The sequence below is a fragment of the Hemiscyllium ocellatum genome, chromosome 13 (genome assembly GCF_020745735.1).
Source record: "Hemiscyllium ocellatum isolate sHemOce1 chromosome 13, sHemOce1.pat.X.cur, whole genome shotgun sequence".
Classification (NCBI taxonomy): domain Eukaryota; kingdom Metazoa; phylum Chordata; class Chondrichthyes; order Orectolobiformes; family Hemiscylliidae; genus Hemiscyllium; species Hemiscyllium ocellatum.
In genome coordinates this window covers 38944001-39050126 of record NC_083413.1, presented here as the reverse complement: position 1 = coordinate 39050126, position 106126 = coordinate 38944001, and the positions used below count along the sequence as shown (strand labels likewise).

At 40.2% G+C, this 106126-nt stretch overlaps 2 protein-coding genes and 1 long non-coding RNA gene across 3 annotated transcripts; 1 reads left to right on the top strand and 2 right to left on the bottom strand.

Annotated features, from left to right (window-relative positions):
* Positions 1 to 7843: 7843 nt before the first annotated feature.
* On the bottom strand, positions 7844 to 42729 carry ppp1r2 (protein phosphatase 1, regulatory (inhibitor) subunit 2). Its single transcript, XM_060834124.1, has 6 exons — positions 42463 to 42729; positions 38093 to 38200; positions 34630 to 34713; positions 19331 to 19422; positions 11187 to 11345; positions 7844 to 9202 (listed from the first exon to the last, which is right to left on the bottom strand). Exons 1-6 carry the CDS (start codon positions 42567 to 42569, stop codon positions 9159 to 9161), a joined length of 594 nt encoding a protein of 197 aa, XP_060690107.1. The 5' UTR covers positions 42570 to 42729; the 3' UTR covers positions 7844 to 9158.
* A 3017-nt stretch (positions 42730 to 45746) lies between these two features.
* On the top strand, positions 45747 to 52772 carry LOC132821518 (uncharacterized). The gene is made up of 3 exons (XR_009645327.1): positions 45747 to 45800; positions 48992 to 49039; positions 51578 to 52772. It is a non-coding gene; the product is annotated as an uncharacterized LOC132821518 (long non-coding RNA).
* Positions 52773 to 55903: 3131 nt separating this feature from the next.
* On the bottom strand, positions 55904 to 103630 carry LOC132821740 (intestinal-type alkaline phosphatase 1-like). Its single transcript, XM_060834450.1, has 12 exons — positions 103534 to 103630; positions 84729 to 84764; positions 79690 to 79803; positions 77542 to 77657; positions 72075 to 72249; positions 69986 to 70158; positions 66220 to 66354; positions 66060 to 66129; positions 63496 to 63634; positions 62694 to 62884; positions 60082 to 60198; positions 55904 to 56204 (listed from the first exon to the last, which is right to left on the bottom strand). The coding sequence occupies exons 1-12, from the start codon at positions 103628 to 103630 to the stop codon at positions 55933 to 55935; spliced, it is 1635 nt and encodes a 544-aa protein (XP_060690433.1). The 3' UTR covers positions 55904 to 55932.
* Positions 103631 to 106126: the final 2496 nt, after the last annotated feature.

Below are 106126 nucleotides of genomic sequence, written 5' to 3'. Positions count from 1 at the left end.
GTGTTACAATAAATTGAATTTTTGTTGCAAATTGCTTTTGTCCTAAGTAGCAGTTAGTTATGCAAAAGGGTTATTTTGCTGATCTCGTGTCATGTTTTATAGATATCCACATACTGTGACAGCTTGGGATCAGTGAGGCATGATTATTGGTGTACGCTTTACAGTTAAGTTCATGACACTAACATAAATGGCCTCATTGATGCCATTTCTGTGGAGATTTATGGAGTTAGTGAGCCAAGAGGAACAAGCTGTCATCAAAGTCAGTCAAATGCTCTTACAAAAAGTGATTAGCAAGTCAAAGAATCACTCAGGAGACAATAGAACATGATATCACTAATACGACTATTACTTTTAAAGAAACCAATCAGAAATTGGGTACTTACTGTTCATTAAACTGCTTGCACATTAAAAAGCCAATTAGAGCTCAGGAGGTCTATGAGACAAGGGATCAATAATTGTTGGTTTTTGGTGGTTCGACATACAAGGAAGAAAAAAGAACTTCAGCCAACAGAATAGAACCAAGAGACCTTGCCCAGTCAACCAGTGTTGTGAACTGGCATCTAAAAAAGTGAAGTGACTGAAAGCACTACTTTTATTAACTTTTCTTCTACATAGGATAAACATAATTTCAAAAATAAACATGTAAACTTGGAATTGCTCTTTTAACTAATCAGGACAGTACAATCGATATCCATTGTCTCAAATTCAGTCTTGAATTGTAAAGAAGGGCTCTTGTGATACTGTGGTAGTGTCTTTATTTCTGACCAGGAGGCCAAGATTCAAGTCCCACCTGCTCCAGAGGTGTGTAACAACATCACTGAACATGTTGATTAGAAAACATCTATAAATTGTAATTAACTTTAATTACAAGACCTTGTCAAAGTTAGCCCAATTTATTTTTTATTCATGGGTGTCACTCGCTAGCTCAACATTTATTGACCATCCCTAATTACCCAGAGAGCAATTGAGTCAATCAAATTGCTATGGGTCTGGAGTCACATGTAGGCCAGGATGGGTAAGGAGGGTTGTTTCTTTCCCTAAAAGACATTTGTGTACTAGATTGAGTTTTATTCCCCCTAAGAGTTTTATGATTACCATTAGACTTTTAGTTTCAAATTTTTATTGAATTCAAATTCCACCATCTACCATGATGGGATTTGAATCCAGGACCTCAGAACATTTCCCAGGTCTCTGGATTAACAGTTTAGCAGTAATTAAAGCACAAGGTCATCACCTCCGTTTTATACGTGTTAGATATTCACCTTTAGCCTATGTATAAATGCTTTGAGATAAATTCTATTACCCAAAGACACCAGTTATGTTTCACAATAGTTCAGTTTTGTAATTTAAAATATATAATACGTCTATCTGTATTAGTTTTATTGGTTATTTAGAGCTTTACATATTTTGTTATATGTTGCAATAGTACTTTAACTTTAGTTTAATATATACAGTTTAGCAATAAGATATGATCTTGATTGTTGAGATCAGAAAAAGCCAGAATTAATTTTGAAAACAATTAGATTAGATTAGATTACTTAGTGTGGAAACAGGCCCTTCGGCCCAACAAGTCCAAACCGACCCGCCGAAGCGCAACCCACCCATACCCCTACACTTACCCCTTACCTAACACTACGGGCAATTTAGCATGGCCAATTCACCTGACCCACACATCTTTGGACTGTGGGAGGAAACCGGAGCACCCGGAGGAAACCCACGCAGACACGGGGAGAACGTGCAAACTCCACACAGTCGTCTGAGGCAGGAAATGAACCCGGATCTCTGGCGCTGTGAGGCAGCAGTGCTAACCATTGTGCCACCGTGCCGCCCACGGTGTTAATTTGCTTTAGACATAAACAGTACTATAATACATGGTTAATTTAATTAAAAGAATATTGATAGCTTTTTGTGAATATTTATTATCACCTGGTGATACGACAAATTGCTCTTCTGGTGTGACACTATCTTGTTGTGAAATTATGACGTTTGGCTTGACAAGGTGTCCTACAAAGGGATGTGACTTACACTTTAGAGAATAAAGCAGGAAATAGTAGGAAATGTGTCAATAAGATTGTCATCTTTAACAAAATCAATTAGGAATTGGGCATACAATAATTAACCAAGCTAAGATGTCAATTAGAGTCTCTGATCATATGCAGGAGGTAATAGCTTGCACAGGTTAATATGCATTATTAGCAGTGAAAGATTTTTAGTGGCACAGGGAGGACCATCAGTTTTAGTCAACAGAAAGCGAGACTTGTACCCAGCCAATTAAAGTGAATCCCAAAATCTTAAATGCACTGTGGATGGAGCCCACCACAACGTCCAGAGCTTTCTCAATGGCAGTGCTCTCCTGAGGATATTACTTTAGATAGGGTCACACACCTTTCCATCTGTTTTTTGCAGTTGGTGATGGTCTCCCCTGCCTTTGTTTTCAAAGTAACAGTTCCCTTTGTTGATGGACTTACTGCCCTTTTATTCCTTTGTGCCCTTAGCATTCATTGTCAAAGACCACTTGGATATTCTAGCAAACTTGTAAACAGTAATCACTGGTCTGTTAAACCTGTGGTTTGCAGTTACTTTGATTCCTCTTGTAATTAATAAGAGCAGATCACTTGTCTTCAATAATAGATTCGATCATGAGGTTAGCAGTCAGTATTTTTCCACACATTTCCCACAGGCTGCAAGTGCAGTATTTTGTAGATGATGCTTCAAAATACTCTGTGAGAGAGTACCGGAATTGAAAATCATTAGACTGAAGAACTGTTCTTGTTTATCTTGGCCAGCACTGACATGACGACAGAATTTCTGCTTTGAAAAAAAGCTTCAAGGGTTGTATTCTAATCCTACTGCACACCAGGTAGCAATTTTTATCACAGTCAGCACTGTGTAGCTGCTTCTGTTAAGTACACTGCTGATGCCCAGATCCAGCTGGTGCAAATGTTATGATCTTACCATACCACAGCGTGGAGACATCTATGTCCTGGAAAGAAGTGTGATACACAGTTTGTGGAAGTCTTTCTTTTCACATTGATCATTTTCAGGTCAAAACACAAGAGGCAGGAACACCTTGTCCGGTGGCCAGTTTCAATCTTGCACTGAAATCCCCCAGTAGGTTATGGCTTGCTATTCCAGAAGAATTGTCAATCTCCTCATAGATTTGTTCTTTTATCCCTGTAGTGAAGACAACATTGGAACATATTCACAAGGTAACTGTAAGAGTTGACAGGCAATGACAGAGAATATGTTCTGACCTATTTCTTGCTGGAGTGGTACTACCATTCAGGAATAATGAGTTTCTAAGAGGCCTACTCCTTGTTCACATATTTTCTCTGATCATTACCCTTCTGATGAAAATGTAATGTTTTCTGTTTCAGCAACCAATTGTTGATGAGCCTGGATTCTTCTAGGGAAGTGAAATGTTTTCCAGCTATGAAGTTTTTGATTGATCACAACTATCTGACATACGTGTTCAATCAGCTGCAAATCATCTGTCAGTCCTCAGCACAAAGGCAGGCTGGGGCTTAAAAGCAATTGAAAATTTGACAACTTGAGTTTTGTTTCTTTCCCCCCCAATCGGTTTACTAGGTCCATTCGCCTTCTGAGCAGACTGTGATAATTGGTCACTGAAACAGCCCGGCGTTGCCAGTAAGGTGCTGCCAATTACTGTGGCTGAGCAGTGAAGCACATGGGTCCTTACCACCAAAAGAAATAACCTTCAGCATCAAATCTGTGCACCAATCTTGTTACTTCTAGCTGCTGTCACCAAGTGTCAATAATCTCCAGTGATGCTGCAGCATGGTCTCCAGGGTACATAAAAATTTAAAACTTCATGGTCCTCTCTCTTTCTCCCCCACCAATCTCCATTTTAACCTCCCCTGTTGAGTCAAAACGAATAAAAAGCACCGCATTTGGCACTAAACTAGTTGCAGGTGTTCCCAAAAAATCAAAATAATTTTAACATTGTATCTTTGAGATCCACTCCAGATTTTTGTCAGCTATGAAGAATCCAGTTCCATCAAGTTACAAGGAGAACACGCATTTCAACAGGGAGAGTTTAACACTTTGACTTGTTTTTTTTGGCATTGCTACTAGCCAGCAGTGTACACTGAAAAAGGAGAAACACAAAAGCACAAGCATTCCATCTTCACCCACATTCTAGATGCAAAACAATGATTTGTTGGACAGGTAATTCAATCCTACAAACTCCTGACACCATCAGGCTAAATATGGCCAGGTAATAATTAGTCCTAAGCCCAGTACAGTGACATCATATAATTAGGCTGCAGGACTTCACGTTGTTAACAAAGATCTATTAAATTAAAACAAATTTCAGAATAAAGCAAATGGCAAAACAAAAAATGATTTGAAAAAATCTTATTCTGTTGCCCAGAGATAGAAACAAGTCTTAAAATCCAGCTTCAAAATGTTCCTGTTATAATCGAGACATTTTCTTTTGAAAATGGAAAAGTTGGTCCTGTTCTGTGCTCATTGAATCCTTTTCTCCATCCACCATATTGTATGCAAAATCACATTACTGGCAATGAAAATTCTGAGTTCCTTTGATGAATCACTTTAATGACTTTTACTCACCGCATCCCCTTAAACATGTACGCCATCAGTGATCAAAAATCTCTGTAACCTTAAACATACTCAAAACATTGAGCCTCAACAGCCCCCTGTGGTAGGGAATGTTAAAGGTTTAAATTTCTCATCAATCTTAAAAGGCAGCCTTCTTGTTATTAAATTGTACCCCCTTGATCTAGGCTCCCCAACCGGGGTAACATTTTACCTGCACAAACCTAGTTTTCCCTTGAAGAACTTTGAAAGTTTTGATTAGATCACCTTTCATTCTTTGAAATTCTGGAGAATACTGGCTCAATTTACCCAATTTTTCTTTTACAAAGGACAGTCCCACAAACCCGGGAAGAATACTGGAGAACCTTTGTAGTATTCCTTCTATGGCAATAATATTGTTCTTCAGATAATACAATATCTGACCAATGCAGACTAACCAAGGTCATATACAATTGAAGCAATAATTCAGTACTTTTAATCAGATCCTCTTGCTATAATAAGGTCATGTAGGTCCCTTTGTACACCTACATTTTCCAAAGTCTTAGCATTTATGAAATACTCTGCCCACCTGCTTCTCTAACCAAAATGGATAAACTTTGTTACAACACATTGACAGACCACCAAGTCAAATCAGCCACCTATCCCTGTATACACACAATATAATAAAATACTCAATGACCATCAAAATTGATACAAATGGTTCCTAAATTGACTTTTTGAAGAACAAGACTTTATATGAATAATCAATTCTGGACACCAGATTTATATCTTTGGCAAAAGACTTATTAGTTTATTAATAATGGCTTTAGCAAAGTTAAATCTCATGGCAACTTAATTAATGTCAATGATTTAAATCCGATCTTTTATCATTCTAGACCCCACATTCTAAAATACAAAGATAGAGTTATGTGATAAGTCAAAAACAAAAATGAATTGGAATTGGCCAGTTCACCTAAGCAGACTCCACAATCTGCAAAATCACAGGCACGTGGGATCATATCTTGTTTGGTGTCTGAAGACACCGATGCTTGCAGATAGCTACCAGTCAGCTCTGAGGACAATTAAATATCTATAACAGATTCTATTCTCCAAACTTTCAATACTTGATAAGGAGATGACATCTAAGCAGTAATCAAATCACTGTTCTGTAGCTTTCACAGCAATTACCCAACTTAAACAGTTCAAACTTTGGTTTCTCTTTGTAGGACTGGTTGTCTCCCCATGAGGCACTTATTATCATTCAAACATCTCCCATCCATTTGAGCATAATGTATCTCCAAGTCAAATGCTGGTAAAGTATTCTGAACAAGAATCAATCTGCAACTAACTTCTATGCTTGGCCTTATAAACAAATATCAGTTTATTTAACAATCAGTCCAAGGATTATCTTAGCTCTCAGTTCACTGCTTCAAACTAAAAATGATTAAGGTCTCAACATTTTACATGCTTCTATATTATATTCCATCTGCTGTTTTAGTCCATTCATTCAGCCTGTCGAAATCTCCACAAGCCACTTTACATCTTCCTTGCAACACACATTCCGAGATAGCTTTGCAAATTTGGAAATATTACCTTTGGGTTCCAAATTCAAAACAATAAATATATGAACAGCTGGAGTCTCAAACACTGACACTTGCCATGTTCCAATTGTAATGCATGCCTGCCAATGAGCAAATGATTTATTTATTCTTACACACTGGCTTTCAGACAGAAAACAAGGTTTAATCTATACCAATACTTTACCTCCTATTCTGTTTTCTTTAGGGCTTCTCCTCAGCCTACTGTGGGGCTCTTTATCAAAAGTATTCTGAAAATCTAAATATACTATATCCAATGTATTTCCTTTATCAAGTTCTTAGTAACATCTTCAAAAATCGAAGTTCACCAAACACAATTTCTCAATCAAATCCATGCCAACTCTGCCTAGTCGTTATTTAGTTGCCTATTTAACCCATCCTTTATAATAATTCTATTATTTCCCTACTACTGAAGTTAAGGGTAACAAATTCAGTAGCTCCCTGTTTTCTCTCTCATTCCCTTCTTCAATAGTGGAGTGACATTTGCTATCTTCCAATCTTCAAAAATCATTCCAGTATAAGATGAGTTTTGGAAGATAATTACCAGTGCATCAACTATCTGTACAATCACCTTTGTCAATATTCTGGATGACAGCCATCAGATCCTGATGAGTCCCTTTAATTTCTCCAGTACTACCTTCTTATTAATGCTAATTTCCTTTAATATTTCATTCTCTTCAGACTTGGATCTCTACTCCTGGCATCTTCCTTAGTGAAATAGACACCACAGTCAACTAGTCTGCCATTTCTCCATTCCCTTTATCAATTTTCCTAATCTGGCTGTAATGGACCCAAACTCATTTTAGCCAAATGTTTCCTTTGTACATATCTATCGAAGCTTTTAGTCCATTTTTATGTCTGTTGTTAGATTGCAAACATTTTATTCTCATCTTCCTTATCATTTTCTTAGTCCTCCTTTATTAAATCAATATCAAGCTCCCAACAGTCAGAATTGCTGCTATTTCTGAAAATCTTTATCGGCCTTTTCTTTTAAGCTTAGGTAATCCTGAACTTCCTTTGTTAGCCACATTTGGCTTAGATTGTGCAACTTTTATTACATAACTGACCCATGTTAGAGTCAAACTGAGTTTCAGGTTAAATATCTAGTTAAGAAAATGTATTGCATGCTGATCTCGGAGTAATCAATGTAGCATTACTTCAATACATTCAAATAATTTTGTAAAATGTTGTACTTAGGGAAATACACAGTACAAACTTTTGCTGCAAGTGCACAATTAAGTAAAACTACCAAGTTATAAATAATTTTGCTTTGTAATCACCATTATATTACTTAACATAGGGGTAAAAATTTGGGTTCTTTTGTAAAATTGAATAAATTGTAATTAAATTATTAATTTTAAAAAGTTTTCCTGGACAGAGTTGCACATAATTTTGGCTGGAAAATTTATACTCAAGTTCGGAAAGTTCGATGCACTTCTTTATTTAGTATCCTACTATTTTATTAACTAAGTTATTCATTAATGTTGACCAAATGTGAAAATCTTATACATCAATTTTGTTTTATCTCATTATAAACATGCATTCAAAAGTTTGCTACTTCACACTTTTATAACAATTTACGCTGAACCGCATGGCGTGTAATTGGTGAAGAATAATAACCTTTTCATTCTCAAACAAACTAGACAATAAAATCTTCAGTAAATCTACTCAAAGTGGAGGTACGTTTTTATTTTATATTGCTATTCACACAATAGTAGAGTTTTCTTATACTGAAATGAATACAATACTGGGTGAAGATCATAGGAACCAATGCTATCAAGTCTAGAATTATAACAGAGTACAGATTTGATAATTACATGAAATACTGCAGGACAACTGTAATTTGTTAAACAGTGAAAATAGATGTTCAGGGAGTGTGCATATCTGTAAAATAAATTCATCTCAAAAAGTTCCATCGAAAACCACAGACAAAATATTCCAGAGAAATCTACGCTTTGGACAATGGGATTATATAATCTATTTTGAATTATACAAATGGTTTGCATTACAATGGGTTTATCAATGATGTGCCTTTCAAATCTACAGGTCACAAAGAATTTCAAGGATTAAAATACAAACTTTGAGAAGCATAAACATTTTCAAAAAAACAATACTACTATTTGAATCAAAAGTATGAAGAGTCATTATCCCTTTCATTGCCCTACATAAAACTGTACATTACACCAAACACACGCAACTTCATTCGCATTTTAATCCACTACCCAAAATAAAGTTTAGATATGCCTTGACAATGGTGGCACTTAGTAAACATTTTTACACTTGGTATTTGATTAGATTTTGAGCATTCAAAAACCGTTATCAGTATCTTTAAGTGAATTCTATTAACATCAACACAAGTACAAATTATTAACTTATACCATCAGCAGCATTAAAGTGTTCTCAAAGTTTCAAAGACAAAATATTGCATTCTGTTGGCCAGTTATCAGTACTTTCATTTTGAGCATTTTCCAAATGTAAGCCCCACAGAAAACAAAAGTACAAAATCCTCAAATATAAAAATATGAACCGGAACTGGTTACCTGATGCAAAACGTGGAAGAAAAGTACTCTGCAACAAACCTGCAAAAGTGTATCAATGTGAATTGAACATGTGCACATAGCATTACACAGATATGAATGTATTACAGGCTGATTATTGGGCTGAGAGCTGCTGGAAAAAGTGTTCTGTGCTACATATTACTGCATGAATTCTATGCTACTGTGGTTTTCAGGAAACAAGTTCTTTCAGTGATCCAACCGCAGTGCAAGCACAAACAAAAACAGGTAGACAGACAAATCCTGCCCACCTCTTGAGGATTTTTATTTACATTACTGCAGAAACACACCAACTGCAAAATTCTGAGTGCACAGGTAGAACGAGACTTCTCTGAATGTAAGGGAGATTGTAATTGAAACACCCCAGTGTTTGAATAAATTAAAACCCTTCATGGTAATTGCTGCTAGCTTGGATATTTTTGGGCCAGATTTAAAACATGGCTCTGTTCTATGAATCAATGTCCTCACTTTCAGAAAGGTCTTCATCTGTATCTGGTGGTAAAGAAAATACAAAAGGCAGAAAATTAAAATGTTTGAAAAATAGTACTGAGCATATTTTTATTTTAGTGATTTGTCCTAATCTGCAATTAAGCTATTAGCATATTAAAGCTGGGCAATGTTGCTTTGTCTCAATTTAGTTACTGCAAGTACATTGTTACCCATGTTGGCCATATTTTATTTATTGTTGTCAATACATTATCCCATAGAAATTCAGTATTAATTGGATTACAGGCCAAATAGATTTTCTTTTAAAGTCACAAATTGGACTAAGTGCCTGATGGATAGATAATTATAGTATGTTACTGTGGATCAAATAGCTGACTGCGGCAGTGTTTAACAAGTTAGGGAGTCAGTTAACCCAAATCATCCATTTAAGCTAATTTCAATTGGTTTTAATGTTGTACACCATTTAGTTTACTATTTGAAATTCTGTAGCTAATCTTAAGATGACATATCTGGTCAGAGAATACAGACATGTATCATTTCATTACTATGTTCCTAGCTTCTTTATGTTTCCACTGACAACATATTATTTTCATTGAACCATCTACATCATTGGGTCATGCAGATTAATAAACATTATTTATTCCAAAACCAGCAAAATAAGCTGAAGAATTATGACAGTGCATAATGAAAATAATTTTGAAAAGATGTGGATAAAATTAGTTCGATGTCTTAATAATAAAGCTTCAGAGTAAGACCAAGGTAGTTAAAGTAGTATTAAGATGACAGTATGAACAGGAAACCGTCAACTGCTTAGAGGGAATACTTTGGTACCAAGGGCTGGAGGCAGTTGCAGAGGCAGGTGAGTGTAAGACATCTGCACTCAAACGGAATGGGAACAGGGAACTAGTGAAGGTTAGTGCAAAAAAAAACGTCAAGCAGAACTTAGAGGATGGCAAACAAGAAATTTATGCAAATTGGACTACAATCTCAGCTGAAGACAACATTAAAGCAGGTAAGCTAGGAGGCAAGATGATGATTAATATGTCACCAAGTGAGATTAAAAAAGCTACATGGGATATTGGGTGATGGAGCAGAATCAAAGAGCAATCACAATTATTCCTATGTGTTTACCTCAAGCAAGTAGCCAGGGAAAAGCAAAGCATTTGTGCTTGTATGTGCAGTTTATAGAGAGATTAAGTACTATGGTTTTAGCCTTGCAGATATTAAGTGAAAGCAAATACAGATGTCTCCTCAATGTTGTCACAATTGTCCGGTCTAGGAATTGTAGTCATATTTCGAATGAGTAAGCAATAATTCAGACTGGTGGGAGGAGGTAGCAATAGTGTTTAATTTTTTTTGCTGGTTAGGCTAACATTTGCTGTCCATCCAAACTTCTTGAATTGCTAATCCATGTGACAAAAGTATAGCACACAACAGGGCTTGTGGGTGTGGGTGGAGATCAAGATTTTGACTTTGGAACAGTGATAGAATATGATATTGCTTTGAGTCAGGATGATGTGTAGCTTGAATGGAGTTGGTTGCATTCTTTTGCACCTGCTGACCTTTTCCTTTCAGGTGGAAAATATCACGGGTTTGAATGTAGCCATTGTATATTATATCAACAGAAGTCTTGAAACTTCAAATCAAGCTACAGCATCGTAACTTATCAAAATTTAGGGATAATGCTGAACAAGTTTTAACTCACATGCTTACACTTCTGAAGCACATGCATAGTATGCTTAGGCAGGTGAATGTACTAGTTTATTGGCTTAATATTGTTTAAAAAACAGCCCTCAGATGCATTAAATATTTGCAGTTGTTTCTTAAATGCATAAATGTGACACTATAATCAGTCTACATTTGACATGGGTTTGAAGATTTGAATAGTTAGGAATAAATTTTCACTTTTGATCTGTGAAACTACTGTGAATTTTAAAACTGACATAATCAAATTTGTCCCAAATCATTTTAGTTTCAAAACAATTATAAACAATATATTTAACGTAAAAATGAGGCATTTTACTATTACCATCTTCAAAGTCCTTTTCTCGGTCATCAGCTCCTTTCATGCCATCTTCTTCTTCTTCTTCTTCATCTAGCTCCTTGGCAATTAACTGCCTTGCTAATTTGATATTCATGCCTTCGTTGTAATGCATTTTTCTCTTCATCTCAAACTGCTTCTTGTTTTCTTCAAAGAAATGAAATATTTAAGTCTCATTGTGAAATTCTTTGTTTCTTCTTCAGCACAGATTGCTACCACATTTATTTACTGATTCTACAGAACTTTGCAAGGTTTAATCAAAATATTGAATTTATTGTGAAGTAACTGAAAGATGGGCATCAGAATGCACACATCATATTCCACAAAAGGATACTGTGAATTGTAAGTAGTTATTAGGAACGTTAAGGAAAAAGGTAGTTCATCTTCCAATGGCTTCACCAGCATATCAACTATAAATAATACAACCAATTCAATTACCAAGTGACAGACAGTTGATAAAATAATACAGAAATCTCTCATGAAGTGCGAAACATAAATACCAATTCACACCCTGAATAATCTCATATTTAGAGTTCTCAACTGCTCTCATAAGACAAGCCCTTCATTCCTTGGATCTTTCTGGTGATCCTACTCCAGACCTTCCCCTCCCCCCCCCCCCCCCAAATAAACCTGTTGGACTATAACCTGGTGTTGTGTGATGTTTAACTTTGTCCACCCCAGTCCAACACCAGCTCCTCCAAATCGTGACTGGGGGAAGGGGGTGTTCATTTCGGAAGTTTTACAGAAAACGAGCAAGGCAAAGCTTTTGGAATTGGCAGACAAGCTGGAATTGAAATTGCTTTCGTTTGTGAGGAAAATGGGGTTAATTGCAGTAATAACTTGACATTTACAATTGCCAGAAATGCCAGTGGAATCTTTGGAAATGGCTAAAATTCAATTGCCAATGAAGCAGCTTCAACATAAAACAAATGAAATAGTATGAATTATGACTGAAAGCAGAAGAAAGGGAGAAAGAGTTTTGAATTTCAAAAGGTTAGAACAGAAAACTCAAAGTCGACTTAAAATTATGAAGCTGGAGGTGAAAGGTAGAAGTAGTGATGAGGAGTGATTGAAAGCAATTAAATTATCGCTAAAGTCCTGGTGGGATCTGTTTAAAAATATCTGAACATTGCCTAAATTTGACAAGGAGGATGTAGAAGTCTTTTTCTTTTCATTTGAGAAAGTGACCATGTGGGTATTGTTCATCAAAACAAAGTTGGTAGGTACAGCTGGTGAGGTATTTACATCACTATCTGGGGAACATTAAGAGGTTAAAAAAAAAGCTGTCTGAAATGCATATGAACTAGTGCCAGAAGCCGACTGACATTTTTGGAATCTAAGGAGAGAATGTGGTCAAGCAGACATAGAATTTGAAAGGATCAAACAAAGTAACTTTGACAGGTGGATAAAAGGATTGAAACAGATCAAACACACAATACTCTTAGACTATTATTTTGGAGTTCAAAAATTCACTTTCTGAAGTAGTAAGAAGTCATGTGGAAGAGCAGAGAGGTAAGATTAATGCTGGAAATGGCAGATAATTGAGTTGATTCATGAATCAAAGCTTGACTTCCAACAGCAATTTCTATTTGAGAGGGATAGAAATTGGGGCAAAGAGAAATCCTCAGGCAATAAGGGAAGTAAAATAAAACTTTAGATGTTTTCATTGTTATAAAGTAGGCCACACAAAATTGCTGTGTGGTGGTTTAGTAAAAGCACTGATAAGACAGATTATGGGGAAGCAGGAAAACCAGTGCGTTTTGTTGAAATGGTAAAGGAAAGCACAGTTGAAGCTAAAAAGCTGCAAAGAGATACAGGAATAAAGCAATATTTCATGGTGACAGAAGGTAAGTAATTCAAAAGGAATATTGCCAGAAAAGGTGGTAGCTTGTGGAATTCATGGTGAGAAGAGCAGTTTTCCATTATATTGAGTGAGGATGGAGAATCCAGTGAAAAATATAGTAGGAGGAGTAATAGAAAAAAATCTTGATTCCAGAAGTACAGATACACGTTCCTTTATCCAAAATCCACAAAGCTCTGAAATCTGGCCTTTTTTGAGAGGTTTTTTCCTCTATAACAAGGTTGTTTGGCATGCAAACGGTTAAGCCAACTCTACACCCACTCGACCCACACCACTCATGTGACGTGGAGGCATGGCCCAGAACTGGCAGGCATCAATTCTGTCTCAGCACTCAATACTCACAGGTGCGTCTGCTGTTCAATAAGACTTTTTAAAATTTCACCGTGAAACTGTCACTTATTCCAATATCTGAAAAATTCCAAGTTTTGAAAACCAGCTAGCCCTGAGGATTTCAAATAAAGGATTGTGTATCTGCATTGTTTATCCTTCGTGATGATTTGCTGGATCACAGATGGGAGTGATGCCTGCTGTGGTTGAAAAACCAGTGGAAAATCAGGCAACTAAGCATATTCTGGGACTTTCTCCTGACTGTGCAGTAACAAAGTCAGAATGCTACATATTGAAACAGTAGTAGAAATCAAGGAGTAAAAGTAAGAAAGTTGATTTTCAATCAGAGACAATATACGATCAAAATAATTAAGAACAAATGAGAACAGGTGGAGGATAAAGTGGATATTTTTAGTTCAGAAAGACTAGCTCAATTACAGAAATGAAAAATTAAAGCGGTTGTATCAAACAGCATATCCAGAAGAATCTGAGCATATCCCAGAACATTACTATCTTAAAGTAAGATCTTGATAAGGAAATGGGAGACCATCACATATTCAAGTAGAAGAAAAATGGGCAGGTTCATCAAGTTATAGAAAAGCAATGTAATGGGTAGCACATAAATTACTAGTAGATGGTCATTTGGAGTAAGGTAAACATTTTTATTGGTTTCCACTGCAAAAAGATTTTGCCAGACATGGCATAATTCATGTAATACCTCAGCTGCTGATTTTTCCCACTGGCCTTACAACCATAGCAGGCATCACTCCCATCTGATCCAGCAGTATGGGCTGAGGTTAGAAACAAGAAAGGAGAGTTGGGAGTTTTCTATAGGTCTCTGAAAAGTCCAGAGATGTAGAAGAAAGGATAACAAAGTTAATACTGGATAGGAGAGAAACAGGATAATTGTCATGGGATCTTTAACTTTCTAAGTATTAACTGGAAACGCTATAGTTATTTACTTTAGATGGGTTAGTTTTTGTCCAATACGGGCAGGAGGCTTTCTTGACAGTATGTAGACAAGCCAACAAGAAGCAATGCTATATTGGATTTGGTACTGGGAAATGAACCAGGCCAGGTGTCAGATTTGGAGGTAGGCGAGCACTTTGGTGATAGTGACCACTATTCAGAAATAGAAAGGGATAGGTATAAAACTCAGCACAAGAGTTATTGCTGGGGGAAAGGCAATTATGATGTAATTAGGCAAGATATAGGATGGTGAAGGAAACTGTAGGGATGGGCACAATTGAAATGTGGAGCTTGTTCAAGGAACAGCTACTGCATGTCCTTTGTATGTATGTACCTGTCAGGCAAGGAGGAAGTGGTTGAGTGAGGGAACTGTGGTTTATTAAAGAAGTTGAATCTCTTGCCTAGAGGAAGGAGGCAGCTTATGTAAACATGAATTGTGAAGGCTAGGTAAGGCAGCTTGAGAGTTATAAGGTGGCCAGGAAGGACCTAAAGACAGAGCCAAGAGTCAGCTGGGGACATGAGAAGTAGTTTTTGGCAGGTAGGATCAAGGAATACCCCAAAGCATTCTATAGGTATGTCAGGAGTAAAAAAAAAGTAACCAGAGTAAGATTAGGGCCAATCAAGGGCAATAGTGGGAAGTTATCTGTGGAGTCCAAAGAATATTTTTCATCAGTATTCACACTGGAAAAAGACAATGTTATCAAGGAGAATACTGAGAAACAAGCTACTAGACTAAATGGGATTGAGGTTCATAAGGAGGTGGTGTTAGCAATTCTGGAAAGTGCGAAAATCGATGAGATATGAGTCCTGGGCCAGATGGGATTTATCCCAGGATTTTCTGGGAAGCTAGGATGGAGACTGCAGAGCCTTCGGCTTTGACATTTGTCATCATTGTCTACAGGAATAATGCTAGAAAACTGGAGGATAGCAAATGCTGTTCCCTTGTTCAAGAAGGGGAGTAGAGACAACCTTAGTAATTATAGGGCAGTAAGCCTTGCTTCAATTGTGGGTTAAGTGTTAGAAAGGATTATAAGAGATAAGATCAATTTGATTAGGGATAGTCAACAGAGTTTTGTGAAGGGTAGGTTGTGCTTCACAAACCTTATTGAGTTCTTTGAGAAAGCGACCAAACAGGTAGATGAAAGCAGTTGATGTGGTGTATACGGATTTCAGTAAAGCGTTTGACAAGTTTCCCCATAGTAGGCTATTGCAAAAAATAGAGAGGCATGGGATTGAGGGTGATTTAGCAGTTTGAAACAGAAATTGGCAAGCTGAAAGACAACAGGGTAGTGGTTGATGGGAAATGTTCACCCTGGAGTTCAGTTATTAGTGGTGTACCACAAGGATCGGTTTTGGGGTCACTGCTGTTTGTCATTTTCATAAGTGATCTAGATGAGGGTATAGAAGGATGGATTAGAAAATTTGTAGATGACACTAAGGTCAGGAGAGTTGTGGACAATGAGGAAGGATGTTGCAGGTAACAGAGGGACATAGATAAGCTGCAGAGCTGGGCTGAGAGGTGGCAAATGGAGTTCAATGCAGAAAAAAGTGTGAGGTTATTCATTTTGGAAGGAGCAACAGGAATAAAGAGTACTAGGCTAATGGTATATTCTTGGTAGTGTGGATGAGCAGAGATCGCGGTGTCCATGTCCATAGACCCCTGAAATTTGCCACCTAGGTTGATAGGGCTGTTAAGGCAGCATACAGTGTGTTAGCTTTTATTGACAGAGGAACTGAATGTCCGAGCCATGAGGTCTGGTGCCGCCGCACCTGGGAGTATTGCGTACAGTTCTGGTCAGTTTTATAAGAAGAATGCAGAAGCATTGAAAAGGGTGCAGAGAAGATTTATCAGAATGTTGCCTAGTATGAAGGGAAAGTCTGATGAGGAAAGACTGAGGGATTGGAGGTTGTTTTCGTTAAAGAGAAGGTTGAGAGGTGACTTAATAGAGACACACAAGATGATCATTGGATCAGAGGTTGGACAGTGACAGCCTTTTTCCTCAGATGGCGAGTACTAGGGGACATTGCTTTAAACGGAGGGGTGATAGATATAGGTCAGATGTCAGAGGTAGGTTCTTTACTAAGAGTAGTAAGGGTGCGGAACACCCTGCCTGCAACACTAGTAGACTTGCCAACTTTAAGGGCACTTAAATGGTCAGTGGACACACATATGGATGATAATGGAATAGTGTAGGTTAGATGGGCTTCAGATCGATTTCACAGGCCGGCGCAACATCAAGGGCCGAAGGGATCCCCCTGTAAAACACATCCATGCTGACCAGAATGCATGTGTCCATGAGATTTCTAGAGACCATGCCATTACGTAGTATCACGGCTAAAAGGATTGTAGAAGATGTAATCAAACTTTTTCTCGCTAGATATGGCCTGTCTAAAGAAATATAATCAGATCGAGGATCAGATTTTACAGCAAAACCAAACAAGTTATGGATGGCTTCAGAATAAAACAATTCAAATTCACTGTGTACCATCCAGAATCAGAGGGAGAATTAGAATAGTGGCAAACTTTAAAGATCTTTTTGAAGGCTTTTAGTCAAGACTATCCAGAGGATTGCGATAAAGAATTCCATTTATACTTTTTGCAGTTAAGGTTGCACCTAATGAATCAGTCCACTTGAATTAGTTTTGCAGCAGGTGAGAGGACCACTAAAATTAATTAAGGAGAAATAGGTGAGTCAGAGTTCAGAGACCATATATTTGGAAGGTGTGTCAAATTTGAGGGAAAGATTTAATAGAGCAGATAAATTGGCTTGACAACATTTAAAAGGTGGTGAAGAAATAGGAAGCTGACAGAAAATCAAACATTCATTGTCTTGCGAGCAGAAATAAAGTGTTAGTATTACTACCAGTGGTTCATGAACCTTTAAAAGCAAGGTTTAGTGGGTTTTATCAAATCAAAAGGAAATTAAGTGAGGTGAATTATTTGGCAAGAACGTCAGACAGAAATCGCAGTATGTCACGCGAATATGCTCAAATGGTATTCTGATGCAGGAGAAAGCAAAAGGAGAATGTGTTACTGGTGACAACATAAAGTGAGGAAACGAGTTCAGATTATTCTGAATTCGGCATTCCTCAAATTAAACTAGATGATGAGGAAGTTCCCAAAAAAGAATTGGAATAAATTATTGAGTCACCTTCCAGAAGAAAATCAAAATGATGAAGAGTCACTACAATCCCATGGGGAGATATGTGGGAATAAGCTGGGAAGTACTAAAACAACATTGCACGATGTAGACATAGGAAATGCTATTCCAATTCATCAACACCCTTATAGACTTAATACTCTAGTGTTGGCACAGATTTTAAAACGTTGAATACATGCTCAAAGATGATATAATCGAAGTAAGTTACAGTGACGGAGCTCACCCTTTGTAATGGTGCCAAAACCAGGCCGTACTCAACGAATATGAGTAGACTGTCCCAAAGTCAGTACTGTTAGAATTGGATATCTGTTACATATTGTATGTTTGGAAGATTGTATTGAGAAGGGGCGAGCAAGCAACTTACATTCAAAGTTGGACTTACTCAGAGGATACTGGTATTCAAAAGAGCGAAGAAAAGTTTGGCTTTCATGACACCCAAATGGTCTGTACCAGTTCAAAGTCATGCCATTTAATATGAAGAGTGCGCCAGCCACATTTCAAAAACTAAACAATAGGCATTTCTGGATTACCCAATTGCGTGGTGTACATAGAAGATCTGGTGACTTTTAGTGATACATGGAAAGAACATTTGGAGCTTCTATTGGAATCACCCAATCGATTTTGGGAGGCAAGTTTTGTGTTGAACCTGGCAAAGAATGAGTTTACAAAAGCCCAAGTCACACTCCTGGACCATGTAATCAGACATGGACAAATGGCCCCTCAGGATGTGAAAACAAAGTTTATTGGGGAGCTTTCCAAGCCATTGAAGAGGTAAGTACTACAAATCCTGGGGCTGAGTGGCTTGTATCGGAAGTTTGCATCAAATTTTAGCAGTGTGGTTGCTCCACTGTCTGCCCTGTTGAAGAATTGCAGAAACTTTAAATGGACAGAAAAGTGTCAAAAGGCAGTTGACAGCCTGAATGCTGTGATAAACACTGCCTAGTGTTAGCCACACCTAATTGTGCAAAGCCACTGACGGTGGCTATCAATGCATGTGATGTGTGTTCGTGCTGTACTGTTCCAAGATGAGGACGAAAAGACTGAAAAATGTGTTGGATATTTTTCCAAAAAGCCCTTTCCTGGTGAAGGGCTTATGCCCGAAATGTCAATTCTCCTGCTCCTCGAATGCAGCCTGACCTGCAGTTACTTTCCAGCACCACACACACACACTAGTATTTTTTTTCAAATAATACTGGTGTGACAGACTGGTATATACAGATATTGGAACACACGGACACACTGATTCTTCCCTCTTGGGCTGGAGGATTGCCTTTGAAACAATCTATTTTACTGAATTTCCCTTTGCCAAAGGTGCGTTTATGTTACATTACTATATTGGAACAGTTACTGTTTAGTATTTAAATCACTCATTATTCTGTCAAGTTTTCCAATCGAGTGAAGTTATTCCAATTCTTCCTACCTTTGTTTGTATTCTTACCTTGTAGCTAAAGTGTGTTTTGCTTCAAGCCTGGTAGTTTAATCAAACTGCATCCAGAACACCCTACTTTACACTTGCCTTTAAAAATAAGAAAAAGTTGGGGTCTAGGTTATCTTGATATATTTTGAGGGAGTTTTACTTTGGTCCAATACACTGGCAGCCAGCCTGAAAAAGACCCCTTTGTCCCCACTCCCTGCCTTCTGCCATTCAGCCAATTCTCTATCCATACCAGCACCTTGCCCCTAATACCATAGAACATTATTTAGCAGCCTTCTCGACTTATCATAGGCCTTATGGTTTAACCATGAGCAGGCATTAGAAACTTAAAAAACAATGTGAAACACATTCCCTCAATATGAAAATATAGTTGGCTTGCCTTGTTCTTCTGGAGTTAGCTCTTCCTCCTCATCACTGCTTTCTTCCTTTGGCTCAAAGATTTTAGGATTAACTCCCTCAGCTGCTGTAAGTCTAAAAAGGTAAAAGAGCTGTAGTTTTACAAACAGTTTGAAAGTAGACCTGTTCATACGCTGTATGATAACAAAAAGCGTACATTGACTTTTAGGTAAACTTACAAGCAATTTTGCAAGGGTGTCTTTTCCATTTGAGAAGAACATAAGGGACGAATAGGTCATTCAGCCCTTCAAGACCACTGTGTCATTCAATGGGATGAAGGCTGATCTTCTACTTAATTACTTATTTTTCTTGACTATCCCTATATCACTTTTTTTTTGAAAAACCTTTAGAAATCTTTGCTTTGTCACTGCTTGCTAAAAGGTACATGTCAGAAACATAGGAACAGGAAGTCAGTCAGCCACTCAGTCCTGCTCTTCAGTTCTAGATCATGGTTGATCATTTACCTCTATGCTACATTCCCAGATTATTCCTATTTTCCTTGCTATCATTACTAACTATAAATCTTTTAATCTCCATCTTGAACTGACTGACCGACTCAGCTTCCACTCCCCGGTTTAGAGAATTCAAAAGGTTAATCTTTGAGTGAAGAAATTTCCTCACATCTCACTCCTAAATAACTAGTCTTTTATTCTGAAACTGCCCCTTGGCTGTAAACCCCATTGCCAGGGGGAATATTCTTTTTGCACTTACTCAATTATCCTTTTAAGAATGTTGTGAGTTTTTATGAAGTTGCCTCTACTTCTTCTAAACACCAGAGAGAGACTACAAGTCCAACCTCCTCATCAGACATTTCCACCATCCCAGGAATCAAACTAGTGAACCTTGGATACACTCACTACATGGTGAGTGTAGCATTCTTTAGGCAAGGGAACCAGAACCATACACAATATTAAAGAACGGTCTCATGAATACTCTAAGAGTTCTTTGCTTCTGTACTCAAAACCTCTTGCAATGATGACTAACATACCGGCTTGCCTTTCAAATTGCTTCCTATACCTGCTGGTAGGCTTTCAATTGCTTATGAACAAGACTATCTAGGTCAATTTGGACTTCAACACTTTCTGATCTCTCATTTCGGAAACCTGCATCCCATATATCAAAGCAGAAAACAACACATTTATTCAGTTTGTATTTTATGAACCAAGCTCTTGCCCACTCATTTTGCCTGTCTAAATTGGCTTGAAGTCTCTTTGCATCCTCCTTACAAATACATTTCCACCAAACTATACAATCTATAAACTTCACAATATTATAAAATAGACCTCACATCTAAATGATTGACAGATTATGAATAGGTTAAGTTCAAACCTGAAGATTGAATCAACTTGCAGTCTCATTAATTACTCCAAAACTAGATTTTTTACTAATATTTTATTCCAGTTTCAAGTTCTCACTAGACCCTTGAATCTTAATATTTGCAGGGAGATATCCTGTGTCTTTAAGTATTTGTTTCATTGCTTCACCACTTCTACCACAAATTACAGTTGGTTCTGCCATTCTTGTGCAACCCGGTGTTAAGGAAATCATGTTATAATAACACGATTTAAACTACTGTGGCCGGAATCCCACTATAGCCAGTACATGCTTTAAAATTTCGTACTTCAGAAAGCGTACCCAATTTGCCACTCACAATCCAACAAATTTGCATTAACAAAACACGCGTTACAGAAGAATGACTTGTATCCTGTTCTGCCTGTAATGGATTCATATGTCCTTGTTCCTGTTTTCTTTTACACATACCTATAAAAATTATAGCTGAAAATGTGTTGCTGGTTAATGCGCAGCAGGTCAGGCAGCATCCAAGGAACAGGAAATTCGACGTTTCGGGCACAAGCCCTTCATCAGGAATGAGGAAAGTGTGTCCAGCAGGCTAAGATAAAAGGTAGGGAGGAGGGACTTGGGGGAGGGGCGATGGAGATGTGATAGGTGGAAGGAGGTCAAGGTGAGGGTGATAGGCTGGAGTGGGGTGGGGGCGGAGAGGTCAGGAAGAAAATTGCAGGTTAGGAGGGCGATGCTGAGTTCAAGGGAATCGACTGAGACAAGGTGGGGGGAGGGGAAATGAGGAAACTGGAGAAATCTGAGTTCATCCCTTGTGGTTGGAACACCTCCTAGGTGGATGATGAGGCGCTCTTCCTCCAACCGTTGTGTTGTTATGTTCTGGCGATGGAGGAGTCCAAGGACCTGCATGTCCTTGGTGGAGTGGGAGGGAGAGTTAAAGTGTTGAGCCACGGGGTGGTTGGGTTGGTTGGTCCGGGCGTCCCAGAGGTGTTCCTGAAGCGTTCTGCAAGTAGGCGGCCCGTCTCCACAATACAGAGGAGGCCACATCGGGTGCAGCGGATGCAATAGATGATGTGTGTGGAGGTGCAGGTGAATTCGTGGCGAATATGGAAGGATCCCTTGGGGGCTTGGAGAGAGGTAAGGGAGGAGGTGTGCGCGCAAGTTTTGCATTTCCTGCGGTTGCAGGGGAAGGTGCCGGGAGTGGAGGTTGGGTTGGTGGTGGGTGTGGACCTGACGAGGGCGTCACGCAGGGAGTGGTCTTTGCGGAACGCTGATAGGGGAGGGGAGGGAAATATATCCCTGCTGGTGGGGTCCGTTTGGAGGTGGCGGAAATGACAGCAGATGATACGCTGTATACGGAGGTTGGTGGGGTGGTAGGTGAGAACTAGTGGGGTTCTGTCCTGGTGGCGGTTGGAGGGGCGGGGCTCAAGGGCGGAGGAGCGGGAAGTGGAGGAGATGCGATGGAGGGCATCGTCGATCACGTCTGGGGGGAATCTGCGGTCTTTGAAGAAAGAGGCCATCTGGGTTGTACAGTATTGGAACTGGTCCTCCTGGGAGCAGACGCGGCGGAGACGAAGGAATTGGGAATATGGGATGGCGTTTTTACAGGGGGCAGGGTGGGAGGAGATGTAGTCCAGGTAGCTGTGGGAGTCAGTCGGTTTATAGTAGATGTCTGTGTCGAATCAACCCAACCAACCCGTGGCTCAACACTTTAACTCTCCCTCCCACTCCACCAAGGACATGCAGGTCCTTGGACTCTTCCATCGCCAGAACACAACAACACGACGGTTGGAGGAAGAGCGCCTCATCTTCCGCCTGGGAACCCTCCAACCACAAGGGATGAACTCAGATTTCTCCAGTTTCCTCATTTCCCCTCCCCCCCCACCTTGTCTCAGTCGATTCCATCGCCCTCCTAGCCTGCAATTTTCTTCCTGACCTCTCCGCCCCCACCCCACTCCGGCCTATCACCCTCACCTTGACCTCCTTCCACCTATCACATCTCCATCGCCCCTCCCCCAAGTCCCTCCTCCCTACCTTTTATCTTAGCCTGCTGGACACACTTTCCTCATTCCTGATGAAGGGCTTGTGCCCGAAACGTCGAATTTCCTGTTCCTTGGATGCTGCCTGACCTGCTGCGCATTAACCAGCAACACATTTTCAGCTCTGATCTCCAGCATCTGCATACCTCACTTTTTACCTATAAAAATTATAATCAATTATTTCTTGCTATTTTACATTTTTTGTATTCTCTCATTCCTTCATTCTTCTTTGAATTCTAACAATCCTCAGGATTATAGCTTTTTTTAAGCACATTTGTAAGTGTTTGATGTAATACATTTAATACTTAAAAATCCAGCATTAATTCTTTAATTGCTAACTATTGTCTATCTACTGTCATACCTTTTCAGTGATTGGCTGTGGTAGTTTGAACAACGTCCACATAGCTTCATAATTGCCTTTGTTTCAATTGTTAGACCCATAATTTCAGATTGAAGTACACCGTATCCAAATTAAATGGAATGCTCAATCATTTTACGATCATTTTCACCAGTTTCTAAGGTTTCTTTTAAAAACAATGGGGTTATTAAGACCATTCCCATAGCACTTTCCTCATTCCTGATGAAGGGCTCATGCCTGAAACGTCGATTCTCCTGCTCCTTGGATGCTGTCTGACCTGCTGCGCTTTTCCAGCAACACATTTTCAGCTCTGATCTCCACCATCTGCAGTCCTCACTTTCTCCTATATTACCACCACTGTTTGGTGACCCAGAAAACATCCCTATCAATGCAAGTTTTCTCGTAGCTTCAACCAGAGTTTCTACATCTTATTCTTTCATTGCAGATTTTCTCTTGCCAACATACTGACCCCATTCTTTATTATTAGCACTACTCACCTCTCATTTTTGCCTAATCCTTCCAAAATATTAAATATTCTTTAATATTCAGTTCCCGGTTTTGGTCACCCTACGGTCAAAAATGCATAATGGCAATGAAATCAAACCGTTTCTCTTTTATTAGAGTGATCAATTCAGCTATCTTGTGAGAATGTTGTTGGCATTCGAACTAAGTTAAATTAGTGATTCATGAACAAAGACATTCAAATCTCTGAGACTCAATATTTCCCAGCCTATCACCACTTAAGAAATATTTGTTGTTTCTGTTTTCCCTGCAAAAGTGAACAAACCATTCCTCTACATTGTATCACTTCTGTCAATTTTTTGCCCGCTCACTTAATTGGTTGGCAAATCCCACTGAAGTGTCTTTGTATCATCCTCACAACTCATACTTCCACCTAGTTCATCTCTAAATTTGGAAATGTTAATGATTAATCTTGGAATCTAAATAAATGTTCAAGATTTGAATAATTGATACCCAAACACCGATCCTTTGCTATCCCATTAGTCACAGTCTGCCAATCCAAAAAGATTCATTTTTCCTGTTATCTCTTTTGTGTCCATTAAACAGTTTGCAATCCATTCCAGAATATTCTCTCCAATGTTGTAATATTGTTTATTAAACTCGTGTGGGACTTTTCAAAAGCTTACTGAAAATCTAAACATACCACATTCACTGGTCATCTCTTATCTATTCTGCTAGTCAAATTCTCAAAAACACCACCAGATTTGTTAAACTTTTTTTTCATTAACAGATGTTGACTCTGCCCAATTCTATCATTATATTTTAAGTATATTGTCATCATGTGCTTGATTCAAGATTTTCACATTTTATGATTGATATTGGCTAAAAGATGTGGAAATCTTCTGTTTTCTCACTCTCTCCTTAAATAGTGGGGTTATACTAGTCATCCTCCAATTTGCAGGAATCGCTCCAAAGTCATTAGAATTTTGAAACACATTCACTTCTTTCAACAGTGAGGATATGGATGATCAAATTCAAATAATTTGTCTACTTTAAACCTATTATTTTACTAGTGCATTATTTAAAAAAAATGTATTTCGTAGTTCCTAGTTTATACTAGTAGCCTTATTATTTTGGGAGGGTTTTTTTAGTAATTTCCTCTTCTCTGCCTTTTCCTTTCTCTCTCCTGACTCGGCTTATAAAGAGTCCATATTTGCTTTTGCAAATCTTTTCCTTTCAAACAGACTTATGAAGACTTTTACTCACCATTTTTGTTTCTTACTAGTTTACTCTAATACTATTTTGTTTACTCACAGCAGAAATTCAGTGTCATTCTGAAACTGTATGTTCAAAGCAATGTTAAACTTGCACTGTAAACTTTCTGCCAAGATCCAAATTGATTCCAGTGTCAAACAGGATGAAACTCCACCTTTGGAGAATCGTTTTCTTACAGGTTGGACATGAATGTCACCATCACTACAGAAGTAGCAGAAGACAAACAAATGGGGCTAAAGGCAAACAAGTATCCTGATTTGCATCCTAGGATACTTAAAAGTGTGTGTGCACATTGGGTTGTAATTTTCCTAAAAATTCTTGAATTCTGGAGAAGTACCAAGGGATTGGAAAACTGCCAATGCAATACCAGTTTTCAAAAAATGGAGGTAAAAAGTCAGTAACTATAGGCCAATTAGCCTCGCATCTATTGTTGAAAAAGTAGTGGACTCAGGCATTAAGGAAGCAATAGCAGAACATTTGGAAGATCAGACTAATCGAGCGAAGTCAACACAACTTCATGAAAGAGAAATCATGTCTGACTGTCTTATTAGTTTATTGAGGAAGTCTCAACCAGAGTGGACAGAAGGGAAGCCAGTAAACTTGTTGTATTTGGACTTACAGAAGACCTTCAAAAGATACATCACAAAAGCTCAAGTCATTAGTAAAGAGCCTCTGGTATTGGAGATAATATAGATAGAGAATTGGCTAGAAACAGCAAGTGGGGATAAGGGGTTCTTTTTCAGGTTGGCAACCCATAACCAGTGGGATAGCACAGGGATCAATACTCAGACCGCAGCTGTTTACAATATATGTTAGTGACTTGAAGAAAGTGAATATACTGTAGTCAAATTTGCAGATGACAAAAATAAATGGAAAGGCAGATTGCAAGAGGGATACCAACAGTTGAGAGTGACATCGATAGGTTAAATAAGTAGGCAAATGATGGCAAATAGAATATGGCAAAATGTGAAATTGCTCATTTTGTAAGGGAGAGCAGAATATTGTTTAAATGGAGAAAAATTGCAACACAAAAGGTCTTATCAATGAAACACAAAAAGCTAGCACAAATGTACTGTTGGTAAACAGTAAGATTAATTAAACGTTGACCCTTAATTCAAAAGGGTTGGAGTATAAGAGTAGGGAGGTCTTACTGCAACTGTACGAGGTGCAAGTGAGACTACATCCAGTGTTCTATCAAAGGTTACACAACATCAGGTGAGAATCCAACATGTTTATTTGGAAGTACTAGCTTTCAAAGTGCTGCTTCTTCATCAGGTGGTTGTCCAGATGACTGTGAGCAGTTTTGGTCCCTTTATTTCAGTAAATACATCACTACATTAGAAGCAGTTCACTAGGATGATCCTGTGTATTCAGGGATTGTCTAAATGGCAAAGGCTAAACAGATTGGGATTCTACTCAGTGACATTTAGAAGAATGAGAAGTGATCACATTAGAACATAAGATTCTTACAGGGATTGAGAGGGTAAATACTAAGAGGGTGCTTCCCCTCATAGGAAAGTTTAGGACTGGAGGGCATACTTTCAGAATAAAGCGCCGCCAATTTAATACTGAGGTCAGGACAAATTTATTTTCTCAAAGGAATGTCTATGGAATTCTTGGCAACAGAAAGCTGTGACGTAAGAGTCCTGGTGTACATTTAAGGTTGAAATTGTTAGATTCTTAATCAGTAAGGTCATCAAGAGTTATGGGAAAAGTTGTCATGAGGAATGTCAGATCAGCAGGCTCCAGGGGCGAAATAGCCTAATTCTGTTCCTATTTCTTATGGTCTTACCGTTGAATTGTGGTGCCTATTGCACTGAACATTCAACAGCAGTGCTAAAGGAAAGGGTTTCATGTGTCTCTGGGGTAGCGTACTGGAAATCAAGCCTAGTTATTCCAGGAGCCATAAGAAAATTTATCCAAGCATGTAAAGACCTGAAATTACCAATCAAATAGACCTAGGTTAATAGAACATACGGATCGGGGACTCAACGAGGTGGTGGCAATTCTGTAGAACTGCCATGGATGGCTCTGCCTAACAACCAAGGCATATTGGTTGAAGGAATTATTAGTTTAAAACCTTACAGAACACATTCGTTAATATTTGGGAGTGGGAAGGATGCCAAAAGGAAAAGCAGCAAGCAAACTGCAGCAGAGAGGACACTTCCTTGGAGCACCAGGCACACCAGAGGCCGCAGCAGCAGCCTCTCCCAAACCCCCAGGGGACCTGACAGACTCTCAGGAATTAGCAGCGGCGATGGCAAGACTTGCCTCAAAAGTTGGAACTGCAATTGGGGAGATCCGTGAGGAGATCTGTGCCCAGGTCCAACCCATCACATCCATGCTGTAGAAGCATGAACGGCAGCTCCAGGGCCTCAGGAAGCAGAATGGAGGGTCGAACCACATTCTCAAAAACGGCGATCGATTCCACAGCCAGTCAGATCCGGGTACTGGAGCGGGAGGTGCGGGCCTTACAAGACCAGGTCGGAGGACAAATCTTCAGATTGTTAGACTCCTGGAGGATGAAGGTGGGTAGCCAGTCAGCATCTTTGAAAACTGGCTGCCGTAGATACTGGGCCTTCAAATCGAGTCCAGCTGGTTGTAGATCGAAAGGGCCTACTGCGCGCAGTGCACATGTCTGGTGGGCCAGTACAGCGTCCCTGCCCACTCCTAGTACACTTCCACTCATACAAGGACAAGCAGAAAGTGATAGAAGCTTCATCACTGGGAAAAGACCCACAGGCACTGCTGCACGAGGGGTCAAAAATCATGTTTTTTCAGGATTTCTCAGCAGCTGTAATTCAAAAGAGTGAAGTAGTTAAAAAGAGGCGAGGAACCTGGGCATCAAGTACTCCATGAGGTACCCCGCAGTGCTCCATTTCAGCCACGAGGACTCAGCTTATACGTTTGACTCAGCAGATAAAGCTAAGAACTTTGTAGATACTTTAAAACAGACAGTCTCCCTTTCAAGGTTTTATAGTTGGTTTTCTTTGTAGTTATTTGGTAGTAATAGTTGTTTGTAGTTATGATGGAGCTGAAAATGTGTTGCTGGAAAAGCGCAGCAGGCCAGGTAGCATCCAAGGAACAGGAGACTCAACGTTTCGGGAATAAGCCCTTTTGCAAAAAAATTCCTGAAGAAGGGCTTATGCCCGAAACATCGAGTCTCCTGTTCCTTGGATGCTGCCTGGCCTGCTCCGCTTTTCCAGCAACGTATTTTCAGTTCTGATCTCCAGCAACTGTAGACCTCACTTTCTCCTTGTAATTATCATGGAGTAGTTTTTGTATACACAATTCTACGACTGTCTTTATTTACTTGCACCCAGCACCTTGTAAGGCAGGGTTCTCCCTCCTTGGGGCTCAAGGCTGTCTGAAAGGGATGCAGCTAAGTGTCTTGCTAAATGGGGCACCTGGTACATCAAGGGAAGTAATTTGCCTGTTAAAAGGAAAAATGTGCTTTCTAGCTTTAAGAGCAAAAGGGCTGATATCGCTGTTACATGAAACCCAGGGTCCTTACATACAATTCCAAAAGGATTAATGAAGCATTTCGTTTTTACTCTGAATTGCATCGGTCTGAAGGTTGTGAGGACAGGTGGACCAAAATGGAGCCTTTTTTAAAGATCCTGGACCTCCCAGAGGTAACCTTGGAACAGGCTTCTTCATGACCCCATGACAGTTCAGGAAATACAGGAGGTAGTGAGGCAACTGCAGCATGGGAAATCCTGGCCCTGATGGTCTCCTGGATGAGATTTAAGGAGTTTATAGGGATTCTGTCAGGGCCGATGCTGGAGTTGTACAATCACTCCTATATACACAAATGCTTACCACCACCTTTGAGAGAAGCTAATATTTCCCTCATTCTTAAGGGCGGCAAGGTTCCTGAGGATCATGCCTCATACAGGCCCATCTCTCTATTAAATTCAGATTTCAAGATTCTGTCTAAGATCTTGGCACTGAGATTGAAGGTGGTGTTGGCCCATATTTTCAAAGAGGACCAGACAGGTTTCATAAGATGCCGTAGGTCTTCAAATAATTTTAGACTGTTGCTGAATATACTCCAAGTTATGTCAGCAATGGTTGATTCAAGGGTTGGAGATTTCCTTAGATGCAGAGAAAGCATTTGACCAGGTGGAATGGACATATCTCTATTATGCTTTAGAGCTGTTTGGGTTGGGTAGGGTGGAGGTTTTATATTGCCACCCTCTGGCCGCAGTCATCACTAGCAGGGTGAAGTCTGGGAACTTTAGGATTGATAAGGGTAGTCATTAAGGTTACCCCCTTTCATCATTGTTGTTTAAGTTGGTGACAGAGCCGCTAGCAGAGGTCATGTGACAGACTGTCCACGTAACTGCTCCGGAAGTGATAGAGGGTACACAAGATTACACTGTATACAGATGATATCCTTCTGTTTTTAAATCGGATCCAATGACCCCGTACCTAATTTGATACAATGTATCGATTCATTTAGGGCTACTTCAGGATATAGGATCAACTTTGCAAATTTGGAGGCTATACCTTTGAGGAACCTCAAGGAAGTACCAGAGGTTGAAGGTGGCCCTAGCTTACCTTGTAAGTGGACACGGGCAAGGTTCAGATACCTACGCATTTTTACTATCACCTCCATGTTTGATCGGTAATTTCCGACTAACTTTGCTCACTTGCTTTACAATATTAGGCGGGATCTCCAGAGATAGGAGGCTCTTCCTATTTCATGGTTGGGCCGAATAATCCTCGTTAAGATGAATATGCTTCCGCGTTTGCTTTATCCCATGCGTATGCGTCCTATAATGTTTCCCAGGTCAACGCTGCGGAAACGTATGGGGTGGGTTAATTTCTTTGTCTGGCATCATGGGCGGCCCCTCATCAAACTTACTAAATTGCAGTTGCCTCAAAGATGGGGAGGAATTGATTTCCCAGACATCAGGTATCAATTGAGTTCCCTGCTTTCTTTTGTATGCGACTGAGCAGGTAACAATCCAGGCTGGATATCAAGGCCTCCAGCAAAGTGCCCTCTTATTAACCTGTTGTTCATGGATAAGAGGACAGTTATGGACCACTGCCAAACCCCATTGTTATTAGTACAGTCAAGGCATGAATGGCGACGTGTCAGAGTGAGGGTTGCTTCTCCAAGACTTCACCACTCGCCCCCATAGTTGGTATGTCGGTGTTCCAACCAGGGATGATGGACTCAGGGTTCAAACTATGGGCAGAGAGAGGAGTTTCCAGTTTGGGAGAATCGTTAGAGGGGGGGAGGTTCTGATGTCTTTCGAACAATTGAGCTGCAAATACGGGTTACCCAGCAGAGACCTTTTCCGGTTTTATTCAGGCTAGGGATTTCATCCAGAAGACGACTTCACTTCTCACTAAGCCCTATAAGCCCGATACAGAGAGATTGTTGCTACGTTCCATAAGCACTCTCTCGGTTAGTGCCCTCTATCGCCTGCTGGGTGGCACAGCCTGGCAGGATATTAACTGGTTATGAGGGGTCTGGGAACAAGAGCTGGGAGTGGAAATGTCTTCTGAAACGGGGGAGGACATATGGGAGAACGTGCGAAAGATCTCAATCTGTAATAGGACATGCGCTATGCAGTTAAAAGTTGTGCACCGTCTGGCAAAGTTTAAAAAAAAGAGGCATCTTCAACGTGCTCCAAATGTAAAATAAGTGTAGGTGCTCTTACCCATTGTTTCCAGACATACCACAATTGTTTATTGGAGCGCTGTGGCGGGAGAGATAGGGAGGGTATTGAGGACCGAAGTTAAAGTAGACCCGATATCTCGCCTCCTAGGTCTACTGTGTTTATCGTCTTTAAACAGGCATGGGAAGAAACTATTTAATACTCTTACTGTGCACGGAAGAATATTCTGATGAATTGGGTGTCTGAGATACCCACCAGGCTTGCTGGGATGGCGGAAATTAATTATGGAGCATATTCCCACTGATTTTGTTTTTACAGAATTGATGCACCACACAACAGACCTTTTTTTTTATATAAGGCACCGAAGCCCTTTGAGTTATTTGGATACAGATTTGTCTACTATCTTAACTAGGGCATTTGTTTAACCAGGATGGTTAGGTTTCCTGAGCCCTGGACCTTGGAAGGGGGACTCCTCAGTTAATACTGGTATATGTATATGTGTGTGTGTATGTATATATATATATACATACACACACACATATATATACACACACACACACACACACACACACCTCCCATTCCTTTGTTTGGGACTTTATAATTTTGTAAAGTCAAAAAATGTTTTTCTCGCAAAATAAAACTACGGACCACGCTTCGGTACTTGACTGAGAACTATTATTTACTAAAAATAAGCAGATTCTAACCACGATAAACAACTATGAACTGTCAATGTACATATTAGTTAAAACTCTAAACCTCTTTTGCCCTAAACCCCTTATACATACAGACAATACAAAATTTGTGCTATATCAGTAAAATTGATCCTAGGCCAATACCAGAACTCAACAACTTCAAGAAGGGTAATCAAAATCAGACAGCACACTTTCTTCCACAGCATAAAACTTAAATCACATGTTGAACAAGATTCCAAAGAAACAAACATAAACGTTACCAAGTTATTTCAGAAAACGCGAACAGGTGTAGACCATTCAGTCGCTTGAGCTTGTCCTACCATTCGATTTGATCATGGCTGATCAAATACTTCAATGTCCTTTACCCACCCACCTTTGCCCTGTATACCACTGGTAATCTATACCTTAAATATACACAAAGTCTGAGCTTCTATCACTCTTGATAGTAGCAAATTCCAAAGATTCTCAACCCTCTAACTAAAAACATGTTTACGTCAGCTCAGATTATGTGGCATCCCCGTCTCTTGATTCTAGACTCCCAGTGGGGTGGGGGGGGGGGGGGGGGGGGGGGGGGGGGGGCTTATTTGCAACAAGCCTTCAAGTATTTGCAAGTTTTAACAAGATAATTTCTCATTCTTTGAGATTAGTGAGAATACTGGCCCAATCTCTCCTCACAGGCCAGTCCCACCTATCCTGGGAGAAGTCTGAACTTTTGTTGCACTCCCTCTATGGCAAGAATCTTTCCTGAGATAAGCACATCAAACTTCTAGGTGTAGACTACCCAAGTTCACAGGCAACTGAAACAACACTTTACCTATTGTTATACTCCAATCCTCTTGCAATAAAGACTAATGTTTCATTAGTCTTCCCAAAAGCTTGCTATCCTGGTGTAAGTTTGCTCACTGAGCTGAAAGGTTCATTTTCAGATGTTTCATCATCATGCTAGGGAACATTCGTGAGCCTCCAGTGAAGCCTCTCTGAAAATGAACCTTTCAGCTCAGCGAGCAAACTTACATCCAGAACCTCAACCTGAGCTACACTTCTTTCCTTAACTCACTAGCTTGCTATTCTTCAACGATGTAACATTCCCTAGCTTCCTTTGTACATCAACATTTTTCAATTTTTTACCATTTAAGAAATATTGGCACATCCACTTCTCCAACCAATGTGGATTTTTTTTCACATTATTTTGTATATGCCATGATCTAAACCATTGATGAATCTTCTCCCAAATCCTCCTAATGCTATTTTACAGCTTCCCAATAATCTGAATTTCCACTTAGCTTTGTATCTTCCACAAACTTGTAAATATTAAATTTGGTCCCAACTCTAAATTGTTGATGTACATTGTGAACACCTAGGGCTAAATGCCGATCCTTATAGTTCCCATCTAATTCTAGTCTGCTAAAACAAGAATGACCGATTTAATTGTATACTTAGTTTTCGGTCTGTTAGCCAATCGTTCATCCATACCATTACACTGCCTCATTTCCAATGTGCTTTAAACTTTGAGAGCCAGGTCTTCTGGGGGACTTCATCAAAAGTCTTCTGAAAACCTAAAGACAATACACCATCGACCTCCTTTACCAATTTTGTCAGTAACAGCTTCAAAGACCTCCAATAAGTTCACCAAACAAAATTTCCCACTCAATTGGCAGCTTGCCAATCAGTTCATTATCAGCCAACTATCTATCTTGTCCTCTATAGTAGATTGTAACATTTTCCCTATTACTGATGCAAGAGTAACAGGTCTGCAGTTCCAAGTTTTCTCTGTCACTCCTTTCTTAAACACTGGGTAAAGATTTGCTACCTTCCAATCCGGAGGAATAATTTAGAATCTACAGATTTTTGGAAGACAATCACTACTGCATCAAATATTTCTCTTCCTACCTCCTTCAACACCCTCTTTCCCAGATATATAAATCTATATTCAAAGAAATTGTAAGTACACATTAATCACAATTAGATCTACCCACCAGTATAAAAGTTCTTAGTAACAACAATTTCCTTTAACCCCTCATTCCCCTAGCCATGGGGACCTCTCCTGGGAAATTTCTTGTATCTTCCTCAGTGAAAACAGAGGAAGTTATCATTTAGCTTCTGGGCATTTCTCTGTTCCTCATAATGCATTTTCTTGACTGTGTTCTCATGGACTGATATTTGTTTTACCCAAACATTTGCTTTTTACATACCAATACATATGCAGGCCTTTACTTGTTTTTCTGCTAGATTGTATTCACATTTTATTCTCCCTTTCATTATCAGTTTCTTAGTCTTCCTTTGTTGCATTCTACAAACCTCCCAATCCTCAATTAATGATCATTTAGAACAAAAAGCAATCTCTCTGGACTTAGTTTCCAGTTCACTTTCATAAATCTACAGATAAGATATTCTCACAAATCTGATGCAACAGGATTGGAATGACATATACTGAAAAGAGAATTCTGAGGAAAGATCACCGCACGCAACGTTAACTTTGATTTCTGTTCACAAATGCTTCGAGACCTGCTGAGCTTTTCCAGGAACTTCTGTGTTTGTTATGGAAAAGTAGAACTGGGTTTTAGCCAGAGATTTTATATACTTGAGAATTAACTATATACAACGGCAGAGAGAACCAGATTCTACTATATAGTATGGAAGCCTGATTAGTAAATAAGATTACTGGAAACCAATAGGGTGCCCATTAGCACTAGTATTTGCAAACTAAATAATACCTTTCCACAACCAAACCTTTCAAAAGAAACTAATGATGTCTTGGATACAGGGTTTAAACTTAAACGGTGTTAATCCAACATCTGGATTTGCAACAGTGCCTTTCAGCACACACCCATATTCTGACTGTTGTCCTATTTACCCGTCTTAGGCAATCCTAAACTAAAGATGAAGGAAGAGAAAAATCAGCAGGGATACTGGCACCTTAAAAAGATCTGACTATAGGCACAAACACTACAATATTAATATTTTTGTCATGCCTTTTTGTTTTCATTCTAATTTTTAGATGAAATATTCCTTAATTATATAAAGACTTTCAATTCTGCCACTGTAGATTCCTTCTATTTTCAAATTTACCGAACTTGGGAAAGCCAAAACCTAAATATTAAAAGTTTCCATCACATCTTTTAAATAGTTCCCTTCAGTGTTCTGGAATATAAACGCTGTAAATTTAAGAACACCAAAGCAAGCACACAGTCATTTCCAACTGATCTAGTTCTGTACAATACAAAACGTGCAGCAAGGAAATATGAAAAATGTTAATTGAGTTTACTATATTTCCAGCCTAATGTTTTTAGTCAACATAATGTAAAACTACAACAGAGAGAAATTCTTTTGCAACATCTTTCACTGAACACTAACCTCAAAGCATCCAAGTATATATATTTTTCAATACTATTTCACATCTCAAATCTGAAATAAAATAAATTACAGGAGGGCAACTTCACTCAAACCAAACAGAATTTTTTTAATATCAAAGGAATGTAACTCACACCAAGGAGATTTATACTTTGAACAGATTACATACTCACTTTTTTGCTAGTATTTCTGCGGTAATATTTACATTTGATTCAGAGTCACTCATTGCAGATTCATCATCATCACCTACTATCATCCTGTTCAAAGACAAAAAAAACTTTGTTCCCAATGACAATGCAACATCATTAACAATTTGAAAAGGTGGATTTACTTAAAAATTCTTATAATGAAATTTCATTCTGTTAGTATACATCTTTAAACCTATTCAAAACTGAAGTATTATACATTGGTTCTACTGTGACCTTCAATCCCTGCATTGTTCAACTTGCATATTGAAGTATTGCATATTACACAGCGCACTTGTACTTTTTAATGAATGAATTATACAAATTCAGTTTAACTGAAACCTAAAAGCAGAACGATTTAGTGGTAAATAAATACTATTTGTGAATTTCTGGGTTTTCTGATTACTTCACGTACATCTGGATGTATCATTTGGACATGAGTTCCTGCATGCTATAGAAAGAAGTCGTATGTTCCCACTAGAAGAAAAAACATTCAGAATCATGCCAGCAAAATCAAAGATTTTATGGAGTCAAGGTATATGCATATCTTGCAGATGCACACCACTAAGTCCTGAAACTCCCAATAGATCTATTTAATTTTTCCATCAATACAATATGAATAATTACTTTCAAATGTGGGTTGAATCATAATGCTTAATACATAAAAAACAGTTTCAAAGAAATTCAAATGGAAAGGCTCCTAATGGGATAATTAAAAGAAAACTCAAGTACTACTTCATACTGGAGAAAAACAATTTTTAGGTTTACAGAATTCTTCTAAACACTGATCGTTGTTTGTCAAATTAAAATGAAATATATTTGCTAATGGAGTGCATGCTGGTGTAGTTCTTTAATTCTTATACAATATTTTATAAGTATTTTACCCAACACATGCACTACTATTGAGCTATACATGCATAATAACAGACTTTGAACATATACGTGTAAGAGGCTATTCAGCTTTACTTGGAAGCCATGCAAGAGAACTGTGCAATACAGAAATGAAAAAGCAGCAAATATTAAATTGTACCACTTCCACTTAAACTGTTGTACGGAAGTGCGGCTAGAAGCCATGACAATACCCGTTTATTGGTTAAATGTCTTATTCACCCACGGAAGCTATGGAAAAAATATCCACATTCACTTATTCAGAATTATTCTCGTCATAAACATACTGAAGGGGAAATTATCTTTCATTTGATGTTTTTTGTAACATGAACCAATCAAAATATTATCCTTTACAGTACAAATTTCTTTCTTTTTTCTTGGTCCAAACGTAAAAGTATTGAGATAAAGAGCAATCAGCTCTTTCCATGATTCAATAAAATTACTATTGTGAAAAAGTGTTTTTGAAAATAGTTGTTTTTTTCTGTTTGTTTTGAAAACCATGATACTTAGCAATTTAACAGTGTGTTTGACAAAACTTTAAAAATTCAAAATAAAAGAATATACCAGCAAAGTTCAAATCAGTACTTGCTTTTCCAATTGAAAAGAATCCCACTATCAGCTCAGAGTTCGTTAGATGAAAAAACAAATCACATTGACTTGTGCTCAATTGTCTAGTGCACATAGAAGTCCAACCAGCTTGGTATAATGTTAAAAGATTAAATGGAAATTTCTCCCTGGACATTAAAGTAATGTTAAACTGCACTGACTGAACATTCTGGAAGTGGGCGGGGGACAACAGGCAGGAATGCGAATGGCTCCCACTCCAATTAGACAGTCATTTGTTACTATTACCCCTACTATAAGAAGTTAAACTATCATTTTAATCTCTTCCATACTTTCATAGCCATCCCCAGCCAATCAGGTTCGCTTGCATGATCATCCCCGATGCAGAGACCCATCAACCTACATTAGCAGAGGAAGACACAGAGCCAGAACTTACTTGCAGGGCCACCCCGAAGCTAGGACACATTTCACCCACATTTTCTTGGGGAGTCAGAGTCAGGAAATTACCTGCATAACGATTCCCCCGGACTAGGGAATTAGCATTATACTAGAGAATGATCTTATCCTACCATTGCACCTGGGGTAACGTGTGGCATTTCTTTGAAGGGGAGAATTGGCCAGAGCATCTGTAAGCATTGCCAACTGATCTGTATAAAGGGGATACATTTTCTTTGTTCAGGATCCTTTTTCTGACTCGACTTTGCACGCTTACGAACAGTATCAGAGGGGTCGCCTAGCTTGTACAGGCTTTAATAAACTTTAACTGTTTGCAGAAGTTGGTGTGTGCGAATTGCATCTCATGTATGAAACCTTGGGAAAAGAACCTAACGTTAGCAGCTAGAGATAAAAAGTAAACGGCATCAACCAGTGAACCACTGTGGAAGTGTCACGGGAGGATGGATCACATTGGACTGAGTGTCCATTAAAAGCTGCCATTCTCTCCAATTAAGTTACTTTTCACAACTACAGAAATCTAGAAGTTGCAAGTTAAACTTGAATAAATTATTTGTAAAAGTATTTAATCCTGAAAGTAAAATCTGCATAACACAATGGTTCCATGTTAAATTCACTGTTATACTTAGAAATATAAAAGAACATTGTTGTGGTTCTGTTTGCCGAGCTGGGAATTTGTGTTGCAGACATTTCGTCCCCTGTCTAGTGACACCCTCAGTGCTTGGGAGCCTCCTGTGAAGCGCTTCTGAGATGATTCCTCCGCCATTTATAGTGGTTTGTCTCTGCCGTTTCCGGTTGTCAGTTCCAGCTGTCCGTTGTACAGTACAGTACAAAATCCCATGCAAGGACGGCACAAAACATTACATAGGACAAACAGGAAGACAGCTAACGATCCACATCCATGAACACCAACGAGCCACAAAATGACACGACCAGCTATCCTTAGTAGCCACACACTCAGATGACAAATAACATGAATTCAACTGGGACAACACTACTATTATAGGACAAGCCAAACAGAGGACAGCCAGGGAATTCCTAGAGGCATGGCACTCATCCACAGATTCAATCAACAAGCACATCAACCTGGACTCAATATACCGACCACTGCAGCGGACAGCTGGAACTGACAACCAGAAGCGGCAGATTCAAACCACCAGAAATGCCAGAGGAAAGATCACAGAAGCACTTCACAGGAGGCTCCCAAGCACTGAGGATGTCACCTAGACAGGGGACGAAACATCTGCAACACAAATTTCCAGCTCAGCGAACAGAACCACAACAACGAGCATTCGAGCTACAAATCTTCTCACAAACTTTGAATAAAAGAACATATCTGCTATATCAGACCTTCAGGATTGTGTCCTTTGTCTCATTGTTAAAGCTATAAGCATAAACATAAATAATGATTTGCAACATTCAGTATTCAAACACTTCATACTACAGGAAGGAGTGCAATTTAAAATGTGCTTTTTTAAAATTTTCCTGAACTTAAGAGTCACTTCGTTGAGTTTGGAGATGTTTGCAACTTAAATAATGTATTTACCTGTTGTATGGCGTACTAGGTTCATCGATTTTCATTAGTCCATAGTCCTTCCCTTCTGGATGATAAGTGGCAAGAATGTTCATTTCATCCCATTTTTGAGACTTTTTACTGCAAAGAATATATGTTCAAACATCAATAAAATCCACTAATTTGCTGCTGTACACTTCAAATCCTAAATCTGGAGAGATCACCACTGACAAAAACACCCTTTTCATATTCTATTCAGTTATTTAACTATCTTTTAAAACACTAATTTGACAATGAATGATGTGTCTTCTCAAAAGTCCATTCATCCTCAAAACCCTACACCATTCTCAAATATAAAATGGTTGTCCAATAAGTTTCTTTTTTTTCCAATTAAGATCAGCTGAATTGTATATAATGTGATTTATGCCTTAAATGGTCAACAAAACATCAAATAACAGCATAGATAATTGTTCAATTTTTAAATTTAATAGATCTCTTCAACAGATTGCACCTGACTATTGTGGCACTAAAACTCTATTTATATCAAGGCATATGTACTGTAAGTGTATAGAGCAATCTTACATCATTTTATACAACAACTGACTCCTGATCATATGAAATCAAAGCTGCAATGTAACTGTAACCACCTAGAGTAAAATTAAAACCTATAAAGTTCCAGAAACCAGACATGGTATTATTTAAAAAGTACCAATGATTCTATCCAAGCCAACGATTCCATTACTTGGGAATGTAAAAGTGCCAAAATAACTGTCATAACCCAACTTCTAACCCTTACTCTAGGGCAGTCATCAGAACAGCTCAGTAACCATCATTAATTTAGCCTTTTTAGGGATGAGGAAATAATGAGAAAATAATGAGAATTTTTTTTATAACATTGATTTTCAGTTGTGGTCTTTTGCTCTGACAGCTACTTTTAGCATGATACTGAAAGATAAGAACAAAAATTACCATTTACCTTTCATTGTCCGTCAGCATTTAAAAGCACTTCAGTCAATAAGTTAGAAATTGTGGTTGCAAGGAGAAACTGCATAGTGAGCAAGTGTTCTTTGCTTCCTTTCACATGAACACAACCCAGCAAAGGTCACATTATTCTTGTCAGTATTGACATAATCTTATATTACATGCACTAACTATATTAAAACCTGAGCTCACTCTGGTGGTTTCATGTGGATGCATCAGTCCAGACTTGGCTGTATAAAGGGGTAAACAACAGAAAAATAATGCTTGTACACTTGAAATCTCATAATTCCACCCTTTTGAAGTGGTCTAGAATCATCTGTGACTTACCACAGGTCATAAAAGTGCTATAATTACATAATTGTTTATTTCAAGAAGTGTCAGACTTTGCCTTCTTTGGTCGCTTTCATATAACCTGAAGCTCCAATAAATGGCCAAAAGCAGAGTATGGACCTCCTATCAAGGAATTAGATCCAAGCAAGTAGACGATCGAGTCGTAGCAGTCGACATTTATAGAGTCATAGAGATGTACAGCATGGAAACAGACCCTTCGATCCAACCCTTCCATGCCAACCAGATATCCCAACCCAATCTCGTCCCCTGTATAGGACATTGGTCCAGCCACTGTTGGAATATTGCGTGCAATTCTGGTCTCCCTCCTTTCAGAAAGATGTTGCAAAATTTGAAAGGGTTCAGAAAAGATTTACAAGGATGTTGCCAGGGTTGGAGGATTTGAGCTATAGGGAGAGGCTGAACAGGCTGGGGCTATTTTCCCTGAAGCGATTTGGCATGAACTGTGATACTTTGCAGTTCACACAAAGTGCCCTGGACAGTTTGAACCAGAGATCAGCTAAAAATCAAAAGTGCAGCAAGATGAAAGTCAGAAAATTATTTTGAAGGTGGAATCATATACAGTACTTGAAACATTAGAAATCCAGTAACCAGTGGAAATTTCTAATCCCCACTATGTGTCAGTCACTGTACAGTATAATAGACAAGCTGGACACAGCAAGACGCAACAAATAGCAATCAGCCTGATGACTAGAATGTTGATTGGGAGTTAAGTGTTGGCCAGAGCTCCCCTGGATTTGAAAAGTGTAATGGGGTCTTTTACATTCACCCGAGAGCTGAGCTGCCTGTGATTAAGGAATAACAAAATATAGCAATAACAATGCTCAATACTGCATTGAAATGCCATCCTATCTGACAGTTTCAGGATGAGGAAGCCAAGATCTTCTGATTGAGGCAATCATGAAACCAATTCATGTTGTACCTCAGACCACAATTCATTATTGTGATCGCCAAGTAGTTAGTTGAGGATGCGAATAAGAATGCTCCCTGCCAGTGTCTTATTTAAGGCAAAGCTATATTATTATTTAACAAATTTATATTGTAAATAAAGTATAACAGTGATGCATATACCTCCTAAAATTTGTTTCTCTCACTTAGTGTGTGTTTTTACGTTGATGACGCGGACCTCTTGACCAACCAGAAAATTCAATATCCTGGTCCCATAGGTGCCAGTTATTAAAAAGTATGCTGCAATAACATACAAGCCAAACAAGAGGAAACTACAATTTGGTACCAGAAACCAATATAATATACATGCGTGACAAAAGATTAGTACAATGGCAGCATCCCTAACTCTGGGCTCAAGTCCCATCTACCCTGACAATGGGTCATTATATGTGTGAATACAGAGGAACCTCAATTATCCAGCAATTGATTATCCAAATATGGATAATTCAGCAAAATCACAAGGACCTAATGCTTGGCTAAACTGTGTTGCGGCATTCGATTAACCGAACGAAGAACCACGTCCTTCAGATAATCGATCTGTATATAGATCAAAAATAACTGTACACAATAAAAACATGCCAGACGTGAACAGCATTTAAAATTTGGGCAGGTGCCACAACCTTAAAATTCTTAGATTTATCGAGCGAATCATTTGGAAGCAATTGAAGTGCATGCTTAGCTACAGGACAAAGTGACTAACAATGGAAGTGCTGAGCAGCAGCTGCCTGAGGCATGATAAAACAGTGTGCTGGATAATGAAGAAAGCAGCGAGAGAGTTAAAGACATGCATCACTGCACAGTTCATTAACTCTTAGATGATGACAGAAAGGGCAGGCAAGGTCAAAGCTAAGGACGTGGTTTGCCAGAAGAAATCAGTCAGTAATCAGCACATTACCTGCCTACTAAAAAATTCCTGCGTTCAAGTAATGGCTAAATCTAATGGGCAGCTTATCAGGGACCTTAGTGTTACAAGTGAAGCAGATTTTATTTCAGGAACTCCAACCTCAGATGGGTGGTACCAGTCGGCACTGGTACCTCCCTGCCCATCCTTCATTCCCCTCATGATGTACTTTCTCCCTTACACACATTTAAATCAGTTTGCCTCTGATTCCCTCCATCTAACCAATCATTCCCTCCCACTCCGCTCCTTAATCCCCACTTCAGCTGACACCCCCACTCTCTCTGGAAGGGTGAGGTGGGGAAGGAGGCATTCTTCAACTACCCTTCCTGCCCACCACATTTCACTCCAGACTCTCCCCATGCCATCTCCATGCAGATCCCCTCCCTGCACCCTCTCCCATCTCCCTCCACATGCCCTCCCTGCACCCCCTCATACATTGCCTTCCAGGTTCCCTCCCCATACTGCGCCCCCACCTCCCCTCCCTGTATACTCCCCCGCCCCCACCTCCCCGTACCCTCCCGCCCCCCCCCATTCCCCATACACTTCCCCCACTCCGTATACTTCCCCCCCGTACACTCCCCACCCTGTCCACCTCCCCTCCCCATCCACTCCACCCCGTCCACCTCCCTTTCCCCTACACTCCCCCCCCCGCCTGCTCGCGCCCGACCATGCCCTGCCCCATCCACCCCACACCCCCCGCCCCGTCCAATCCTGGCTCATGCCCTCCCCGCTCCACCCGTCCCCACACGTCCCCGCGTTCCCTGCCTGATCACCCCCATACTCCCTCCCTTTACACCCCTCCACATCTCACTCCAGGTTCCCTCCCTTTACCTCCCCCACCCCACATCTCCCTCCAGGTTCACTCCCTGTACCCTCCCAGTATCCCCTCCCCACATCTCCCTCCAGGGTCCATCTCTGTACCGCCCCCACCCAACATCTCCCTCCATGGTCCCTCCCTGTAACCCCGCCTCCCCTACAACTCCTTTCAGGTACCTTCCCTGTAACCCCATCCCACTCCCCCATCTCCCTCCAGGTTCCCTCCTTGTAACCACTCCCCCACCCCCCCATCTCTACATCTCCCTCCAGGTTCCCTCCCTGTCCCCCTCCTCTAATTCAAACGCCCCTATCCCAGTTACCCCCCAATTGTTTCCCCTCATCCCCCCGATCGTTCCTGTTCACACTCCTCTCCCTCCCTCCCTCCTCTGGCCTGATTCCAGCAGCTCACTTGTACTCCTCCTCCTCGTCGGGACACAGATCCAACGCCGAGTTTTGCTGGGAAGGGACCGAGTTTCTGTTTTTTAAAATCCCTTTGATGGGTGCGGGAGTAGCCATGGCAGAGCGGTGTTCCGTGTCCTGGGAAAGCTGGCTCTGGAATCCGGGACAGGAGAAGCTATTTCGAGATATTCCCCTCCTCCTCCAGAACAACAACAACAACTTGGAGCAGCGCCGCTCAGGCGCTCCTCATTCTCCGATGGCACTAACTCTCGCGAGAGCGCGGCTAGCCGCCCCGCCCGGTGACGGCACAAGTTCTCGCGAGAACAAGGAGAAAGGGGGTGAGTCGCATTGTGAGGCACCGGAACTGAGGACAAGCGCGTGGCTGCGTCTGAGCTCCGCCAGGCCTGATGATTGCTGCTTGGGTGTGTCAACCTGCTATGGTCACATGATTGCCACACATGACTTCTACTCTCAACCCTTGCAGGCATAGTTAGGGCGAATACAAACAAAATACTTCGGATTCAAGATGAAAAAGTGTCACAACAGACTGCAAGAATGAACTGTGACCCCAGATCTTGCCAGATGTGCTGACTTGTCCTACAAAACATTAACATCTGCATCAATCTGGTTGCTGCAAGATTTTTTTAAATCACTGTCAAAGTGCCACTCAAGTCAGCTGGAGAATCCACATTTCAGTTGTTTGTAATGTCATAGAGTCAGAGGTATATAGCATGGAAACACACCATTTGCCCCAACGTAACCATGCCAACAAAGTTTCCTAAACCAAACTACTGAAAAATGTGTTGCTGGAAAAGCGCAGCAGATCAGGCAGCATCCAAGGAGCAGGAGAATCGACGTTTCGGGCATAAGCCCTTCTTCAGGAGCAGCTCTCCTGCTCCTTGGATGCTGCCTGACCTGCTGTGCTTTTCCAGCAACACATTTTTCAGCTCTGATCTCCAACATCTGCAGTCCTCACTTTCTCCTAAACTGAACTACTGCCATTTGTCAGTGTTTGACCAATATGCCTCTGAAACTTTTCTACCCACAGAGTCATAGAGATGTACAGCATGGAAACAGACCCTTCGGTCTAACCTGTCCATGCCGACCAGATATCCCAACCCAATCTAGTCCCACCTGCCAGCACCCGGCCCATATCCCTCCAAACCCTTCCTATTCATATACCCATCCAAATGCCTCTTAAATGTTGCAATTGGACCAGCCTCCACCACACCCTCATTCCATACATGTTCCAAGCTCTGCATGAAAAAGTTGCCTCTTAGGTCTCTTTTATATCTTTCCCCTCTCACCCTAAACCTATGCCCTCTAGTTCTGGACTCCCCCACCCCAGGGAAAAGACTTTGTCTATTTATCCTATTCATGCCCCTCAATTTTGTAAACCTCTATAAGGTCACCCCTCAGCCTCCAACGCTCCAGGGAAAACAGCCCCAGCCTGTTCAGCCTCTCCTTGTAGCTCAAATCCTTCAACCCTGACAACATCCTTGTAAATCTTTTCTGAATCCTTTCAAGTTTCACAACATCTTTCCGATAGGAAGGAGATCAGAATTGCATGCAATATTAACAGTGGCCTAACCAGTGTCCTGTACAGCTGCAACATGACCTCCTGTACTCAATATTCTGACCAATAAAGGAAAGCATACCAAATGCCTTCTTCACTATCCTATCTACCTGCAAATCCACTTCTCAGGAGCTATGAACCTGCACTCCAAGGTCTCTTTGTTCAGCAACACTCCCTAGGTCCTTACCATTAAGTGTATAAGTCCTGCTAAGATTTGCTTTCCCAAAATGCAGCACCTCGCATTTATCTGAATTGAACTCCATCTGCCACTTCTCAGCCCATTGGCCCATCTAGTCCAGATCCTGTTGTAATCTGAAGTAATCCTCTTTGCTGTCCATTACGCCTCCAATTTTGATGTCCACTGGTCACAGACCTCCAGTCTGAAGAACAACCCTCTGGCCCGAAACGTCGAATTTCCTGTTCCTTGGATGCTGCCTGACCTGCTGTGCTTTAACCAGCAACACATTTTCAGCTTTGATCTCCAGCATCTGCAGACCTCACTTTTTACTCGAAGATTTTAACCTACTGCGAATCCTCTTACAAGAATGCCTTCCTTGAAGAAGCTCTCTTCCTCTCTCTCCTTGGATGCTGCCTAACCTGCTGTGCTTTAACCAGCAACACATTTTCAGCTCTTGAGTAAATGTCCAATACCAAAATGCCAGTATGTATAAGAATTAATGATTAGCATTGCCAATTTTAGCTGAAAATTGAGATGGATGCAGTTTGACTATTTTCACAGTTCCCACTGTAAACTATAATGGATGGTGAGATGCCTGGAGTCTGTTGCATATACTAGATAAGAGTAAAGCCAAAGTTATATCTGATAATTGCAAACTGCTAGCTGCAGAGGCTTTTGACAGAGCAGTGTGTACTGCTGATGTATTATACAGCACGGAGGCTAGCACTGCTGCCTCATAGCACCAGAGACCCAGGTTCAATTCCCACCTCAGGCAAATGTCTGTGTGGAGTTTGCACATTCTCCCCGTGTCTGTGTGAGTTTCCTCCAGGTGCTCCAGTTTCCTCCCACAGTCCAAAAATGTAGTATTAGGTGAAGGGGTAAATGTCGGGAATGGGTCTGGTGGGTTGCTCTCCAGAGGGTTGGTGTGAACTTGTTGGGCCGAAGGGCCTGTTTACACACTGTAAGGAATCTAATCTAAACCAAGTGGATGACAATGGAGAATTAGAAAAGGATACAGAAACAAATACTATATGACCAAAGGTTAAGAAAATTCCAGATATAAAAACCTTATCTTACCATTGTGTGGTGTTGTGTATCAACAAAATGCTACAACACCCCAAAGGCCAATGTTTTTAACATTTCTGTGGGCTGCTTATGAGATGAAATGTTTGAATGTTTTTATTGTAATTTTAAAATTTCTAATTGAATACAGCAAAAAATACACAAACTTAAGTTTTATAAATACAGAGGAATTTTGATTATCCGAAGAAGGTTTCAAGGTCCTGCAAAGACATTACATCAAAGATTTGATTTACCTGTACAGAAGAACATGTGAAAACGCGGGCAGAAACAAAAGCAGCTCAAGTATCAGCAACTGGATTTTTTTTTAGGTTAGGGTTGTTATACAACCCTTTGCGAACGTAAGTGTTTTACTGTTTTCTCGGCATTTTACCGGACCGTTCATTTTTTAAAAAAGCCGCGAATGTGAACACATGCGCGAGGCGAGGCTTCCCTCTTTGTCTCGCGACACCAAGTTCCCGGAAACTGATCCTGTCAATGGTCTTGCAAACACAGGGACCTTGTTTAATTCATGGTAAGGGTTTAGTTCTTCTCATGTTAACCTGTAATTTGCTGAATGCAAAGATTAGTTTGTTTAAATGGCAGACTCATTACAATTTAAACATATTCTCCGGTAGAGCACAGTGTTAGATCACTATGGCTTCCCCTGTTTAAGCTAAGATCGATTATCCAAATAATAACCTATCCGAATGAAATAGTGCCTGCCCATCTCATTCGGATGATCGAGGTTCCTCTGTAAATTAAGTTTTAAGTGACTGAAGCGATATCCTTTGAAAATAATCATGTTACATTAATTAGGAACTGGGAGCAGAATCTTTTGTAAGGGCCTGAATGACTGGCTATGGCAACATTTGTGGATGATCGCGTGAAAGTTGGGTGAGACCTTTCCCAACATTAGGAATAACTCCTCCCATTTTCCAACAGAGTTCTGGACTTCAAGATAGATTCTTGCCAGGGAGTGGCAAGAAGCCTATTTCTTGTTATCAGCTTCACTAAATAATAAAGTTAAAAATCACACAACACCAGCTTATAGTCCAACAGGTTTAATTGTGTACTTCCAATTAAACTTGTTGGACTATAACCTGGTGTTGTGTGATTTTTAACTTTGTACACCCCAGTCCAACACCGGCATCTCCAAATCATGACCTAAATAATATACAGCTTCCTTCCTTCCTCCTACATGTAGTGAGGAAACTTGGCACTGATAATTCCCAAGTAATTACTAATGTAAGCTTGCTGCTTGCTTTTCAGGCCACCATCTTTGATACAACAATATATTCTCAGGGCACCAGACACACGCACCCTGTGTTCAAGTTGTTAACATCCAACACACGCCAGCTTCTCAGGACCCTCATGGCACATCACCAATCTATTAATAGGATCTTTCTGCACTTTGCAGCACACTGGCAGCTAGCATTGCAATGCTCCTGAAAGGACATTCTTGCAGAGACAAGCATCAAATCAACTGATTGAGCCAGGCTGCATCTCTGAGATACTCATTTGCACTCCTATTGCTCACACACCTTAAGTCTATATGGACACACACCTTCCATGCCTGCATTTCCCAGCCCACTCACAGCAACAAGACCCACATTACTTCTGGCTTGCCTTGTTGTTTAGAGTAGGCACTAAGCCAGGAAGCATGGTCATGAATGGCAGCAGTCCTCAGTCAAATCATGGGCTACAGTCTTCAGTTGGTGGGTCCCAGTACAGTAAGTCAAAGGCAATCACTGATATTAGTCGAAGCGCTTGGCTTGATGCACTGGGGGTGGTCAGGTCAGGTCGAAATCTGCTCCTCATAGGGGTGAGCATCCAAATGTCAGGAAACCCAGAAACCAACTTGGCTCTTTCTTCCATATTATGTGCTGTCATCTCCTGGAATGAGAAAAAGGGAAGGATCGAGTGAGATGAAAGCAAGTGGCATATGTAATAGTATTTGTGCTGGGGGGATAGTTGATCCAAGCAAGGGGTTGGTGGCAGAGAGGCCTTGTTGGGTTGGTAGGGAGTTTGGGATGGTTGAGAGCGAGAGAGGGAAGATATTGAATGTAGTAGTGAGAGTGGTAGACAATGAACTATGGTGAGATATGGGTGCACTAACAGAGATAAGGTGAGTGCCCGAGCAGAGAAGGTCATCAACCCTCTTCCTTCACTGCTGGGCATTCATCCAGTTGGTTTGGACTGCAAAGACCTGAGTGGCCAGTGATTGATGTTGGCAGGGTCTGATGGTTTGTCCTCCTCTGCTGGTCCTGAGGAAAGAGGACACCCTGCTCTGTACCGCCCTATCCAGCAGAACCTCCTGTCCATGAAACAGGCTACAAAGTTCCCCTTAACTATTACATCTGCACAAATGTTAGGAATCACGCAGCTCTGGACTGACCATGTTTGTCCGGGTGCACAACAGCCTTTTTTAAAAATGGCACAGGCACCAGATGTACCAGTCCATTCCAGGATATTTGTGCCATGGCAAATTCTTCTGGGTACAGTGTGTGCTAGAATCATGTTAGCATCAGATAAGATGGCATCATAGGGGCATAATACACACAGTTACATGAGAAAACCTACTATGTGTCAACTTTAGGGAATATACCTTTATTTTAGTGACTTAAACTGTGACTATGAGGAACTAAAACTGTTTGGACATTTTGAATGAAAAATGGTTAAACAAGGCTTTGAAATACTTGTGATTTGCAGGGATTATTCAATTGTAATGTGAGCTGTCATTCACTTGTTAATTGGTGTAAAGTCAAGTAACTTGAAAGAAGACAAGCAAAGCTTTTAAGAGAGATAATAAATTAAGTTTATTGCTTTAATTGCTGGACAAACATGATTTGAAAGAGGCAGGGCTTATATGCTGAAGATTGTATAGTAACACTCTTCTAGATTTGGTTTCCATTTTTTCCATCTTCTGTGATAGCAGACAGTGCAGTATGCAAGTCTCTCTCTCTCTCTCTCTCTCTCACACACTTTTCATGAAAATAATAAGAAGAAATCTTGCAGCAGGACAAGCTGCTGAGACCTTTCGGTGAAGTACTTTTGGAACCTGAGAAAGGTTCTAACATGATCTGACTACCTCACAAACTCCTGTAAAGCTGAAATGCTCCTTTTCAGAGCCCTTGAGTCTAACTGACTTTCCATCAGGACTAACATCTGGTCTGAAGATTTTCCATCACTCTTTGGTGGTCAGAATACTGATCTCATCAAAAGAAAACTCAGGGTACCACGAGGTCACCCCATTGTATCCCTTTAAATTTGGACCTTGGGCCCACAGGGGTGTGGTTACCCCATATGCCTTTGTTTTTAAAAACTGTATCATCTCTGCAGACCTGTACAATGTATTTATTTAGGATTAAGAGGGTATAGTTTAATTCCAAAAAATAGTTCAGTTTTCAACCAGTTTTGCTACCTGTTTAAAGAATAAGTTTGTGTACAGTAAATATTATTTTTAGTTTATTAAAGAACACTGGCAAAAGCCTCTTTTATTTTGGATTATTGTAATAGAGGGAAACAATTTGGCCTTTTTTTTTAATCGAAACATTTGCACCAATGGTATAGCTTGTGGAGTAGTGGGGCTCAACTACCAATGCATTCCTCTTGTCAGAATTATAACACAGCAGTCAAGCTTACTCAAGCCTTATCTAATTTTTCCTCTTCAAAATCTAATAGCATAATCTTCTATTCCTTAATCACTCAAATTTTTTTTTTTAGTTTTCCCTTAAGTGGATTTTCCTCTTCAATTGACCACTTTGTGGGTTGGTAAGTTGCACATTCTCATCATTTTTGGGTAAAGCAGTTTATTCTGAATTTCTGGTTGGATTTCCTGGTGATGAGGCGAAAGTGAGCACTACAGATGCTGGAGATTAGAGTCGAGAGTGTGATGCTGGAAAGGCACAGCAGTTCAGACAGCATCCGAGGAGCAGGATTCCTGATGAAGGGCTTTTGCTTGAAACATCGATTCTCCTGCTCCTCAGATGCTGCCTGACCTGCTGTGCTACTGTCTGGTATTGATGGCCTCAAGCTATTCTCTTCCCCATAAGTGGAAACAACTGACTGAAATATATTCTTATATATTTTTGGCTAAGTCATAATTATGCCATTTTTTAGAGGGATTTCCGTCATGAATTGTAATATATTTTAACACTGTATGTCATGAAACTCACTTCATTAACTACCTACCCCACCCCATCACGTCTGATTCTTGCCCCATCTTACTGTGCAACAATCCCTAAGTAACTCACTACTCACCAGATATCCACTGAAAGACTGGCATCCTTTGCAGCTATGCCATTTTTAAAAAGTCTGCTTGGCACCCAATTGAGTGCTGGCATTCCAAAGGTGTCCTGCACTTTGGTGGTCAGAATCTTGGAAAAGGGGAAGATGGCACTGCGATTCTCTGACAGGAACCTAGACATCATGTTGGAGGGGGTGGTGCAAAGGAGAGGGGTACTTGTCATGGAGGACTGGCAAAGGAGGCCATAACACCAGACCCTAGCGGCCTAGGCTGAATTTGTCAACGAGGACAGTGTCATTCTCTACATCTGCAGACCAGCAGTGTCATAAGAAAGTCACTGCACCTTGCCAGCTTGCAGGAGAGTAAGTATTGTACTCCTGCTACCTCACATTCTAAAACTGTTATTTACCCACTTTCTATCAAGGCTCACACTCTGCCACTTTTTGAAATTGCCTGCAATACCTTTCCATCACTTACTGTCACGCGTCCCAATCTCCCACATAACTGTCCATGCATGCCCTCTAAGGTGCTTACCCTCTCGCTTGAAACACCTCACTACATTTTGCCTATTTGTACGAGGACTAACAGCCATATCACCGACTTTCATCTCACTTAATCCCTCCCTTACTCCCATGACATGAGAAGACAGCCTATAATAATGCAGAGAGAGGTCTCATGGTGTAAGTATGCTGCACATTATACTCCTCTTTCATCCTGGGCCTCTCAGGAGAAACTTTTATGGACCAGACCAGACCCTCTCAAAATATTTTGAGAAGGTAGCCTAATCCTAACTTTTTTCTTATTTTAAAGGCAAATTTAAAGACAAATGCAACTGGTCAAAGTACTCAACGTTAAGAAAAACACAATTTATTTAAATGCTGTAGTTAAAATACAACCAAAAAAAGAGGAATTTAGCATAACTTTATTGGAAACTTAATAGAATAATAGATACAGTAATTATTACTAATTAACTGTTCTAATATAGTAACATCACATAAACACACTCCTTGATAAAAAGGCAAATGCAGGCACAGATTTTCAAATGCAGTTCTCTCATCCAGGATGAAAAACATCAAGTGAAAATTCAGAGAGAGTAGTAGCCAGAGCTCATTCGCTGAAGTCTCCATCTCCATTGAGACCCCTATAGCTTCTGATGCTACTGATGAAATAAAATCCAGAAATCCTAATCTGTGAGGGCTGGCCACCCCCGTTCAGGCTGTTTGAAAGAAACCCAAGCCTCCCAATGTATGAATCTGTACTGAGAACAACAAATGCTGGCAGTCACAACAGGTCAGACAGCATCCATGGAGAGAGAACAAGCTAACATTTTGAATTTGGATGATTTTTCATTACCCGTTGTGATCTCCAGCCAAGGGCTCCCAAGCTGTTTACTGAGGTGGTCTTAGCTAAGCATCTTGGTATCTCTGCCTTACTACTTCTCTTCAAAAATAAATAGGACAAAATAACCTCTTAAACTTACAACATGCTTACAAAGACCAGAAATGCACTGTCAGCATATTGAGACAGTCACATCCTATCAACTGCCTAAGCACCTCTCTTCATTCTATTGCAACTCTCACATTAAGTTCACAGTCAATGTCATTCATCACACAACATTCTAACCACTAGTCACAACTGTGAATGTCTCTATGCCCACAGTGCAGTTCTGATCTTTGTAAGAATGCTGTCAGTTTAAGAGGTTATTTATTTATTTTTGAGGGGAAGTTGTAAGGCAGAGATACCAAGATGCTTTTTGGATGGCATGATGGCACAGTGGTTAGCACTGCTGCCTCACAGCGCCAGAGACCCGTGTTCAATTCCCGACTCAGGCGATTGACTGTGTGGAGTTTGCACATTCTCCCCGTGTCTGCATGGGTTTGTGCAGGTTAGGTGAATTGGCTATGCTAAATTACCTGTAGTGTTAGGTAAAGGGGTAAATGTAGGGGAATGGGTCTGGGTGGGTTGTGCTTCGTGGATCAGTGTGGACTTGTTGGGCCGAAGGGTTTGTTTCCATACCGAAAGCAATCTAATTTAATCTAACTCCTCTTTCTTATATCTTGCAGGTAATGCTTGCACATTTACCACCCTCAAGGTGAAATGGCCAGATCCCCAAAAGCTGCTCCTTGACCTGCGAGGATGACAGTAGCAAGACTTCAGAGGAAGTATCAGCATCCCTCACCAGCCCAAATACTGACAGCTCAGTGGGAACATTAGGTTTGGAAAGTGTGAGAACACAATCTGAAAACAATTCCCAGTTGACTGAGGAAGAAATGCCCCAGGCACAGGGAGCACTGACAGAGACCAGCACTTGCAGCCCCAGGAATGACAATGTGGTGTCAGTGATGACAGCGTTCATCCACAAGCCCAGGGAAAAACAAGAACAGCAGACAGGCATGTGGGCTACAATGACCCTCATTGCTGTAAGCTGTAGAGGTCTAATAAATCACATGACTACCTGTCTGCCTCCATGACCCAGTTGCCAGCTGCCCAGAAAGTGGGTCCCCCATCCTCAGGGTCTGCATGTGCTCTGGGACTGCACTGTTCCAGTCACTGGTATTCAGGCCTGAAGGCAAGGCAACAGGGGAACATGGGCCCCTTCCTTACAAGGAGACAGGTTGGAGTCACTATGCACCAAGCCACATGAGAAACCACATATTTCCCCCCTCTGAAGTCTCTGCTCAGAACACTCCATAGGTGGCTGAGCCCTTCATCTACACCCTGCCTGTCCTCTTTGACACTTGGAAATTCATGCCAAGGAGAGTCAACTTACATTTGGCAGGGAGAACCGTGAAAAGTCTGGCTCATCCAGACATAAGTTTCCCCGGGGCCACCCAACCAAGCCTCCAGGAACAAGGGGGTCAGGGAGAGGCTGAATAAGTTGGAGATGTTTTTCCTGGAGCATTGGGGGCTGAATGGTGACCTTAAAGTGGTTTATAAAATCATGAACGGCATGGATAGGGTAAATAGACAAGGTCTTTTTCACTGGGGTGGGTGACTCCAGAACTAGAGAGCATAGGTTTAGGATCAGAGGAAAAAAAAATTAAAATAGACTTAAGGGGCAACTTTTTCATGCAAAGGGTGGTGTGTGTATGGAATGAGCTACCAGAGGAAGTAGTGGAGGCTGGTACAATTACAACTTTTAAATGGCATCTGGATGGGTATATGAATAGTGTTACCACAAAGGGTAAATCCCCCTGCTTAATTTAAACCGGCAACACAGAAAGATTTATCCTGTGCAGTAATCTGTGAAAATTCCAAGAGCTATTTAAAGTAAAAATTAACAACTTTATTTCTTAAAGTATAACAGCAAATAATTGACTAACAACTATTTACAACTCCTTCCTCTAACCTATCTTTTACTTTACTTTCTATACTAGTCCAATAAAACCCCCAATTTAAGATGCCAAAATTCAACTTTTCAAAACCAGCCAGATGTCGAATCGTCTCGTTGTGTCTTCCTCTGTCTTCTTTTATTTGTCTTAGGGATTTCTGCTTCACAGGTTACTGTTCAATAAAGGCACCTTTAAAAGTGCTATTCTGCAGATAGTCTGCAGATGCTGGTAGCTTGGCAGTTTTCCTCCCAACTGTTCAACTTTCCCCGGTCATATACCGCCCCCCCCCCCCACCTCCACCAAAGCATCAGATTGTGACATTGGCTTTTAAGATTGTCAATATACTAAATTCAAACTTGATTGGAGGTTGGTATTTTCAGGGTATAATTTAAGCTGATTGGCCTAATTCACATTTGTTTTTCCATCGCCAGGCAACCAGATAATCGAGTTGTTCGACCAAATGTTACATTATATCTTGTTCAGAACACTTGTTGCTGTGTCAGGTAGTTTTGTCTGCTAGTTTTTAACTCTCTTAAAGGTACAGTACACCCACATTTTCATAATGATATGAAGGGTTTAGAGGGATATGGGCCAAATGCTGGCAATTGGGACTAGTTTAGTTTAGGATATCTGGTCAGCATGGACGAGTTGGACCAAAGGGTCAGTTTCCATGCTGTACATCTCCATGGCTGTATGACACTGCCAACAGATTCCCTCCAAATCAGCTGTGGAAGCAGAGAGTACACTAAGGCATTATGATAAAAGGAAGAAGATATATCTCGTCAATCAGGATGTACATGTATTTGGAAAGGCAAGGACTGATTAGGAATAGTCAACATGGCTTTATATGTGGGAAATCATGTCTCACAAGCCTGACTGAGTTTTTTGAAGAAGTAACAAAGAGGATTGATGAGGGCAGAGCTGGACTTCAGTAAGGCGTTTGACATGGTTCCCTATGGGAGAATGATTAACAAGGTTAGATCTCATGGAATACAGAGAGAACTAGCCATTTGGATACAGAACTGGCTAAAAGGTGGTGGTGAAGCATTGTTTTTCAAACTGGAGGCCTGTGACCAATGGAGTGCCACAAGGATTGGTGCTGGGTCCTTTACATTTTGTTATTTACATGAATGATTTGGATGCAAGCATAAGAGGTACAGTTAATAAGTTTGTAGATGACACCAAAATTGGAGGTGTAGTGGACAGTGAAGAGGGTTACCTCAGATTACAACGGGATCTTGACTAGATGGGCCAATGGGCTGAGAAGTGGTAGATGGAGTTTAATTCAGATAAATGCAAGGTGCTGCATTTTGGGAAAGCAAATCTTAGCAGGACTTATACACTTAATGGTAAGGTCCTAGGGAGTGTTGCTGAACAAAGAGACCTTGAAGTGCAGGTTCATAGCTCCTTGAAAGTGGAGTCACAGGTAGATAGGTTAGTAAAGAAGGCGTTTGGTGTGCTTTCCTTTATTGGTCACAGTATTGAGTACCGGAGTTGGGAGGTCATGTTGCGGCTGGAAGTATTTCATGATCTCTGTACATAGTGAATAATGGGAGAGAATGGAGGTCGCATAAGTGTGTGTGGAAGGGCCATAAGAGTAATGCAAAGATATGGAAGATATTTGGGCATGGAGAGGGAATGAAAGACGTGAGCAACATGGAGGAGACTTGGGAGGTGCAGGGGTGTTTGGGTGGGTGGAGGTCAGGGAAATGGGTTTGAAGGCCTGACAGTCATGGTTAAAAACTGGGCTGATGATCAGATAGACAGAGACAGCCATTCCAGCCTGCTGGTTGTCACCTTCTTTCCACTGTTATCATCTCAGCCTGCGTCTAGAGGCAACCAACTCTACTTTTATCTAATACCAACTTCTCTGACAAAGACTGGAAGGAATGTTTCCTCAAAGGAACTGGACTTGTGGGATCAGGGGTACTTCTGATTTCTCATATCTGTCTCCTTGTCACAAATCCAGCCCTGTGTGATTAAGTGTTTTCAAGGAAACTTTAGATGGAAACACCGAAAAATATATATTTTTTAAAAATCCATCATTGTTGAAGAAGAGGATCGAGCATAACTAAAGAAGAACCATCACGGTCACAAAAGAAGTTTATAATTAAATGGGAAGCAGAGGTCAAGACCTCACCACCAGGCTTTCAATCATGAGGTGCACTTGATTTCAACAGGCCTCCTCCATGAAGCTGACTGAGATTCCCTGTTGACATTCTGAGCGATGGGTGAGACCCTTTTTGCTGACCAAAATCCCAGAATATATGTATGATGATAACGAAGCAAACTAAACAAGCAACCTGGGTTCAGGAGACTGTCTGATTTAGCCAACTTGGTTGTTTCTTTTTGAATGCTGTTCTATTAATGGTTAGTAAAAGTATTATCTCATCAGTGACCTCAGTTAACTAATTGATGAATTGGACTCTCAGTGTCCCCCAACAGCAACCTCAGATTTAGGATCCAGTTTCCTTTTGGTGACTAAAGAGAATCATAATTAATCAATATTTGTAAAGAAAAAGTCAAATAGAACGTAATAATGTTTTAATGATTTCCAAAACATACTGAATTCATACATTATTCCACAATCAGAATTATGTAATTATTATTTACTATTGGCTAATTATTACTTTGATGATACCTTCCACACCTACAATTTCTAACCCATGGAGTTCTATAAGTTGATGAATGGGAGCATCATCTCCTCCAGGTTCCCCTTAAAGTCACACATTTTCTGAATTGAAAATATATTGCTTATCCTTAACTGACATGGAGTCCAAATCTGGGAATCATTACCCAGCAGCACTGCACAGATTGCAGCCACCACAACTTCTTCAGGCCATTCAGTGATGGGCAATAAATGCTGACCTAGCTAGTGACACCCATATTTCATGAATTAATAAAATAAGTTTTCAAAGATACCAAATATGAAAGAAAGTATGTTTCTTTTGCTACATAGACATACAAGCATACAACATATGAATTATGATGAAGCATTAATTACTTTTCAATTATATTTGTAAAATTAAATGGAATTTATAATTTTAAGGCAGTTAAACATTATATACAAAGCAGCTAAACATGCTTTAGGACTTGAGAAAATAAAGTGTCACCAGTAAAATACTGAGAAGATTCATAGGCTGGACTGAAGATCCACTGCTGGTGGTGGGATTTGGTGGACACTCCCTATATGGTTCAATGCAAGCAGCATATGCAATCACATGGGCAATGTAATTCTCTTCATGGGTTTTGTGGAACAAATAAGCCATGGGACCTTTAGAAAAAATTGCTACATCTTCTCCTCCATGAGTTTCTGAATCTAGTGGAACAGCAGCTTGTTGTTCATAATTCTTGTTTTCTGCAAGTATCAGAAAATCTCATTAGATACTTCCATTGTTTATCACCACCTAATCAATGTAATCTTCTTCAACCTCAGTTATTGGGTTCCTTTACATCCCTGCTTCACACTACCCCATTTTCAGCTATATAGTATCTTCACCATTCCAGTTTCACTTTCCATAGAGTCCTGTGTATTGATAGCTCTCTCCTCTTCTTCAAAAACATCAGTCAAACTTTTGGTTGGCTGTTCTAATATTTCAATTACACTGTTGGTACTACTTGTACTTATAAAAAACTTTTGGACTTTTGGTTGTGTCAAGGCATTATACGAATGAAAGTTGCTGCACTTACACCATCTTGCCAAATTATATTTATGAAAAATAAACCAGTTACTACACGGAATTACTTTCTCCAACCTCTTCAAAATAATTTCATTGTTATTTGATCTATGAGTTAATTTTTTGTTTTTGTTGTGTGCAGGCAATAGAGTGCCACTGTATAATGTTGAGTTTTATGTACAATTGTACCTAATGGAATGTATGTGTCTACATAAGATGTTTAACTTGTGATTCACAACAGAATTTCTTTCTCACAGTCTGCAGCTGGTAACTACAATCTGTCATTGTTTTCTCTTTTTTTTATCCTTGGAAAGATTAGAGCTATCTATCGTAAACACAATTACCTTGTTGTCAAGCTAGCAAACTGCCTTAAGCTAGTGCTATATTATACAAAACCTGACTTTCCAATGGAGCCGTGAATGTGGTCCCTGAAGCATGATACATATAATTAGTTCCTGGCTAATTAGTTCCTAATTCATTTTACAGGCATTTGAACAATATATATAAGTGCAATCAAACCTAACTGCTGCTGTCATCGTAAAACTGCACTGACATGGTGAAAGCAATTGTATCCCTGATCCTCTGTCAATAAGAATCAGCTCAGTTCCATAAGGTAGTCCTTATTTACAGTCATTGTACCTGGATTGGCTAAAAGGTGTAATCGAGTAGGTAAAAACAATGACTGCAGATGCTGGAAACCAGATTCTGGATAAGTGGTGCTGGAAGAGCACAGCAATTCAGGCAGCATCCGAGGAGCAGTAAAATCAACGTTTCGGGCAAAAGCCCTTCATCAGGAATACAGGCAGAGAGCCTGAAGCGTGGAGAGATAAGTGAGAGGAGGGTGGGGATGGGGAGAAAGTAGCATAGAGTACAATAAGTGAGTGGAGGAGGGGATGAAGGTGATAGGTCGGGGGGAGGGTGGAGTGGATAGGTGGAAAGGAAAATAGGCAGGTAGGACAAGTCATGGGGACAGTGCTGAGCTGGAAGTTTGGAATTGAGGTGGGGGAAGGGGAAATGCGGAAACTTATGAAGTCCACATTGATGCCCTGGGGTTGAAGTGTTCTGAGGGGGAAGATGAGGTGTTCTTCCTCCAGGCGTCGGGTGGTGAGGGAGCAGTGGTGAAGTAATCTTTCATGTTAGTTTGCAACTTCTCAAACCAATGCTGATGTAACAAGCTGTCTTATGCCTCTAGGTAATAGGGTTTGCTCCACTGCAATCCTTGGAAGGAATAAACCAAGCCTTCAGAGAGCATTGTATTCTACTCAGTTGCCAACTTTTCTCCCTTGCCAAAACACTCCTGTTGTCACTTCCTAGGTCTGTAATATAAAAGCCAGTGTGAAATCTTGCTCCACATTCCATATTTTTATTCTTCCCCTATACTATTTCTCCCTTCCCACTTACCGTTCCTCTTCACGATCTCCTCATCCCATTTCTCATTTACCACCTTTCCTCCTTGTCCTGTCCCCTCTGCCCCTCTATGTCATAAGTTCATAATAGAAGTAGACCATTCAGCCTCTTGGTTCTGCTACAATAAAACCATGTTGATCTTGTTGTGACCTTAACTCCATTTTCTTTTTTGCTAGTCTCCCTTAACTCTTGACTCCCTTCTGATTGAAAGTGTACTTAACACAGCCTTGATATATCCGGAGACCAAACCTTCACTATTCTCTGGGAAAGGGAATTCCAAAGATTCCAAAGGACGTTGGGGGAGCAGAGCCAGTAAAATATGGGAAGTTGGGATGAAATGGTTTCCTAATGCAGTTCCATGTTTAAGGAAATGGCCTCCATCAGGCTTTCTACCTTTAGGAAGTGAGAAGCAAAGTTCTTTATAGATATGATTCATTAATGACCATTTGCCCAGACCTTTTACCAATGGAATATCAATCACATGCCTCCATTCTCTCACCAGGATGGGAGGCCACTAGTTGAACATAGGAGTCTTCAACAGCAGGTCCTGGAGGTGGGTGTGGAGAAGAGCAGAATGCTGAAACTTATTTCTGTCAAAGAGTAGGCAGCATTTCTCAAGGTGCTTGTTTGAGGAATTTCCCTCCATCAACTAAATTTTGATCAATTTAAGTGCTTCCTTTTGTGAACTGAGCATTAAATTTGCAGGACTCCATTCTGTTGGGATCCACTATTCTTGTGCCTTTCTCCCTTGATAAAATTTCTGACAGTACACAATGTTCAATTATTCTAACTCCTACTCCCAGTTGTGCATTGACCTACAATGTAACTACTAATGGTCTTTCCATTCATTTAGAGTCATAAAGCAGCATAGAAACAGACCCTTGGGTCCAACTCATTCATACCAAACAGATATCCTGAATTAATCTAGTCCCATTTACCAGCATTTGGCACATATCCCTCTAAACCCTTCTGATTCATATACCCAGCCTGATACCTTTTAAATGTTGTAAGTGTACCAGCCTCCACCACTTCCTCCAGTAGCTCATTCCATGCACACACCATCCTCTACATGAAAAAGTTGCCTCTTAAGGTCCCTTTTAAATTTTTCTCATCTAACCCGAAACCTATGCCCTCTAGTTCTGGACTTCCCCCACCCCAGGGAAAAGACTTTTTCCATCTATCCTATCCATGCCCCTCATGATTTTATAAAGTTCTGTAAAGTAACTCCTCAGCCTCCAATGCTTCAGGGAAAACAGTCCCAGTCTATTCAGCTTCTCCCTATAGCTCAAACCCTCCAACCTTGGCATCATCTTTGTAAATTTTTTCTGAACTTTCAAGTTTCACAATGTCCTTCTGATAAGCGGGAAACCAGAATTGCACACAGAATTCCAAAAGTGGTCTAACCAATGACCTGTACGCAACATAACTTCCCAGCTCCTGTGCTCAATGCTCTGACCAATAAAGGAAAGCTTACTAAATGCCTTCTTCATTATCCTATCTACTTGCAACTCCACTTTCAAGGAAGCATGAATCTGCACTCCAAAGTCACTTTGTTCAGCAACATCCCCAGGACCTTACCATTAAGCATATAAGTCCTGCCCTGATTTGCCTTTCCAAAATACAGCATCTGCAGGATGTGGTCTAATGTTGTAGCAGAAATAAATGCAGCCTAGTTATAATGAGTATCAGTATTCTGACAAATCAGTCTGAAGATAGAGACTGCTGCAAATTCCCATAAATGCTATCATGTATCCTACATGCACCCACAATATCAACTCTGAGAAAAAAACTTGGTTTGTTCTACTCAACAAAGTCAAGGAGGTCCAATGAAATATAGAAATTTATATTAATTGCTTACAATTATCTAATAAATCAGTTCCAGACTAAATCCTTCAGAAAGTGAGGAAAGTTTTTAATCTAAAATTAACCCTTTTGAAATATTAATCCCTAATTAACTCATTCACCTGTGTCTCATAAATTCTGTAAACTTAAATATGGAGTAGCATTATAAAAATACTTCAACGTATCTTAATTGATACTGTCAGTGTGGTAGAATTAGCGTGGCATAACAAATTTGAGCATTTGAATATTACTGTAGAGCTCATCTTAATCTTTGTAACTGCAATAAATATGAAACTCATATTGTCTTACGATAATCAGTGGACTTTGGATTTGGTCGTGTGGCATTTGTGATTGCATAGCCTGGTCCATTTCCATACAAGATGGTTGTATATGGCTTTCCATCCAAAGCAAGTGCTGGTGCCAGTCCTATATTAAATAATTGAAAATATGGTTTAGTACTCACAATTACCTAACCAATGCAAAGTCAATAATTAATATTAGTTACAGAAACCCTGTCAACAAAATGTAACTCAATGTATTTCCTATTTAGCTCATAGGTTACAGTTTAGTTTGGATTTTTCAAAAGCCCAAAATAAGCAGCAAAGCATGAACTTGATTGAGGACAAGTGAATTATTAAATCCTCCACAATAGCCTTCTGCTAAAGGTTTATAATTTTAACTTCAAGATATAATTTATGCTTAATCCTTTAAAGATATGCTCCTGAGATAAAAGGTCAGTGAAGATATATTTAATGTGTGCATGAATGGTGATAATATTCTAGCCATAACTTTTTTATACCAATTTTAAAAACTTTTTGAAATTTAAATGAGCATTACAAGACCAATTTGTAGAATTCACTTTCCTGCACAAATGGCACATACTGCGTAAATTGATATCCCTCTGAGTGATTATTAATTAGCATAATTTTAACATTATGTATAATGTTCAGATATGTACTATAAATAAGTTGGCGTGAAAACAGTGTCACAAAACAGGTTACATTTTGTAATCATTGAGGATCAGACAAGAGATCAGAAATCAAAAATACTTATCAATTTGGTGGATTCATAACCAATCAAATTCAAAATCTAGTCAAATTTTAATTAATGTACAATTTTAAATAACAAAATCAAAATCTGTAGAGCAGAGGACAATAGTCAAAATGATCAGTGTGACATTTCCTCTGTGCGTGGCATGTGGCAAATTTGTAAGACCATTTATATAGAATGTCTTTACAATTGTTCGCCAGAGCACACAGAGGATAATGGTCCATCAATATTGAATTGTTAGACCTCAGCTTGAGTATTTTGTACACTTCTGAGCATCATATTATAAGAAAGATGTGAATGCATTAAAGAGAGTGCAGAAATGATTTACAAGAATGGTTCCAGGAATGTGGAACTTCAATTATGAGGATAGATTGAAGAAGTTGGGAACACTCTTAGGGCGGCACGGTGGCACAGTGGTTAGCACTGCTGCCTCACAGCGCCAGGGACCTGGGTTCAATTCCCGACTCAGGCGACTGACTGTGTGGAGTTTGCACGTTCTCCCCGTGTCTGCGTGGGTTTCCTCCGGGTGCTCCGGTTTCCTCCCACAGTCCAAAGATGTGCGGGTCAGGTGTATTGGCCATGCTAAATTGCCCATGGTGTTAGGTAAGGGGTAAATGTAGGGGTATGGGTGGATTGCGCTTCGGCGGGTCGGTGTGGACTTGTTGGGCCGAAGGGCCTGTTTCCACACTGTAAGTAATCTAATCTAAAAAAAAAACTCTCCTTGAGAAGAGATTTGTGAGAGATTTTCAAAATCATGGGCAGAATGAATCAAAACGATAGGGAGAAACTGTTCCTGCTTGGAAAGAGAACAGGAACAAGAGATTGTAGATTGAAAGTGGTTCACAAAAGAGGCAAGCGTGAAGCGAGGAAAAGCTTTTTAACTCAATGAGCAGTTAGGATATGAAATGCGCCCCTTGGAAATATGTAGGCACATTCAATGGAGGCATTCAAGAGGGCATTGGATGATCATTTGGATAGAAATGGTGTGCAGGGATATGGGTACAAAGCAGGACTAGGTACTAGGTGATACGAGTCATAGAGATGTACAGCATGGAAACAGACCCTTCGGTCCATTGATGCAAGATGCCAATGGTCCCCTTCTGTACCATAACAATTTAGTTATTTTGTGAATTGGAGAATGAAACTAATTCAAAGGCTGAATTTTCACAATCATTTTTTAATTTATTTTAAATTAACTCAGATGCCAACATTCAAAGCTAGTATGTTTGAATGAATATAGCTCAGCATAACTTATAGCAACTTTATGATCGATTTTGCTAATGTTTCCTACAAAATTGAACCAAACTTCACACCAAAAAATTTGATTCAAAATATTTCGCTCAGTGGTTAGCACTGTTGCCTCACAGCTACAGGGACCCGGATTCAATTCCAGCCTTGGGTGACAGGCTGTGTGGCGTTTGCACATTCTCCCTGTGTCTGCGTGGGTTTCCTCTGGATGCTCCAGTTTCCTCCCACAATCCAAAGATGTGCAGGTAAGGTGAATTGGCCATGCTAAATTGCCCACAGTTTTCAGAGATGTGTAGGTTAGGTGGATTGATCAGGGGTAAATACAGGGGAGGGGAATGGGTCTGGGAGGGTTACTCTTCGGAGGGTCAGTGTGGGCTTGTTGGGCCAAAGGGCCTGTTTCCACACTGTAGAGATTCTAATTCTTGTATGGATTCTAACTTTTGTGGAAATACATTTTTTAACAATTGAATTACAGTCAATGACATAATTTGCATTTATCTAGTGCCATCAATGTTGAAAACCACCACAAGGCATTTCATAGTAACATTGTCAAATAAAATTCCCTAATTCAAAACTCAAATAGATATTTCTTTTATGACCAGAAGGAACAAATTGCCACTTACCAAATATTGGATTGCCACGAAGTGCTTTTCCACCAAATGCGAACATATGTGAATGATCTGCAGTTACTATAGTGAGAGTGTCAACATCACTTGTCAAGAAACTTGCTTTTTCAATAGCTTCATCAAATTTAACTGCTTCAGTTAAAGCTTGCACTGCTGTTCCATCATGGTGTCCATGATCAATTCTACCACTTAAAGAAAGAATAATCAATGATTCAGTACTCATAGGTATATCTTCTCAATTCTGATAATATTATGCAAGATTTTTAAATACATGGTTCCACTTTAATCCCTGGATTAAGGTGAACATCTGATTTTATCACAGGCATCAATGGCAAGGTTGTCACTGTGCTACTGTGCAAAATGCTGCTGTGCCCTGGGTTAAGGAAAATGTTGCTCAGAGTTTCTGCTGGAGAGAGCTATTTACTATGGCTTGCAGTAAACCACATGTCACCTTGTCAGCTCTTTTCACTTTTTGGAGGTGACATTGTCAAAACAGTGCAATTCCTGTACTGTGTATTTACCCCAGTAACATATAGTCATCAAAAAGAATAGACTTCTATCCCTTTTGTTCGTGCTAGATTCAACTCCAGGCCCATATATTTGGCTAACAAATGCAACTCATGTCAACACTGGCACTTAAATATATAACCATAAGCAACCATTCCCATTGCATGTGTTTTTTCCTTTAAAAGATTACTTCAACATTAATGATGAAAATGGAAAAATACCTCAGATAATTAACTTGAAAACTGTAAGTGACAATATTTTTAGAAGTAAATTGAGCAAGGGTTTTAGTTACTTATCTTCAACAAATAGGAAAAATCCCTTGGGATTTTTCTGGAGAATTTGAATGGCTTTGTCAGTCATTTCAACAATCGAAGGATCCATAGTCTGGTTTCGATTTAACTCAAATTTCATATCCTTGGGTTCAAACAAACCTAACAATAAAACAAGATATGCATTAATTCATTATTTTGTGATATGAATATTTATGCTGGAAAGTTTGTCTGTGAGATGCTAAAAAGCAACTGGATTTTCTGGTCTTAATGTACAATTCACAGAATTGCTGTTACTCAGAAAGAGACCATTCTATGTTTTAAATTCATGCTAACGTTTTACAAGAGTAATTCAGCTAGTCACACTGTCCAGCCCTTTTGGCAAAGCCCTACAAATGTTTTTCTTTCAGGCATTTGTCCAATTCCTTTTTGAAAGCAATAGCTGAATCTGTCTGGCTGAATGAGACTTGTGGTCTCATCAAAGTAAAAAGATGTCATTACTCTTGTTCTAAAACCCTTTGTAATAAATATCAACCTGTCTGTCCACTTCCTTGCTGTATGTACATAACTATATTGCTTGCACAGTGATGTTTATGAACATCAACTTTTAATAGTTTGTCAGCATCTCGAAAGATTCAGTTTTTCTACCATTGCCAGCAAAATGAATAACCTCAATTTTCTCTGCATTTTACTCTGGCCATTACTTATTTTCCCATTCACTTATCCTGCCTTTATTCCTTTATAAAATGTTTGGTGGGAAATTTGCCCAAGACCTTGGAGTTAGATTTGGAGGAAACGTACTGACTTCCCAAGATGGCAGCGTAATAGGACTCCTCAGACAGAGCTCATTCACCCCATCTATTTCCTTTCTATTTTTTTGTCTCTTTTCATATGTTGTCTTTCATTCTTTTTTCTTACCTCCCCACCTCAGGCCTTGAGTGAAGTCATTGCAGACTTCCGGCCTCAGCATGGACTCCCAGCCTTGTAAGCCTAGAGGTAAAGCCAGTGCCCCTCCTAGCCTCAAAGTGAATCCAGACTGGACTCCCAATCTCGGTGAAGCAGGTGTGGACTGGAGGCTAGGTGCCAGCACAAACTGGGTTGGATGGACTGTTATCCTGAACTTGTTATTTCTTTATTTTTTTTCTAATTTATTCCTGTGATTTTCTACTTTTGTACTTAAGATGTCACAAAGGTCTGTAATGCTGGACTTTTTATTTTCATATTTTTGTAATTATTTCTTAAGAATTTGCACTTAAGAATCTGTACCCCTAAATGGCACGGTAAGTCGCAACTTGTAAACTTTTCACTGTACTCATGTGAGTACATGTGACAATAAAGATAATTCTATTTTTTTTTAAATGCACTGGGCCAACTTGCCAGCATATTCCTGCCTTGAGCAGCTTTTCCAATGGTGAGTTGGTGAAGTTGGGACAGCAAGGCAATTAGAGCGATGAAAGAGCCTGCAGTTAGCAGAAGACAACAACTTAGCAGCAGGGTTCAGCATCAGTAAAACCAATGTTGTAAAATTTTATGAGTGTGCTGAAGTGATGCCGGAATGACCAGACTGAAAGGCTATCTCACAAAGCATGCCTTGTCAGGTGCTTGACAGGTGAGTGCCAACTACCAGGATAGGGCTTCACGTGACCATCATTTCACAGACCCAGTAAGGACACTCTGCAGCCAGCCTTCAGAGTGGCTCAGAACAGTTTATGCAACTATGGCTGAGGGTTTTGGACAGGGAGCTTCCAACTGAAAATGCAACCAGATATCTTTTCCACAGCCACATGCCCCTGCCAGTGCACATGGAGTGGCCAACGAGATGCAGATGCAAGGAGTTGCTAATCAGATAGGTGTGAGCATCTGTGTATCCTGAGACTCCTGAGGCAGTTTACTCCTGACATCTTCATCCTTATACTACAAAACTGCATTTCCAATGGGCCAAGTGGGAGGTATTGCCAGTGACATAGAAGGTATCTATCACTGAAGGCCCTCAGCCCCCCGAATTCCATAACATCACTTTTCTGACTCTCACTCATTTGACATAGGTTTAGGGTAAGAGGGGAAAGATTTAAAAGGGTTCTAAGGGGCAGCTTTTTCATGAAAAGGTGGTGCATATATGGAATGAGCTACCAGAGGAAGTGGTGAAGGCTGGTACAATTATAAAATTTAAATGGCGTCAGGATGGGTACACAAATAGGAAGGGCTTAGAGAGATATGGACTAAGTGCTGGTAAATGGGACGAGATTAATTTAGGATATCTGTTTGGCATGGATGAGTTGGACCAAAGGGTCTGTTTCCATGCTGTACATCTTTATGACTCTATGTATAATGTGCAATGAAAGCATTGCAAATGGCCTGTGTTCAATGAAGGAAAAGACAACAAGTTTGTGTGGTATCCGCAAGCAAGAATGTAAGAGAGCAATATGCTGAGTGTCATTGAGAGTGGATGGTTCTGTGGGCATATTCCTGAAACACGGACTCTAGTGGCTCAGGATTACTCATCACCACGTTCACATGTAGAGCTTCCTTACAGAATTTATTACCCACTTTAAAACAGTGTTGCTAAGAATAAATTTTGGGGTCTTACCCATCAAATACTTAGTTGTCTCCACATTGACAGCATCAAACTGCTCTTTATTCCACACATATTGTGCATCCTGAAAAAAGTTAGAATGCAGTAATTCATAACTGGGCATATCATTATTGGGTTAACTACTCAATGGAATATCAAAAATATTGATAAGTACTTTTTTGATACTGAGCCATTTTTCAATCAGATCTTGTTTATCTTTTCGAGTGCCATTTTGCTTGGGGTTCTCTGGATATTCAGGGTCAGGTGTTCCTTCAGGAGTCATGTACTTTCTACCTCCTCCAAGTATGACCTGAAAAAAACATACAGTTTCTTTTTCTCACATGAAATTTAAATGAGGACAAACAAGATAATTAACAATCTGCAGTCCCATTGCAAAATTAGTTGCTGAATTGCGCATGTGCAGCAATCATTTCTGTGTCTGGTGTAGCATGACCTACAGTTGTTCTGCTGGCTGCCTTCACATTTAATGGAATTAAATTAGAGACAAAAAGCAATCTGTGATTTTATTTGTTCATGTCCAGTATTTATTAACCATGGGGAGCTAAGATTCAACCATGTTGCTGTGGGCCTATTAGGTTTCCTTCCATAAAGAAGATCAATGAACAAAATAGGTTTTGATTAGATTCCCTATAGTGTGGAAACAGGTCCTTCGGCCCAACAAGTCCACACCGACCCTCCAAAGAGCAACCCACCCAGACACATTCCCCTACATTTAGCCCTGCACCTAATACTACAAGCAATTTAGTGTGGCCAATTCACCTAACCTGCACATCTTTGGACTGTGGGAGGAAACCAGAGAACCCAGAGGAAACCCACACAGGCACGGGGAGAACATGCAAACTCCACACATACAGTTGCCCGAGGCAGGAATTGAACCTGGGTCCCTGGCGCTGTGAGGCAGCAGTGCTAGCCACCGTGCCGCCCATTTATGTTGGTTGGCAATGATTTCAGTTACTACCTTTTTTCAAATTTTAAAATTCCAGAATTTTATTGAATTCAAAGTTTACTATCTGTCTTAATAGGATTTGAACTCATGTCCCCAGAACATTAACTCAGAGTTTTGGATTACTAGTTCAAGTGACATTGCTAATTAAGGTTAATTTGATGTGTGAGAGAATATAGAAATACATTTCTTTTGTATAATTAAATTTTGTCACAAAACAAATCCAGGGATGTTTATTCATAAAGATTCATTTTGACAAAATTGTCATCACTTGTACCTTATCAGTCAGCTCAGATAGCTAGTTGGTTGGAGCAGAATAGACCAACCAGGAGTTCAATCCTCATAACAGATGCAATAACTCAAGGAGGCTTGCTACCTTAACTTACTCCATGTTTTATAATGTTGTCCTTCAAGCAATATAACCAATTGTGTCCCTGTAATGAACAGAAATGCCTATGTCCTTGGTTGAGTATGGCTAATTTCTTGTCTGCCTCACCGCTGAGCAAGAAGGTGATAATGTGAACCACACTTTAAACTAAGAACACTATCTAGGCTGATCTAAAACTGAAGTGTGATACCCATTGTTAGATTGAGGCTATACCTGTCTGGATTGGTAATCAGAAGATCTCAATGACACAATTTGCAGATCAGTAGAAACTCCATATTATCCTATTTCACGATGCCTTCTTCAACTAATAACACCATTGCCAGATTTAGTAGACCATCATTTTGTCTGTAGGATAGCTTTTTGCAAATAGCTATGCTGTTTGCTAATGTGTTAACCAATGGCACCTAAAATGTTATTCTTTGGTTATAAAGCACTTTGACACATCTTGAGAATGAAATTTGTAAAGATCGAAATGTAAAATAGTTCTTTCGGATTACTTATTGAACTTGCTCTCACAGTTGAAGGTAAATTTAACATAAAATATAACTTTACATTAAAAAAATCTAGAAATTGTATCTAACCTGAATCAGATAGAATCTACGTTCAACAAATACTGTATGTACCTAAAATAGGTACTGGTGTAGGTCCAGGCCCAGGTACAGACGTGGGAAAATGATCATTATAGTACCAGTGTGCTGTGTACATCTGTTACAGCATGAAGGTACCTTGTTCCCAACGGTGGAGTTGCAAGATTGTTCAGCTAAAACACAAGGTGAGTCTGGAGAGTTGGAAGCAATATGTAGCTGATAAATGCCTACAATTCTAATGTGTAGCTGGGAGAAGCACTCCTGCTTCATCAGGGACTCTCAGTGTCCTCTCTCGCTTGAACAGGCAACACAAGCGTAACCCCGTTTAAAAAAAAAGCTAAAAACATGCCTCGGGAGCCAGGAAAAGCAAGAGTGCTCCAAATGTTCCAAAGTTTTCTGACTAATCACGATGTACTCTCTGAAGTAAGTGGGAATAAAGTAATGCACGAACGGTCCTGTAAAATCATGAAGTCAGAGAGTCACATATAGCATAGAAATAGGCCCTTTGGTCTATGCCAATCATGTTCCCAAATCAAACTTGTCCCACTTCCTGTATTTGACCCATATCCCTCCAAACCTTTCCGATTCATGCACTTATCCAAGTGCTTTTTTAAGGTTCTAACTGTACCTATATCCACTATTTCCTCTGGTAGGTCATTCCACATATGAACCTCACCCTGTATATAAACAAAAATTGCCTCCCACCATGTCTTTTTAAAAAATTTTTCTCGTCTCATCTTAAAAAGATGTCCCCTAGTTTTGAACTCCTCCATCCTAGGGACAAGACCTTTGCAATTCACCTTATCTATGCCCCTCATGATTTTATAAACCTCTATAAGGTCACCCCTCAACTTGCTATGGTCCAGCATGTCTTTATAGCACAAACCTCCCATTCCCGGCAACATCCCGGCAAACGTTTTCTGAACCCTCTCGAATTTAATTATGTCCTTCCTATAACAGGGCAACCAGAACTGTACACAATATTCCGGAAGAAGTTTCAATAAATCCTTTACTCAAATGACTGAGCAATGATGGCAAGTATGCTAAACACCTTCTTAACCAGTCCGTCTACATGAGATGCAAATTTCAAAGAATTATGTACCTGAACCCCTAGGTCTCTCTGTTCTACAACATTATCCAGAGCCCTGCCACTAATTGTATAAGTCCTGTCCTTGTTTGTTTTGCCAAATTATAATAGCTTGCAATTATCCAAATTAAACTCCATCTGCCACTCCTCAGCCCATTGAACCAATTGATCATGATCTTTTTGTAATCTTAGATAACCTTCTTCACTATCTTCTAAACCATCAATTTCGGTGTCATCTGCAAACTTGTTAACCACGTCTCCTAAATTTTCATCCAAATCATTTTGTGTAAATGACAAATAAAATTGGACCAAGTACTGACCCATGTGGAACACCACTGGTCATAGGCCTCCAGTTCAAAAATCAACCCTCCACCACCACCCTCTGTAACCAACCGTCAAACCAATTTTTTATCCAATTGGCAAATTCTCCTTGAATCCTGTGTGATCTAATTTTACTCATTAGTCTCTACAATGCAAAACCTTGAAAGTCCTTACTAAAGTTGATATAAAAACTGTCTACCACTCTGCCCTCATCAATCTTTTAGGTTATTTCTTCAAATAACTTAATCAAGTTTATGAGACATGGCTTCCCCCACACAAATCAAGACAGTGAAGCAATAAAATACAAGTCAATATTTGAATGGATAAAATACAAGTCAGTATTTTAACTGGTCAGGTCATTGGGCATAGACTTGAGTGAAGTTAACCAAATGAAGAAAGCAAATGGAAATTGTTTAAAAATTACATTGCAAGCATGAAAGTAGGTATAAAGATAATATTTAATCCCTTACTTACCATAAATTTATAATTATAATGTGAAAAATCTGATTAATTATTTTTCAAAATGCTAACTGTATTAGAAGTGTGTTGTGATTTGATGAACCTTTATATCTTATAAAAATAAACAAAACTTACATCAATATCTGTGTTATATATGAGCTGATAAGCAATGTCCTTGCAACCTTTCTTAATTGCATCGGATGGCATTTCACCATCACCATACCAATCTCTGTCTGCAACGTGGGCATATGTAGCAGCTGGCGAAGCATGTTGAACTCGAGTGGTTGTTACAATGCCAACCGACTTTCCTGTGCAAAATTAAAAATTTAAAGATTACTTAAGATCGATGAAAAGTAGTGAATAGAAAAATTCAGAATAAATTTTGCTTTAAATCAGAGCTAGGAAACACAAAATAAGGTAGTTATTAATAAATCTATTGGAGAAATAAAGATAACAGAGAGTAGTTAGGAAGTAGAGTCACTGTGCTACCTAATTACAATACCATGTAATGTTAGTTCTGAAAAAGCGTTTGAATTTAACAACAACCTTGCTTTGTGGCAATTACCTTCACAAAACGTGGCCTTCAGTACTTGTAATGAAGTGGAGCATGATACTCTTTGACAATGCTGAAAATGTGTTGCTGGAAAAGCGCAGCGGGTCAGGCAGCATCCAAAGAGCAGGAGAATTGACGTTTCGGGAATGAGCCCTTCCTGAAGAAGGACTCATGCCCGAAACGTCGATTCTCCCACTCTTTGGATGCTGCCTGACCCGCTGCGCTTTTCCAGCAACACATTTTCAGCTCTGATCTCCAGCATCTGCAGTCCTCACTTTCTCCACTCTTTGACAATGTACAATCTGTTTATCCGGGTAATCAAGAATATAAGTGTGTCAGTCTGTATTTATCATGAAATGAATAATATTCTAAACAAGCAGGAAAGGAGTGGAGGAGAAGTTTAAATGGTAAGTTTAATTTTCAGATTTTCCACCATTTAACTCCTTTAGTTTTGGTGATCTTTGAGGCTATCTTTGAATTTCTGTGTGAACCTCATTAACACCTTACTGAAAAACTTATAGGGATGATCAGGAAGAAAGGAGTCTTTGGTCATCAACATCTTTCTAGGAGTTCCCCTCAGTGTGCAGAAAGAGGAAATGAGGCCAGGTGGGGTAAAGTCTTTAGTTTCTTCTAAAGAAGGGACAGGAATGCCAGATGGACTCTTCCCTTGCAGGATTTACCTTTTTCTTTGGACCTCCTCTACCAGGAACTCCTATACCACATCAAAGAACGTGTGCACCCTCTCGCTTGGTTCCTGTATCATCCTGAAACAAATACTGTCACGGCACGGTGGCTCAGCAGTTAGCACTGCTGCCTCATAGTGCCAGGGACCCAGGTTCAATTCCCGCCTTGGGCAACTGTCTGTGTGGAGTTTGCATGTTCTCCCCATGTCTGCATGGGTTTCCTCTGGGTGCTCCGGTTTCCTCCCACAGTCCAAAGATGTGCAGGTTAGGTGAATTGGCCATACTAAATGGCCTGTAGTGTTAGGTGCATTAGTTAGGAGAATGTGTCTGGGTGGGTTGCTCTTTGGTGGTCGGTGTGGACTTGTTTCTGTACTGTACGTAATCTAATCTTCACATCTTCTATTGAATTGGTTGCAAGGAGCTTCATATACAGTAGAAAGCATTATGCCTAAACAGTACTTCAGTACTCAACTGTAGATGTATCTACTTCAGCATGTCACTGGCAAATCCAAAGTATGGTAAGTAGCAACTAATTTAGTATTGCACAGTAAAACCAGGTTTACAAATGACACATAATTCTAACACAACATCTGTTTCCACGCTGTCACCAAAAAAAAACTTACTCTATAAGTTTTTTTTCTTTGAAGGTAGACCTGTACGCTCTTAAATATCCATGTAGATTATTTCATTCCGAAATCATTGTAATGCAATCAGTGCTAGGTAGCACAAAGACTTCAAGAGACTTCAAGTTACAAAACAAATGTGTATAAGCTATTAGAACTGGTCAATATTCCTGTTACTATGTAGCAATAATGGGCCACTGAAATGATTCTTCCCTCACTACATCCATATAGTGGTTCAAAAATTGTCATGGTCACCTTTATCATTGAAACCTTTTATGGATCTTCCTCCCAGATTTTATTATTTTTTGAGATTAGAATAATTATTAAATGTCATTTTGTAAATGTACTTTCAAAATATACTATACCTGCATCTTTTGCCCTCTTAAGTACTGACATGACCTCATTGCCAAAAGTTGTGCTACATTGTCCTCGTCTAGCTGCTGCGCTCAGTCCAATGGTTCCATAGTTTGCTTTGACCCCACAAAGGTAAGCAGTAGCTGTTCCTGCACTATCAGGGGCTTGGTGATCAACATTGTACGTCTAAATCAAGAAAAAGACATTTTTTTCAGAGTGGTAAATTGGTATTTCAATGCAATAAGTGATCTTATAACGATCCCAGCTGATAATAACACTGGACCTGTCAGATCCTAAAATGAAACCTGGCTTGATAGATCATACATTTAATTTTTTACAGTTGGCTACTGTGGTAGTTAGTCACCAAAGGGTATTCACAAAAGGCTGCAGATGTTCTTTAATAAGAGGCATCTATTTATTACAGAAAAGAAGGGAAAAAAAGTTATAGAGAAAAGACAATTTGAATGATTTGAACACAAACAGCAAAATAAAGTTGAAACCTGTTCCCCACTACTATTGTTTCAAATCGACTCAATTCCTGAGAAATTTTATCTGAACCTGGTAAGTTTCTACTTAATTTATTCCTCCCAGTTTCTTTTCCTTGGAAGGCTCAGGAGTTATTTTTACAATTCCATTCCAATCCTGCTGGCATAAGCCTGTCATAATTCTGATGGCCTAAACTTATTTAGTTCTAACAACTTGAAAATGTTTTTCCAAAGCCTCCTGACTTGGAAGCTCCATGGACTAGAAACCATTTTGGTTGGGGTCACTGGTTTCCCTAAATTCAAATCTCAATTGCTCTGAACTAGAAATTGAAAATTGTGTTTTGAAGTGAAAAACTAATGCTCATGGCCTGTTCTGTTTACTCTCCCTGTCATAAACTCAGCATCATAAACATTTCATCTATCAGAACCAGAGATCTCCCAGGCACTTGATGACAATCGCGTCTTCTCAAAACTAATGTACTTAAATTGCTGTTTCAAATGGCTTTCTGACCGGATTAAAACAAATTTCCAGACTGACCAAAATTGTCTTTCTTTATTTTTTAATTAAATCTGAATTCCAAAAATGATAAGATTGTGCATTGTTCAACTGTGCATTTTTATGTTCAAGACATTTGTGGATTTCCATTTGTCTCCAAATAGCTCTATTACATCTAGCCATGTGTCTCTTTAAAAGATGATATGTCACTGGACTCTGTAAAAGTGATTTTATCTCAGTATGACAAGAGCAATCTTCTTCTCATAGCAATTAGAAGCATGTGCAAAAAAATCTCAGATATACTGACTCTGGGAGTATTTCCTAAGAATCAGACATCACCTAATTCACAAACTAAATTTCAGCTTATTAAAGCAAATGCTGCTTATTACTTTTCCAGGCGCTCACAGTTTCTGTGAGTTTTTGAGCAACAACAACCATCAAGAACCTGAAATAATGTGGTGTCCTCCATGAGGAATCTGGAACATGTGTGGGCAGGGTAAACAACAGTATATCTCTCCACCCAATCATATTAAAGAATTCCCTGAGGCATGAAAGTTAGAACGTGTGAATCATTGTCAAATCATGATTTGGAGATGCCGGTTTGAAGGAGCATCGCTCCAAAAGCTAGTGTGCTTCCAATTAAACCTGTTGGACTATAACCTGGTGTTGTGGGATTTTTAACATTGTCAAATCAAGCAAAGAAGACAAAATAAAGAGAGAGAGAAAAGAAGGGATAAGAGTGAATAAAATAAAGGGACATTTTCCTTCCATTTATGAAACATATTCCACTCAGGTCATAACCTGATAAAATGAAACTTTGAACTTGTAAAAGTTAATTTTGATTGTCACAGAGCTTGTTTGGCAGCCATGAAGACTTATTATACCATTAAAATTTCACCTATACTTGAATGGACAAGCTTAAAATTTTTTGTAGGTATTTAATAGGTATCAGCCAGTAAGTTTGTAAATTCATACTCTTCATGTCACTTGAAGAGCAACTGAGTTAGCACAGATTGTGAAAGAACAGTGCAAATCAGACTGCAACACCTTCAATTACATGTTAAAATGTGCATCTGCAAACACCAGATATTGCTGTCCTCAATACTAGTGAGTAATGTTAACCTCACTGTTACTTCTACCACAAAATGCAGACTGTTAAGACATTTATAGATTCTTGGAATCCCTGTAGTATGGAAGGAGGCCATTCAGGCCATTGAGCTCACACCCACCCTCTGAAGAGCATCTCATCCAGACACACCCCAACTCTATCCCTGTAACCCTGCATTTCCCACAGCTAATCCACCTAGCCTGCACATCCTTGAACAATGTGGGGCAATCTAGTATGGTCGATCCATCTAACCTGCACATCTTTGGACTGTGAGAGGAAACCAGAGCACTGAGATGAAACACATACAGACATGGGGAGAATGTGCAAACTCCACACAGACAGTCGCCTGAGAGTGGAATCAAACTGAGGTGCCTGACACTGAGCCACAGTGCTGTCCCTATTTATAACCCAAGAGATGTGATATATTCCATCAGCTCTTATCACATTGCAATTCCACTGAACCCTGAAGGATGTTAAAAATAAAGATGCAGGCCATTTGGCTTAAATAGTCCAGAATGGTTCTTTTTCCTTTCAAGCTATTTTTTTTTTTAGATTAGACTTACAGTGTGGAAACAGGCCCTTCGGCCCTTTGTTCAATCACACTACCTATTTCCATTTCTTTAGCTAACCCGAGAATGCAACTTAAAAAAAAGGTTTTGTGATTTACACATGAAAGAAGTGAAACTATCACTGTATTCTAACAGATGAAAGGCTTAACAGACCATCAATTTTTCAATGTATAATTTCAGTTACATCACACTGCAAATTTTTGCTATAAATTCTGTGTTACGATCAAGCCCTCCACTATCACCTGATGAAGGAGCATCGCTCCGAAAGCTAGTGTGCTTCCAATTAAGTCTGTTGGACTATAACCTGGTGTTGTGTGATTTTTAACTTTGTACACCCCAGTCCAACACCGGCATCTCCAAATCATTTCTTTAATATTGCGCCATTCTAGTAACTGATTTACTTCTAAAAGTATATTTGTGTTCTGTTTTAGCAGTGGTTTGCCAAAGTGAATGCATTTTCCAATCATCCTCTATATAAGGAAATGTTTTCTAAATTTACTTTTGGAATGGAGGTCTCCCTTCACTAATCTACTGAGAAATGTGGAAAAATACAGTGAAAATGAAAAAAAATGGTCTTGATACTGAGAAGAAAGTTTTTCATTTTCCCCTCAAGCCATATGTGGTGACTTCAGAATTTCTCATTGAGTGTAACTATTATATTTCCATGTATTTGCATCCTACTAACACCTCAACTCATCTTATTAATGTACTACTTCCAAAACTCTAATCCTCCACCATTAACTAGATGGCACAAATACCCTAACATGTAAATCAGAGCAGGTACCTGTTGGCTTCAGCTCACTGAATGCTGGCCTGGTCACCGTGCAACTGTCTTTGCATACTCCAGGGCCACCATCTTCCTCAATTTTACAGCTGCACAAGTTAGCATCAGCAGCCTCATCACACCTGTCCTTAGACCAACTCACACACCACTTGAGCCCTTCAATACTTTGCTTTGTAGCTCAGTGATAGCTATGACTTGCATGCGCCTGCCAGGTCACTTTCCACATAGGGGCACACATGCATCACATAACTTTCAGCTTGTTTTCCTAGTGTTCACTCACTTTATCTTTTATAGCGAAGCTGCCGTCCTGTATACCTCTGGTTTCTCAGTACACACGTTCTTTTCAACAGTAGTTTATTATGTCTGTGAGACTCATATTCCTTTCTTGACACACATGGTCTTTAGTGCTTGTGTACATATTACAGTAGCTTGCACTGTTTCTTTAGCATGGAGGAGAAAGTAGGCAGCTTATGACACTGGAGAGCACTAAACAGTCAATCTACCAGTGAGATAGGAGGTAAGCATTTTGCTTATGACACCATGCCACGTCAATGCCAGTTGCTTACACAGCAAACACATTGCATGTGCTTCAAACAAATATTCAATATGCAAGTGTCAAGAAAGAGCAATCCTGAGTGGCTCATCCAGTTAAAGGAAAGGATCGGCCAGGGTCAGTTCGGTACTTGGAGAAAGTGAGGACTGCAGATGCTGGAGATCAGAGTTGAAAAGTGTGGCGCTGGAAAAGCACAATGGGTCAGGCAGCATCTAAGGAGCAGAAGAATCAACATTTTAGGTATAAGCCCTTCATTAGGAATCAGTTGGGTACTTAGTCCTACCAAGGTCTGGGGGTTTGTATCTTTGCAATCCAAGGATTAGGCTACAGTCAATCCTGCATGTTGATTGCAACTGCTTTGGGGATGACCAGTAGGTCAGTTGGCATCCTTTGGAGATACCAATCCTGGAGCTGGGCTGTGGTCAGTTGGGGCTGTCTTGTCAAGTCAGTCTAAGGTTGGGGCACGAAGAGTCCTGGAAGTTTGGTCATTAGTTATGAGGGGGCTTATCAGGGAACAATCATTGTAGTCCTGGAGAAAGCAGGCAACTGAAGTGTGGGAATGGGCTTCATTGTACTGAGTCATTGAGTGAAAGGTGACAGTGATTGGGGGCAATTTGAACTTAATAATGACTAGAAAAAGACTAGGGGCTCCAGGTAATGAGTTCACAACGGTCAAGGTTACACTGACCTGTACATTGAGAGGGTGGAGAGCCATAGTCATAGGCTCTTCAAATATATTACTAGGGATGTAAAGAATGCCAATGGAAGTGGGCGTCCAAAGGTCATAGGAGCCATAGGGATAGCAACCTCTAAAGGAAATTGAAAGGACTGGGAGAGAGGGGTGGGGAGGTGTTAGGAGGTAGAATTCATGCATCTCGGGTACACACCAAAAATTACTTACATTGAAATGAACTTGGAAACTTGCCATATCAGATCAAATATCTACTGCACAATAATGACATAAAGTGGCTGCTATTTCAGTTTCTTTGCTTCAGGTGGAGTAAACACAAGAAATTGGAGACCCTTCTAGAGGTGGTTGTAATATTCAAGCCTTTACAGATTTAGTAATGCTACACTTCCAGCTTCAATTTGCATTTTACCTACGGGTTACTCATTTTCTAAGAATGCACATTAAAAATATGTCTGTAAGAAATCATGATTAATCTACCAGCTGTCTCCCGATACACATGTTCCTTTCCACTTCAGCAGAGCAATATCCATTTAAATCTGGTATATAAACTGTAGACCATGCATTGAAATGCTTATTCAATATGCAGCTTCTTGTTCATTGTCAACAAGTGAAACAACATTTATATATTTTACTTACAATCAGCTGCCAAAATCTCTTAGTTGGGAATACATTGTGAAAATGCAATCATAGGATGCTTGCAAGCATTTAATTATTCCAAGTATTTTTCTAACCATGATTCAAAATAGTAAATAAGCTATAATCCACAGAATGTAAGTAGTTTTTAAGCCTGACTTTGGAGAGACCAAGATGTGGAAATGATTCCATTGCGAGCACAGTTCCTTCTCCAGGTTTGCCATCAAGTTGCCCTTTTAGTATTCGGGTCGCGGTCACTGTGGGAACTCCCATTCCTACAAGAAATTATAATATGGTTAAATGTTTATTGATTCATTGGAGTAAATTGCTCAATAGGTGTTTTTACATTCCAACAGAAAGCTGATAAGCAACACAAGAACTTTGATTGAGGCAACTTTACACTAAAATACAAGATTAACTAATCACCCTTAGGAGTTGTCTTCTTAGAAAATGCCCTTTGAGTAATGTTATTTGCCACGTAACACAGTGTAAAGTGTTTTAGATTTTGCTATCACATGAGGTAGCCTTTATCTTTAATGAATTTACAACTCCACTGGGCTGATGTCAATCAGTTATGAGTATTGCTAAAAAGAAGACATGTTTTGTTGAAGCTTTTCATTTTACACTCACCAGGACAATTTGCAAGTATACCAGTTCAATGGGAAAATGAACATATGACTGACAGCTAATAGCCAGGATCTGTTAAATTTTACACCAAGCTGGTTGACTGATTAGTCGAAGCGTTGCCTGGAAAATGAATGAGATTAGTATCCACCACTAACAGGATGCACCATCTAGCAAAAAAGATATTCTATCTGTCACACAGACAATATTGTGGTATATGATTTTTAATGTTGGTATGATGCCAGATAAGTAGGCCATACATCCCAAAGACTGAAGGATTGTATCAAACAGAATGTCCCTTTTGCTGTTCGCAATAAGCAAGGCACTGAACTCACATTTGCAAAACAGTGTCTAATGCTAGATGCTATTCCACAGTTGGTCAAAATTTGCTGAGTGTATGATGAATTACACTGACGAACAATTTCGGATAGTCAGTCAGACTCAATGTGGTCCACTTACAGATACAGGAAGCTACACATATGAAATTCAGAGTTCTGTTCAGACAGAAAGAAGATGTACATACACCAGGCCAGTTTCAAATCAACAGAATAGAGGCCAGCCATTCGCTGGTTCATTTCTCAGGACAATGCCCTGTCCAGAGTCAATCTGCCTGGTTTAAAATTCAAACAAGTCTGACTGTTAACTGTCAATTATCATTAACTGTATATTATCCTTGAAAGAACTGTAATGCTGTAAATCGGAAACAAAAACAGAAATTGCTGGAAACATTCAGCAGGTCTGGCAGCATCTGTGATGAGAAATCAGAGTTAAAATTTCAGGTCCAGTAACCCTTCCTCAGAACTGATGGTAGCTAGGAAAATGTCAGTTTATATTCAGGGGAGGGGGTAGGGAATAAATGATAGGGGGGGGATAGAGCCCAAAAAGAGAGAAGAACAGTTGGAAGGACAAAGGAGTCAATGACGATCTGGCTAAGAGTGTCAATAGCTGTAAATGGAGACTGTTAGTGACTAAATTGGTGGTGTGTAGTTGCAGACTATGTGATAACAAGGCAAAAATGAGGACTGCAGATGCTGATGCAGATTCCTGATGAAGGGCTTTTGCCCGAAACATCGATTCTCCTGCTCCTCGGATGCTGCCTGACCTGCCGTGCTTTTCCAGCACCACTCTATGTGATAACAAGGCCTCGTGTGAGGTCCTTGATAACACCTCTGTCAATTCAGTATAAATCTTGTTTTATCCCTGTTGAACTGGTATTTCTTATGAATTGTCCAAATGAATGCCTGATGAAAACTTGGACAAAATGTGCCCTTTTTCAATGATACTCAGGTTTGGTTCTACCAAACGACAGTTCCAAATAGTTAGAGGTGAAGCACATTTTCCCAACACCTTATCGTGCTAATATCATTCAATTTTCAAAGGTATTTAAAGATTTCTACTCATTTATTTTGTAGCTTTAAGATATTAACGTGCTCCATAGAAAATTAAATACTTATGGTACTTTATTTATGGAACATCCCATCACCACATTCTTGTTTTAGTATTGTGGTAGGCTTGCAACATATGGCCTTCCCTCAATTTTATGCAACATAAACTGACTTAAAAATAGCACTGAAGTATTAGAAAATATCTAATTGTAACAGCCTGAAGCATCACACCACTGTTCCGGAGCAAAAACAAAAGAAGAAAAAAACTTGGTAATGAAGGGAACGAAGAAATTCTCACCATCCCCAAGAAACAATATAACATTTTTTGCTCTGTGTTTGACTGGTTGGAGTTCCAAAGCAATCTTCAGTGTTTCTTTAGCTTTCGCATTCCAGAACGCTGGGGCCTCTTCTTCTTCTACAATATCAAAAATGTTTGTTTTGAAGTTTCAGTTTTGACTTTTATTATCACTAAGTATGCAAAATGCAAGTGCTTAATTTGTAAATAGATCAACAGTGTCCTTTAAAATATCTTAATACCTTTTTTTAGATTACTTATAGTGTGGAAACAGGCCCTTCGGCCCAACAAGTCCACACCGACTCGCCGAAGCACAACCCACCCATACCCCTACATTTATCCCTTTACCTAACACTACAGGCAATTTAGCATGGCCTATTCACCTGACCTGCACATCTTTGGACTGTGGGAGGAAACCGGAGCACTTGGAGGAAACCCACGCAGACACAGGGAGAATGTGCAAACTCCACACAGTCAGTCGCCTGAGTCGGGAATGAACCCGGGTCTCTGGCACTTGGGAGGCAGCAGTGCTGACCACTGTGCCACCGTGCCGCCTACTACAATCCTAATTTTGCTGTAACGTCAATATCATTTATAAAAATTAAAGTTATGATTAATTAATGACATTTCAGTTGCATCTACCCAGTCTCAGCAAATTGTAAATAATCACAATATGAAGCTTAATTCAACCCAAGGTCTCTATGGTATCAATGCAAGTAATGCAAGTCTACTGTGTATCAAAACCTCTCCTGCATGGGAATAGCCGTTTTAACCAAAATAGCGCAGCCTACAACAAGGCCTGTAGAGGGAGCTGTTATATTGGGATACCTATTTTACTCTAAAACAACCTTGTAATGCTGTATCAACTATTTCTCTATATCAATTAATCCAACCTGCCTCAGCATTTGTTTCTTTCTCTCCTGAGTATCCGGCTTTGGAAGGTGCACCACAATTTGCTGTGGCCACCTATCTACTTATTCTTTTATATATCCTGCAAGCTTGGGAAAGATTATTTGATTATTAATCCAAAACACAAACAGTTCTTTATTGTTGTTCATGGTTCAGTTTAGAAACTGAATGATAAAGACCTAAGAAGCCTCAGATTCGATCCTGAATCTATGCTGAGTTGGTCAGAAGGGAGGGGGAAGGTGTATTTGTGTTTGCTCACAAGTAATTAACCAGGGTTCCTCACCCTATTGGTCTCACGTGTGCAGATATTTAGTTAGGTTAAGATGCGATATCCTTCAGAACATGTTGTGTAACATCAGAAATAAGAAATGGCTTGGTCAGGGCAATTAGTGTCTATGGGAGTACACCCTCCAAAGATTCTACCCCATTACAAAAAGGAAATTTGTAAGTCCCTCTTCTGGAAGTTAATAATCTCACCACACCAGGTTATAGTCCAACATGTTTAATTGGAAGCACACTAGCTTTCGGAGCGACGCTCCTTCATCAGGTGATAGTGGAGGGCTCAATCCTAAAAAAGAATTCATAGCAAAAATTTACAGTGTGATGTAACTGAAATTATACATTGAAAAATTGTCTGTTAAGCCTTTCATCTGTTAGAATACAGTGATAGTTTCACTTTTTTCGTGTGCAAGAAAGAAGTGAATCTATCACTGTATTCTAACAGATGAAAGGCTTAACAATCAATTTTTCAATGTATAATTTCAGTTACATCACACTAAATTTTTGCTATAAATTCTGTGTTAGGATTGAGCCCTCCACTATCACCTGATGAAGGAGCGTCATTCCGAAAGCTAGTGTGCTTCCAATTAAACCTGTTGGACTATAACCTGGTGTGGTATGATTTTTAACTTTGTACACCCCAGTCCAACACCTGAATCTCCAAATCATCTCTTCTGGAAGCTTAGTCCAATATTTATGCTACAGTTTCCAAAAGATTTCAACTTTGAGCAGCAGCTGCCATTTTACTTCTTTAAGATTTTATTTAAGAAACTTCCTGTGACAGGAAAACAACATTTTAAAATTAATTATTAGTCTGAAAATGTGTTTATAAAAACTTATTTGTATATATATATATGGGGTGGCACAGTGGTTAGCACTGCCGCCTCACAGCGCCAGAGATCCGGGTTCAATTCCCGCCTCAGGCAACTGTCTATGTGGAGTTTGCACATTCTCCCCATGTCTGTGTGGGTTTCCTCCGGGTGCTCCAGTTTCCCCCCACAGTCCAAAAATGTGTAGGTTAGGTGAATTGGCCATGCTAAATTGCCCGTGGTGTTGGTGAAGGAGTAAATGTAGGGCAATGGGTTTGGGTGGGTTGCTCTTCGGAGGGTCGGTGTGGACTTTTTAGACCGAAGGGCCTGTTTCCGCACTGTAAATAATCTAATTATTTTAGTTCCTATGTTAGATATATATATCCAAAATGAATTTAGTTTCCATAACTAAAATGTCCATTGTCCCAAATCAATCACTGATTGCACTAGCAAATACACAGAAATAATCTGTGCACTTGGTTCTGGTAAAATATTTATTTTCTGCTCCAACTGTGTCCTAATTTAATAATATTCCCAGTCTGCTGAAGTTCTATCATATTAGCCAAAAGCAGCAGAAACCTTTCCAAATTGTTACCATCTGTTAGCGATGGGATGTCAGACTGGGTATGTGTGTTTATATAATACAGTTTATCTGTCAGCAAATGGTGTTCTTATAATTTGCAGCTGCTTAAGCAGCAAAATCTGAACAAAAAGAATTAGGACTACTCACTAACAGGATAAAACAGAATTGTACTTCTGGATTGACTTTGCAGAGATCGTCTGACAATTGACTGATCTTGAAGGACTTTTTTCAAAGAATGTCAGATGACATTCACAAATATAGTAGGTAAAGCAGCACATCTAAAAAAAATGAAACCCTTCCCAATTCTTTTGGCCTCTTTAGGTCAAGCAATGATTACAGCAAGAAAATAAACAGTTGGATAAACTGTTATAGACCTTCACAGTTCTAATGTGCTAAACATCCCTGAGATGGCTCTCCGTCTGATTTTCCACTCAGCATTTGACAATTATGATCAGGAAATGCATGAAGAATGTGGTATTGTTCTGTCTTTTTGCAAGTAGTTTTATACTTTCTCAACTATCAATCTCCTAACATCAATCTTTCCCTGTCAATTACTTCTTGAGAATCTCATGATGGGAAGAATGAGGGTAGGGATAAGTGTGGCTGAGAGGTTCCAAGCATTACATTCCCACTTTCGTCTAATGTAGTGGGGGACACAGCATAAAACCTATTTTGGTAAATTTTGTGTTCCTTAATGTATGCAAGTGAACAAATGTTTTAGATGCTAAGGACAGAACTTTTCTGCAGAATTCAAGACTCCACTATCAGACTCAAAGTGGGGGCAAGGGAAGGGCAGTCAGAAGTCAGACTGTGTGGGAAACAATCTATTACTTGTGATTTTCAAATTTGGCTGATCAGTTGCCTGAGCATAGGCAGTCCAATTAAGAATAGAAGGCAGGGTCTCAAAGCTGGGAGCCAATGGCTTGAACACAGCATTTGGATGCCATGATGGCAGGTAGGAATCTTCAAAAGGAAGATAACCTTTCTCAAATTTTTACAAGCTGGAAATGAAAAAGAAACCATAGTGTTTTGACCATCTCTGTTGTGCAGGATAGAGGAAAGGGGAATGCAGCAGTTATTGCTGAACCTTGGTAGGAAAGGAAGGCTTTGGTCTGTTTTGGGAGGCCACTTATAGGCAGCTAAACTCTGCCTCAGTGGGGACCTGGAGGCTGAAAATCATTCAGGCCTCACTAGGTCTTAAATCAGTTCGATTGGTCATTCTTCATTGAGGGAATGCAGTTGGAGACCCGCACATTGGCCATTGCCATGATTTTTAGTGACATTTGACCTCTGTACCCAGCATCATATGGCTTAGAATTCTTGCTCCAAGTATCTGGCTGAAGCATTCTCAATGTCAGCTAGCTTCCTGTACTTTGTACTATTGAATCATCTTCAAAAGCATTGCCTCATGTTGCAATCCAACATGTTGCAAACATCTATTGACTTTTCTGAAAGACATGACCTTTTTTGGGAAAAGTGGCATGCATTTGTTGGTCATTATGAACTGATTTTTATTCAAAAACCAATCCTTATAGAGTACTAATGTTAGCAAAGGACATTTTCTATTTTGTCAGTCATAAAGATTAAGAAACAAAATGCAGCATTTGTTTAACAATAAAGAATGACAGTGTTTGACTGAACACAAAAACACAGTTTTTCCTCAACAAATTTTGGAGTTTGTTCATTCCTCATTTTACAAACACTGAAAGATTAATCATTCAATCAAATGATGCAATAATTTGAATAAGGCTCTGGAAAGGCAATAGATTGACACTGTGGGTTACTCATGAGGGAAGGAAAACATTCAGTTGAAAGAGTTTGATTTTGGGAAAATGATGCCTTCAAACTTGGTGAGACTTAGCTGGAGGAAATTGCATCCAGCTTTTATTTACTTAAAATAATTTGATCTCAAATACCGAAAAGAAAAGAAGGGATAATTAAACAGTGTATAAAATATTTACATGGCTTGCAACTCAGTCCCAATTAGCTTATTAATATAATCCTCTTTTTTGTTTATTCATTTGAGGTGTGGGCATGGCTGTTGCCTATCCTGAATTGCCCGTAAGAAGGTAATGGTGAGCTGCCCTCTTAAACTGCTGCAGTCCATTTGCTGTAGGTACATCCATAATGTTGGTCAAGTGGGAATGCCCCCTGACACTAAAGGAATGGCACTATATTTCCAAGTCAGGATGGTGGTGAGTGACTTAGAGAGCTACTTGCAGGTCATTGAGTTCCTGTTACGCTTGTCCTTCCAGATGGTAATGGTTGTGGGTTTGGCAGGTGCTGTCTAAGTAGCTTTTGTGAATTTTTGCAGTGCACTTGTTGATAACATACCCCTACTACTAATGAGCATCAGAGTGAAGGGAGTGAATGTTTGTGGATATGATGCTTATCAAGCAGGACGTTTTATGCCTGGGATGATGTCAAGCTTCTTGGGTGTTGATGAAGCTGTACCCATAGGCGTGTAGGGACCATTCCAATACTCTGTCGGCTTGTGCCTTGTAGATGGTAGACAAGTTTTGGGAAGTCAGGAGAAGAGTTACTTGCTGCAGGATTCCTAATCTCTAATCTCCTCTTGTAGTAGCAGTAATTACATGGTGAGACCAGTTCAGTTTCTGTTCAATTGTAATGCCCCAGGGTGTTGATATTGGGGATTCAGTTTTGGTAATGCCATTGAATGTCAAGGGACAGTGGTTTGATTGAATCTCATTTGAGGTGGTCATTACCTGACATTTGTGTGGCACTAATGTTGTTTGTAACTTGTCAGCCCAAACCTGGATATTGTGCAGGCCATGCGCATTTTGGCTGCTTTGGTATCTGAGGAGTCACAAATGATGCTGAACATTGTGCGGTCATCAATGAACATTCCCTCTTCTGACCTTACGATGGAATGAATGAATTTTACATGAAAAGATTTACTTTAGAATATTATTTTCTTAAAAAGATATATCAAGGTGTTGGACACACAAGATATTTTCTATGAGATACGGACAAGTGTCTCAATATATGGAGTAATCTGGAAGATTTTATAGAGATGGATTTGGTGTTCTCTCATGAAAAATAAATTAAACATTTGTTGAAGAAATCTGGCATTTTCCGTGGTTTTCACATCAAAACACACAGTGACCTGGCTGGCCTGTGTAACCATGTGACCCTTCCATCTGTTATAAGTGTTTCAATTTGTTTTTGTGGCAGCTGTTAAACAAACTACTGAAACATGCAATCAGAAGTATGAAGCTGAGACTTAATGAACTTTCAGAGCTATAAGAGAATCAACTACTGTAAAGAGACAGCAGGGAGGAATTAAAACCACAGTTTATAACTTTGAGTCAGAATTGTTGTGCATTTTCCATTCCATGCTGCTGTGAAAATGAAAGGAGATGTGAGACAAAATTAGAATTTGTTCCAGTCCCAGCGGCAAATCTGAGAAATGAGGATTACAGAATTAAATAAAAAGAATGAGCAATTTAGAACAGTAACTCTGTAATCAGTGCTGGGGAAAAAATATGCCAAATTGTACTGTTTCCCAGGTTTCACTGATGAGCAGTGAAGCCAGTCTGGAGAAACTCTTAATGCTTTGAAGATCCATTTTGAGCCTTATATTAACCTTATTTCTGAAAGGTATTTGTTCAACAAGAGCACAGGGGAGAGAGCTGGAGACATTGATACATCTAACTAAATCCTGAGAGTCTGGTCAACTGAAAGGTGATCTCATCAGAGACAGGATTGTCTTAGATGTAAGATATATCACTGTGAACACATGTCTGTTGAAAGAGGTGAAACCTACTCTCAAGAAAGTTATTAATGTGTGCAAAAGTTCTGAATTTGGCAATTATTATCTGGAATTTTTAATGGGAGAAGAGACAAGTGCTTTTCTTACAATGTACATTAATGATATAGATGAAGGTATTAAAATTAATATGAGCAAATTTGATGATGACACAAAGCTGGATGGCAGGGTGAAATGTGAGAAGGATGTTAGGAGAATACAGAGTGACCTGGACAGGCTTGGTGAGTGGACGGATGCATGGCAGATACAGTTTAATGTGGATAAATGTATGGTTATCCACTTTGGTGGCAAGAACAGGAAGGCAGATTACTACCTAAATGGAGTCAAGTTAGATAAAGGGGCAGAAAAACGAGATCTAGGTGTTCTTGTACATCAGTCAATGAAAGCAAGCATGGAGGCAGTGAAGAAAGCTAATCGCATGCTGGCCTTCATAACAAGAGGGATTGAGTATAGAAGCAAAGAGGTCCTTCTGCAGCTGTACAGGGCCCTGGTGAGACTGCACCTGGAATATTGTGCGCAGTTCTGGTCTCCAAATCTGAGGAAAGACATTCTGGCTATTGAGGGAGTGCAGCGTAGGTTCACGAGGTCAATTCCTGGAATGGTGGGATGATCTTACACTGAAAGATTGGAGCGACTGGGCTTGTACACACTTGAGTTTAGAAGGCTGAAAGGGGATCTGATTGAGACCAATAAGATTATTAAAGGATTGGACACTCTGGAGGAAGGAAGCATGTTTCTGCTGATGGGTGAGTCCCGAACCAGAGGACACAATTTAAAAATAAGGAGTAGGCCACTCAGAACAGAGTTGAGGAGAAACTTCTTCACCCAGAGAGTGGTGGGTGTATGGAATGCTCTGCCCCAGAAGTTTGTGGAGGCCAAGTCTCTGGATACTTTCAAGAAAGAGTTGGATAGAGCTCTTAAGGATAGTGGAATCAATGGTTCTGGGGATAAGGCAGGAACAGGATACTGATTGAGGATGATCAGCCATGATCATAATGAATGGTGGTGCTGGCTCGAAGGGCAGAATGGCCTACTCCTGCACCGATTGTCTATTGTCTATTGCTAAGAGACATTCCACGTTGAACAAGAAAAACATATTGGAAGAAAAGAAGAAATGTTTTCAGAAAGGTCAGCATAAAGATAATGACTAGAGGACAGGATGTACATATCAAGAGGGCATTATGAAAAAAGAAAAAGTTGCATGTCCAGCATGGTGAAAGCATTATGAATCATTCTATACCATGCAACACATTGACACTGTGGTGTGACGATACAATGGCTTTACGAGGTAAATTTTGTCCTTTTTTTGTATGAAGAAAGGTTAAGATAGAAGAGATAAGCTGTCTGTTCAGAGCCAATGAAACCCTTAAAAGGCCTTGGGTTTTTTTAAAAAGTTGGAACAGTTAATTGGTAGTAGTTAATATATACATAATTCTGTTAAGCATTTTGATAGAGTTACATTTAAGCCAATTCTTTTCTTTTTATTTTTATTTTGTCTGTACTTTAACTGCAGTGAAAAACTGAAGTCTGTTTTGCTTAAAGCCGAGTAATTTGACCAATGAAATTGAATCTGGATCTAGGCTATCTACTTAATATATTTTGAGGGGGTTTGGTCTAGTCCCTAACAAACTGGGGTCTTGTCTGGGATCAAAATCTCTGATTCCAGGTTGGCTTTAGGATTATTGGACTCAAAGGCAGTGAGTGGTGAGTGTTGGCGTTGTCTTTTTGAGTGTTGCGTTCGGTTAGTTTAAATAGGGTGTGCCTTGTGTAGTAATGGCTGTTCCAGTCACTAAGAATTTCCTGGGGATGGAAGAAGTCACATCAGGAGTTTTACAGAAAGTGAACCAGGCAAACCTTTCGGAATTGGCAGACCAGCTGGTGTTGGCCTTTATCCGTGTGAAAAGGGAAGGTAATTGCAGTAATAGCTCGACATTTGTGATTGCCAGAAATGGCACTGGGATCATTGGAAATAGCCAAACTTCAAATGCCAATGAACATGAAAAGGAAATGAAACAATTTGAATTATGATTGAAAGCAGAAGAAAAGCAGAAAGAGACAATAGCTTTAGCACAGGAAAAAAGAAAATGAAAGGAAAGTGAGGCCCTGATGGAAGAAGGGGAGAAAGAGGGAGTTTTTGAACTGCAGAGGTTGGAACTGAAAATTCCAAGTTGACTTAAAATGGCAGAGGTAGAGGGGAAAGGTAGTAGTAGTGATGAGGACAGCGATGGACAGCACTCTTCATAGTCAAAGTCCTGGTGGGGATTTGTTTAAATATTCTGGATTAGTGGTGCTGGAAGAGCACACCAGTTCAGGCAGCATCCAAGGAGCAGTAAAACCGACGTTTCGGGCAAAAGACCTTCATCAGGAATAAAGGCAGTGAGCCTGAAGCATGGAGAGATAAGCTCGAGGAGGGTGGGGGTGGGGAGAAAGTAGCATAGAGTACAATGGATGAGTGGGGGAGGGGATGAAGGTGTGGGTGAGTGGGGGAGGGGATGAAGGTGTGAGTGAGTGTTTGCAGTCATTGTTTTTACCTCATTTGTTTAAATATGTCCAAGTGTTGCCGAGGTTCGATGCAAAAGATGTAAAAACTTTTCTCCTTTCATTTTAGAAAGCGACTAAACAAATGAAATAACTGGTGACCATATGGGTATTGTTAATCGAAACAAAATTGGTGTGTAGAGCTAGTGAAGTATTTGCATCACTACCAGAAAAGGTACCTGTGAATATGATGAAGTGAAAAAAAAATCTTACGTGAGTATGAGTTAGTAAGCGAAACTACAATACCACAATGTTCTGGGAATCCAAGGAGGGAACCTGGTCAAACATATATGGAGTTTGAAAGGATCAAACAAAGTAATTTTGATAGATGGATATGGGCATTTAAAATAGATCAAACATCTGATACTCTTAGAAAGATAATTAGTTTGGATGAGTTAAAAAATTCACTTCCTGAAGTAGTGAGAACTCATGTGGAAGAGCAGAGAGTTAAGACTGCAAGATTCGCAGTGAAAATGGCAGATGATTACAAGTTGGTTCATGAATAAATGTTTGGCTTTCAACGTCAATTTCGATCTGTGAGGGATAGAAATTGAGAAAAGAGAAATCCTCAGTGGTAAGTGAAAAGGATATCTCATTAAAGATAGTAAAGATAGTTTGTCGCAGGATAAAAAAGGAAATCCATGAGGGGAAAGGGAAAGTAAAAAAGCTCAGACATTTTCATTTTAATTAGGCCACATGAAGTCATGGTGTTGGTGGTTTAGAAAAAGCACTGGGAAGGTGGATATTAAAAAATAGGACAAACCAATGAGTTTTTTGAATGGTAAAGGAAAGCACAGTGAAGCTAAAAAGCTGCAAAAGAATGTACTACCCGGTCAGGGATTGGTTGAGAAGAAACTGCCAGAAAAGAACTTACAGTCACAGTCATAGAGATGTACAGCATGGAAACAGACCCTTCGGTCCAACCCATCCATGCCGACCAGATATCCCAACCCAAACTAGTCCCACCTGCCAGCACCTGACCCATATCCCTCCAAACCCTTCCTATTCATATACCCATCCAATTGCCTCTTAAATGTTGCAATTGTACCAGCCTCCACCACATCCTCTGGCAGCTCTTTCCATGCACGTACTACTCTCTGCGTGGAAAAGTTGCCTCTTAGGTCTCTTTTATATCTATCCCTTCTCACCCTAAACCTATGCCCTCTAGTTCTGGATTCCCTGACCCCAGGGAAAAGACTTTGTCTATTTATCCTATCCATGCCCCTCATAATTTTGTAAACCTCTATCTGATCATTCTTCAGCCTCCGACGCTCTACGAAAAACAGCCCTAGCCTGTTCAGCCTCTCTTTGTAGCTCAGATCCTTCAACCCTGGCAACATCCTTGTAAATCTTTTCTGAACCCTTTCAAGTTTCACAACATCTTTCTGATAGGAAGGAGACCAGAATTGCATGCAATATTCCAACAGTGGCCTAACCAATGTCCTGTACAGCCGCAACATGACCTCCCAACTCCTGTACTCAATACTCTGACCAATAGAGGAAAGCATACCAAACGCCTTCTTCACTATCCTATCTACCTGTGACTCCACTTTCAAGGAGCTATGAACCTGCACTCCAAGGTCTCTTTGTTCAGCAACACTCCCTAGGACCTTACCATTAAGTGTATAAGTCATGCTAAGATTTGCTTTCCCAAAATGCAGCACCTCGCATTTATCTGAATTAAACTCCATCTGCCACTTCTCAGCCCATTGGCCCATCTGGTCCAGATCCTGTTGTAATCTGAGGTATCCCTCTTAGCTATCCATTACACCTCCAATTTTGGTGTCATCTGCAAACTTACTAACTGTACCTCTTATGCTTGCATCCAAATCATTTATGTAAATGACAAAAAGTAGAGGTCACAGCACCGATCCTTGTGGCACTCCACTGGTCACAGGCCTCCTGTCTGTAAAACAACCCTCCACCACCACCCTCTTTCTTCTACATTTGAGCCAGTTCTCTATCCAAATGGCTAGTTCTCCCTGTATTCCATGAGATCTAACCTTGCTAATCAATCTCCCATGGGGAACCTTGTTGAACGCCTTACTGAAGTCCATATAGATCACATCTACTGCTCTGCCCTCATCAATCCTCTTTGTTACTTCTTCAAAAAACTCAATCAAGTTTGTGAGACTCAATTTTCCATGCTCAAAGCCATGTTGACTATCCCTAATCAGTCCTTGCTTTTCCAAATCCATGTACATCCTGTCCCTCAAGATTCCCTCCAACAACTTGCCCACCACCGAGGTCAGGCTCACCGGTCTATAGTTCCCTGGCTTGTCTTTACCGTCCTTCTTAAACAGTGGCACCATGTTTGCCAACCTCCAGTCTTCCGGCACCTCACCTGTGACTATCGTTGATACAACTATCTCAGCAAGAGGCCCAGCAATCACTTCTCTAGCTTCCCACAGAGTTCTTGGGTACACCTGATCGGGTCCTGGGGATTTATCCACCTTTAACCGTTTCAAGACATTTTGCAAGGTGTCACCATTTATTTCCCTACAGTCTATATCTTCCATATCCTTTTCCACAATAAATACTGATGCAAAATATTCATTTAGTGTATCTCCTCTATTTTCTGTGGCTCCACACAAAGGCCGCCTTGCTGATCTTTGAGGGGCACTATTGTCTCCCTAGTTACCCTCTTGTGCTTAATATATTTGTAAAAATCCTTTGGATTCTCCTTAATTCCATTTGCCAAAGCTACCTCATGTCCCCGTTTTGCCCTCCTGATTTCCCTCTTAAGTATACTCCTACTTTCTTTATAGTCTTCTAAGGATTCACTCGATTTATCCTATCAATACCTGACATATGTTTCCTTTTTTTTCCTAACCAAACCCTCAATTTCTTTAGTCATCCAGCATTCCCTATACCTACCAGCCTTCCTTTTCAACTTGACAGGAATATACTTTCTCTGGATTCTTGTTATTTTATTTCTGAAGGCTTCCCATTTTCCAGCCATCCCTTTTACCTGCGAACATCTGCCTTCAATCAGCTTTTGAAAGTTCTTGCCAAATACCGTCAAAATTGGCCTTACTCCAATTTAGAACTTCAACTTGTCAATCTGGTCTATCCTTTTCCATCACAATTTTAAAACGAATAGAATTGTGGTCGCTGGCTCCAAAGTGCTCCATTACTGACATCTCAGTCAACTGCTCTGCCTTAGTTCCCTAGAGTAGGTCAAGTTTTGCACCTTCTCTAGTAGGTACATCCACATACCGAATCAGAAAATTGTCTTGTACAGACTTAAGAAATTCCTCTCCATCTAAACCTTTAACACTATGGCAGTCCCAGTCGATGTTTGGAAAGTTAAAATCCCCTACCATAACTACCCTATTATTCTTACAAATAGCTGAGAAGTCCTTACAAGTTTGTTTCTCAATTTCCTTCTGACATTTGGGGGGTCTATAATTCAATACCAATAAGGTGATCATCTCGTTTTTATTTCTCAGTTCCACCCAAATAACTTCCCTGGATGTATTTCCGGGAATATCCTCCCTCAGCACAGCTGTAATGCTTTCCCTTATCAAAAATGCCACTCCCCCTCCTCTATTGCCTCCCTTCCTACCCTTCCTGTAGCATTTGTATCCTGGAACATTAAGCTGCCAGTCCTGCCAATCCTGAGCCATGTTTCCATAATTGCTATGATATCCCAGTCCAATGTTCCTAACCATGCCCTGAGTTCATCTGCCTTCCCTGTTCGGCCCCTTGCATTGAAATAAATGCAGTTTAATTTATTAGTCCTACCTTGTCCCTGCCTGCCTTGACTGTTTGACTCACTTCTGTTCTCAGCTGTACCAGTCTCAGATCGATCTCTTTCCTCACTATCTCCCTGGGTCCCACTCCAACCTTACTAGTTTAAATCCTCCCAAGCAGTTCTAGCAAATTTCCCTGCCAGTATATTAGTCCCCTTCCAATTTAGGTGCAATCCAGCCTTCTTGTACAGGCCACTTCTACCCCAAAAGAGATTCCAATGATCCAAACATGTGAATTCTTCTCCCATACACCAGCCCCTCAGCCATGCATTCACCTGCTCTATCCTCCTATTCCTGCCCTCACTAGCCTCTAGCACTGGAAGTAATCCAGATATTACTACCCTTGAGGACCTCCTTTTTAAATTTCTGCCTAACTCTCTGTGACCTCCCTTCAGAATCTCAACCTTTTCCCTTCCTATGTTATTTGTTCCAATGTGGACAATGACCTCCTGCTGGCCCCCCTCCCCTGTGAGAACATTCTGCACCCTCACGGAGACATCCTTGATCCTGGCACCAGGGAAACAACACACCATTCTGCCTTTTCTCTGCTGGCCACAGAAATGTCTGTCTGTACCTCGGACTACAGAATCCCCTAGCATAATTGATCTCTTGGAAGCCATTGCATTAGAGCCGTCTCAAGACAGAATCTTGGCTGTATGTGCTACGTTCCCCTGAGAATCCATCACCCCATACATTTTCCAAAACAGCATACCTGTTTGAAATGGGTATATCCACAAAAGACTCCCGCACTAGCTGCCTACCTCTCTTACCCTTCCTGGAGTTAACCCATCTATGTGACTGTATCTGAAACTTTCCCCCTTCCTATAACTGCCATCCATTCCATTGCAAATTCCTCATCGCTTCTATCTGTCTCTCCAACTGATCCACTCAATCTGATAAGATTTGCATCCAACAGCATTTATGGCAGATATAATCTGCAGTAACCATTAAATTCTCTTTAAACTCCCACATCTGACAAGAAGTGCATATCACTGCAAAGACTATTTTTACTCCTTCACAATCTACAGACCCAGAAAATAACACCGTCTTATTCCTCTACAAACACTGCCCCAAGTTAAATTAATAGCTACGGCTTGCATTTTAAGTTTAATCAAGAGATTTATCTCCAGAAACATGTAATCAAGAAAGAATCCACTATACTCACTGCTGCAGCCTTTCTCTTGGACAGACTTAAAACAACAATTAACTTATCTGATTCTGTGCTGTGGACTTCACCCAACAGTTCCTCTAAGATTAGTTGTGAATTTCACTGTTTGTTAATTTTCCCAGATGCAATCCGATGTCCAGCAATATACGAATTGAAACAGCAAAGGCGGTAACTGTGCAGGTTCTCTCTCTCTCCCTCTCTCTCCTGCACTGTCCTCACCATGTGCTTCCTTTGTCTGCTCTTCTCCCTTTTAAACTGCTATTGTTTTGACTTTTTTCTCCAAAGTTCCAAAACAATGCAACTGCATATGAAACAGTAATTGCTGCTCCTGGAATTCGAGGAAATCTCCTCCAACACCTAAAATACCTCAAAAAAAAGGAATAGCTCTTACAGGCAGAATTTTTTCCTGTCCTCCATCTTGGATTACTCTTGCATGGGTAAGGTTTATTCTTGTACACTAGGAAGAGTAGGTAAAAGAAAAGTAAGATTTTAAGAGTTCCAGGAAGTTAATCTTTGATGGTGAGAGGTGAGAAGAAAAGTATTCAAAAAGGAATATTGGCAGAAAATAGTGGCAATGTGTGAAATTTACCATGAGAAGAGCAATGCTCCATAATATCAAGTAAGGTTGGGGAGTCTGAGGAAAAATGGTGAAGTGGTATTTGGAGTAATAGAGAAATTCTTGGTTCTAGAAATAGAGTTTATCCTTGGTAATGATATAGCTGAATCACACTGGGAGTGATGCCTACTGTGGTCAAAAAGCCAGTAAAAGTATATCCTGGAATGTTTTCCGACTGTGGCAACAAGGTCACAAAGCCACTGGTGGAAACAGGAAGTGAAATCAAAGATTAAAGACAAGGAAGGTAAAGTTCAATAATCAGAAACTAGCTCTTCAATAGCTGATAAAAAAAACAAGAGCAGGTGGAGGACAGACTGGATATTTTTAGTTCAGAGAAATTAGCTGAATTACAACAAACAGATGAAAATTAAGGTAGACAATGAGGAGGCTGAAAGAACACAGCAAGCCAGGCAGCATCAAGAGATGGAAAAGTCGATGTTTTGGGTGTAACCTTTCTTCAGGACTGGGGAAGCAGAGAACTTTGTCAAAATGGGCATTCCCTCATCGTGGAACAAACTTGGCTAGAGACAAAAAAAAACTGCAGATGTTGGAATCCATAAGGGTTTGCTTTGGCAACTGCTCTGCCTAAGTCTGGAAGAAACTACAAATGGTTGTGCACACAGCCCGGATCATCACGGAAGCCAGTCCCCCATTCATGGACTCCATTTACACGGCTCATTGCCATGGAAAGGTAGTGCTCTCCTACAAGCTCTCCCATTAGGCAGAAGATATACACCCACCAGCAGGTTCAGGAACAGCACCTTCCCAACTTTTATTAGACTGATGACTGGACTCTCTAACTTCAAATAATGCTGATCTTGCTAATGTTGATCTTATGTAGCATACACGCTGTGCAATGTAACCTGTATGCCTCTACCTACGTCTTTTTTCACCCTATGATCTGCATGTCCTTGCTTACAATGATCTGCCTGTACTGCTTGTAAACAAAGCTTTTCACTGTACTTAAATACACATGATAATAAATAAAAAAATCAAATAAAATACTTCACATGGGACAATATGTGGGAGCAAGCTGGGAAGTGCTATGATGCAGACATAGGAAGTACTGATCCAATTAAGCAGCATCCTCTAAGTTCAAAAAGTGATTGAATGCATGCTCAGAGATGATATAATCAAAGTGAGTTGTAGCAAATAGAGTTGTAGCAAAAACCAGATGGTACCCAATGATTATGTGTGGACTGTCACAATGTCAATGCAGTTACGAAATCTGATTCATATCCTATTCCACCTTTGGAAGACTGTAATGAGAATGTGCAACTTCCATTTCAAAGTTGGACTTTCTCAGAAAATACTGGCTGTTACCTTTATCCAAAAGAGCAAAGGAAATTTTGGCTTCTTTTTATGTCAAGTGGACTGTACCAGTAGTGGAGGTTGGGTTGGTGGGGGTTGTGGACCTGACGAGGGAGTCGTGGAGGGAGTGGTCTTTCGGGAACGCTGATAGGGGAGGGGAGGGAAATATATCCTTGGTGGTGGGGTCTGTTTGGAGGTGGCGGAAATGACGAAGGGTGATACGATGCATCACTCCCAGCACCTTCCCCTGCAACCGCAAGAAATGCAAAACTTGTGCCCACACCTCCCCCCCTCACTTCCCTCCAAGGCCCCAAGGGATCGTTCCATATCCGTCACAATTCACCTGCACCTCCACACACATCATTTACTACATCTGATGCACCCAATGTGGCCTCCTTTACATTGGGGAGACAGGCCGCCTACTTGCAGAACATTTCAGAGAACACCTCTGGGACACCCACACCAACCAAACCAACCGCCCCGTGATGGAACACTTTAACTCCCCCTCCCACTCTGCCAAGGACATGCAGGTCCTTGGCCTCCTCCATCATCAGACCATGGCAACACGACGCCTGGAGGAAGAGTGCCTCATCTTCCGCCTAGAAACTCTCCAACCACAAGGGATGAATGCAGATTTCTCCAGCTTCCTTATTTCCCCTCCCCCCACCTTATCTCAGTCCGATCCCTTGGACTCAGCACCGCCTTCTTGACTGCAATCTTCTTCCTGACCTCTCCGCCCCCCACCCCCTCTCCGGCCTATCACCCTCACCTTAACCTCCTTCCACCTAACGCTTTCCCAACACCCCTCCCCCAAGTCCCTCCTCCCTACCTTTTATCTTAGCCTGCTTGGCACGCCTTCCTCATTCCTGAAGAAGGGCTTATGCCTGGAATGATCATTACCATCACTGAAACCCACATTCAAAAGTCTATGTGTTCCCATTGATCAGAAATTGAATTGGTTCAGCCACATAAACACTTCAGCTGCAAAAGCAGCTCAGAGACTAGGAGAATTTCAGTGAGGAACTCATCCTCTGAGTTCCCAAAGCCTGTCCACCATCTAAAGGCACAAGTCAGGAGTATGGGGAAATACTCCCTATTGCCTGGATGAGAGCCACTCAAAAAGCTTGACACCATTCAAGACAAACCAGCCTGCTAGATTGGCATCAAGTAACATTCACCTTCTATATTGCTGACAAATAATGGCAGCACTGTATACCATCTACACCACACAATGTAGTAACTCATTAAGGCTCCTCTGATGATATTCTGACCTCTACCACCAAAGAGGACAATGGCAATGGATGCATGGGAACCCCTCCAAGCCACATTCTATCCTAACTTAGAACTTGATCGCTGGATCAAAATCCTGGATCTTCCCTCCTAACAATATTGTAAGTAGCCCTTTACGTCAAGGACTGCTGCTAACCTAGAAAAATGCTGTACTGAGAACAACCTAGCCCTCAATGCCGGCAAAACCAAGGAACTCATTATTGACTTTCGGTGGGATGTTACTCATCCCCCCTACACATTAACAACACAGAGGTGGAACGAGTGGTAAGTGTTAAGCTCCTGGGGATGATCATCCACAACAAGCTTTCTTGGATTCTTCATGTGGATGCACTGGTTACAAAGGCCCAACAACGTCTCTTCTTCCTCAGACAGCTGAGGAAATCTGGCCTGACAGCGAATACCCTTGCCAACTTTTATAGGTGCACCATCAAGAGCATTCTGTCTGGATGTATCACTACCTGGTATGGCACCTGTACCATTCAAGATCAGAGGTGGTTACATTGAGTGGTGAACTCGGCCAGACAATCACAAAGGCCAACATCCCACCTATAGAATCTATCTACTGGGACCGCTGTCAAGGAAAGGCCTCCAGCATTCTCAAAGATCCATCCCATCCTGGCAATGTTTTTCTACAATCTTTACCATCAGGGAGAAGGTACAGAAGCCTGAACACACGCACCAGCTGGTTTCGAAACAGTTTCTACCCTGCTGTTAGAATACACACAATGGGCTCACAAACTCTTAACATTCACATGTACCTGTGTTTTTGTTTTTGCAGCTGTTTACCTATTATTTACTTATCAATGCTATGTGATCTGCCTGTATTGCTCGCACGACAAAGCTTTTCACTGTGCCTCGGTACATGTGACAATTAATTCAATCAATTCAATTCAACTTCAGCAAGTTGTAATGAGCAATAAATATGAGCAGATCTAGGAAAGCTAACTTCCCATGAATGAATAAAAAAAGCATCGTGAATGACAAATGTCATTAAACATTTAATGGTGCTTCGTGCTACATCATGTGCTCCACAGATCTTTGCAAAGTAGTTCAAGATGGCTCCCTAAAAGTGAAGCCTTGGAAGGTAAAATTGGAGTATGAGACAGATGATATTCAGGCTAAGAGGACAAATGAATGGACAGCCCAAAGCAAAGGGGAGAATGGAGATCCAAATTTCCTGGATAATTGGGTAAAATTCACTAATCTCAGCTAAGGCAAATCTAACATAAGGAATGGTAATGCTTTAAGTGCCAGAAGAGATTTGCAGCATTTTGCAGGCCCCTTAGCCATTTGCTGTTGAACAGATCCTAAAAGATCACCAAGATATTCTTACAGTCTTGAATATGGTCCTGGTAAATATAATCTCAAAGTATTTGAGAGTGTGGGACTAGTTCGTAATCTGCTAAACCGAGTTCCAGCTGTTTCAATACATACTGAAACACCCAAAATAGAGAAATCAGTGCCCCTAACAAGACAGAACAGCCTAAAAAATGGAAAAAAAAGAAAAGGAGACAGATAAATCATCTGAGGAGCTGCCAGCTGATAATGAAGTGAATACCAAACAGACAGTTATCACAGAACACCAGAAGAAAAATTGTAAACGCATGTAATAAGAAGAAAAAGATACAAATGAAGGTGTTTGAAGTCAGATACCTAGGACATGTACAGCAGCAAAAGGACTTTAACTGGATCCTGTTGTTGTGAGAGCTATCGCAGTGACCAACCGTTATGAAAGCACTTTGTTGGATTTGTGAACGATGGAGCAAAGTTCATGCTTAATCTGTATCAGAGTGTGAATATCTTTGCAGGTTCACAGGTAAGAATGTGTTGCAGTATTAAGGCACAAAACGAGAAACAGTTTTCACTAGAATTAAAAGATAGGAAGGACTTCTCAACATGCCAGGGAAGTCATTAATCCAGCTGGGACACTGAATCTGAAAGTCAGGCATCTCACTTTGATCAAGCACTCACCACATGTATATCATTCCCAAGGAAAGGAACATCTCCATAGGAATGAGCATATACCAGTCAAACTGAGAACAACTCACACATTTGTCTTTAAAAAAATGTGAATGTTTTTGAGATGATGAACATAATACATGAACAGAGACTGATTGAGTTGGGATAGAAATATCACAGTTTTGTTCATGAGTGCTAATTTTTCTTTGATGACATGTATTGGGCAACTTGTAACTGCAAATGAGATAGATGCAAATTATTTTTAATGGAAATGGATGTTTGGAGAAATGCATTTATACATGGTAAATAGCTGGCTTTCTTTAATCTTGCAACCTGTACCCCTGTTGTAACTGCTTTCATTTTAGTTTGTGGCAACCACTAAACACATTACTTCAAATGTTGACATATATAACTTCTTTAGAATGAGCTTTTATTATTTTTAATATTACAGTTATGGTCAGCATGGGGTAAAGTTTGAAAAGTGGAAGCAGTTGAGTATTCTAGTCATTTGATTAAGCTCCAAGTGGTTTAGAGGGAAATGCCTCAACATTTTTAAAAAAATCAATTTGTTTATGAATTGCAGGTATATCTAGTTGTGGCCAATTCTTCATTTTTACAGCAGCTTTTGTACTCAAGTGAATAAAATGAAAATAATTTTGCATTGACATTGAAGTTTTATATATGCACTTGGTATATGCCAATTGCTTTAATGTTGCCTCCCCATCATCCCAACCAAGAGTAAAATCGTCAAAAGCCTTCAGAGCCACATCACCATAAGGGGCAGAGAGCTTTGGAAATTGTGGTGTACTGGTGTAAGGCAGCACCAGAAGTTCATAAATGAAGAGTTGCAAAGTCAGCCACTCTGTCATTATCCCATTGGGTTGTAATATTACAATAGCCAGATGCCAACAGATCAGATATGAAGAAAAAAAAATCAATGTTTATCAACATTATTAAGTGAAAAGCAATGAAACATTTTTTTTCAGATTTGAGTATAGTAAACAATGTCAAAATACATTACTTTTTTACCTGGGATAACAGCACTGGATCGACACACGATACTAAATAATAGTAAAGCATTCACTGGAAAGGTGGAAATCTTCATCTTGCTGTATTCCTATGCAATTTCCTTCTTGAATAGAGCCTTCTTATACAGGTGCAGATTTTCTTGCACATGTGCAGTTGTGTACTTATATCACTTACCCTTTGTACTACGGTAAAAGTCCAGATGCATTTACATTCGTGTTATGGCAACAGATAGAGAGAGACTACTTTATCACAGTTTCCTCATTTATATCACATATATTTTCTGCCTCTGTCATTCTTTTTACTGCTGAAATTGAAGTTCTACATGTTTCGGTAGATTCTTCACAAATCGACAGCAAGATAATCGATAAGGAGAGAACATCAAATTTTGTTGAAAACTTAAGAGCAGCATTTCGTCATGCATGGCTAGAAATGACTACAATTAGGAAAATTTTCATTGGTTCTTCATCTCTTTCACATTGATACATTAGAATGCGAGCTCACTAAGATTGGTAAGAATTTAATTAAGTAATCACTAGATGTAACTACATATTTTGTTTTATGAAGAATCAGTGGAGTCACTAGAGGAGTCAAAATCAGGTGAAACTATTGATGAAAGGCAGGGTCAATTCCACACAGTAGACCACATTTGAGAGTTGTAGGCTTTGGGTAGACAACTTTATCCAATTGCAAGGCTTTTGTACTTGATTACCTCTGTCTTGATGTTGATGTTAAAATGTGAAGGCATGTCTCAATCAAATGTTCTACCACTTTCCCTGTTACCCAACTTCAGCGCTCATAGAGACAGACGAGTGAAAATTCCATGTTGCAACAGAACTTCACATTTCCCTTTTGTATGTCACACTAATGCTGCTCTATGAATCCTGAATCGTGCCTCACCTTAAGTTTCCATTGCTCTTGTAAGGAAATTCAGTCAATCCTTTGTTATTTCTGTATAGGGCTGGAATTCTTTTACCTCTTTGTGAATGTTTTGAAGGCAAGCGGTGGTGATAAATCAGGTCAAATGCTACTTCACACTAGATTCAGGATTATTATAGCAGTGGATGGTAGGTCAAGTAAAAAGACACAAGAGGCAATTAACAAATAGTCAACATGATTAAAGTAGCTATTGGCTGATATTTTAAAAATTCAATACAATTTTCTAGAAAGCGTCTCCAGATTTTGGAGGAGCAGTGTCACTGAAGATTGAGCCTCTTGAGACAGACCAACACAGAGCTCTGTACCTTGATGGTAGAAGGTTTGAGCCTCAGTGGATTTGGTGGTCATCCAGACCGTGTAGCTAATATATCAAAATGGCAGGACATTGGTGAGGCAGGAGTACAATCACAGAATTTTGCAGTAAAGAGGTAGCATTCAGGTGCCTGCTGGTAATTAGGTGCATTGTAAGGAGAGGGAGAAGAGAGAGGTTGAGGTGGGGTCATTAGGGAATGTGTCTGAGTGAGTGGACCTTCAGGCTGGCAGTATTCACTTGTTTATTTCAAAGGGTGGAGAAAGAAGGATAACATAAGATGACAGAAGTGCATCACCAGATATCTGAACAGCAACAACCCCAGAGCCACCTGCATGATAGCTTGGGGTGAGAATGTCACAGAGGGAACCATGGGCAGGTACTAACACAGATACAAGATGCACTTAGTGAGACAGAAGATGAGCTACATCCAGGTATTGGAGTAAATGTCATCGAAGACTGCCCCTATTCTGAGACACTGCTACAAATCTTTGTCCCAGTGTCGCGGACAGGTTGAACTCCACTGGGGAGTAGTCACCCAAGGCAAGTTTTGGTGAAGATTGTCATGACCCTTAGCTTCCACCTTCAGCTCGTTCATGGCATGTGGATATGGATGTCTAGGCCAGCATTTATAGTGGCAACTGATGTCCCTTTTAGGAGGATAGATAATGTGTTATCACACTGATCCAGATAGTTTCATAGAGACACATGGATTTCAGGGCCAGTTCTGGGACCACCACACCAAAATTAAAGAGTGATAGGCAGCAAGCATGTAACCATCAAGGCTCTCACAAAGCATCCTGTATCAAGATTAAAGAACAGTACAGCACCTGATGCTTTTCTAAACTAAAAAGCGTTTGCCTCTATGCTGTCTGCATCCCTCTGTTCCCTGCTTCTATTGTGTTTTCTCAATTATATTTTGTGTGGTCCACCCCAGTGCTGCAGTGGAGGCCATCTTATGACTGCATTGGTATCCAACTTCGAGTTGTCTGAAGCCTGGTGGGCTATGGTGCAGTTCCTCCTTGAACTTCAGAGCAACATGAGGGACTGAAAAATGAGCTAAAAAGCCCCTCTCCGGATGTCTCCAGATGCAGAAAGCATCCTTTGTCCAGCATCTTGTACCTCCTGTAAAAGGTCTGGATGTAGGGGAGATTTCACATGTCCCATCTCCACCTCTTGACTTGCCTTTGTCACCCTGAACTTATGGACAAAAAAAATGGCATGTTGTTCTGCCCACGCTTGAAATGCCTTGCCTTTATATGTCTACACTGCTGTTTCATCATCTGCCTTGAGATCATCTTGAAATTTACCGCAGTTTCCATTAATAGAGGATGTCTGTGCCCCTTAGCTACACAGTCTGGGTGAACACCAAACCCACTGAGGCTCAAATCTTCTACCATCAAGGTACAGAGCTCTGTGTTGGTTTGTCTCAAGGGGCTCAGTCTTCAGTGACACTGCTCCTCCAAAATCTGGAGACGCTTTCTAGAAAATTGTATTGAATTTTTAAAATATCAGCCAATAGCTACTTTAATCATGTTGACTACCTGTTAATTGCCTCTTGTATCTTTTTACTTGACCTACCATCCACTGCTATTATAAGCCTGGTCTGGGCTTTTTCATTTGCATTCGGGTCCTCTTTATTCACAGGAAAAAGAATGAAGGATATCCGTTTCTCCACAAGAACAGGCACCAAACCTCATCATGGTGCCCCTTAGCTGCTGATTTTGCCACATCCTCACACTTAACAATTTTCTGACACCCTAAGAGAACTGTGGCATGATTTTCGCCTTGGCAGAATAGAGAAGGTCAGGTCCCAGTTGCGGTTCTGCAGTCAGGTTCTCTGGATGACCCTATGACTGCTGACCTTCTCTGTAATCTCCATCTGAGCTTGCTTGGTTACGCAGGGAGGTGGCCAGCTTCTGTTCTTAAGGAATGAACATCCCTGCTTTCCGAAGTAGTCTGAGGAGAACATGCAGAAAGTCATTGCTGAAATGTGGGGTCATCTGAGATCTTTCTTCGCCTTCTTGATGAAAATAACAACTTCATTGAGATGTAGGTCATCTCACCTGGTAAGGCAGCATCACAGACTGGAACCAAAGGCAGGTGGATGGCTGGCTGGAAGAAAGCAGGGCATAAGACGATGGTTGCCTTGGCTGCAGAAAAATACATGCTCTGAGTTCCTGTTGCTGGAATCTCTTTAAAGATGGCTCCAGCGCATCTGTTAGGGTCAGCTGATGCTGTAGCTATCCCCAGCCCCCACTAGTTCATGATATGAGAGAGCAGTATAGTCAGGGAAAGTCAGCACCGCCAGATTGCAACCCAGTTCCTGCTGTTCAGCTATTCACTAAAATCCCAGCTCCATTATAAGCTTTACAATCAAATTAATTTGTGCTTGACTGGAGTTCAGCTATTGATTTTTATCTCAGTCGTCATAGTTTGTTCTTTATCCTCTGAGTCACACAGCTTATTTAAGTGTTTATCCTTCTGCTATCTTGCAGTTGGGAGAACACTAGTGTTATAACAATTCCATTGAAATGATTATCAGAGCAAAAATATCGAACTAACTTTTGGGAAACAGTACATTATCAGATATTGTGCACATAAGGACATCCTGGTTTGCAGACGACCTGGTTTGCTTGAGGATATAGTCCTCCACATTCATCGTACAAGAAAGAAGTGCATTTATCTAACAATCTTCACAACTCCTCTTACAAACTGCTTCATAGCATCTAATTACTTTTGATGTGCAGTCATTTGTTCTGTAGACAGCTACACAATCAATTTAATTGCACAGCAGGTTCCACAAACAGCACTGAAATAATGAGCAGTTAATTTGTTCACATGTTGCAGGTTGAGAGGTCAATATTGGTGAAGACAGAGAAAACTTCAATCAAAACAAAAAAATGCAGATGCTAGGAATCTGAATCAAAAACACAACAGTTTGCATTTCAAGGTGAAAGTGAGGACTGATGCTGGAGATCAGAGTCAAGATTAGAGTGGTGCTGGAAAAGCACAGCAGGTCAGGCAGCATCCGAGGAGCAGGAAAATCAACGTTTCGGGCAAAAGCCCTTCATCAGGAATGAGACTGGGAGCCTCAGGGGTGGAGAGATAAATGGGAGGGGGTGGGGCTGGGGGAAGGTACCTGAGAGTGCAATAGGTGGATGGAGGTGGGGCAAAGGTGATAGGTCGGAGAAGAGGGTGGAGCGGATAGGTGGGAAGGAAGATTGACAGTTGGCACAGGTCATGAGGACAGTGCTGAGCTGGAAGGTTGGAACTGCGGTAAAGTAGGGGGAGGGAAAATGAGGAAACTGATGAAGTCCACATTGATGCCATATGGTTGAAGGGTTCCGAGGTGGAAGGTAAGGCACTCTTCCTCCAGGCGGTGGTGGTGAGGGAGTGGCGATGGAGGAGTCCCAGGACCTGCTTGTCTTCTGAAGAGTGGGAGAGGAAGTTGAAACGTTCAGCTATGAGGCGGTGAGGTTGATTAGTGCAGGTGTCCTGGAGATGTTCTCTGAAGCGCTCTGTGAGTAGGAGGTCCCGTCTCCCCAGTGTAAAGGTGACGGCATAGGGAGCAACGGATACAATAAATGACATGTGGAAGTGCAAGTGAAACTTTGATGGATGTGGAAAGCTTTTCAAATCCAGTGACCCTTAACCATCGTGAACTTGAAATATTTGCACTGTTTTTCTTTCTATAGGTGCTGCCAGACCTGCTGAGTTTCTCCAATGCTATGTTTTGGTGTTACAGAAAACTACTTTTACCTGGGAAAACAGATGGGGCCTTATATTTGAATGACATCCAACCAGACTGGTCTGAACATCTTTAGAATTTCAATATCAAGGAAATTCAGGACCCAACCCAGAACTCATCTTGATGATCCTTCAAACAAAAAACATTTTTTTGTTTGGCATGTGGCTGGTGTTCCATGGAACCAGTCTGAATGCTTGGCCAGAGACAAAAGTATTATTGCTGAACCAAGACAGACACCACATGTGTGAGGCATTTGGTGAATCCTAAAAGCATGACATGTTGTTAATACTTGTTATGTTATTTTGGCTAAGTTATATTTCAAGGTATTATTTTTTGTAGGCATTTAGTCCAAATGTGAAGAAAGAAAATGCATTAAATGTTGATCAGGGCTATAAATGTACAACTGAAATGCCATTAATATTTGTCTAAGCAAGCAAACCATTAGCTGTATTTTTAAAACCTTATTGATAACCAGATGTGTTTATAAAATTTATAGCTTTGTGTATGTGTAGATCAATATGGATTCCCAGAAATAAAAGATCACTATCATCAACACTAACAATTGACATTTTAACAATGGTTAATCATTCTTTAGTGGTTTGAATGCTTTTTATTCCAAAAGTTAAACACTGTGATATTGTGATTGGATTTTGATTTATGTATTTAAAAATGCTCAATATACACATAAATTTTATATATTTCAACTAAGTTGCTCCCAAATCACTACAATCATGCAGAAAATGGTACTAGGAAAACCTTACAATCAAAACGCTTTCTTTACCCACCACACCACCCCTTTGGTTTTTCTTTCAACTCTATTCTTTTTTGTTTGAATATTTCACTCTTTTACTTTGTTCCAATTCTCTTTCCTCCCTTACTTGATTGACTCCTTTTCGATTACTCCTAAAACAGTACAGCAAGAGTGGGCGGGGTGGGGTTTGGGGGGGGGGGTGGGGGCGGCTGCGGTGGTGGAATTAACTCTCATTGCACTGCACTTTTGTGAGGAAATAATAAGACTGGCAAAACCAATTTAGGACCATCATTTCTCCATGGATCTCTGTCAAAAGACAGACCACTACCAAATTAGTAGTTTTCCTAATGCCTGAGTGAACTGCCTTTTAGACACCTTGAATACTTCAGTTCTCTCCATTCTGCAACTTCTAGGATTTACAGATCCAGCTGGAGGTTGTCCAGAAAAGGGAAAGAGGAGCTTTTCATTATTCCACATCTGTGAAGGGAGGAGAAACATGATTTCTCCTGACTTCAGAAAAATATGTCATCCTGGCCTCACCTCCCTGCCACTGCATTGCTTCATGTTGTCTTCTCTGCTCAGAAAATACCTTGAAACTGGACAAAATTCCCAAGGCATGCTAACTGTCTATTCTTTTACATGCAACTCATGGGTTA

Coding starts and splice junctions, on each gene's coding strand:
- ppp1r2 (XM_060834124.1), bottom strand. CDS start 42,569: ATGGCTACTCCCGCACCCATCAAAGGGATTTTAAAAAACAGAAACTCG. Junction 38,201..42,462: donor GACGAGGAGGAGGAGTACAA/GTGAGCTGCTGG, acceptor TATTCTTTGCAG/TAAAAAGTCTCAAAAATGGG. Junction 19,423..34,629: donor GCAGAAATACTAGCAAAAAA/GTGAGTATGTAA, acceptor TTACCTTTTTAG/ACTTACAGCAGCTGAGGGAG.
- LOC132821740 (XM_060834450.1), bottom strand. CDS start 103,630: ATGAATGTGGAGGACTATATCCTCAAGCAAACCAGGTCGTCTGCAAAC. Junction 79,804..84,728: donor TATTGGAATGGTCCCTACAC/GCCTATGGGTAC, acceptor ATATTGTAGAAG/AAGAAGAGGCCCCAGCGTTC. Junction 72,250..77,541: donor CACATCTTGGTCTCTCCAAA/GTCAGGCTTAAA, acceptor TTCTTGATTTAG/ACGTACAATGTTGATCACCA.